Here is a 118,034-nt window from a genome sequence, read left to right as displayed (position 1 = left end):
GTGGTCATTGGTTACCAGTGTGGACTACAGATCATGGTTTAATTATTATTTTTAATTACCATATCTTGTAATAACACCAAGAGCAGAGAAATCCAGTTGCACAGCAGAGCGTATACCATAAACATCCATGATGCGGGGAGACTGTTTATTAGAAATATTCAAAGTATTTTGGGCAGAGTTTGTTTTTCCATAATTCAGTGGTAACAATTTTTTTAACCCCAGTACTCAGTAACTGGCCTCATCCCTGGAATTTGTCTTCCCTTCACAAAATTTTCCATTGGTACATATTACAAGATTTCAATATCCAATTGAAAAGCTAGATTTTTGTGTGTGTAAAAAGTTGTCTTCAACGAAAAATGTATTTTTAACTACTCTCTGGATGCCAGAAGAACTGCAAGATAAGTCTTGTTTGTTATTTTGGTTTTATTGTTTAGTTACTATGTGATAGTCTGCCTTAGGGAGCAGTGGAGGGTATGCATTTTAGAAGCAGTGCTGAACTGACTAATATTTCACTTGACACTATATGATATGAGTACACATGACAGTGCAGCAAGACCAGCTAGAATGACTGCAGAATAAACATGATGGAGGGTAACAGACCTGAACAATATTTAAATAATGACTGAATGGGTTTACTTGGTTTATTCAGACAGGAAATTTACATTTACATTTACAGCATTTGGCAGATACTCTTATCAAGAGCAATGTACAAATGTGCTTTGTCATATACCAAAAATTATCTCCACATAATGAATTCTTTATGAATTATGTTTATTTAGATATGGAAATAGTTTGTTTTGTTGTTGTGAAAAGTCTTTAAGCATTCACTGGCCACTTTATTAAGTGCATCACACTAATATTGAATAAGACCTCATTTGCACTGAGAACAGTTTTAGTTCTTCATGATATGGATTCCACAATATGGTGGGTACATGTCTTGGAGATTTTAGTCTGTGTTGATATGATTGTATCACATAATTTCAGCAGATTTTTCTGTAGCACATTCCTGCTGCAAATCTCCCATTCTACCACATTCCAAATGGTTTTTCTTTTAGTTGTTGTCTGAATGGTTAATCAGATTTGTTGACTGAGAATGCCACTGAGGTACAATAAGGAACTCATTGAGATGGTGATGAAAACCTATTTGAGATGACTTGTGCTTTGTGACATGACACAATGTCATGCTGGAAGTTACCATTATGGCATATTGTGGCCATAAAGAAATGTACATGGTCTGCAACAATACTGAAATGACATTCTCACTACAGTAAATCCAAAAATATTTGCCAAACAATTATATCACCACCAACAAGTTGGTCCATGGATGTATGCTGTTTACATGAAATTCTGACCCCAACATTGTATGCAACCCAATATTTTTTATAATCTTATTGTACAGTTTCAACAAGTCAAATACCTGTTCTTGGCTGATGGGAGTGGAACTTGATTTAGCATTTTGCTCAAATCAGTCTGGCCATTATCCTCTTTCAACAACAAGGCATTTCCGCCTGCAGAATTTCTCTTCACTGGATGTTTTTGTTTTTTTGTGCCATACTGTGTAAAGTAGATACTGTTGTGCAGGAAACCTCAGGAGGTTGTTTGTTTATGAAAAACTAAACCAGCCTTTCTGGCACTAAAAACCATGCCACAGTCAAAGTCAGTCAGATCACATTTTTGTCCACTCCGATGTAAGATGTGAATATTAACTGAATAATTAAATTATTTATTTATTTATTTATTTATTTATTTGCTTTTGTATTAATATTTTTGTTTACCTAATTTTTCAGTCAGTTTTTTGATGATCACCCAGCAGTGATTTTTGGAAGATAGGTGATAGGAAAAGGTTGTCAAAAGAGGACTTTAAACTCACCAAAAAATATAAATGACAAAATTCACAAAGAAATTATACTCTAAAAGATTGCTTTTTTTTTTGGGGGGGGGGGGGGGGTAGGTTGTCAATATGAAAGGTGAACTATTGACCCATTCCTTGTGTGCACTCTGGAGGAGGTTAATTTCAAGAATATTCCTGTATTTGGCTGCATTTATCTGTCTCTCAGTTGCTACTAGTCTCCTTGTCCGTGCCATTGAGCATAATGTAACATATTGTTGCCACCACCATGTTTCACCACAGGGATGGTATTAGTTACATATAATAGTGCTTGCTGTTCTAAGTTTAATTTTCATTTCACTGGACTACAGAATCTTTTGCCACATTTTACCAGTTATTTCCATACCATTTACTAAACTCCAAGTGATCTGTCATATGCATTTTACTCAACAGTGACTTACATCTTGCCTCTTTACCACAGAGGCTTGATTTATGGAGTGCTGCAGAGATGGTTGTCTAATAGGTTCTCCTATCTCTACATAGTACTTTTGGACCTATTTTAGAGCTAACGTTGCGTTCTCTCTTACCTCCCAAACATGGACCTTCTTGACCGAATTTCAAAATTGGCTAGACAAAGTTCAAGGTAGTACCAAGCTTCTCCCATTTCAAAATGGTCCTGGGAACACTATGTGACTTGCCACAACTTGATTGCAAAGATTTCCAGACCCTAAGACCTCATGGCTTTGTTTTTGTACTGGCAATGCAGTGTAAAATATTAGCCCTTACAGAGCCAGATGTATGTCTTTCCAAACTATGTCCAATCAATTCAGTTTACAACAGATGTACTGCAGATGGAGTTCTCAAAAGATCTCAATAATAATTAATCCAAACTGGATGAGCCTGACAGCTATTTGGAGTGCCACAGTATAGGTTCTGAATACTTTTATGAATAACAGATTTCAGTATAATTAATTTTATGAAGTTTAATTAAATTTTTAAAAACATATTTTAACTTTGCCATTTTAAGTTAAGTGTAGATTAATTGTAGATGCATGAAATGAAAATTAGTGTGCAACGAGTAAAGGGGTCTGAAACCTTTTCAATTTATGATACACACAATATAATTTGTATCTAAATGTAACATAGAAGTGAACTGGAAATTAGTATCTTGATGTTAATAATAATAATAATAATAATAATAATAATAATAATAATAATAATAAAAACAACATCAATAACAATTTCACAGAAATAAATATTTGATAGTTGATGGACAGTCTTTCCCATCATGAACACTATGCAGTTTTTTGAGGACCCAAACCTAATGCTATTCAAGTTTCAAGTTTGGTTTATTTGTCACATACATAGTCATACACAGTATAACTCGCAGTGAAATGGTTGAGAGTGCTCTGTCCAAACTGAGGAAAAAGAAAACAGGGGGTGCATAGAGAAATATATATTCTATATATGTACAAAAATATATATTAACAATTGTATGTACAATATATGTATATTATGTTTATATACACAATGTACAATGTATATGGTTGTGTGTGTGTATATATATATATATATATATATATATATATATATATATATATATATATATATATATATATATATATATACACACACACAACTGTACAGAATGTACAGTTCCATCTTGTAGATGACATATTTGCAGTTTTTATGTTACATGGTGGTAATTGAACATATTTACAGTTACGTTACATGGTGGTGGTGACGCCCACAGTTTATCAGTTTCCCTGATTCAGGACCCGAATGGCCTGTGGGAAGAAGCTCCTCTTCAGTCTCTCTGTCTTGGTCTTCAGGGAGCGAAAGCACTTCCCTGACCTCAACAGAGAGAAGAGCCTATTGTTGGGATGGGTGGGGGTGGGGTCCTTCACAATCCTCCTTGCCTTGGTCTGGCACCGCTTGTAGTAGATGGTCTGCAGGTCAGGAAGTTCCGTGTGAATGATGCGCTCTGCTGAATGCACTACCCTTTGGAGTGCTTGTCTGTCCTGTTTGGTGCTATACCCAAACCAGACTGTCATGTTCCCCGTGAGGATGCTCTCGATAGTGCAGGTTTAGAAGTTCCGCAGTACCTTGGAGGGCAGTCTGAAGTCTCTTAGGCATCTGGGGTGGTAAAGACGCTGATCAGCCTTCTTTGCCAGGGAGTTGGTGTGGCGGGACCAGGACAGGTCCTGCGAAATGTGAATACCAAGGTACCTGAAACTATCTACTCTCTCCACCCTGGTTCCACTGATCCTCACAGGTTGGTAGTGCCGCACCTGCTTCCTGCTGCAATCCACGATCAGCTCCTTTGTCTTACTGACGTTTAGGAGGAGATTATTTTCCTGGCACCAGTTTTCCAGGTGTTTAATCTCCTCCAGGTAGGCCCTCTCATTGTTGTCCGAGATCAGGCCCATGACAATGGTGTCGTCAGCAAACTTGACAATGATGGTGGAGCTGGAAGTGACTGTGCAGTCGTAGGTGTCCAGTGAGTAGAGCAGGGGGCTTAGGACACAACCCTGAGGAGCTCCAGTGCTGAGGGTGAGGGTGGATGAGGCACAGTTGCCCACCCGTACTGATTGTGGTCTGTCTGTTAGGAAGTTGGAGATCCAGCCGCACAGGGATGTATGCAGTCCTAGATCCTCCAACTTAGTAGTAAGTAGGGAGGGGATGAAACTGAACTGTAGTCGACAAACAGCATTTTAACATAATTACCCCTCCCTTTGTCCAGGTGGGTCAGTGTGGTGTGGAGCAGATGTGCAATTACATCATCAGTGGAGTGGTTGTGGCGGTATGCAAACTGCAGTGGGTCCATGGAGGCTGGCAGTGAAGATGTGATGAAGTCTCTGACTAGCTTTTCAAAGCACTTCATCACGACTGATGTGAGGGCAACAAGGCGGTAGTCATTGAGGCCAGAGGGTCGAGGTTTCTTCGGGACGGGGACGATGGTGGATCGCTATCCATCAGTAGTTATCTGAGTGGGAGTCATTTAGCAGCCAGAGAGAAGTACAGTTCATTCCTGATGGAGCTCATAAAACAAATAACCAAATGTCTCACAATAAAATAAAACTGGGTTAAATATTTTACATGTATTTGTTTTTTAGCACATAAAAACATTTATACATTTGATCTCTTTCCCTGGCCATGAGCACACAATCTTTTTTCTTTGTGTTTTACTTAATTATCCAAACTACACAGAAGAGCATGGCTCTTATGGTTTGTGCATACCCAGCAAGTTTGCCTACCCAAAGTTTGTTTTGATCCAGATCTCAATTAAGCTACTTTGTTACAATGTCTGCCAAGTTACTTTGAAACTCACTAAACAAACAAAGAAACAATCACACTAACTTGTATTTTCCCTGCAAGCAAAAGCATTATAATATAAAATAAACAAATAAAATAAAACACAAATTGCACAAATTAATACATTTTATATAACACCTTTTTCATAACACGTAAAAGTATAGTAAGAAGAAATTAAGACTGAGATACAAGCTTTAAAGTAAAATACAAAGTAAAAAAGGGACAGATCAAAGGGCAACAGAATTTTACTGATGAGTAAAAAGTAAAACAAATGAGATTTAAATTGTCAAATAAAAGCCAATTAAATGACAGAAAAAAAGTCTTCTTTACCAGTCAAGTATAATTAAAGGCTACTGTTATAATAAATATATTTTGAACATCATTTTAAAGGTGTAGCATCTGCATCTTTTGTTATTGTTTTATAGCTGTGTCACTTCAATTATAAAAAAACAATTCCAGAGCTTGGTGCCATGATAACTAAAAGCTTACTTCTGTGTCAGCAGAATTTCTGATATGACCAGGAGATTGCTGTTTGTTGACCAGAGTGAGATAGTAGGAACATATCTAACAATCATTTTCATTCAGTATAGAAGGGGAAGAGTATGAAGTAAAGTGATTTAAAAGCTAGTGTAATGCCAATTCCCATTCTAGGACATTCTAGAGAATTCTGACAACATCATTCTGAATTCAGTGTAAATTAATAGAAAAGCTACTGGGTAGGCCCAAATACAGAGCATTGTACTAGTCCTATATAGATCAGTCAAAGGCATGTATAAATTAATCACTGTCAGCGCTGGAGATAACATCATAGACTTGATCGATATTGCACAGGTATGTTGTTTTGTAGACATATATAGACACTTGTTAAATAATGATTGACTTAGCATTTAAGCAGACTAAATAAACATGTATATTGTTTTTCTGAGCCTCATTTATAAAATCTTTGTTTTGTCTTAGTTGCAGGAAGGTCCTATATATCTGCTGATTAATGTCATATATATAAATCAAGCAAGGAACTAGTACACTTGTAGATGTAATTGATATATAATAATAGACATATTTATTATACCACCCCAAGAAAGAATTAAAAGATTAAATAATGAATAACTCAGAATTGACCCTTGTGGCACTCAAAATACTATATGAGGCTTATAGGTGTGAATAGCTTGGCCAGGGCAAAACAGTAATCACAGCCATTTAAGTAGATCTGAGTGAGTCTGACACTGATTCATAAATGCCCCACCAAACACTATCCAATCATGCTTCACAGATTTAACCTACAAGAGAAGGGATTGTATATTTGAGCTTTGATTGCAAATGTAATTTTTTTTTTTAATGATGCCTTCTGTGCCATGAATCAAGGCACAAAATGCTAAAGACCATGAGCAACAATGAACTCTAATTATGATTTCATTGTTTATTTGTTTATTTATTAAATTCTTATTCAGTTACTCACTTTGTAATTGTTAATTGTAAAATGTAAATGTAATGTTTTTTTTTTTTTTTTTTTTTCCTTTTTGTGAACAATAACTCCAATGTCCAGATACCCAGACACAAATTAAAAAACTCTTGGACTAAACTACACTGCCAATGATGAATCATCACTGGAAATTTTTCTTAGTCTATGCTTAGGTTTAATATTTATCTAGGAAACTAGCCCCCCAAAAGCTTACTTCTGCTTCTTATTACCATTCATTAAACATTAAATCTAAATGCCAAAACAACAGCAACAAAAACAAAGCAGATTAAACTTTTATATTGTCTGAAATCTCTGTTGAGTGGGAATAGATTCATTATTAGTGTGAACATTTATTTTGTGATAAATTCTGTTACCAACATTTTGTGTTCACTCACCATATGCACAAAATTACTCACTGTAATCAGCTTCATTGTTCTCATGGTCAGTATTTGCTGGATTATTAAGGGGTATCTTTGTGCAGCAGCTATCATTAATTAAAGACAATATTGCAAGTCATATTAAGGTAGGCCTATTGTTTTTATTGGTTTGCTGGCAACCATTGCCTACAATCAGCTCATACCTGAAATTCAGTGTTTTAACTTTATTTAGTTTAAATGATTCAAATGCACTATTTGAAATCTATTATCTTATTTGATATAAGATAACAAATCTATTATATTATTTGATATGTGGGCCATGTTGTGCAAATGTCCATGGATGTGCAGAATATTCTTCTTGGTTTAATAATAAGTTTCCCTTTCCACCCAACCTAAAAAAGCAATTAAAAAGAGATTATCAGGAAATCCCATCCTCCACACATGTAGTCATTTTCTGTACAGACTGAAAACACTTTTTGTCCTGTCTTGCTTTGTCCATAGGTATTTGGACATTTGAAATCTCAGATGATCGAAAGGTAAAAATCTAAACAAATATAGAAATGTAGGATATAATTTTTACCCTCTTCTAATGGCATCTACATAGGTTGTACCATTTTTATCATGTACAGATTCCTAATCTATTGGTTACTTGAAGCTATGACAAAAATGCTGAAACTGACAAATATAATAATGTGACTATAAAATTCATTTCTACCTCCTGGGTTCCGTCTAAGGATGTATCTTCGGGTCTCATCATATATGAAGATGAGGAGTGCATATGGTAAGGCACATAACCACCACCAGGGTCTAAAAAAGGGGGGTGGGTGATATAATAGTGATGTTCGGTCACATATACATGATTTAAACTTTATAAAAGTAAAGTGAAAAGAAAAATCACATCTTGGATGGGCTGCATTCCTCCTAAACCTTTTGAGAATAATGATTCCAACCATCCATCATTTAAGATATCACATCACAGAGGTTTGGAGTAAAGGTAAAAATCATGTGCATTATTGCTTACTTGCAAAGTATAGTGTAGGCAAACGTACCTGAGAGGATACATTCTAATGGCAACATCCATGCCTGTGCAATAGGACAGGAAGGAAGCCAGAGCTGTTTCCTCAAACAGACCAAAGATAAGGATTTTGTTCCTGGAAAAAAATAATGAGGGTAGTGAGATTTTTTTTTTTTTTTTTTTTTTTTTTTTGATATTTCTGAAGTCTGAAATCCTAATAAACTTTGGATTTAACTTCACAACTATTCACAGCAGTTTTGAAATAAACACTGTTTACATACTTCATTTTTTGTTGTACAATGGAATTTCTCCTGGTCTTACAGATGATCAAATTGGCCCACTGAACAGTCACAATACTGATAAAGAATGCTGTCTGGCATGTGTACTCTATAATTTTTCTGCTCTCATAAGTCTGCAAAAAAGAAGCACATGTTGATTGAATTAAACAATGAATGGGGAGAATCTCTCATGTGTACTCTTTTACTTCCTGATATGGATTTGTAGGATGTACCCATTGCTGGCCATAACTGTCCTCCAGGTCATTGTGGTACTTATCATCCCAATAAATACGCAGTCCTAACACATATGTGGGCAGAAATCCATTCTCAGCCAGGATCACAAAATATGTGAAGAAACCAGCAACTGCTTGTATCATTCCTAAAAGAAGGAAAACCTCAGTGGTCAAAAAGCAAAATGCTTGTTGTATAAAATTTTCTAAATTGCAGTTCTGAGTGCTATGCTGCACAAACCTAGTATACTTTATAAGTTCATTGGGCTCTAATATTGGCTGCTAATGGGTTTTAATATTGATATTAACATTCTGTTAAAATGTATAAACCAACATTTATATCACCTCAGTGGTCTTACCAAGCTGGCCATATGCTAAACTGACAAGTTTTTCATTGACTAGCTTGTCTTTTTGGGGGTTTCTGGGCAGCCTCTTCATGATATCACTTTCAGCACTCTCAAAGACCAAAGAAATAGCAGGAACCTGGAGAATTAGAAAAGAAAACATATATAAATAGGTCTGTATATCAAGAAAAATGAAGAAGTAAAGTGTGAAACCTGTCCTGTATACCCATCTCTCTATATATCTGTATATTTCTATCTATCTAGTGTACTGAAAACATTCAGTGTGTGACACAAATTTTCTAAACAAACTGGACATTTTGGATAGAGGTCCACTATCAGTACTTGTTTTATGACTGTCAATGTTACAAAAGCCTCACTGTCTTTTAAACAAACAAACAAACAAACAAACAAACACACACTTTCTTATTCTTACCATGTCAGTTCCCAGATCAATACAAAGTATAGCTACAGTGCCGAGAGGAAGGGGAATGCCAGCAATGATGAAGAGGAGAAAAGGGGAGATCTCTGGTACATTACTAGTCAATGTGTAAGTAATTGTCTTCTTCAAGTTGTCAAAAATGAGACGACCTTAAAAGAGAAGTACAGTTTCATTACAATGTTGACATCAGCACAAATTCAGCTTTTAGGAAATATATATATATATATATATATATATGCATTTTTACCTTCCTCAACACCAGTCACAATGGAAGCAAAGTTGTCATCAAGCAAAATCATATCAGCAGCCTGTTTGGAGACATCAGATCCTGCGATGCCCATAGCAACACCGATATCAGCCTTCTTCAGAGCAGGAGAATCATTGACACCATCACCCGTCACAGCCACAATGGCCCCCTGTAAGAAAAGAGACGCTGACAAATAAAACACTTAAATAAAAAATCTCACCTTATTGGAGCTCAAAATGATTAAATTTCTCATTCTTTAAAAAAAAAAAAGTTTCATCCTGGTACCTGTCGCTGACAGCCTTCCACAATGATGAGTTTTTGCTGTGGAGATGTTCTCGCAAACACAATCTCGGTGTGGTTTCTCAAGATGTCATCTAGCTCTTCTGGGCTCATGTCTTTCAGTTCTGAACCATGGACCACGCAGGCCTTTGCCTCTCTGCAAAGATGTTTGACATCAATCTGGAGCAATTGGACTGCCTGTATATTTAAATGTTTGAAAACAATTTTCACTCATGGACCATTGCAAAATAACACTTGAAAAAGCAAATAAAAATTTCAAAGTAACCTCCTGTGTACATCTCCAACAGGAATGTTTAGACGAGCAGCAATATCTTCTACAGTCTCGGTACCCTCAGAGATGATACCCACACCCTTAGCAATGGCTTTAGCTGTGATAGGGTGATCACCAGTTACCATGATAACCTGGAATCACAGAAAAAAAAACATGTCAGTGGTCATCTAAACATATTTAATTTTGTCATGCATTTATGTAAACTAGATGTTATTTTCTGTCAATGCATATATGTTTACTAGAAGGCACTACCTTGATTCCAGCACTCCTGCACTTGGCTACTGCATCTGGTACAGCAGCACGAGGAGGATCAATCATGGACATGAGTCCAATAAAGCACAGGTTGTTAATGGGGAAGTTCAACACCTCAGTGTCAAATGCAAAGCCCTCAGGGAACTGGTCACTGGGCAGATTTAAATGGCAGAAACCTGGAATGGAGAGCAATAAGCATAAGTGCAACGTTCCTTAATTTTCAACAGTATCTAATTTTCCATTTTCAAAGAGTGCAACTAGATCACCTCACCTAACACCCTTTCGCCAAGGCTCCCAAGTTTTACATAAGTATGTTGGAAAGAATCCTTCATTTCATCATTCATGGGAAGCTCTTTGCCCTGAATCATGATGTTTGAACACAGGTCCAGAATCCTCTCAGGAGCTCCCTTAATTACTAATAAGTGCCTGGGCTCAGAGGGGTTGGGGTTCTCATGGACTGAGACCTGATAAAAGATAATTTAACTTCTGTTAAAAGTATCATCGAAGTCACCAGATCCTGAAAATATTCTGGAAAGTTAAGTCTAAGTACCTGGTACTTGTTAGAGGAGTTAAAAGGGATTTCAGCAAGTTTTGGATGCTTGTCTCTCATCTCCATTACTGAACCATAGCAGAGTTCAATACACTTTAGTAGAGCAGAATCTGATGCATCACCATTTGTTTCTCTCTGTTGAAAATTATGTAGAAAAAAAATCAGGCAGTGGCAGTCTGAAGAAAGTGTAATGTTCTTCATCCCAATATGGAGCTACCTAATACAGGTTACAGACCTACTAGATAAACATATTCTTGCTAAATGGAAGTCTTTGTATCAAAAAGTATCAAGAAAATTATAAAGAAAAAGATAGAAAATAGCTTACATATGAAATAACTAGACAAACCTTGAGAATGGATTTTTCTTTGTTTTGATCAGCAAGAAATTCAGCACGGTTGCACAGGCCAGCTACACGAGCCAGGGCTGACCATGTAGGAGAGCTTCTGTCAAAAGAGGTTCCACTCTGGTTCTCTGTAGTGTCCATTTCATGGATCTGGTTGTCAAACCACATGTGAGCGACAGTCATTCGGTTCTGAGTGAGGGTTCCTGTCTTGTCTGAGCAGATGGTGGAGGTGGAGCCAAGAGTTTCCACAGCTTCAAGATTCTTCACGAGGCAGTTCTTCTTGGCCATTCGTTTGGCAGTCAGAGTCAAACAAACCTACAAGAGGAAGTTAAGTAAGTAGGAATATTGAGTAATGACGGCTGTATAATGCTTTGACAGTGATTGTGCATGATCATAAAAAAGACCAAAATTTTAAGCAGAACTAAGTATCCACTGATGCTAGTGCTTATATGATTCATCAGTAGCATAATAGCAATTTTAAGTTAGGTAAATACCTCTATGCCCAAGCTTTTGCTAAGTCTGTTTTTTGGATTACATACCAGTTTTACATGCACATAATACAATACAAATACAAATAATATTGTACTATATTCAGCAAATTTTCTGTCTATATTTTGTTAAGATATCAGTCACATTTTGAAATTATCTATAATAATTCCAGTAGATGCATGTGTGTCATAGATGATGTGGTTAACCTCTGCCATTCATGTATGACTGGGCTTGGGTCATGCTTGATTACTGATATTCATTTCATCTTCATTTGCAATTAAACTTCAATTACATTTGTAAAAATTTCATTTAAGGACATCATTCACATTATATAGTATGATATAGTATGAGGCATCTGTATAACCATCATGGAGGTGTGTCTTTGATGGTGTAATACTTACTGTGACTGTGGCAAGCATACCCTCAGGCACATTGGCTACAATGATTCCGATAAGAAAAATGACAGCTTCCAGCCAGCCATATCCAAGCATGAGGGACAGGATGAAGAAGCTCATACCCAGACAAACTGCCACAACGGTGATAATGTGGATAAAGTGCTCAATCTCTTTGGCAATTGGAGTCTTTCCTCCCTCAAGGCTGGAGGCAAGTATAGCAATGCGACCCATGACAGTGTGATCACCAGTGTTGATGACAATTCCTCTGGCAGAACCTGAAAAAAAATTGTTTTAATTGCTGTAAACATTTTTATTATTAATATTATTTTTTTATTGCACTGGTTTGTGAAGCCCTTATACAGTTAATGTATATTATTTATACATTAACTGTATAATATATAATTATTAATGTATATACATAAATATTATTAAGTATAATATTTGTACCTTCCAGGCAATTTGTGGAAAAGAACACAATGTTTCTTGTTTCCAGGGGATTTTCATTGGAGAACTCAGGAGTACGCGTTTGAGGCTCAGATTCACCAGTAAGAGAGGAGTTGTCCACCTGGGGAGGATGGAATATATAGTTGTTATAATATTCAGCCTCATGGATGTTGAACTTCTGGTTCTGTTTTTAGACCTTTTCCACAAAGCAAGCATTTTAGTGAGCTTTTACAAAACGCTGGAAGTATTCAGGGGTGGGGATTTGAGCGTAGCACCACTTGCATAATCTTATGTTCATTGGTGAAGGGTTCCTTTTTTCACTTCATCCCTCAGTAACGAGGTTTGTATTTGCTTCTGTGAGCATTCAGTTCTTTTCTTCAAGGCTATGCACATCAATGTTAGGGTTTAAAAATCTCCCTGTGTCCATGACATATGATCAGTCTCTTGATTGATATGATTCAAAGTTTATGTAGCCAAAGAGCTTTTTACTGAGGCAAATGTGTGTTTTTAATAGGTGGGGAGTTCTACTACATTAGACACTCAAGGGAATCATCTGTGACAGGCCTGATTCTGTGAATGGGCTTGCAGATTATTTTCTTATTTTCCTTATAAAACTGAATTTTGAAAAATGTATTAATTGGTTAATTAATTGCTTAATTTTTCTATAAAGTTTGTAATGCTTGAGACATTCAGTGATCATCGGAAGAGCTTTAGTGCCCATTTTCTTTCTAATGAGTGACTAATTTAGTGTTTTATCTAAAGAGGAACCATTTTGCTAGAGCTTAGCATCTTGAAGTGGATAAGAACTGAAACACCTCAAGGGAAATTAAATTTAAGTAACTTAATTCTCTGTAAAATAAATGCATTCCATTAATTATTTACTAGGCCTTTTTCCTACCTTGCATCCATGCGCGGAGATAATACGCAGATCAGCTGGAACTCGGTCACCACTCTTAATCTCCACAAGGTCACCAGCCACAACTTCCTCAGCATTGATGCTCTTCTTCTCACCATCACGAATAACCAGGGCTTGCTATATATATAATGCAATCAAGTGAGATCTGGGATGCATGAAATATTAATATTCCTATTATAGTTTGTTGGTATTGTGTATATTATTATACATGTGGGACAAGGTTCTTGAAGGAGTCCATAATCTTTGAACTCTTAGACTCTTGGTAGTATGAGAAGAAACCAGTGATCACCACTATAGCAGCGAGCACAATACCCAGGTATAACTGCAGAAAAAAAGACAAGTGATGTGACAAAAACTGCAACTATTAATTATGATAAATCATACTTATTGCTCTATTTTTATACTAAGACAGTTCAAATATACAGGTCTTACATTATCATTTGCTGGTTCATTCTCTGTGGTAAACTGGATTGCAAAAGCTGTAAAACAGAGAAAAGCACCAATCCACAGCAGAGTGCAGAATCCCCCAAAGAGCTGTTTGCAGAACTTCACCCATTCAGGAGTTGTAGGAGGGGGGGTCAAAGCATTGGGCCCATCACAGGCCAAGATCTCCTTTGCACGGGAACTGGACAAACCCTTACATGAATAAATTAGAATGGCATTAGTTGTATTATTTTGAGCAATTGAGTTTGATTCAGGTTTAAAATAACCAGGTCTTAAAACAAAACAAGCAAAGAAAAAATGAAAAATCCTTCATGTTGGATTAAGTATTATAATATAAAATATATAGATGGTTTATATTTTCAGCATATTTTCAGTTAATAGACTGATGAATATCATGCCTACTTCCATTATATTGGAAATGAACTAAGCTTGGGAATTGTAGCACTGTGCATTTCTGTGTATTATTACAACAGATTTAATGAATTAACAAGAAACATTTGTTACAAGACACCCTCTACTTACTTTGTTAATGTCAGTCCCATATTTGCGATGCAACTCATCTATGGTCAACTTGTGATCATCCTACACAAGGGTGGAGAGGATTTAAATATTTAAAAAACCAAAATTACCATTCCTTTTACTCTTTCTGTCATAATGTATAAAAACAGTAATACAGAACATGTGCCATGAGAATGAAGTGATCAGCCAATAGCAAGGATTCCTGCTGTTTGAATGTATTCTGAAGATAAAATGGTTTTCATAAGAATAAGATAAGTTGTTTTTTTTACCAGTTCCACTTCTTTCTTGAGTTCCTCAATGTCTGTCTTCTTCTTCTTTTTTTTACCCCCATCTTCTGAAGTTGCTGCCAAATTGTACTTATCGCTTCCCATCTGTACAAAATACGCCCAATTCAAACTGAATACATCTAACCTCAGGAATTATAGATTAAAAACCACAGATTAACAGTTTCATATTCAATTAATCAAAAGTACTAGCAAAATCAAGGCTGACATAAACAAACAAACAAACAAAAAAGTGGTCAAAACAAGAAACACGTGCAAAAGGAGAAAGTAACCCACTTACTCTTAACCCCATTGTTTATCTTGTTATATCTTAGGTTATTTTCTAGCGATGTGTTAAAGTATCTGTTTGTCCAAACCTGGCTGACAAACTTTTATACCTCACAAATTTTACCTGTCCAAAGGGGAGGAGGTTTGGTCATACCTGGACATAGTGGTAGGTCATTTACATTTCTCCATGGCAGTGAAGCAAAAGTCTTCCCAAAACATCTGGGAAGTGGGTGAATTGTTTGTGGAAAAGTTTTTAAAGTATTGTATAGATACACATTATATCCATACAGGTAGGCCATTTAAACTCCTCAACATTGCATGTTTACATAGAAATATTCCAATTTTCCTGTAATATGACAATTTTCCTAGAAAGGCACTTGTCACATAAACACCTTATTCAAACATTTGTCCAAATGGGATTTTATATGTAATAATCATATTCTAGCTACAATATGTTGGGTGGTCCTCGCTTTTGTAGGGTATCATATGTAAAAATTATACTCTGAATCACAAAGTATTTCATGTTTTTTTTATCTTTTTCCATTGCTTCTCTGACTGAACTCTACTGAAAATCATGTCAATTTCAATGAATTAATTTTTAACTGGATTACCCAGTTTAACTAATGTGCTATTCCATTTTCATTAGCTGACACATTAAGGCAGACCAAGGCAAAGGTGACAGCTGCTGTTGATGTGTAACAACAAATGTCCAAAAATAGCAGTATCACTTCATGTCTGGGTTCACAGTGGACAAAATGTGAGACCATAATTCTAAGATTTGAGATCATAATGCTTTAATGTTAGACCACTGCTAAAATGTGAGAGCATAATGCTAAAATGTGCCCTGCTTAATAGCACTGGGTTCAGGCTTTGGTTCCAGCCTCCTGGCAGGTGGAGACTGACTTTTTTTGCTTTCCAGAACACAGCTAAATTGCTAAAGGCCAGCAGAAAACAACAAATGTTTCTGCACATGTGTCTTATCCTCAAGCCAGAGTGGAAAACCAGCAGAATAACAAAAAAAACACCATAAACATTTAGGATGTGGGTGTGATGTTTGTGGACAAAATTTTAAAGTATTTTTGGAAGAGCATTTAGATTTAGTCCTCAGTCAGAGCTGATCACCTCGTTAGCTAAAACCCTTTCAGCATATGCACTACAGCCTACCTCTTTCACTACAGTCTGTTTTATGTCTAAAATGTCTTGTCAGACATGTACTAATTTATTCCTTTCCACATTGAGCAATTCCTTTCCATTTGTTCCTACATGCAGTAATTCAATGCAGTAAAAACACACTGCTCAAAAAAATGAATGAAAGATTCAAGCTGAAAATCTTGACTGATATAAATTGTGTGCTTAATTGAGAATGCTCAATGGTAACCAAAATCACCAACACAATGAGGGTTGGATTTCAAAATCACACTGAAAATCAAAGTAAAAAACTGAAAATACAGGTTGATCCAATTTGTGTGATTCATCATGGCAACTCATAGTTTGTCTCAGTAGTGTATATTGCCCCCACATACCTGTATGCACTCTTGACAAAATCTGGGCATGCTCCTAATGAGAGTGAATGGTGCTGGATGATCTCCTCCCAGACCTGGATCAAGGCATCATTGAGTCTGTGGCACTACTTAGTGGCATTGCATGCAATGATACATAACATCCCAGAGGTTCTCATGACACTCTCATGGAGTCTGTTTCTGACAATTTGGTGCTCCTTCTGTTCCTCCTCACACAAAGGCTCAGATACCAGTCCTGCTGCTAGGTTGATGCCTTTCTATGGCCCTGTCCAGCTATCCTTGGCCTGTGTCCTGGTATCTCCTCCATGCTCCTCAGACTATGCTGGTATCTCACACAGCAAACCTTCTTGTGATGGCACATATGGATGAGACATTCTGGAGGAGCTGGACTACCTGTGCAATCTGAATGAGCTTCACATACCACCTCATGCTACCAGTAGTGATAATGACATCAGCAAAACACAAAACTACAGTATTGTGGAGAGAATAATTGTGTGAGGCTACCTCCTATAAAAACATTCCCTTTTTGGGGGTTGTCTTGCTGTTGTCTCTCCAATGCACCTGTTGTCACTTTCATTTGTGTCAAAGCAGGAGAAAATGATCCACATTCATTTATGCTTCCTAACTGGACAGATTAATTCTTTGAGCAAGTGTATTAATTGTCTTTTACATTGACTCTCAGACCAGACTTGAAGAAATCTGCTCTTTCAGCTCCAAATCAACAAGGTGTACGGACATCTTATCAGATAAAAACCTGTACCACAAATGCTTGGACATTGCTAAATGTATAAAAACAAAAAGACTGAACCCTGTGGAGGAGGAGGTGGGCTGGAAACATTATTCATGGTACAATTCTGCAAGACAAAATAAAAGTGTTCAAAACAAAAATGAGGGTTGCTGAAAACTGACCAAAGACACAACATCAAAAATATTTAGCACAATAGCATAATTTTCTCAGTATGTTAGTGTTATTTTAATATCATTTAATATGTCCAGCATAAATGAGTTCAGCACACAACAGTGACAACAATAAGAACAACAAAACAACAACAACAATAATATTAACAACAGCTGACATAATGAAAGGCTAAAAAAGGCAGAAAACCCTCCACCTCCACAAACACACCCTAAAGCCACATGTTTATAGTAAGAAGAACGCACTTTACAAACATAGACTACATTGCAGATTCTTTGATTGTATAATGAGTTCATTTATTTATCTTGTACTTGACTTTTCTGGAACTCCTAAAGGGAGTAAAGGGAGATATCTGTTAAAGATGCTCAGAACTATCTGTGTGCAAACTTTCAACACGTGTATTCTGCAGCGTAGATAGTATGTTACTGTGTACAGTGTACTCATGTCAGGAAGGCTTCAAAGGTTCAGAGAGTGCGTTTACCCAGCGCAGCAACCATTGCACACAACAACAACAACAACAGCAAAACAGTTGAGATAATGGATGAAAGGCTAAAAAAGGCAGAAAACATTCCAGCTCCACAAACACACCCTAAAGCTACATGTTTATAGTCACAAATAGCACACTTTACACACAGAGACTGCATTGCAATTGCTTTATTTTTTCTTGTTTTAAAATAAATGCCAAGGCCAGTATTCCTTAGCCACATCACTACCCCCGACCTTTAATGGGCCATGAACTTAATTTTTAATTCCATTTTTTACTTTTCATTAGTGATGTCACACAGTTCATTGTTTGAATATGATCATACAGAGATAAAGGTGATGAGGTACCACAACCACCCAACACCCTCCACTCCCCTGCACCCCCCTCTCCAGCAACCTCAGCAACCTCCCTCCCATTCATCCCATCCATACCATGCATCTTGTGAAAGGAAATAAAAAAAAGAACTGGAAACAAGGTAGGAGAAACATACAGACATTGGACCAATTGGATAAGACAGGACAGACACACAAAGCACTTGACACCATCTAAAAACAATGCCACATTCCCCTGCCCCCTCCACTTTAACAGTTTCTTTAATCATATAACGAGTTTATCTCCTCCTTTATTTTTCTGGAGCTCCTAAATAAAGGGAGACATCTGTTTAAAATGGTCAGATCCACTTGAGTTGCACAATCTTAACACGTGGGATCTGCAGCCTACATAGTATGCTACTGTTTACAGTGTACTCAGAGGTTCAAGCGTTTACCCAGCACACCAACCATTGCACACAACAGTGACAACAACAACAACATACTTCTACTACTACTACTACTACTACTTCTAATAATAATAATAATAACCATCATCATCATTATCATCATCATCATCTGTGGATTTAATTAAGTAATAACTGAAATACCTGTACCTTCCATCTACCACGCATAGTGGTATATGCGGTAGATGTCAAGCAGGGCAGGCAGAGTCGAATGCAAGTACGAAAGCAATAGTATTTTATTGACACAAAAGCTTGATGAAGACAAAATAACAAATAAACAAAACACTGGCTAACAAAACCTCAAAAGGAGAGACAAACCATACAAGAACAGAAAATAAACTAAAACGAAAACACAAGAACAACAACAAGATTACGATAAAAAACTCTTGCGGGAAACTATAGGGATAACATACAAAAACAAAGGGAATACAAACACTTGGCTTAAATAACAGAACTAAGGAGAGTACAAACAAGGAACATGTGACAATAATCAATGGTGGAGAACTAAACAGGGAGGTGGAAACATGTGAAAACAATACAAGGATGCACATGGATAGGCGTTGCTATGGGAACCACGACACCATGGAGGGCATAATTGTGACAACATACAGGTTATTTTGTGTTCCTTACTTTGCTTACTCCCCCCCACCCCCAACTTTCTTATTGTTCACTCTTTATATTTATTAGGCCTCAAGGGCTATTTGGCAGTCAGACTACAACATCATTCATCCAGAAGTTCAAACCATGTTCCCTTTCCTAATTTATGCAAGGGCAGCCAGGTATGTAAAGGATATTTGCAGATGTAAAATTTTAAAATAATTTGTTTAAATAAAGTGTTAAAAAACAAGTCAAAGGGGAGTTTCAAAGTAAAGTAAAATAGTCAAACCAGAGGGATCAAACTTTGTCACAAATCTTGGAAGAAGAAAGGCTGAATGCATGGAATGTACACCGAAGGATGCTAGATTTCTTATTTGCGGAACATATGGAACCCCTTATGGTGTCATTTGGTGTGACTCCATGCGGTCATACCATCAGCTTGGTGGACATAACTCTTGTGGACGCTTGAGAAGAGCAGAGGCTGACAGACCTTGTTCTGAGTTTTTTATCCGAGGTTTCACAATAGTATCAACAAGTTTCTATATTATCATCAAAAGGCAAAGAGGATATATAAGCTGACTGGACAAATATTTTCTGTGTGGTGCCAAGCAAACTGCTTCCTCCTGTGGTCTCTGTAGTTCCTGTTTCCTGTTGTCTCCCCTCAGACGTTTTATATTTTGATCCTCTCAGGTCTGACAGTCAAAGAACTTCAGGAAGAAATAATAAAGAAATTGAATATACATTTGCAAGGTACACGATTTTTTCTACATCACTCAAAAATTAAGGCCTAAGGTGGAACCTGTTACATTAAGTTGCCTAGATATTTTGTATAATATCTGTATTTTTAATTATACTTTAGAAAAAGTCTGACTTTAATAGTCAATCTTTCAAGACCTCTGACTATAGCAATTGCACTGAAGTTGCGTGGAAGTCATAAACATACATCCATTTTTTTCATTGTTTAGTCCACTGAGATTGCCAAAATCACTTTTGCTCTCTGTGTTAAATATTAAAAAATAATTATATGTGCACAATATCAGAGAAACCAACCTGGAGAAGCACAAACTTGGCTAAAAAAACAGCATTACCTTAACACAGAGTAGCAAATTTCTGAAAGCAGTTAAGAAATATTCACTCTCTTCCCTTTCTTCATGCTGACGTATTTATGTGTGCCTGTATTCATGTCTATTGGCATTTTTTGGTATGTGCCTCTGCCCCACCTGAAAGGGAAGAGATTTGAATAAAAAGGACTCATACAGGCAGACCATTTGAATGTCTCAGTGTCAGCCTGCTGAAGGACTTCCCTAAACATGTAAGAAGAGATTGAACTGTTTGTGTACAAGTCTTTAGGTATTTTAGATACATGAAGTGTCCATGCAGGTAAGTCATTTTAACTCGTCAATGACAACCACGCAAAAGCTATTTATTAAAAAAATTCATTTTTGTTCATTTATTTTTACTGTCATCAAATTGTGCCAATAGTTACCACTCTGATTTATCCTTATAACTTACATATCCTTACTGTATATATTATATACAAGCACTTTTTGGAAGCTTCTAGATTTGTGGAGAAAAGAGTGACATTTAGATGCTGTGGTAACTGTGAGTTAGAATAAATACAGTCATGGATTGGGTATTGTACATGAACATGGATGGGAATCTTTGGGCTAGATCACTAAGCACTACAGTACATGGTTTTCCATCTACTAGAACAGGGATGATGGCACTGATGACCTTCACTGGGGGTGTGATACAGCCACAGTGAGCACACACATAATGCATCCTTGTAAGAATACTATAAACATTCAGGACGTGGGTGAGCTGTTGGTGGACAGTTTTTTTTAACATGTACTTTAGCTACACTAAGCAAGACAAAAATAGGTTCTTACCAGCTGGGATCAGTTTGATTGCCCTTCTTTAACTAAGGACACACAGTAGTGTTGGGAAGACACATGCTGTCATTGAAAAGTTCAGATGACCTACCTGTGGGATGGTGGGTTGGCTGATGAATAAATTAGTCATGAAACCCCTCCCATTTTTGCTGATAGTTGTTTGCCTCTGTGCAGGGAGCTGATGAAGCATAAAGGTGTGTTGACCTGTTTTAGACTTGCGGAGAGTCATTTTTTGAAAGAAAGACAGACACTTTCTGCTATGGACTTTGGAGGTTGTCATGTAAGTAAAGGAAAACTATCAGTGTACCTATCTGTTCCTGGAAACCTTGTGTATTTCACTACTATATATATATATATATATATATATATATATATATATATATATATATATATATATGGCTTTGTCTTCTGTTGAGCATATTCTATTTTCATATACAAGAAGTAACCATTTAAATTAAATGAGATAAATGTGAATGATAATACATCAAATTAAATTGATTTTGGATCCTTGATGTGACATTAACCAGTCTCCTTGCTATAAGTGTTGTAGGATGTTTCACAAAATGTTTAGAGTATAAAAGACACAATTCATGAATTTACTAGCAGTGTTCAGCTAGGTTTTTAGCCTGGCAATCTTAGATCATAGAACCATGCTAGCCTAAGTCTGTCTTTAAAATGAATTCAAATATTTATCATACAATACCAAAACTGCAAAGTAAAACAAATACAGTAATAGAAACTTGGCAAAAATTTCATAATTCGAATGACCTGTATGCTGTTATTCCACACTGTAAATTAAAACCAAACATTACATCATACTGTGCCCTAAAAAAAGACCCAAATTTAAAATTTAACCACAAATTTCTTAAGCCAACTCTGAGTTAGAAATGTTACAAGCCAATAAAAACATATTAAATAAAACAGTCTGTAAGGTTGAAAAATAATATACATTTCAGAATGAAATTGTTTAGACATTTTTGACTGTAGTCAGAACCTGTTACATGAAGACAGACTACTCAGAATTTTAAGGCCACCAAAGAAAATTATCTTTAATGTTACCGATTAGGTCAGTAAATGTTTTAGTTCTTTAAAAAGTATTGTGATTGAAACTGCGTTCTGCCCAGTTGGTTTCATCTGCTTTTAAGCTGTTTGAAGTCATGGTCATACCAAAATATTTTCTCGCACATAAATCATAGATGTTTAGGACCCAAATGTGTTCATCTAGCATCTCAAAATACTTCACAAACTTTCTGGAAGATACAGTGCATTTTTTTTTTTGTAATGTTGCTTATTTACACTGATGTTGCATTGTATTAGTGGCTATTTTAAACCCTTTTACATGCAGATAAACAGTTAACACTCAGACAAACAGCTTATTGGTAAGATTATCTGAAACTTTTTTCACAGTACTATATAATAACTTTACTTTTTTGTGACATGCTGAAGCAGTAGCAAACCACAAGAGCTGAGCTAGAAAAAACATTTATTTGCAGAATACAAAGGGGGGGGGGGGGGGGGGGAAGAAACTGAAGCCAAGAAACAGGCTTTGTAAAGTCCCTGCCCACATCGGGGACCTTAAATTGAAAGCACTGTGGTATACTACCTGTGGAGTTTAAATAGGGAAGCAAATGAATGAGGAACAGGTGTGAGTGATAATTCAATTAGCGGGTGATTCGGACCAGGGAGGTGACTGAATGCTGTGGTTGGCATGTGTGTTATGTGAGGGCGGACTGGATACCAGCCAGGGCATGATGCATTCTATGAGTTTACACCAGTGCTAAAGGGAAAGATATAAATAAATGTATGAGAGCTGTTTGTTACTCTAAGTGGTGTGTTTTTGTGGTAGGTTTTTACTGTGAGTGGAAGAGAAATGGCAGTGGGGGTGGTGAATGAACATGCTTTCATTGTACTCTTACTAATGATGCTACTCTGAATAATGAAAATGAAAAGCAGTGTATCTTAAACCAGATTTGAAATATGAGAGACAATAAACTAGAGGGTATTGTTTTGTTGAATCCCCCAGATTTCATGCTTTTCTGCCCTTCTTTTGAATTCAATTCAGTGATGTTATTGTCAGCCTCATCTTTTCCATTTTACTGAACTCTCGTGAACTCCAGAACTGGATGTAGTTGATTTATTAGCTTCATTTTGACAAGACCTAGATTGATGAATTTTGCAAAACTAAATTACCACACCCTTGTGGTTACAGAGGACAGTCTTGATAATATAAACAGAATACACCACATCAGTCTCAAGTCATAGCCTGAAAGACTGGTACAATTTTAATTTCTCTCTGTATGCTTTGAGTCCTACAGAAGATCCTCAAAACCATTTGTTTTGCTGTGTGTATACACAGTGAAGTGTATAAAAATTTGTATCACTCAACATTAAAATGTTTCCTGAGTTTAACTGATCAGTGAATCATCTTTGAGCACGGATGGCTGTGTTGAGAGGAGGAACTGTGGGAGTGCAGAGGACTGCGAGAACTGGGCATCTTCTGTTTTGCTAGTTACCAGACGTCCTACTGAGTACTGAAGTCATGAGGGATAGGGGAGGAGTCAAGGAGGCTCCTCCCTGAGAAAAAGAGAGAAATAAGGGGAAGTGAAGAACCTATAAGAAGTGTTTCAGACATTGCCCTTTTCCACTACCCCCCCCAGACTTGTAGTTTGCATTAGTGATTAGTGATTTTAGTGATTAGCCATTACATCTTGTGTGTGTATCTGTAAGAAATAAATATCAGCAAGAAATTAAATGTGAGGTAGACTGTTAACATGAATATTGTCACATTGTAACATTTCACATCATCACACAGATTACCTCTCAAATATTTAAATATTAAAACTAAAACTAAAAATTAAAAACTTCTACATTTAAATTGGATCCTGCTCGCACACACATGTGTGCAGGCACACACACATAGTGGTTCTCAACCTTGTTTCTTTAGACCCATAATTTTAAATATAAAATTCAAATGCCTCCCTACACAAACCACAAACCACAGGCATGCAGCCTACATAGTTTCTCTCTTGTACTTTTGCTAAAATGACAAAATAAAAAAGATCACTTGCTTTCAAATATGTTCATTAACAAACTAAATTAGGTAACAATGCTAACCTGAGCTACTTGGCAACAAGTCCCAGTGTCCTAAATGAATAGGCATTTACAAGCTGCAGTAATAAATTTTGCAGTTTTCATTAATGCCTGCTAAACATAGCCCCAGAAGGAGTCAAGCCATCCACTCCCTAACCCTACATCCCTCCAAATACATGCATGCTTAGAGATGAGCTTTCCTTCTATGTATTGCATGTACAAGCAAAATAACTGACATGTAGGGAAGAGTTAGGGTGACGCTTAATTCTAACCCCCTTGTGAAGATTGATTACAGCCAGACAGTTTCTGATTACAGAAGCCAGGACAGTCAAAGAGACAGGGCTGCCCTTTATTGATTAATATCAGGATGCAAATGATGGAAAGTTTACCCAATTCTACAAGTTTTTAAAATAAATCACTAAGTTTGAGATGAAAAAATAAATTACATGGGTATTTCTAATTAATTCAAAAATTTAAATTCAGAATTTGTTACTGTAAACATTTTCAGAAATCATTTGCAATATCAACTCAGGATGAGCATTGCAGCTGTGTGAGACTGATGTACTCAATGCGTGGAGAGATTTTTGACAATCCTCTATGATGAGTCTGGCCCTGTATTTAGTTTGGAGGGCCATCATGGTTGAAACCCAGGCTCACCCAAACAGGCTGTGTGGAAGGATATCCTTCATGGTAGCAGAAGCACACACTGGGTATTCAGCTCCATTCTCACTCTAGCGCATTTCCAATGGGACTTCACAAAAAATACCTTTTAGGCTACTATGATATGTCTATAAGCTCTTGATGTGTTGATGAGGAAGTTTTTAAACCACAGGCAAGAGAGCTCTTGTTCCTCTGTAAGTATGAGGAAACAATTGTCAGATTTCTGCATTTCTGTACTGTTATCTAATCTTTGATGGTACTAAAGCTTTCTATCTTCTGAGTGTATGTGCTTGCTCAAACATTTCACTGATTTCTGAGCAGTGTGGTTAGGCCTATTGTCCACAAGAGCGTCATAAAGCTCGTCCTTCAGACCAATCAGAGATGTGGGTGACTATTTCTGGGACACCCATTCTACCTCTGTACACCTGAGCAGGGAGTGGCTGTTAGCATCTTACCTCTGCACAGAGGGCAGTGAATGGCCTGGAGTTTGTGACTTTGGTTTTTATGTTTACAGTATTTGGTAGATGCTTTTATGCAGAGCAACTTACATACTTTACATACCTTTTAATCAATATAACAGTATGTGTGCTCCCTGGTAAGTGAACCCATAATATTGGTGGCCCTTGAGCTACAGGAGCTTTATTTTATTTACAGTTGCATCAGTGTATATTTTTCCATTCATGCTGAACATATTTGATATTTTATTGTCATGCAAAGGCACGCAATGCACCATCCCAGCATATAGTACCATACTGTACCATATCTTCTGATGTAGATGAGATGCAATGTTTGACTGTATAAATAGCAGTATTTTAGCTAATTGCTTTGATCACTCCTCTCCAAATAATTCCAACATGAGTTGTGGAAAAATGATTCACTTGCATCCATGACTGAAACATTAACACTAGAATGACTGAACACCTTCAGCTTGTTAAGAAACCTGTTTTTAATGTATATACAAAAAATATCAATTTGGCATGACAGAATCTTTGCCATGGTTATGCAGAGCACAGCAGTGAAAACCTTGGTCCAGCTGAGAGCAAGCTTATAGAATGGAATGTTCATATGTTTCTTCACTATGCTATGTTAAAAAGCATGCCATGCTTTTCAGCTTGATGAAATCTTTAAGGCTACATGTTACAAAGTTATAAGATTTGTTCCTGTTTTAGGTTAATCTATTATTAACTATACCTTGCTCTTCATTTTTTCTCAATATTTTTTCAATTATTTAACATCCTCTTTTGCACAAAACTATAAAAAAAATTCAAACATTTTCTTTTAAAAGTATAAATGTGATCTTTTCTCATAGGCCTATACCCTGTTCCATTTAACATGCCTCCGACTGTCCCAGTGTTATGTGGTGGCTCTATCAGTATTCTCCTCATGTGAAGGGGAAATATGTCATTTATTTATGTCGTTTTATGCTATACAACAAAGAAGTTGACTCTGAGAGAAATTATACAATAATGTATATTTAGTCAACATGGAGTATGAAATATCTACATTACCAGTGTAAATAAACAGTTCATATTAACATTTTTGCACAGTACTGTATAATACTTTTTAAATTTTAAATTATGTATATATTATGTAAATTAATGTATTTGCCTTTCCTGCTCTCAGGGTTTTCATCATGACTCATCCTTCCAGATGCTCAAGTAACGCAAACATAAACTATATGGATTGCAACAAGTCAGGTGCCCATAAGAGGATTGTAAAACATTTTGCTCAGTCTGGTTACAGGAGACATTATCATATTCCTTAACTCGCATTAAGCCCTCTGATATGTATGAACATTCCCTCACAATAGACTAATGCTTGATCATTTCTCTTTAGCTAGAGCAATGCAGTCTCACATTTCTGACAGAGGCTGCTCGTTGCTGGAGTGGGATTGGAAGAAACACTGGGTCACCCTACCTGACACACTGGAGCTCGGCAGAAGCCGACAGAAGAAAGAAAAGCATCAGTGGAGATACCATAGATGATACCACATAGATGATGATCAACAGTGCTTTCCAAGTAAGGTATAATTCATATTAGCGCAAATAAGTATTTAAGGTGAGATATTCTGAATATATCATTCTGTGATTCAGCCCTCAGTACTTTGTAGCACAGTAATTATAGAAGCCATAAAAATGGAATTTTTTGTTGATGGGATATTTTGTTGTCTTCATTTTTAGTTTGTGTTGCTATTTGTAACTCATATGCTAACACCTGATAACTATAGAAACTAAGCCACATCTTTGTAGAGGAAATAGCTTGTGAAGTACAGTGTGGCAGCATACATTTTAAAATTCCAGCATGCACTTATGAGGCAACTCATGAATAGTAATTCACAAAGAATCTGTGCTAACTTGCGAATCAGTGTGCAGTTTATATACTGTCAAAGTTTGGTACTTGTGCCATGATGTGAACTGCTAAAACTAAAGAAGGATCATTTTCGAAAGATTCCTAGTGGGGCACTATGACCTACATCAGCAGAACAACTGAATTGAGGTTAATGATTGTGGCAGTGGGTAGGTACATGTGCATGATTACACATGATACATTGCATTTCTTTACATTACAGACTAGTGCAGAAATATTATGTATGGACTATATAGTGCAGATATACATAATGTAATATTCAAACAAACAAACAAAAAAAAACAATAGACAATACTCACGGTCATTGCTTTAGTTAACTTTAATTTCAAATAAGATATATATTTGTTTGAACACAAATTGATAGCATAGAAGTAACACAGATAAATGAACTGCTTGGAGTGGGTTGGTGGAGTCTGCTTAGTTCAATAGTATGTCTCTTTTTCCACCCAGCCTAAAGAGAGGGGATGAACAGACCAGAGAAACATCATTCATGCCATGAAACAGAGAAGCACAGATATCAGCATGATATCAGGCAACGTATTGTTTGTCCTGCTGGATATTTTCTCTAGTCTATCTTTCACAGTGCAAGGCTTATTCAGATAGAATACCACAAACTATATCTATGTTCCTGAAGCACATAAAAGAACCACACCCATAAGAGACCTTTGTTCATACCTCCTGGGTTCCGTCTAAGAAGGTATCTTCTTGCCTCATCATAAAGGAAGATGATCAATGAATATGGGAAGGCACAGAACCACCAGGATGGTCTAAAGGCGATGAAATGCAGTGAATGAATGAATGAATGATTGAATGAAGATCTCACTAGCACTGTATACTATACAGTATGTGGTACCATATAGGTGTGAGAGAATCTTACTTGAGTGGATACATTCTAAGGGCAACATCCATTCCTGGGCAGTAGGATAGGAAGGCTGCCAATGCTGTCTCTTCAAACAGGCCAAATATTAAGATTTTATTCCTGAAAAAAAGGCAATGAGACAAAGAGAAAGAATAAAAGAGAAGCAATAATTGATGCAGTGAGTAGTTTCTCATTTGTTAAACCACCATGTTGAAAGACACATCCTGTGGTACTGGAAATTATGTTAATCTGTTTCAGAAGGGTCAAATTATTGGCATGCATGAAGCAGAGAAAACATCTAAGGAGATTGCTGAAACTACTAAAATTGGGTTAAGAACTGTCCAACGCATTATTAAAAAGTGGAAGGACAGTGGGGAAACATTGTCTTTGAGGAAGGAATGTGGTCAGAAAAAATCTTGAATGATCGTGATCGGCAATCACATAAACGTGCGGTGGAAACAAACAGTAGAAAAACAACAGTAGAACTCTGAGATATGTTTAATAGTGAAAGTAAGAGTATTTCCACACACACAATGTGAAGTGAACTCAAGGGATTCGGACTAAACAGCTGCGTAGCCTTAAGAAAACCACTTGTCAGTGAGGCTAACCAGCAAAAATGGGTTGAATTTGCTAGGGAGCATAAAGATTGGACTCTGGAGCAATGGAGGAAGGTCATGTGGTCTGATGGGTCCAGATTTACCCTGTTCCAGAGTGATGGGCACATCAGGGTAAGAAGAGAGGCGGCTGAAGTGACGCACCCATCATGCCTAGTGCCTACCGTACAAGCCTGTGCTATGATCTGGGGTTGCTGCAGTTGGTCAGGTCTAGGTTCAGCAACGTTATGTGCTCAAAGAATGAGGTCAGGCTTGTACCTGAATATACTGAATGACCAGGTTATTCCATCAATGGATTTTTTCTTCCCTGATGGCACGGGCATATTCCAAGATGACAATTCCAGGATTCATCGGGCTCAAATTGTGAAAGAGCGGTTCAAGGAGCATGAGACATCATTTTCACACATAGACTGGCCACCTCAGAGTCCAGAAATAAACCCCACTGAGAATCTTTGGGACTGTGCTGGAGAAGACTTTGCGCCGTGGTCCAAATTTTCCATCATCAATACAAGATTTTGGCGAAAAATTAATTCAACTCTGGACAGAAATAAATGTGACATTGCAGAAACTTGTGGAAACGATGCCACAGTGAATGCTTACCGTAATCAAAGCTAAAGGCGGTCTAACGAAATATTAGAGTGTATGACCTTTTTTTTTGTTCAGGCAGTGTATATATATAATTTTAATCCTCTACTTCAATTTGTTTGTTAATGTATAAAACATTCTGCAATTACACCAAAAATCTTACTAACAGCTTGATTAATAATCTACTTTTTGCTATTTTGTTTACATACTTCATTCCTTGTTGTAGAATAGAATTTCTTCTGGTTTTACAGATGATCAAATCCGCCCACTGCACAATGACAATACTGGCAAAGAACGCAGTGTGACATGTGTATTCCACAATTTTCCTGTGTTCATAAGTCTGTAACAGCGATAAGGAAAGAATAAGATTAGAATCAACATGTAGTTGTAGTGGAATGTACTGGGAAACCTCAGTAATCCAAACCTATTTATAATGTCTACATAATCCCATTTGGGATGCATACCCATTGTTGGCCATAGCTGTCTTCTAGATCATTGCAATATTTATCATCCCAGTTGACACGCATTCCTATTAGGTCTGCAGGCAAGAATCCATTCTCAGCCAGGATGACAAAGTAAGTGAAGAACCCGGCAGTAGCTTGCATCATTCCTATGAAGGCAGAGAAAGATATTATAACAAATGCGAAGGACTGATTTTGATTATGTTCTTGTAGCTCAGTCATGTGCCTGATATCTCTTGCATGACACATTTTGACACAACAGAAGAAAGCTGAAATGATACGTCATTTGATCATTTGATTAGTGAGAGTTATCTTACCAATTTGACCGTAAGCCATACTGATGAGTCTTTCATTCACCAGTTTGTCTGTTTTGGCATTTCTGGGCTGCCTCTTCATGATGTCACTCTCAGCAGCTTCATAAGCCAAAGAGATAGCAGGAACCTGGGATACAAGTAATACTAAAGTCATATCACATCCTCCTTACATTCTTCCAATACCACATGGGTCTATTCTAAGAGGTGAACCACATGCTTTTTTTGAATAAGAGTTAAGATGAGGTTGAATAAACTCCATTGTACTTACCATGTCAGTTCCCAGGTCAATACACAAAATAGTCACAGTGCCAAGAGGAAGAGGAATATTTGCAATAATGAAAAGGAGGAAAGGTGAAATCTCAGGAATGTTGCTGGTCAGTGTATAGGCAATTGATTTCTTCAAGTTGTCAAAGATCAGACGGCCTAGAAAAGAAGTAATAATTTCAGCAAAACAAACAAGCTTTAGCATTGCCATCATTATGGTTGATTTGATTTGTACATTTTCTACCTTCTTCAACACCAGTGACAATGGAGGCAAAGTTGTCATCGAGGAGAATCATATCAGCAGCCTGTTTGGAGACATCAGATCCTGCGATGCCCATAGCAACACCAATATCAGCCTTCTTCAGAGCAGGAGAATCATTGACACCATCACCCGTCACAGCCACGATGGCACCCTGTCAACAAAAGAAAAAAATACTGTAAAGTATTTAACCATTATCTTTCAAGATGTAGGAAGAAAGTTAATTTTGAGCTCATTCATGGTACCTGTCGCTGACAACCTTCCACAATGATCAGTTTTTGCTGTGGAGACGTTCTGGCAAATACAATCTCTGTGTGGTGATGCAGGATATCATCCAATTGTTCAGGGGTCATGTCCTTCAAATCTCCACCATGGACCACACAGGCCCTTGCATCCCTGCAAACAAATGTTGTTTCAATCAACATCTGAAGGACTTTGGGACCGCAGAGATTAATTATTTTTCCCAAGATTTGAAGTTACCTGGGGTCAACCTCTCCAACGGGGATGTTCAATCGAGCAGCAATGTCTTCTACAGTCTCATTGCCCTCAGAGATGATACCCACACCTTTAGCAATGGCTTTAGCTGTGATTGGATGATCTCCTGTAACCATGATAACCTGAAAATGCATAAAGGTTTTGACATGGAGAACAATGGTTGCCTACATATATTTGGTTGCCTTTGTCATACAGCACACTGTCATTCTTAAGAGCTTTACCTTGATTCCAGCACTTCTGCACTTGCCCACTGCATCTGGTACTGCAGCACGTGGAGGATCAATCATGGATATTAAGCCAACAAAGCACAGGTTCTCAGTGGGAAAGTTCACCTCCTCAGTATCAAATATAAAGCCCTCAGGAAACTGGTCATCAGAGAGGCTAAAATGGCAAAAACCTGCAAGAGAGGACATTATTGGTTTTCATGAGTTTAATTATAGTATATCTATGTGTAAGGTGAATCAGCTATGAAGGCTATGTGTAGATATCATTCATATATAGTGCCCTACCCAGAACTCTTTCTCCAAGACCCCCAAGTTCCACATAAGCATTCTGGAAAGCATCCTTCAACTCATCATCCAATGGCTGCTCTTTCCCTTGAATCATGATGGATGAGCACCGGTCTAGGATCCTCTCAGGAGCTCCTTTCATTACTAGGAGGTGTTTAGACTCTGAGGAATTTGCATTCTTGTGGATCGAGAGCTGGTGCAATAGAGATGATATTAGGACTTCCAGTTGTTTCTTAAGGTGGTTTTGTTGCAAAAGACTGAATATTTGTTGCATACCTGGTATTTGTTGGTGGAGTTGAAAGGGATCTCAGAGATCTTTGGGTACTTGTCTCTCATATCCTTCACTGGACCACAGCAGAGCTCAATACATTTCAGTAGAGCTGACTCAGATGCATCACCAGCAGTTTCTCTCTTTAAAAGAAGATTCGATTTAATTTACACCAGCAGCTTTGATCTTAAAGGTGTTTTTACCCTTTTACAGGGTTAAACATAAAATAAAAAGCTATTGATATGGTTGGAAGGGTCTGGGCTTTTTACATTTAAAGGGAATGAGGAGGATAAACAAACTGATAGCTAATTGATAGCAAGGCTAACCTTAAGAATGGGAACATTGCTCTGTTCTGCAAGGAAGACAGCACGATTGCACAGGCCAGCCACGCGAGCAAGGGCTGACCATGTAGGAGAGGTTCTGTCAAAAGAGGTTCCACTCTGGTTCTCTGTAGTGTCAGCCTCGTGGATCTGGTTGTCAAACCACATGTGAGCAACAGTCATTCGGTTCTGAGTGAGGGTTCCTGTCTTGTCTGAGCAGATGGTGGAGGTGGAGCCAAGAGTTTCAACAGCTTCAAGATTCTTCACTAGGCAGTTCTTCTTGGCCATTCGTTTGGCCGTCAGAGTTAAACACACCTGCAATTAGCAGCAGAAAATTGAATAGTTTTGGTCATAAGCACATTAGGCAATTAAAAGACTACATTTCAGTTATTTTGGCTGTACCCTTGGCAGTCAGAGTTAGACACACCTACACAAAATAATAAATTGATGATAATAAGTTTTGGTCACTGCAAAACATTCAGCTGATTGGCTTAGACAATATCTCCAGCAATTTTGTATGTATGCTGACAAAAGTTTTCAAAATGGCTATCAATCAGCTACATCTTAATCAATGTATTGCATGGTCCCAAATACATTTATCCATTTGCTCTTAATGTAAAATCTGACTGAACTCACTTCTGCCCAAGAAAGGCACTACACAGCACAAACATGTGTTTTGGTATAATTGACTTGCAGAATATTTGTTTTATAGATCTGTTTAAGTGGCTACTAATGCTGAAAATGGATAATATTACTACTTTTACTCACAGTGACTGTGGCAAGTAGACCCTCAGGCACATTAGCAACAATAATTCCAATAAGAAAAATGACAGCTTCCAGCCAGCCATATCCAAGGATCAGTGACAAGATGAAAAAGGACACACCCAGGAAAACAGCCACGCCAGTGATAATGTGGATAAAGTGCTCAATTTCCTTGGCAATGGGGGTCTGTCCAACCTCTAGGCTTGAGGCAAGGGTTGCAATACGACCCATCACAGTGCGATCACCAGTGTTGATAACAATACCTCTGGCAGAACCTGAGGAAGAATAACATATGCACACATTTTCAATGTCTTCTAGGTTTCATTGTCCTGTTAAAACAATGTTTTGATTTTTTTGTTGTTTTTTGTTTGTTTTTTTTTGTATTGTATTTTACAGTTCTGCCATTTTGTTTATTTGTTATTACCTTCAACACAGTTTGTTGAAAAGAATGCAATATTCCTTGTTTCCAAAGGATTATCATTGGAGAAGTCAGGAGTACGAGTTTGGGGCTCAGATTCACCAGTGAGAGAGGAGTTGTCCACCTGACAAGGTAAGTAGGAAGTTAATATTTGTTAGGAAACAGTTTATAAAGAGCCTTTTAAATGTTTTAATACATTACAAGTGTTAATTAGTTACTGACTTAAATTATTTTATTTTTGGTTATGCTAACTTAAGGGCCAAAACTGTTGCATCTTATAAAACATTTAATAGTATTTTATAGGTGATTATTTTAAGGGATGGAAGAATGAAGAAAAACGTCAATGGGTATAGTGAACTGAATCTAAATCTAAATAACCTTACACTACTAAAAAAATGTAAAAGATGTATATAATGAATAAATAAGTATGTCGGAATTTTCTGTAGTTATTGTATATAGAAGCATAATAATCACAGTTCTTGTGATCATTATATTTCCATATAGTTCTTGTGTTCCACAGGTACTTGTGTGAATTCAACTGTGGTTGTAGACCATGTTTAGATATAGTTCATGTGGAAAAACAAAATAATTTGAAGAACTTTGAAATTTGAAAATGATTAGACACAACAGTCTTAGTTCTTGCGGTGACCAATGGAAATTGAGACTGATTGAAAAGTTGGAGGCATGGATATTGAAAAGAATTGATAACTTTGGCCTTTATAATGTAATTTTTTGATGTACATCAAAGTTTAAAGTAATTTAAAATAGCAAGATAAACAAAATGTACACTTGGATTCTAATTCCCTAGGTATAATTTGGCCAGTTCAATAAACAAGAATGAGTGATTTTATGGATTTCAAAGTGGAAACACATTGATAGCTGTAGCAGTTGAAACATTCAGAGATGGAAAATACCAAAAGGAAATTTCAGTGTTGCTTGCACTGACAAAGTCAGCAGTATTATTTGTAGGGGATTTGATGATATCACCTTGCATCCATGTGCAGAGATAATGCGCAAGTCAGCTGGAATTCGGTCACCACCCTTAACCTCCACAAGGTCACCGACCACAACTTCTTCAGCATTAATGCTTTTCTTCTCACCATCACGAATAACCAGGGCTTGCTATATTACCAAAATGCAACTAAATGAAACATCTTGTATAAATATAAAAAATACCTTTCTTCATGTGATAAAGTTTTTATGTTTTTATACCTGTGGTACAAGGTTTTTGAAGGATTCCATGATCTTTGAGCTTTTAGCCTCTTGATAGTATGAGAAACATCCTGTGATTATCACCACAGCAGATAGCACAATACCAAGGTACAGCTGCAGAAAGATTATGGCCGGTGTTTGAGAGAGAGAGAGAGAGAGCAAGAGGGAGAGAGAGAGCAAGAGATAGAGAGAGAGCGAGAGAGAGAGAGAGCGAGAGAGAGAGACAGAGACCAAGATAGGGGAGATAGAAAGGGGTATGATGAGAAGAAGGTGCTGTTTTGCAATATTCAGGTAAATTTACTTGGCTAAATTCTTATGAGTCTTCTTACATTATCATTTGCTGGTTCTTCCTCAGCCGCAGCCTGGATTCCGTAAGCCAGGAAACAGAGAATAGCTCCAATCCACAGCAGCGTGGAAAAGCCACCAAAGAGCTGTTTGCAGAACTTGACCCATTCCGGGGTCGTGGGAGGCGGAGTCAGAGCATTGGGACCATCACGTGCAAGGATCTCTTTTGCACGGGAGGCAGTCAAACCCTTTTTACGTAGTTCGAAAACATGTTGGATATTTATTAATGGACAAGGTTGGGACAAGTTAGGGTGTAACAGACTTTGTTGTTGCAGCTTCATAACACACTCTTCAGCTTCATATGTGTGTGTGTGTGTGTGTGTGTGTGTGTGTGTGTGTGTGTGTGTGTGTGTGTGTGTGTGTGTAGCAAGATATATAATTAGAACTCACTCTGTTAAGGTCACTACCATATTTGCGATAAAGCTCATCCAAGGTCAACTTATGATCATCCTATCAGGAAACAAATATAATTCAAAATTGAGTAAATCGCAATAAATCTAACAAAACAATCTTTAAAAGAACAACATGATTATTGGCCTCTGGCCTTTGGGATAACCTGGAAGAGTTTCTCACCAGATCAACTTCTTTCTTTAGATCATCCATGTCCTTCTCCTCTTTCTTTCCTTTTTTCTTCTTTTTCCCATCATCCTCTGAAGTTGCTGCCAACTTGTACTTGTCGTTCCCTGTCTGTTCAAAATATTTTTAAAAATGCACTCAGTTAGGTGAAGAGAAAAGTATGAAAACAGATAACCCATGCACCAATATATAATAATGCATGTTAACCTATTAGAAAAAAAAGAATATATATATATATATATATATATATATATATATATATATATATATATATATATATATATATATATATATATATGTCAGCTCAACTATGCCCTGCATTCACAAAAAAAAAAAAAAAAAAAGTTGCGCACTTACTCCAAATCCCATTTTCCTGTTCTATTTCAATTTTACTCAGCGTTTAGCCGTAAATTCAACTTCTTTGGTTCCAGTCCTCCTGTTAATCTCTCTGGAGTCACAGGAGAGACCCTGTGGCTGCAAACCAGATTCACAAACCTTTATACCCCACCAACTCACCTGCCTAAAGGGGAGGAGACCCAAATATAATTGGGAGGGGTTAGGCAGGTGAGGGTTTTTTTTTTTTTAATAAATGATTCAACCTTCATCCATACAGACTTTCAATCACAGCCGATGGCAAAGGACAAATGTGTTTTTCTGTAAAAACTATAGTTAGTTGTATGAGCTTATGTAGCAAGAGAGTTCAGTGGCATTCTTATGGTGGTAAATCATTTACAAACACCAGGCCCTTATTTATTGATAAGGGGTTTGAGAAATCATTGAAATCTTCTCCTTGTTTGTGTTAAACAAGTATCCATGAACTTTCCTGCTAATTCTCTCTCTTTTTACCTTTCCCTGTAAATGTTTTCACTGTAAAGGTGTAGGACTCTTTACTGCCACTGGATATTACATATATCATTGCACTCAATTACCCCAAAATTAAATAAATAAATGGAAATAATGAAAACCTGCAGTGACTTGCTCATGTATTCTAAGGATATAATCATGTTGAAAGTGATTATGAAGCTTGCATGTGTTTTGTAAACGACTGTCTGTTTGTTGTCAGCCAGTGTTGCAAAGTTTAAGAGAGTGCAAAGCTTTGTGTCCTTCCCCCAGTCTGAGCTGTTCACCTGGTTCTCACACTCCCTTCACTAGCACCGCATAGCTGTGGCTGACGAAGTTCTATTTGCATGTGAAAAGTCTCTCCCTTGTCAGGGACAAAGGGGTGAAGGAACTGGTAGCATAAGCAGCAGCTGATGGCTGTGAAGTGCATCCATGGGTGAGGTCAATAGTCAAGGTGAAATCCAGAGTGCAGGAATTTTATTTTGTCATTAACATCCAGAGGCTCTTTGAAAAGAACCAAACTGAACATTTAACCTTGTTAAAGTTTAAAACTCAAGCCTATGTTGCTTGATGTGGTTACATTTTAATAATCTCCATTCTTGCCTGTCATAAAACTCTAACATTCATTAACTTTGAACTGCACAGGAGAGAGGGCCACTGAAGTAGTAAAACCAGTTTCAAGCCAGCAAGTGACATGTAACCCTATACCCAAGAATCCATTTTCACGACAAAAATGTCCTTTGGATCAATAGGGCAGAGAATAATACAGGACCTGAATACTGAACCCTTTAACTCATTCATGCAAAAGACACTGGGTCCTTTTCTTTAAAAGTGCAAGAGGGGTCTTATAAAACAATATACAATTCAATATAAATTCACCAACAGCCATCACAAACTCTTGCTGTTGGGGTAAAAAATGGCTCAAAGACTACTTCACTGTGAATACTGACCCAGTGGTTCAGAACAGTTACGATGGCTGCCACGTTGAGAGTAGTTCACCAGTTCACAGTCGTACCTCTACACAATCTGACCCCTGAGCCAATATAGCTGATGGAGCTGAGATGGTCTGGTGGCTTACATCAGGGAAAACATGAAAATTGGGTAGACAATATAGTCCCTAGTACCACTGTACCACTCTCATAATTGATTTAATCAATCTAAACGCCAGCGCCATTCTTCAAAACAGACTCTTCAAAAATGTCCTTCATGGGTTTTTCCATTTTTATAATATTTATGAGTATAATATGTTACCCCTACAAATAGTCAGCATTTTGTTATAAATTGTTTACATTAAAGCACCACACACTATAACACAAGCACTGTCTATTGAACTATGAAATAATTACTGATCTGCAGCAAGTGTTTTTACCCCTTATTTATCTCTTCCATGCCACATCCTATAATTAATCACTTCTGTGCATCCCTTGTGGTGTCTGCATGTGACAGTTATTGTACCAGAGTGGCTCAGGGCCTGTCTCTCAGTGGACCTAGGGCGTGACACAAGGCAGCACTTCAGCAAAGAGAGAGGTGGGCGGGGGCGGGGCATTCTGTCTCTAACAGGGAGTCTGGGGCTGGGGATACGTGACCAGAAACTACAACCAGGGAACTTGGTGTGAACTGCTCCCAGAGGAAGACAATTCATTGACATTTGTTTGCTACATTTCTGTCTGCTGCCGAACCCACCTTTTTGCTCTGCCTTGTCAAAATAGTAGCTGTATTTCTCTCTCTCTCTCTCTCTCTCTCTCTCTCTCTCTCTCTCCACTGGCAGCAAAAAGCCAAAGCACTTACAGAACCCTGGGGAAGAACAGAGAGCTCATCACAGAGCAATAAGAGTGATCAATCTGTCTACAAGAGACACTCTCTCAGTCATACGGCTTTATGTACACTGGGAGGGAAGTGTCACAGACACTAAGGACAGAAGCAGAAACATGTCAAGTTTGAAAGAAAATGGTCTGCCGTCTGTATTTGTGTTTGTCTTTTGCCTTGTACAGGGATTATAATTAGCAATGTGATGTTAAATGAACTAGATAGCATGACCTTAGTTTGAACACATTAGATTGAACTGCTTGAATTTTAAGGCACATGTCAGACTTGTCTTACAAAGTGAGGGGTAGTGTATAGTGTCAAAATAGAAGCATGAAAAATGTAGTCAGCAATGAGTTGCCATTACCGTTTTTTAGTAGACATTAAAAGAATATGCAACAATACACTATTTGTATATTTATAAACAAATATTTGTAATTTAAATGTTTAGTTATAATTGAAAATCTATGTGAAACATGAATATTTAAGCAATGGAGTGTTTAAGGGCTGCTCATTGTTCCTGTACCAAATAGTACCGTGTGGAATCTCAGGACACACAGTCCTGCCTTCTCTGTGTCTGTGAATGGCGACCAGTCAGACAGTTGCTCACACAGGAGTCTATTGTATGAGCTAGGCATAGTGCATGTGAGAGACCATTGTTCCCAACTAGCTGAGGAGAGAAAAAGAGAACAATTTTGTGTGTGTGTGTGTGTATGTGTGTGTGTGTGTATGTGTGTGTGTATGTGTGTGTGTGCACTTAGGGCAAAAAGAGTGGACACTGAACAGGGATTTTTAGTCTTTATGGCTCAGGTTACCAGACTACACCCACCCCCCACAACAGAATTTTCCACTCCTCCCACTGTAGAAACATGTTCACTTTTATTCTTCCTGCTCTTGGCCCCCTTCCTCATCTTTTGAAAGAGTCAAGCACAACGGTTGTAACCAACTTAATTCTTAGCTTTTCCATACAAAGACAAGCAGGGACAGTCTGGAAAATGTTCAGTTTTCAAGATACAGACAAGCTATCAGTGCAAAGTTTTCTGTAAACTAATACTACGACAACATAGGTTGAATCAGTGTCATGGAAAAAGGGTTGCAATTAATCAGCCTCCACCCACAGAGCATATTAAAAAAAATCCATCATCAAAAGAAAAGTTTTGTAGGAAAACACTGAAATGCTGAATTGCCACTTGTTGTTTGCCATGTTTATGAGCTACAGTAACACTGAGCAATCAGTAAAAACAATAACTTTGTATTTTGTTACAAGCAAAACTGTTATTACCAATGGGTTTTATGATAGCATGTGCATATGGTAAACATTAAATATGTATTTATTATTATTGTTGTGGGTTTCTTGATGCTCTCATAGTGTTTTACTGTATTGTAACAAGTATTTTGAGATAGTTCAAGTATTTTTCACTTTGTGGTTAGCTTATACTCCCATTTCCCAATTTAATTTCTTTCTTCATTTTTCTTTATTTTTGCTGCTCCCAAAAATGAAGCTTCCAATGACAAAGAGCCAGTGAAGCGCAAAAAGGCAGGCAATTTTAAGATTTCACCACACAGCAGTAAACCTAAAAGCCCAAGAAAGGGAAGACTTATAGAAGGCTGAGTCCAGCTGAACATTTATCGCAAATTCTGTTTCATTTCATCCCAACATTGGCTGGTTTTAATAGATTTAAAAGCCCCATTTAACCTCACTGAAACTGCAGACTCCTCAAGAAACTGCATACCTTGATGCCAACTAATCTGCAGAAAGTGCTTATGTAGAGTGTACTGTGAGTAAAAGTCTTATGTTTTACCACTGGTAAGTCAAAGAAGCGCTAGCTGGAAGGGGTTAACTTGAAGGGGTTGACAGATAGAATTCAGACTATTGGTGCTAAGTTTGTATATCTGACTACATGCTTGCTATTATTTTGTAATTATTGTAACATTCACATTTATTGAGGATACACTGTGTTGAAGGTAAATTACTGTGGATGTGAAGGAGACCCAGTGAAGGAGATGAGGGTAGATGCATGGCTTGGCACTGAATGACTTTTATTCAGTAGATAGTGATAATGAAATTAAACTATATTAACACGATAACATGTTTCCAACAATGGTAAGTTAGGAAATCATGAATAAAAAACAGTTTTGATTTATTACAGTTTAAATAGTTTACTATGAAAATGTTTTGTTGCTATTACCTAATTAATAGTATGTGATTTTAATTACTGAACCAAGTGTCACATAAAACTAGTAGGCATATGATGCACCTAGTAACAATAACTAAACAATAAAATTATATATTTGTATGAATCTATGGTGAGTAGGCCACACTTTTCCTCCCTCCTGCATACTGTTGCTTAATCACTATTTAAGCAAGTTTGAGTTGTTATGAACTTTAAACTGTGTAGAACAGAATTTGGACCCACCCAGTTGTGTCATTTTTTGCTGACCTCAGTTCAGTCAAATGTCAGATGTGCACATGAGGTCAAAGATTTTAGCTTAGCATAGCAATATGACACAGAATAGCAGAGAGGTTCAATTTCCAAATATTTATTCACAGTACACATGAAAAGGCTCTACTACATGCTCTCATGGTATAGATGTTCAAGATTTTTCTCAAGAACATGTAAAAATGTTCAATACATGCCTTTCATCGTTGCTGTAAGGACATTGTGTTACTAAAAGCCAGTCTTCAGAGCAGGGTCAAAGACACAGCGAGGAACAGCATGTTTGAAAGGAGTGGAAAAGTTTAGTCCGGGCATGTGAACAGAAGGAGGAGCCCATGTTCCTGCTCTGGCACACCCTCTGCCCTACAACTCCCTGTGTCAGACCAAAATGTCCTTGAACCAGGTACTCCCATGCTTCTCCTACACTTTTCTTCACTCCCCTAGATTCCTTTTTTATTTTGTCACAGCCAGTACCACCCCGCCCCTATCTTTCTGTCTCTGTTTCAGTTGGTAACAGGGTAACTTGTCTGGGAAAGATGTCATTGCGAAATGTTACTGTTCTGCTCTCTCTTTCACACTGCACTGTAAAGTTGTGGAAGACTCACCATGTCTTTTCTAAAAGGATAGGAGGATACTCCATGACACATTCCAGAAACAGTACCCATATCTAAATATAAAACATATATGACGGTGTTAGCATGCCTGTCCTCACATAAGGGAAACCAGTTTGATACATGAGAAGGCTGACCTCTGCAATAAGCATAGGAAAACATTCAGGAAAGAACAATCACTCATTATTAATATAGTTTACGCCAACAGGATGGGAGGTCCAAGTTCAAATTTACACACATGCCTAAAGTTCAGTCATACCACTAACGCTACTAATAAAGCTTTTGAAAGCCAGTGGGAGAAATATACCAGCAACCTGAGATTGAAGAGCGAACTCACAGAAGAGGTCCACATGTCAGCTGCTTAATCCGCGTCAGAAGCTTCAACATCTGTGACACTGCAGCCTGAGTCTCTTAATCCACCCCCCCACCCCCTGCTGACTGAATCAGATTTACAGGCAAAAATCAACAGAATTTTGGAATACGCTGTGTGACCAGCTACGTGTAGCTACGTTATCCTCTAGTACATGATAAAATGTTTTGAACAAATTCTTCAGGATTTAATTTATCCTGAATGAAAGAGGGACAAATTAACTACAACAGACACGAATGTTTCGAACAGCATGACACTGACCATAGAATTATTTTGTGTCTTTAATAAATTGCGTTGAATGCACACAGAACGAGCCGGGACGGCTGTCGGTGAACGAGCAAAGACGAAGAGAGGCTGCGTAAGGTGGATCGAGTTGGACAGGCATCACGCTGGTTCGGGGAGGGCAGAGAGACGTAAAGAAAGGGGAATGCATGCGCACGCATCCACACAAACGCGACTAGGATTGTGTAATCACAGATTGTGTGCACCGGGGCATGTGTGTAACACACATTACTCAACGCGCCACGAAACACATTTCAGCATCGCCACTTGTAGTTCCGTTCTTGGTTATGAGAACTTGGATAGGAAAATGAATACAAGTGGCCACTCGCAACGCCCAGGGTGTAAGGTTATATCATAAATGTGTCCCTGTTCCCATTCACGCCTACAAGGCTACCTTGCTGGCGGTGCTCTGTGACTTTGAATCGGAGAGACATGCACTTCAAGTTCTGTTTTCAGCAATGGAGACTAAGTGACTCCGTGACTAACTTAAATTTCTCCGCGTCAGAAAAATTGGAATTCGAGACATTAAAAGTGCTAGAGGGAGGAGTTTTCTCCAGTCCTTTTACAGTATTGGATAGTGGTGTTTATGCATAGCTCGCCACACAAACACACACACACACACACACACAATTTTTCCATTTCAGCTGATGTAACAGCACATTTCCAAGGCTCAAGATGAGTGCTCCTGCTGTTAATCAGGAAGCGGTACAATACTGGAGTATTATATTCAATTCTAACACACAGTTATATCTTAATCGAGCAACAAATTACTACTAAAGATCAGTTTATGAATGTTATGGTCCTCCTCTCAAAATGGCTAATTCCATTAACATTTTTCTTGACTTTTTATTTTTAGCTTTTGTTTTGTTTTTTTTTTCTTGCTAATTTTCTGCATGCCCTCATTCTGGACTTCTCTGCATACAATGCTGGATTTAGGCACACAGAGTAATCAGTGTTTAGTGTGAGGGTGGAACCAGGGGGCAAGCAACGGGGAGAGAGGACGCAGAGCCCCACCAACGCCACAGCCCCCAGGAAAAAAAAGGCTGTTGCTAGGCAACCTCCTCTGCATGCCAGAGACATCGCTTTAAAGATTATCTTGCGGAATCCAAAAGACTATAATATCTCTTCAATTAAATCGAAGATGAAGTGCAGTAATTGGGACATTGTTGTTTTTTTTTTCTTCTTGGGAGGAGAGCGGGTTATAAAGGGCAGCAGAGGGTGTGGACAAGTGGGAGGTGTTTGGTGAAACGCTGACTCATAATGGACGTGTGACTTTCATCTCTCCCATAGGATGCAACTATTAGTGATTCCCGTGCTAACATAAACGATGTGTTGCAATCAGAAAACAAATGACCAAAGAAACAAATAAAACCTAGCAAAAACAATTAATAAAATTTATGGAAGAAAGAAAAGTTCATCTCCCAGTCAACTCCCCTGATTATCCCACATATTACTCATAAATCCAGATTTTTCCTCTATATTGGTTTTTATTCTATTCTCAAAGCAATAAACACACATGCAGGAGAGCATGCATGGTCTGATGTGACATTTCCTATTGAACAAAATTATGGGTTCCTCCATATCAGCAACCACACTTTAATGTTCCCCAAAGTAAAATGCGAGACAGCGGAGACAAGAGGCATATGGCCTTTTCTTTCTCCATTTCAAGTTCCAGTCTGTAATGTGTGTGTGTGACCGGTGTTTCTGATGTTTCCCACTTTCCAACAGACTGCTGTCCTCTGCATCCTGTGGGATGGCCCTCGTTGGATGTCCTACAAAAATTCCTTCTGCTCGGATACGCTCCACGTCCGACAGCTACAGTGGAGGAGAGGAGCAGAAGGCACTGATCTCGCCATCTGATTTTTCACACTTGGCACTCCCCCACCTCCCCAAATTACACTCCACCTTAACCCAAGTGGTCTCCGTGGCAACAGATTCCTCAGCTCCCCTAGGACTTCAGAACTCTCATCTTCTACAGACCTCAGCATCGCCACTCTCTGAGCTTGTTGTCTAATGAGGCAGGGGCAGATACGAAGAAGCATACTTTTCTGATGTGGACGGTTAAGAGTGTAGAACTGGATACTGGGAGAGCTTGGTTGCCCTTTTAAATCAAGTGCCAAGTCACAGGAGTGGTCCTCTGGGAGATTGCCATCCTGGCTGCAGCTCAGCAAAGCCAACTGAGCAGATCATCCTCTGCCAAGTATCAGTCACAATGACTGGTGTAGGCATGAGACGGCCAAAAGAAAAGCACTAATAAGGCCACAGGCTTTGAAACAACGTCTCTCCAATCAAATGTAGATGGCGTCTATGAGGAACGCTCGCCAATGTTGCCTCAGCCTCACAGCATTGATCAAAAGGAGAATTCGTTGCCTCAAGGTCTTGCAGGCTTAAGTGGAGACCCATTAGTTACAGTATCTGTGTCATAGAAAAAAGGAAAAGAAAAGAAAATTACAGCTCATTAAGTGACATTTTTCCCCTGTAAAAGCCACAGATCCATCTTCTTCCTCTACACTGGTGATGCATTCCTTCCTGTTTCATTATTTAGTACCCTGCCCTATTACTGATATAGCACACAGCTGTATTAGTGACCTAGAAAGCTGAGGTCAACATCATACATTTCTTATTTGCTCTAGCCACAAGGACATCTTTGGACATTGCTACATATACAAGACGCTTAACAGGAACTACATCAAAGTCGAGCATGTCATGAATTCACATGCCAACTTACTGCTTTGGTCAAATTAATAATGAATTATCTGTATATTATAAAATAAAATATTTCAATAACCTCTGAGGAAAACAGTTATGTTTGCATAGAATAACAGTATGCAGATAGATGTTTATTGAAAATATCACACAGAGGCAAGCAGAGGTTAAAGGAGTCATTGCAGAAGTGTGGACTTAAGAAACCTTTATAAAAGGCAAGGTTCCTTCAGTAATTTAGATCAATGAACACATAAGGTGTGAAGTTAATGTATTTTTCAGCAACTGGCATTAGTAGATGATCTAAAAGTCAGCCTGATAAAAATGACTCAACACCTGTCAATGACAGTGCTATCTAATTCAACAGCAGAAAAAAACAGTAACAGTAACTTCTTGTTCAGAACCTTTTCATCTTTGCAAATGTTCAAGAGTTCCTTCTGTGATTGCCAAATCCCCAGTATCATTCATTTCCTTTCTGTTTTTTATTGCAGTTCAATGTTCAATGTGTTTCTTTAAAAACTTGGTAACAGAGCTCAAGGTAATACATTTCAGTTATGCGTCCAAATAAATGTTCAGTATCATTATCTACGTCGGAGAATTGCCCTTTTGACTGGCAAATCCCTTGTGTAATCTACAAATAGCTCATGCATAGTTTCTCTTTGGTTTGTCTTGTGGTCCTATCATATGTTCATTGTTGACACACTGAGAAGGAAAGTGACTTAACATTCATCAAGGATATTTCTGGGAAAGATATTCTCACAGTTACACAGTTACATCCCACCTATAAAATGTAAGTATAAATTCCACAGTAAAGGTTCTAAGTTACCTTTTGCAGGGTTTTGGGGTCAGACAAACATACCCTGACTCTTCTGGAGAAACTCAAGAAATTGCCTACAGCGTCACAATTTAGAACACAGTTATGTGTAATCTAATGTGCCATTAGCTACAGAACACTATGTAATGTACTCACTCACCAAAATCCAGGACAACAATGCTCTATTTACATGCTGTAATAGTGTCCAGTATTAGTAGCCTAGTATATTCATTACTTCTTTGACTACATAAGTATAATTGCCATTTCACTCAGTCCAAAACATTAATTAATCAATACAGCATTTTCTCTGCAATATGAATGCATTGCCATCCGCTGCATTGTAAGTTCTCCCTGTTGATTAAAAATAACAGGCCTAAAAATAACAGTACCAGTAGTTAGTGTTACACACAATTCAAAATATGTCACAGTCAACCAATATGTCACAGTCAACCAATGTTCAGCAGGGGGCTTTATTAGAAATGCAGAACAGTCACACTGGCAAAAGTCACACTGCGTTTTGCTGAAGTGGCCCTTTCAAGCAGATCCACAGTCGGTCTTTCTGCTGCCATCTTAATGGTCAGTGTGTTAGCCATATTTGGGAACTGGGGGCAGGGGGGTGGGTCCTTGATCAACAAAAATAAGTGACTTCCATCCACAGCGACAGCGACTTGTGTGCTGCAGTAGGTGGAGCTGTGTCAGCTCTGGCTGGCCACGCCACAGGAAGTTAGGAGCACAGAGAGTGAAAAAGCTGGGCACGCAGCTGTCAACCATTACCACGAAAGATTTGAGAGCATGAAAATTGACGTCATCTAAAAAAAACAAAGAACTCCAGCCAACTTCTCTGTATCTCAATAGAGAGAATGGCCCAAGGAAGCTCACTGCTGACTGACTGATGTCCTCTGTAAAAAAGTAACGCAGCAGAAGAGCTGTGTTGTAGGAATGGGTCTGTGCATTTGTTTACTTCAGTTACATTCATTTTGTTCTATGGATTTACTCAGCTGAGTAGACGTTAATTATTTGAATTTAAAGCGCATGTCAGGAGATTTGATTGAATACATTTTACATAATTCTACATAAATTCTACATCCTAAACATTCATAAACCATATCGTGTCATCTTTGAGTTTTGTAATTCAACCAGTCTGTAAGAAGACATGAACAAAGCAATGCAACAACAAAAGGCCCTGACCTTGGTCCATGTTTGTGCTTTTCTAAGAGCTTAAGATATTTGACACAAACCTATAGAATGTCAATGTTACTATCTAGTGAGGAATATAACGCAGGGGATATCTCACAATCTCATGTCTGCACTGCCTCATCCATTTATTTCATGCCCAATATCAGCCACATCTTAAAATTGCTCTTAGAATGAAACTCATATACATATAATAGGTAACACAACATTTTACACCACCAACATCTCAGTGTTTCAAAGTAACACAATTATTGGCATCACATAATATATAGTTGTGCAGACCAGTTCATTCAATCACTTATCCAATAACTTAATAAGTATTAGAATATTAGAGGCCTCTAAACCAGAAGGGGACCATCGAGAAGCATCTGGTGGACAAGCATGTAAACTTATGCACAACTCACCCGCACAGCTAATGAAGATTTGTTTGCTTCAGCTCTAAGTAGCTATTGCTCCATAACCTTAATTTAGGGCTTGTGGCCTGTCAAAACCCAGTATTTAAGGTCTTCATCACCTGTGAAAGTATTGGGTGTTCACCTATAAAAGCCACACAGTGGCAACACAGCACCAAAGGGGTCATTGCAGAAGGATTAAAAAAGAATGCAAGGAAATGAAGCCAGTAGACCACCGGACCAAATATGGTTGCTGTTATGCACTCCTCCAGCCCTGAGTCCCAGTACAGTACACATGTGGTACATTCTGGATCACCATCTGCTGACACACACTGGGGACTATGCCAAAAAAAAAAGAAAAAAAAAGAGCGACAGAGATGAGTGTAATGGAAAATAAAATAAAATAAAAAAATAAACATGGGTGTTTTGCTGTTTTGCAGGGAAATGATAAATAAATAATAAATATAAATATCATAAGTATGATCAAATAAGGGGTGATGGAAGAGTGTTCATTTATGATGTTTCTTTTGGGGGTATCCTCCTGTTCTGCCTCCTCTGGTCAAACTCAGATGTGAACTGATGGTGGGATGGTATTTCCTAATAATTTCAATCACAGCACTTGCAGCACCATGTCTGCACCTATGGAAAATGTTGACCTCTCAGGACATCTGACTAGATGGTAAATCAATGAAATCAATACCTGGCATTCAGAGCACAGATTAAACCGAGTCTTAGAGTACACTGTCAGTGAGGGTTCACTATTGGAAATTACTTATAGCCCAGCACTAGGATTAACCTGAGTCCAGGAAACCAGACACCCCTGGAATGTTTGCACCATCACTGCGGTACATTACTTTATTACTGTGTTTCCATTATGAGCTGACATTATGCAAAACCGACACAATAAGCTAATTTCAATTTGCAATTTGGATCTTTCCCTGGACATGCTATATTTAGACTCATCACTATTCCTCCCCTTACTCTTAGCATTGATGATACACCCGCTTCATGAATATGGACATTACAAATGGATACTGCAATGACAGCTTAGCAGTGCTCTTTAAAATCAGTTCAGTGTGCAGTGCTTCACTGAAAGCTCTCTCAAGTCTGAAACTGCAAAGGGGTCTTTTTCATGAGGGTTTGGGGCCAGGTTTGGTTGATGTATATACAATGGCTGGATTTTAATTTGCATCTGAAAATTTAAATAGAATTCCAGTTCATTTCGAATTGAAAGGTAATTTTTCACAGGACAGTACAGTGATAAGGAGTATGAGAATTTAAATGAACAACATTAAATAGTCTGTGCATCGGAATAAGCACCCTTTATATAGCATATTAGGTTATCATTTGTACTTCATCAGAACTGCGTCACAACAGATTTTGTATGGCTTCTAAATATGGGCCTATTTTCATTTCATTTCTAAGACTCTGCTTCTGAATGAGATGCAGGTGTAGCATGCTCAACAAACAGCTCATAGCACTGAGGGTGTGGGGGGAGTCTCTCTTCAGGTGTACTTCTATGCATTGTTGGGCATACTGGAAGACACCCTGAAATTCACTTTCACATCATCATCTGCACAGCTAACCCAAGGAGGAACAGTTGAGGGCCATCGGTCTCTGAGGCACTCAGTAAGCCCACAGGCATTAGATGACCTTGCACTACTAACAAACAAGCTGTATACTAATCTGGCATTTGCTTGTAGGGGAATTCAATTAATCTATGATTGCCACAATGCTCTTCTCAACAAGTAGTGTCAAAGATAAATTCGAACCCCCCAAAAAAGCGGTCTACAGTTGAAAAATTCTCCCTAGGGACACGACGTAGTTATTTGGTAATGAAGAGCTAGATAGCTGTGAGGATCGAGAGGGCCCTGTGACAGATTCAGGTCAGACCAGTCTCAGGAGAACAAAGATCTCTGACAATACTCAGAATACTCCACCTTTAAGGGCTGAAGCCATGGTCCAAGAATGCTGGACACATCACTGCTTAATAGTATTAGTATGCACTAAGGTGTCTACATAGCTGGTCCAGCATGTAGCATTATCCTTCACACACTATGAGAAGGTCAAGAATACTGCATGTGTAAAGAGGTGATGACAAACTCCTCCCTATACATTGTGTGCTTGTCCTCCCAGACAGGTGGTTGCAATTGGCTACAGATAAATTAGAGATTAAAAAAACAAAAACAAAAAAAAAAACATGTTTGTGTGGCATGTGGAGACTTGTTGCAGATAGGGAATGGTATTTATGTAACCAACTTGCTTCTGAAAGATTTAGAGACAAAAGCTATAGACTCTACATAAGAATAAGTCTTTATCTTTTAATGCAGTAGTTATCAGCAAACCAGGCCTGCAGAAAAAGAAATGTAAGAAATGTCCTTATTACATTACTTTAACCATTAACATATATCATGCATGTACAAATACACTCACAACGGGTATTGAATTTGAATGAGTTGCTGTATATTTTCTGCGAGCACACTATCTACAAGAAATGTGAAATGTGAAATGTCTGGTCTGCCACCAGCAACAGAGCCCGTATGGCAATGTTACATAAAACCCCTTCTCCTCCTACCTACTGTGAAACTAGTACAATTCTTCGGCACTCAAAACTTCAGTCCCCCACGGCTCCCCTTGACAAACAAAATAGGTCAGCTGCACAAGCTGACAGATGTTTTATGAAGGGTCCAAAAAAAGGCCCCAGTTTCCCAGAATCCAGTGTTGGTTTACCCAGCAGGCCGAGCGTTTGGTCTCCCAGTTTGGAAAGGGGGCCTGTGGAGTCCGGGGAGCAGGGAGGGTCAGCACACAGAGGAGGCGTGACATTCCACACGCACCTCACCTCTTCGTCTATGTTTGTTCAGGTGGAGTCATGCTCTTCTCCTCCTGCTTTCACTGACTCCCTGTCAGGAGTGCAGAACGATTAGATTAGCCTCTCACAACACGGCTTGAGTGTGTGCATAGCGAACTCCTGCTGTGTGGAGATGGTGACGCTTCTTCCCATCTTCACTCCCCAACTCTGCTCCAGCCTCACCATTCTCCCAACGCCTTTTGCTACACACATTTTATTAGCAATTAAGCTAATGCATGATGGGCAACACTTGATTAAAAAAAAGGCTCTTAAAAATGTGCATTGTGTAATTGAAATGCTTTAAATGCAGTTACATGATTTATTAATTAATTCATTTACACATAATTTAACATTGAAGACCTGATAATCAGTTTTCAGATTGTACAAATACAGTCCACATAGGTTGAAATGCAATGTTACTCTATTGAAAAGTCACATGGACATGAGCCATTCAAAATATTCTAATAAATTTGTACTTTGCTATAATGCTTATTAACATCTGCAATTCATTCTAATAATTACTACAAGAACACTATATTAGTTATAGCAAAAGAAAAGGATTGCTTGTTTCAGTGGATGCATAAGAGGATGAAAATCCAAAGTATATATCTCAGCTATCAATAAAGCTGAACCAAAAATAATGTTACACATATTCTCACATATACACATACACAACTGTCCTTGTGTGAACAAAGTAAAATGTGTTTTTGTGATCTTAAGCATTTTGTGACACAGGCATTCATCTGATTCTTTATTGACAATCCTTCTCAAAATTACCCTTAGAAAAAAAATACAAAAACATTTGGATATAAATCACTTTGCTTTAGAGTGAGAACTAAAAAGATTTAATAAGCCTCTCTCTCTGTGTGTGTGTGTGTGTGTGTGTGTGTGTGTGTGTGTGTGTGTGTGTGTGTGTGTGTGTGTGTGTGTGTGTGTTCTCATGGCACTTCACATTCCATTTGTCTAGTTTACCTTTCAGCTACCGTACCCTCATGTTAGTCCTTCAAGATCAATCATAGACTTCTAGCTCCCTCTGCTGTGTGGCATACTATTTTGCGTTTGAGAAAAAAAAAAAATAGATGCAAGATTTAAACTAAAGTAATAGAAACACTACATTAAAAATACATAAGGTGTTTTCTCTTCTTATTTATTTATTTGGTCAAAGGGAAAAAAATCTGATACTTATTAAAAAGTAAGATACTTTAAGGCATGCTTTACTTTTTGAATGTATACAGCACTTGGGTCACAAATTATATGACACGGAAATAAAGTTGTTTTCAAGGAAAGTCAGAACCCACACTAACTCAACACAACCAGATGAAATACTCAAAATGTTTATGCAAACTACAAACTACAAATGTACAAGATGGTTTGTAGTCTTGATAGGTCCTAAACTAGGGTTTTCCAGACAAGTTAAACTCTCAGACAGTTATTTTAGTCTAGGTCGAGCTATGTCCAGACAAAACTGGTTATTTGTGAATCATGGGTACAGAGAAAGTAGATATATACTGGTTTAACAAGAAGCATAAATGGTCTGTACACTTTAAAGGAAACGACAGTAATTATGATGAACTCATAAAAGAGGACCAGACACAATCAGTTGGATAGTAGTCTACCACTTCCCAGAGGCTATATACAGAATTTTAGATCTGCCGTTCCCTTTTATGGAAAACATGAATAGGTAAATTCATGAAGGGCAACTGCTGCACGATCTACATATAAAATACCAGAGGAATTATATGTTATTTCCGGTGTGTATTATTTGAAGACCAGCGAATTTGCGCTGAACTATGGACAAGACATGGACGTGTTTGACCTTTCAACCAGAGTTCTGATAGGTCCAACTGGAGTTTCTGACCTGGATGTGATCACTCATTGGTTATTGGTACTTTGCCATGCCCCGCTAAGGTCTAGTCTAAAAATAAAAATCGTATAATTGTTTTATTCTTAAAGACCTTAAAGCAACACGAAAATGATTAACTGGCGGGTAAGGATCTTTTTTTTTTTCTTCCGGAGTGTAAGAATATAAATTAGTTTGCTGTTAGCTAGCTAGTAAAGCTCATTAAACTTTACCATGACCTTTAAGAATTTCAAGTAAGCAAATGAAAGGCAAGGAAGATTTTTTGCGTTATAGCTTATATGTTGATTTATTTTTCGAAGTTATTTGTATGTGAATTTGCTCGCTATCTAGTCTTACTGCTGTCATATATTTGACGTGTAAAGTGGTTTTTGTCCGGAACACACACACACACACACACACACACACACACACACACACACACACACACACACACACAAACAAACAAGCTAGCAATCATAGTCGCATTGCCCGCAAACGATTCTAACTGTAATGAAACTGCGTTCACATGGGATATTCGGAGTGTTAAAAAATGTAGTAAAGCAGATTTAGGAATGTGATTTAGAAAACAAATTAAGGTACAGGTGGGCAAGCAGCTGCTGTTCTGTCATCATCTATTCCCTGCCCCCTCACCATATACTCTGTTGTGAATGTGCGAGTGAAGGATACTTGGCCCATTACTCGGGGTGAAGATAGATGTCACATTCTACTGCGACTGACTGTCTGCGTTGACACCTGTAATCTTTATCGTAATGTTTGCCATCAGTTCATTCTTGTTTAATATTATGCGCTGAATTCTTTTTATGCATGTTTGACCCTTTCATTTCAGGCTTTGGACAATGTTCCAATCCTCCTCTACATTCTGGCTGCTAAGACCCTGCTCTTGTGTCTTGCCTTTGCCGGAGCCAAACTGTACCAGCAGAGGAGAGCGGAAGCTGCCCTAAAGCAGCAGCTGGAAATGAAGAGAAAGCTTGCACAGGAAACACAGGAGCTCATTGACAACAAGAAGAATCACTGACTGACTGACTGACTAGGTGAACACAGTAATCTGCTCTCTTGTAAAATAAATTAATATTACATTTAAGATTAAGGCTTTTGAGTGAATGTAGTTAGGCACCTTATTGTTGTTTGTAATGCTCCCAAGAGAGGTACATCTGGTAAAAGATTGCTTGGATGTACAGGAATAGTTTGAGTACATGCAATTTGGTTTTTTAAAAAAGTAAGCATTGTGTAAGCATTCCTCCCATTTTTTTTGGACTAATTTAAAATTACTTAATTTCTTTTTCTATTCTTCTCCATCAACCTCTGTCAGTGCGGTTCCTACCTCTGACATGCAGGTGTCAAGTTCCAGTTGTTCCATATTTTGTTGTATTTGTAGCCATGATCATTGAGAAAACAATTAATATTTTCCTGATTGGGAAAGAAAGATGTCTCTCTTTTGTGATGCAGAGTAATGTTGGCTGCATGTCTTAACAGTTATGTAAAAGTATTGCATGCTTTGGTCTCCAACAAAGGAGGACTAAGGCAATTTTAAAGGAGCTTGACTTAGATGTTTGTAATTTAAAAAGACCTGCAATTTGCAGGTTTTATGATAATGACAGTGTTACCCCTGAGTTGCACACTGATTCTCTGTTCATATAGATATTTGGGCTGTGAAGACTCTCTTTAATGTAGATTTCCGTATGTGGCATTGAAAACACACAAGGCTGAAGCTAGAAAGAAATGTGTGTCTGTCACATTCTACCAGGACTGCACTGTATCTGTAATCTTTAGCCAAATAGTTATCAGTTGATTTCTTGTTACACTGAATATAATGTCCTGCAATTATTCTGTTTGTTTTGTTCAAACAGTATAATGCTATATTGATGTGCAAACAGATGAGTACAGATATTTTAGCAATCGATCTGCCAACTTGTTTTGTGGCATTGATGCCATCTCCTTAGATGGCTCTTAGCCCTCCTGGGTGTGGTCATGGGGGTCCCAGGTCTCAGTGGAGATTTACGTAGATGTAAGGCACACTTTTGCATGGGGTTCACTGTTTGGAAATGTTAGTGGTACAGTCTCTTTGGATCCATTAGGGGTACAGTGTCTTGGGTTTAAAGTTATAAATGATCAGGTAATTTGTAAATCAGGTAAAAGTCACTTCATTTTGCTGTACTGCATGTTGCCTGTCGCACTCCAGAAGGGACCTATGGAATCAGGGAATTGATTCTGGCTGAACTGGGGATAACAGATGAAACCCCACATTTCATCATAGTAATGAACTTTATGGGTATATTGCAGGCATTGTGGATTTGCAGTGTCACTAACCATGATGAAATTTTTTTTTTTCTCCACAGAGTTGTATGCCTACCGCAAGCTGCCAGTCTTTAGGTGGGATTTGGGGGGGTGGTGGTCAAACCTGTAGGAGATGCTCTACCTAGGACTGTAGCATGTGTTTCATCTGGAGCTAAGACAATTGTTGCAGACTGTTGCATTTTATTTATTATTTTGTGCACTTTGTAATAAAAATTACAGTTTTGTACCGTTGGGTCATTTGTAATAGCAGGGATGAGTATTTTTTGTTTACATTTATATCTATGCCATTTAACAGATGCTCTTATCCAGAGGGACTTACAGAAGTGCTTAAATTGTCTATTCAGAAAAGTATCCTAAGCTAGTCACAAATAGGTCTTGTTCATATTAAACATTAACTATAGCAGCATCTAAATTCTATACTTCATTAGGGCTACAAATAACATCAGAAAGAAATCTTCTTAGTCACACTCTTTACTTCACTTTCTGTTTTCCTTCACATACATATATAACTCATGAGGCATGCAGTCAAAATGTCACAGCACATTTTGGAAAGAGAGTACTCTGTAGTGGGCTATGGGTTTACCTCGGACATATCACAACTCCATATCTAGAGTTTCTTCTTGCTTCACTAAAACAGTGTAATAAATATTGTAATACACAATGATTTTTTTTCTTTTCAAGTTAGTTGTTAAAGTCCAATTTCATTTCAGATTCTGCATTTTATTTTTAAATTAACAAATATATGAAATAGGATCATACAAGGTCAAAACCTGAAGTAATCAGTATATTTTAAGCTTAACTTGGAGCAGTCAAGCCGTCTTTTTATTTATTTATTTTTCTTGTTTCCCTAAAGGGTCATATCCCCTCTATAATGGTAACCAATAGCTGGAAAAGCTTGTGTCAAGCAGATCCGTTGTTTCGTAAAGAACCTCATTTTCACCACCAGATGTCACTAAAAGGTTTATTAAGGGGTCTATATTTCCTTATGGCAGGTCAGTGTCCGTCATTTCCAAAGCCGGTTTAGGGATTTGACGGATCTAGCTTTCTCCTGCTTCACACGTATAGTCTTAAACTAATGCAATCATAAATAGGTTCGATGAATGCAGGGGTTTAATATTTTATGTTTTCTACCTTTGAATGTTCACCTTGTGAATGTTTGAAATACGTGCACCTTTTTTGTTTTATCAATACACCTCCTATACACCCACACCGGTTAGTCAAAGTTTGCTAAATGAGAAGACAGAAATCTACAAATTAACTCTTTTTAGTGAGATCATCTTTAACAGGTGTGTTGGGGGTTTAAAGCATTACAAAATGTTTATACTGTGAGTAAACCCCTATACACCCAATTCCCCAAATATCTACTTAAGTGTAGATTTTAATCTAATTACATAGCATGTTCAGTGTATTTGCAATTGCATTACATTTCAGTATGAGGAGAAAATCTTCAGAGGAACCAGCACTTAAAGTTGTCAGTGGTATGCATTACAAAAGGATTTGATAGAATTTGAGAGACCTGGGGTATAGAGTTGAGACTATGCCAAGTGTTTATTTTTGGTAAGTTTGATTATTTCTTATAGCGTTTCTAACAGAAATAAATGAATAGGCTCTAATACAGAGGTAGATGATCAGCAAAGTTAAATCAGTTCACTGAATCAGCAAAGAATCCAGCCACTCCATTAATGTAGTTGTGCTGCTCTATAAACTTGCATTGACTGTACTAGAATTCTTAATATTTTGTTGTTTATATTGATATATCACTATTAAAATTTACTAATTTATGTATTCATTCAACTTAATTTTATATATATATATATATATATATATATATATATATATATATATATATATATATAAAATTATTTTGTTTTGTTTTGTTTTTAAATGCGAGCCAGGCGAATATGCTGATCAAGCTACCTCAGGATGCTCTCCTATATCTTCCACCCAGTACAGAATATTTCAGGTCTAAACTGTCCTGCCACCTTTCGGGTGGAGTGGGTATGGTCATCATACCTTGGGCCAAGGTTTTTCTGGACAACTCCTTTCTTCCAGAGCAATAGTACAATTTTCAAACATAGCTCAAAATGCAGACCTTCAGCATACTCTCATTCAGTCACTGACTGGGTTCGATCAGGTCGTGTACGACCGGATGGTGAACTGGCCATAGTCAGTAAGTCTAGCAACGAAAGCAGTCCATGTGCACAGTGGGGTGATTGGTGCAGTAGCAAAGTGACATATATTATGCTTGTGAAAAATAATTACTAGAATCAGTTTGGTCACTGCTGTTTTATTAATGGGAGGCTGATGCTCCCTTTATCTCAAATTCCTGCTGCCTAAGAACGAAATTAGTTCATTCAAGATATAAATCCTGGAACTCAATAGATAGGGGCGACATTCAGATACCACAAATACTGTACATACAGTACACTACGTTTGCTGAAAATCACAGGATGCATTTCAGACTTCCATTTTCTTGATCCTCTGACAGTGGCGATGACATATAGCTAGTTTCCACAGACAGTAGAGCATGATAGAGCAATTCAGGTAACACAGATGATATGCTGTGACAAATACTTAATAAGGTTATAACATATACCACATTATAAGGCTCTATTTTAAAGTGCATAATATTCTGAGAAGGTTGTGGAAATTTCAGCAACACTAACAATATTTTTGCAGAAGACAAGAATCAACAGAGAGAGAGCGCAAAAGAGACAATAGGCTACAGAGTGGGCCAACATCAGCGCCACCTCCCCAACAGTGTACAGTCAACATCCAGACATGAAGAAACAGCCAGCCAACATCCAGACATGTCCTCTGGGTTAAATAAAAACAACCTTTTTGTCAACTTAAGTAGAAAAAATAAAAGGGTTAGCACACCCCAAGTGCTACTTTCGAGGACACAAATGTAATGATAAAAGGAAAAAAAAAATTGTTAAACAAAATGAAAAGAGTCACATTTCTAAATCTCTGGTTGCATGTAATTTAACCAGTATTAAATCAAACCCATATGAGATGATGAAGGTGAGTACCCCCCACCCGTCCCAAATCAGGAAGAGGTGCTTACACTCACTGCACCCCATCCCAGGGATGGTAGGGAAGGCAAACCACATGACTGTGTCTCCCGGAGCTGGACAGGACGTTCGAGTAGATGAAGTGTCCCAGGCTTGCAGCTTCACTGTTTGACGGATGGGCCGTAATCTGGGCGGCGGGTCTGGATGATTTTGGGGCGGGCGCGCTTCGCCCCCTCTGTTTCTTCCTCACCACCCGAGCTGTCGTCCTCGCACACGTGCACGATCACACTGGGAGTGGTGGTGGTCCCACTGTGGAGTTCATACTGCTCGCCTGCAGCAGACAAACGCGTTTGGGTATGCAGAGTTTAAAGACAAGGCTTGTGTGCAATGGGAACTTGAGTCTGCTTGCAGGATGCATAAATGCATGACATGTTATTTTTGACATCCTGTATACAAGAAGTACTAATGAGTACGGATCTCTTATATCTTGGGTCTTAAGATGCATAACTGACCTAACAGTTTTACATTCAAAGTTTGTTGTTTATTGAGGTGCTACAATGAATACCACTGGAGGTGCACATATCTTAGAAATAAGCTTGTCTCACAAGCAAAAAACCTCTTAAGTGGGCAAGTTCAACAGCAAAGTAACTGACAAAATACTAAACTAAGAAGTCTAATTTAAAGGAGACGGTTCTGAATTGGAATGTATCCAAGTAGCAAGAAGGTGAGTTAGAGAAAACGTGAAGCAGTGTGTTTACATCACTACACAGACCAATGCAGGTGTGCAGCAGGTTAGCTACATTTCTCCACCACCTTGTTTACATAGCAACGGATCATCTAATGCTGCATTATGATAACCTGCACTGATCTGATTCCAAGCCTGACTCCAAGCCAGATTTGTTGCAAATAGCCATCCATTTATTTTAAATAGTAATTTTTTTTTTTTTTGTGTGTGTATTTACTTTTATATCTACTACTAGATTCCATTGTGGCAGTCTACTGATTTGAATCTGTTAATTCTGTCTCATGGTTTAGGTTGTTCCTCGATATGCTATGCATCTGAGACAGCTGTTAGGAGCATCATACCTGGGCCAAGTTTGGAGACGGCACACAGAAGGTCATAATTAATGACAGGAGTGGCATCCTGAGACTGTGCCCAGCCCACAGGGGGGGAGGATGGGGGGGAGATGAGGAACTGCTTCTCCGGCTTTGGAGGTTCTAGTCGAGGACTGCCTATATGAACAGACTGAAGAGAGAAGACCGGGGGGGGGGGGTACAGGGGAAATAAACCAGCAGAAATGAGGAGACAGATAAGGAACAAACATGAAGCAAGTTGAATTCAAATCAAATTCAAAGCACCATATGGAATATAAATCAGTGAGCCAGTATTTCGGTTTTGTCATCTGCTGTGTTTTGACTGAAGTCCAGCTCTCATGACTCACACTGCTATGTGTAACACTTCAGAGTGAGACATGGTAAGTCATTCAAGGTGAGAACAGATATCATCTGTCATGATGTGTCTTTTCATGGAAAATATGACTTCAGTCTTAATGATGTTATGCCTTCGTAAGAAAAACATTTACCTTTTCTCAGGGCAGAGAAAAGTGTTGTATTACAAGTGCTTCTTATATAAGAACCTAGTACTTAAAATTATTTTGATTTGGAGGTAAAAGGGGTAAGAACATTTTCTGGAAATAGTACCTGGCTGTAAATTTGAATATTTTAAATATATATTTTAGACCAAATTTATATTTTTGGACTTTAAGGGGGAAATAATGTACATTTTAAAGGAAATAATAAAGAATTATGGTAATATTTAGTTCTTTCAGCTTTTCAAAATGTCTACTTCAAATTGATATCTTTGATATTTCATCAAATCAGAAAATTAATACATTGAGCTTAATACAAAAATCACATTGGCATAAGCACCAGCATTATAACACATTCGTGATAAATTATTCGTATTCTGTTTTTTTTTTCTTTTTTTCCAGAAAGCCATTCAAATAAGCTCTTAATTTTATTCACATAACTTTGCTAAGCAAATGAGGCAAACAAGGAGCTCCTCTCAGCAGCCAATGAGTATTACATCTTGGATTTACAGTGAATGAAAGTGTCAAGTTTCTGATTCTCAAGTGTGTGAATTCGGCATGTGAGATACCTGAGCGAAATAGAGGCGCATCTCTTTGCCATTGAAGTTGCTCTTGTGGAGGTTCACGCGGGCCTCAGACGCGGCAAGTGCATCCGTGAAGTTGATGCGCACACGCCGGAAGCTTTTGAAGAACTGGAACGAAACCCCGGCGTCGAATGGCCGAAAGAGCCCCTCGAACTCATCCTGATTATGTGACAACAAAAAATAACTGAGACAGAGTGGCTTGTGACCTGGTCAAGGGAAAAGTGTTATGGCAGTCTAGTTTTTAGATAGCATTTCGACATAATTTGCATTCTCCCTAGAACAAGCAAACACACAAGCAAACACGCAAAGAACTTTCCCCCATTTCCTTAATTACAGAGCACTAACAAGCTATTATATGACACATTAAAGCTGCTCTATTACCTAGCAATAGTCTCTTTTCTAAACCTTACCCTTGTGTCTGGGTGGCTAAACACTGCACTGTCCACAAGTGTAGACACCAGACAGAAACGATTGCACTTAGTCGTCTTTAGGAGCATGACTGAAGAAAGTAACATCATCAAACATAAATTTAGTAGCAGCTCCGATGAGAAGTCAGTCAAAATGTGGTGAAGGTCCTTTTCCCAGCAGATATCTGTTAATTCTTTTCACCTTGAAAATTTTGTGTCAGCCTGTTCCTTCTTTTTGTCCACTTCTTTCCCCTTTTTGAGATAAGCACAGGAACCCTAGTGCTGACCTATTTCAGTGCTTTTCCCCGGGCCATCCAGTAAGGAATTTTTTGGAGTTCCAAAAAGGTCTCGTCCTCTGCATGCATGAAACAATAGAAGCCTGTAGTCGGATTCCTGCTGTGGGAATAGGTCAAAGTCTTACTAATACCAGTTTTTCTGCCTTGGCTTATAACAGAGCTGATTTTGTCGAGCACCGCCTCTCTCCTTCAGGCAACCAAAATCAGCAGTCCAACAAGGCTGTGTTTCCTGGTCACATAAAAAGGCCGGCAAATTTCAGTAATTCTCCATTTGTCAACATGTAAAGTCACCTACAAACTGTCATTTTGGAAGTAAACAGAGCAGGACAAATTTGTTTTTTAAAGCAGCTTTTCCATTGCATGTAGTTGGACTTTTTTTCCCTTTAGAATTGAATTAAATTGAATCAGCCTCCTCTCTCCTGCTCTTTGTACCTCTCTCTCTGTTGTTCTCTCTGTCTGTCTTTCATTGACTCTCTTTCTGTCTCTCTCTCTCTCTGTCTCTTCCTTTGTCTCTCATTTTCCATTACTCTGTTTAGTGCTGGCTGATCCAACCGAGGTAGAGAGTGAGGGACTGGAAATGACTGAAAACGCTTTTCTACAGTCAGCTGCTCTCAATCTTTTAGTGAATTCTTTCACTTCTTTCCCAGTGTCCTTTCTTTCCAATTCACTTGGTCCACATGGTTTTATAATTACCATGGTGGTAATGTACAGCTTTTTGTGTCTTTCTCTGAAGGCCAAACCAGCATACTTACCTTTTCTTTGTTGCAGTTCACATTTTACATTTGCTAATATACAACTTCTCTGATGTTGTCATTTTGGAAATAAATGCAACAGCACCAAAAAATAATTTGTAGGCAATGTGTGATATCCATTTTCAGCAAATTCTCTTATTGCATGTGCAAAAAACAGGCACCATTGAGGAAAAACCTTTCTTGGCTGACAAGAGTGCACATCTTTCATTTTGTGTATGTTGCATCCTTGCCTTTTGTTCATTCCATATGTATGTATGTGAGACTTGTGTGTGCATATTTACATTGGAAAGAAAGTATGGAAAGTCGTGCTATAAATCTAGAAGACAAAGGGCATTGTTATTGAGCGCTACGAGCATATTTGGCATCACAGCGCCACGATTTGTTTTGTCTAAGTAGGCTGTCACAGAATGTGTTTTTGGTGTGTCCTGTGTAAGAGTGTGTTTACACTGTGTCAGAGCCATGTCTGTGTGAGGAAATGGAAAAATGGAAATATGAAACCACAATAAAGAGGTGGAAAAAATGCAAAGTGGCGAAGGCACTAGATGGCTCCTCGACAAATGCTGGAGATATTTTTGGGTATACCTCTGTATGACTTAATGAATGTTATTATTTTTAAAGTTTGCAACTCTGCAATGCTAATGAACTGCAAAGAAAATAAAAAATTATTTACTTTCTAATTCTTCAGCAAGAGAAGGACCAGGGTTTAAAAATGTATGTCCTATGAAGGGGTGTTATGGAGGTGTCTCTCACCATTATTTCCAGTACAGATATTCTTATCTCAGTAGCTTGTTATATTGCTGCTATCTAACTTTTAATATATATTCACACTGTTCTGGGAATTTACCATACAGAGATCATACTTCCAGTTAATTAATTTCCAATGTATAGATTACTAACAAACAAGTAAATATTTCTGGAATTTTCTGCAGAGCTACAGAGTGAACTGCTCAATACACTTTCAGCCGCATAAACTCCAAGAACTACCACCCGCGCAAAAATATGCATGCGCTCTCAGCAGCTGCTGGCAGACTATGCCGGTAACCTCAGATGTACGTTCATGTTCAGCTCACATCAAAGGTAAAGGGGGAACAAAGAACAAATAGCTTTAGAGTACTGCACCATTCAAACAGGTGTCATATGCGCATATCTGTGTGACTAAGTCACTCACTGACTCAAAGCCAAGTCAGGCGTGCCAACACACAGCACAGGTACAGCAGTTTCCACATGTTCCACTCTCACACTCTCTGTGTGAGCACTGTGCACTGTGGTGGATGCTGCTATTTTCCATTTCCCCAAGATCAGTTTTGCCATTTTCTATTAGCAGAGTCCACTTCAATTAGCCTAATATAAGTCAGTTCCTTTTTATTTGTTTGGCCCTCTTGACAGCCTTGACAGCTGTAAGCAGAAATTCAGGTGCAAGCAGAGAAGAATAGTGGCAAGTATAGATATAAAATTAGTTATGATTAAAATGGAGAAATCTGATGCAGATCACTTTCCATACAGAGGGCTAAACATGACCAGTCTGGTGTGTCCACCACAGACAGGGCACAACAGAGGCTGGTAATATTTTCCATTTGCAAACAGAGCTGGAGGTGTAGTGTTACATGAACTATAATAAATAACCAGCAGTCTGTAGTTGGATCACTAAAGGTACAGCAGTAACTTTTTGTTTTGAACATATTAGAATCTTGTTAAATATTGTAAAACGATGTTTGGTAACAGTGGAAGAGGGCACTTGTAGTTTTTGCTGACAACCTAGAAACTAAAACACAGAATGATCTCGACGTTTGTGATGTATCATTCGTGTCACTAATCCTAGAAATCTGATGAGTAATGTAAAAATGTTATTTTTGGTCTCAAAATTATATGAAGTCACTGATTTTTGATCACTGAGGTTTTGTCCATGATTCTCACACGGTTTCACTCATACGTGCATTTTTTTCCTTCTTTTTCCCTTCAAACACAACGTGCCATCTCCATTTGTTGACATTTCTAGCTACTTTACGTGACAAAGTGAGAAGAGACTGTATTGCAAGTGCCAACGGAGAATTTCCTGTCAGTACATCTTAATGTCTTTCTAAACTATTGTTGATTTTATTGTTTGCACATGAACTTCATAAAATAAATATAACAGTTAAATATAAAAGTATTATATTTAGTAAGCTCTACTGCCCTGTGGCACACACCTTTTGACTTGCTGCCCTACAGTGCTAAGCGCCAGCCACAGAGGTGGAAAAACACACTTGAAATGCATGAGCACTCATAAAGAGTTGTTGTGTATACAAAGATATGCATAACATGCTTTTCCAAGGTGTAGTGGAACGAGACAAAAAGTGCTTAGTAATACGACCAGAATAGTTAAAGTGTGATATGCGCAGCCTGCCAGGTTTTGGTAGCGCAACATCTGTGAAACAATGCTGATAAAAGTCAGACTGCAGTGTTTGGGTTTGCAAGTTTGCAAGTGCAACAGTGCTTCTCATTTCCTTGACAGACACCAAGGAAGAAGAGGAATTAAGGAAAGGTTTTGTTTAAGAATAGGTTTGCTGTATAACTCAATAGTCTTGTTTACAGTAAAGAGGTGGTTGCAAACCCCATATCATCTGTTATCATCTGTGTGTTTTGCTAGATAGATCTTTAAATTCTAGTAAATTTGTTATATCCAAAATCATTAAAAATTAAGGATAGGTTCTCACACTTCCCTAGTGTGAACTGGAGCCTACAAGCTTCTCAGGTAAACTTACTAAGGTTACCATTTTAGGGTTATAATACTCAAAAATGAAAACAAAAAAACCCCAAAAAGTAAAAATAAATAACAGGTACATGGCTCCACAGTCAGTCACTGGCTACTGCGCATTGGCTGGCATGGGGCAGAATCCCCATGCAAGTTTTTGAAGAAATAAGAATTTGAAATGTCTATAAATATAGTTTCTGTGTTTCATGCCTTCCGATGGTTAGGAGATGCTAACGTTACCCAGACTGACATCTGGTTACATTTATCAGCTGGTAAAAATCCTAAATTTCCCATCTGGGAGCAATAAAGTCTCATGTTATCACCTGGAAACACGTGCCCTGTGTTGTGTTGCTTGCTAAATGTAGATAATGTAGAGAGTGAAACTGCTGCCTTCGAAATTGATTGTTACAGGAACAATCGGACCTAAGCCATGTATTTCAGAGACAGTCTGGATGAATTCATCCACAAACCTCAGAGAGGAAGGCAACTGTACATAGCAGAAAGGAAATTCCAGTAGATAGATCAATGTTTGAGAGACCATGGTATCACAGCCTAGCAAAACTTTGGCTCAAGAAGGTCACAAACCAGCATGGTCTAGTGTTTCTCCTGTTTTAACAATGCTAGTTCAACTGATCAACTTCATGCATTGTTTTTGTGAAAAGGGAGGGAAAACATAGCCTGGTACTCTTGTTAGATATGTGAAGCCTGGCTTGTGAGTAACATGATAAATGTGCACTACAATATATAGTAAACTTGAATTTTCTCTGCATTAAAACATGGAAAAAGGTCTTCTCATCCAGGAAAAATCTGAGCTGGCTAGGTCCAAAGGGAATGGACAATGACCTCATTGTCACTGGAAAAAGTGTGGTGGCAGGGGATTTTGTTCACAAGAGCAATTTAGGTCAAGGATATTTCTAGAGCCTTGGAACTTATAATTATAGGTCCTTTCCTACCAAAATAGCAAGTACCTTACAAGAGGAATAGCCAGAAAGTTACGCTGACCGTACAAACATTACAGATGACAATCTTATAGCGTTACATATGCACCAGTTCTGAGTTGTAACACACCTACTTGGAGACCACTGGCATACCCAGAAGTATGCTAACCTTCTGCAGAACCTCTTGTGCTTGGTGGAAGTTGTGTCAGGCTCTATTCATTTTCCATGAACAGCCTGTCATATTGACAGTCAAGACATCAGTAGCCCTAGCACAAAGGAATTCTAAGCAGGGGGACTGCCACAGTGCTGAAACCCACACTCTTCTGCTGATTTAAATATGATACAATTTGATCTGCTGAACTTTAAAATATAAAAAAAACCAAGGGATTTTTCTTCATATTGTTTTGCATCCTCCATGAGCTAAATAGACATTGTATCCTTAGTACAACCAGACTATTAATAATTTGGAGAGCACAATAGGTTAGTTTGTCATAATTGTTTACACATACGTGGCCTTGACATTCCAAATTATACAAAAATAAAAGGTGCTTTCATTAAAGCATGGCACCAATTTACCCATTCTCAGGGCAACTACACGCTCAGTGTGTTTGTGGTTCATATGGAGATTGAATATAATTATAATGAGGTCTGCAATTTATAAAAACTAATTAAGAAATTAAAGCAGCAAGGTAATGGAACCTTTCCTCTGTCCTCAGATGCACTTTAATGTAGAGTGCCTTCTGTACACATGTAGAGTGCCTTATGCATGGTTGGAATAAAAGATGGACAGAAAAGGGTGTGAAACAATGTCAGTGTTGTTTACCAGGATGATTCTACACTCAAAACATGGTTGAATCAAATACTGATTAGGAGAAAAACACCAATAAACAAATATCTTTCACAAAATATTCATATAAGCAAATGTTATCTTCTCATATAGATTCTCATAGATTTTACTAATCCACGATGTCACATTTGACTGGGCTGTAACTACGAGGTTAAACACATGCCAACCCCTTTTACCCATATCTATTCATAACCAAAGGGAAGGCCAGAGAGCTCACAAATGAAATATGACCAAGGAGATGGACCTTCGTAAGTCAAGCAATCTGCAAAAGCTATGGCAACATGGCTGAAGATACACATCCAGAATGAGGTCGGTCTGCCTGTGAGGATGACCGAGGAATCAGCCGCAACTTCCAGGAGAACAAAGGCCTAAACCTTCCTTCCTCATCCATTTAAACAGTGGATGGGCCACGGGTTTGTCAGTGATAATTTCCTTTGAAAACCCATGGGACTTCATTGAGAAGGGAGACTCCCCAAGCAAGGATGGAGCTTGGAGATGTTCTGAAGAGCTGAAGATGTTCTGCATGACAGTATCCACCCTAATCGCTCCATCCATCATTATAATTGCAAACGACTCACCCAGTGCTGTTACACTGGCAAAGGAATGTTACGCAATGTAATAAGCTGCTGACTAAATTATACGGTGCAACTATGATGTGTTTTTGTGGGGAGAAAAACTATTGTAATTGTATTTAGAAATTGTATTATAACTCTGAGAAATCGTATCATAGTAAACCTACATAATTTTTTTTCAATTGCAGAAGACATTTCATAACTAGTAAAGTATATTTTGGTCAGTAGTTTTATTCATATTACTTGGCTGATAATTTTGGATGACAGTGAATGTATTTATTCAGTAATAATTAAACAGAAAAGACATCGGATTATAAACAGCATTAAATTCATAGTGTAAGCTGTGCCTCATTTTCTACACTATGCATATTTTTCATAAGTTTCATAGTATATTTGAACATCTGCATGACTTTTTACATTTGAGTATGCTCCCAGCAGTGTGAGTTTATTGCCATGTCATGATTGAAATATTGCAATGGAAACACCGAAAAACGTCTGAGGAAAGGTAATTGGTCCATTAGAGCATTATATTGAGTCTGTTTATTCAGAGACATCTTGCATTCCGCCCACTGTAATATTGAACCGCTTTAAATTGAATACCTTATTGTCTTACAGTAATACGCTGACTATGGTAGTTTTACTTTCAAGTCTATCCATCTTTACTGAGCACAGAATATGCAAGTACTTAACATGCCATTTTGAGTGATGTTTGTTAATCCTTGGTGACCTATTTGTAATTAATACCCGACAGCCTTTAGTGGAGCGCTAAATCCACTCACAGATGATGATTCATTGCACAATTCACCTGCATGTAAATCTGTCACAAAACACAGCTATAGTCATCCTGACTATTCAAATGTTAACGGAAAACACCGGGATACACTGTTGCGGTGTCAAAGTTGAAGCTTTAGATCGAGACATCTGATATTTACTGAAGGGTAACCTACCTTTAAACGTTTGTCATTGAAGACCTCTTCAGGGACTTTGCATGCGATAAGCGCGTAGGGCTGGTCGCTAACCTGCACATCCGCTGTCGCCGCCCCTCCTCCATTCTCTGGCTCGTGCATGGCAGATGTAAACAAAATATTCTAGCCTGCACGGTTGGTGCCTTTTCGACGGGAATTGTACACACACGATATAGAGCAGAGGGCTGCGTTCATGCCGTGGTGGACCGGCAATAGCCCTCCGTAATGGAACTGGTGTATTGTCGCGGGACAACAAAGCAATCCGAGCGCAACTTTATCGATGGACATTACAAAATTCCCGTGCCATCTAAAATCTGAATACGCACATTTTTTGCTGCTTGTAATAGTCAAATCATGTTTTCAAACAAACAAACAAACAAAACAGAGCCAAATTTTATTGTTTTCTAAACAGAAAATGACGTCCACTCCACTGGAAGCAAAACAGCTGATATGACGTTCTTGTTTCCGCTGACGCACAGACTGTGTCAGTGCACATCAGTTGGTTAGTCTACATTTTGACGCAGGAAAATTGAGGATAGCTCAATATACATATGAATTCCCATCTGCCTTGCAAGGTTTGTACAAATTAATATTTATATTTAGTTAAGTGTCATATCCAAAACGCACTAGAACTGAGCACATTGTGCGGCGTGCGGTCTGTAGTAAGTGTACAGTAAGCGTTTGTCTAGTGCCCTCTTACGGCACTAATGTTGATGCGCTGCAAAAACGAGGTGAACAGCACTTGTTCTGGCCTTGTTATTTTAAAATCTGCAAATTGATATTAAATTTTAGAAGGACATTCAAATGATGTATTGTTGTTTTTTGTTTTTTGCTGTGAGCCAAATGAAGGATTACCCCATCCACAGGCTAGTCACACATTAAATGTCCTGAATACAGGGTATTTGTTTATACAGTTAGTTATGTAGTTATTTAATGAATCTCTTATATCAAAAAGGGAGAGAATTACTTGAATCACCTAATGGAGTGAAGTTCATCTTTGGCCTTTTTTAATTAAAAAGTATGATGTGGCTTATATTGCCTCCTACGGCAGGTAAGATGCAAGGCGTGCCCTGCCCTTTAAACCGATTAGCCTTGGTCAGGCCAATTCCCAGTAGTGCGGATTTGGGAGGGCATTGAAATCATGTGATGAAACTTATAATCCTCTGGAGGAAAGGGGGGTAGTTGGACAAAAAGAGGAGAGTAAGCCCTAGTTACCTCTGTCTCACAGAGGCTTGACGTGTAGATTGGACAGGCAACATCCCAGGGGCTTATAGCAGCAGTCGCCTGGAGTTGTTCAGCACTGAAATACAAGTTACACACTTTTGCTTCTATGCATCATGGCTCAGGCCAAAAGCGTCATGGATTTTGTCTCCGAAGTTTCTTGCGATACATCGATCTGCTCAGCTATGGGACCTTGCGTGGACCGTGAAGAGGGAGAGGAGGAGGAGACTGAACCAGCAATGGAAGTGGATAAGGATCATTGTATGGGAGGGGAGGACAGTGCAGCAGGGAAGCAGATAGTTACTGATGCAGCATCTCTGCCTGATGTGCAAATGGAATTTGAAGTAACCAAAATCATAGCATATGAAGAAGAGGGAGAATTTGAAGAGGAAAGTGCTAATGAGTCCAGCAAACAAATCGAAAATTCAAAGAAAGAGCTTAAAATCATGGTGGAAAAGTTAGAAAAGGAACTGGAGCAAAATTACTTAAGAGCATCTCAACCTCAGCCCGAGGTTAAACCCCCTGCTCCAAGTGAACTGCAACCAGAAGTTCTTCCTGTAACTAGTACAGGACATAAGGAACGATCAGATTTCACAGTTCAAGAGCACCAATCTCATGAGATGTTCATGGGAACGCTCCAAAAGCCAGATGAGTTAGAACTTCTGTGGAGCAGAAGCACTGAGAAGTTGGAGCAAAAGCGCACTCTTCAGGAGCCAGCTGAAGAAGGACCAGGTGTGGAGAAATGCACAACACCAGAAAAGGTGGCACCTCCTGAGGCTGGAAAGATGGAGGACCTGACCCTAGAGAAAAAGCTAAATTCAGTGTTCTATAATAATGAGACAATGCAGAAAGCAGATGAAGGTTTAAATGCAGCTGAACATCTGACCAAGGTCACTACTGATGAAGTACAACTTAAAGTAGCAGTGTCTGGAGGACTCAATTGGAAACGATGCAATCTTCCCGCAGATAACATGGTTATGGAGGCTAAAGATGTGATGGTGGATGAACATGCAACTGGATGTAATTTTAATAATGTAAGAAAAATAAAAGATAATGGACTCTCACAGCAAGAGGAACAAGTCCCCATTTCTTTGAACTCCAAGATTAACACTATTCAGCATGAAATATTACATTTAGCAGAGGAACAGCCTGATATGTCCTGTAGTGGAGAGGTTAAACATATTCCAGTATTTGACCAGAATATGATAGCAGTCATTGACGATACAAAAATTAAAGAGGAAAGACAAAAACAAATGTCATCTAATGATGAGGCTGAAACAAAAAAGGCAAAGGAGTCTGATGTCCAGCAGCCTTTAACTGCTGATCATGATAAAGGAAAAAATGCTACAGAGAATAAAATAGAGATCAGAGAATCCTTGTGTGGTGAGGTTAGAAAAGACCCAGTTACACTACAGGTAACCTTACGTGAAGCAAGGAATGGCTGCCAAGAAAGTCAGAAATCAACCAAATCCTTTGAAAACATGGTAGCCTTTGAGAGGGAGAATGAAAATGTCTCAGAGACACAACAGCAGATTACAGTAATTAAAGTAGATGAAGTAGCACTGCAGGGGGGGATGGCTCAGAAAGAACATGCTAAGACCCCAGCTGAGCACCAATGGAGCAGCATCTGTCCTGCTGCTGTAACAGAAGGTCTGAGTCATGAACAACCACAACAGGCATTTGAAGAGCTGAGTGAAATGAAGTGGAAAACACCATCCACCAGGAGCAGAACACAACAGAAAGAAGGAGAGAAAGATGATGTTGAAAGGGCAGAGAAAGAACAAGATAAAGATGGAAGCAATGGAGCAGATGAGGAAAGGGAAAAGAGTGTAAGGATGCAGGAGTGGATAGGAGCAGTGTTATGGACCGAGGAAGGAGACCCACTAGAGGAGATCAGTGAGGAGGGAGTGTGTAAGAAGACACAACAGCCAGGGAGTGTCACGAAAGATGAGCCCCAGCTTGTGGTGGGCAGGAGAAGCAATGTGGTACATCCAGCACAGCTGAAGCATGTGCCTAAGGATAAGCACAGGGTGGTAAGGGGAGAAGGCACTAAAAAAGAACAGCCAAGTCCAGCCATCGAAAGGGTGCCAAGATGGGAACACTTCGGAGAGAGTGAGAGTATAGAACACTCTGAGACTGTCACAGAGGACGAGCCAAAGAAGAAATGTAGAGAAGAAGGGCGTAAGGTGACAATACCTACATGGCTTATTGCCAGCGAGACCTCAGAGACAGAGAGTCTGTCGCCAGCCTGGTCCACTACCAGCCGCTTCAGAAATGTAAGGATGGAGTGTGAAGGTCAGAGCAGCATCAGGGTCAAAGGTCAAGAGGTCACGGTGGGGAACGGCATTCCAGGACTTGAGGTGCCACCCCCAACTGTGATGCAAGAGTGGTGGGACACGAAACTCCCCAACATTAGTCCAACTGAGCAGATGCAGGAGAACGTTTGCTCTGATCCATCCAACTGGGAGATCTGTCTCTATGTAAAGGTACCCGTACCCTCAAATATCACAAGTAAAGCAAAATCTCTAGGGTTCACTGTAGCCCACTAATACAGAGTTAAAACTGATTCTGTTTAACACTATAGGGGTTATTTTATTATGACTAATTTTCTTAATGTACCTCTGTGTGTGTGAAAATATAATTTACTCCTGTAATGAAATGTCACATTTACAATCAAATTTTATTTGATAGATTCAGAGCTTGATACAACACTAAAACATTTTCTTTTAACCCTTTTTATTTTGAAAACATAAAACATTTCTTAAATGTGTTCATTAACTATGTAAGTACATTGATCTTTCTGATATCGACTTATTTTAATTTCCACCTTACAGTATACAATATATACATGTTTACCATACAATGTGAACGTCTTATTACCTACTACTTGATTTACTGACTGATTACCACATAAGCATCATATAAAGAAAATATGAAATATGAATGAAATATGACATATGAAATCCCCAATACTGGAATCTGCAGCAGGTCTTGTAGGTGTGTTTCTATATGGTCTAATATGGTCAGACTGAGCTTATTTCACTACACAGCCATCTAAACCTTACTCTACTTTGACCAATTTAAAGCTCCTTGGCATGCAAGGCTAAATAGCATGAACATTTATATTTACAATTTTAGAGTTTGTTCTAACTGAACAGTTTCTGCAAAGGTAAACATGTAGGCTATAATATAATGCACAGTTGTTGTATATATGTTTCTCTTTGGTGTATGCCAGGCAATATAAACACAAATATTGGTTATTTCTGTCAATATTATATTAAATCATATAAGTTCTGTTGAAGTTATTGGACTTTTGGTTGAACCTTAAAGAAAGATTTCACTATGCACTGTTACCAATTACATATGAGGAAAATACTGCAGACATGTCCTTTTAGAAAGATTTGCCCATTTCATTCTGAAACATTTGAAGTGTGCTCACTCTTTGCAAGAAAAAGGTCCAATATGTTACTTCCTTTTGTCGCAGTTCCTTCCACTTGCTTCACTTACAAATATGCAGATTCTTTCCTTTGTAAGACAACACAGGGGTTAAATTCTTGTGAAACGTAGGTGGTAGAACAGTAGAGCTCTAAGCCTGTTAAAAATGCCGCAATAAACCTAAGCTTCTACAAAGCAGTCCCTCAAACAAAGATTTCCATTGTGTGTGTGTATGTGTGTGTATGTGTGTGTGTGTGGGGGGGGGGGGGGGGGGGTGTGGTTGATGCCCTATTTACAGTCTTTAGTCATTTAGGATCATAGTGTAATAAATATTGGAATTAGAAATTGGAAACATGAATCAAATGTCACTAATTATGGGTCTAAGGAGGTTTAGTATTTTAGACTTAAAGTTCTCAGCCTTTACATAAGGTATCCAGCTAGTAAAAGCATTATGTGCCAGTTTTGTTATTGTACTTAAGTAAGTTACCACATAGTCAAGCTTATATGGAGTGAATCCCTAAGTTATCATGTAGTTGGCCCATTTAGTGAGCTTTCTTCTGAAGGGCTTCTAATTAACCCCCTTCTAATTAACCCCTGTACCATAGAGTTCATCACATTATAGGAAATCATCACATTATAGATAATCACTGCAAATATATTAACCATGTGTGACAGGAGCTCACATGAATATTTTCAGTGTCATGTGATCATGAACCTGCTTTTACATCCTTTTATCTAAATACAACCAAACTCAGTATCGGAAGGCATTGCTGTAAATATTGAGGGTGAATGAATGCTTACCTTTCCAATCACTATAAAAAGCAGGTTGGGCCATTAAAACTGATATGTGTTAGGATAGGATGACTTAGGGAGTCAACTTGATCAAAGTGTAGTATAGAAGTGTCCTTCAGTGGGACAAGATTTGAGAAGTTACCACACTGCTGTTTGTCTGATCCACCCCAAAAGTTATTATAAAATGGTTCAACCTATTTTAGATGCGTTTTAAGTAATTGTAAGCAATAGTTCTTAATTTTATGTCATCTGATATGAAATTATCTTCCTCCATTGGTATAAAATTATTTCGTTTCTGTCAACAAAAAGGAAATAAAACTATTTGCCTATTTACCTATGCACTAAGATGATTTCACTTGATAAAGCACTTAACATTTGTGAACGTTTCCAGAAATCTTATTAAAAATAATTTCCAAATGAAGAACTACTGTCAGAGCCTGACAACAACTGTCCATCTTGGGCAGTAAAGAGTGGTTACTGTCCACTGGGTATATGATGTTACTGTAGTGATGAGTGCTCTGATGCTGTTGTGTGCTTGAGCAACAGTATCACCCTTGTCTCACTCCTTGGGCTCAGTCTGTACCCATTGGAGAGGATGTTGGAGAGGAGAATGCTGGCTGATTCTCAGCTATCAAAAACAAACCCAAACCTCCCTTCCATGCAGGTATTAGTGCAGGGTGGAGCACAGTGGGCAGTAGGCTCCTTCTGCTTGGGTTTGTTTCACAGCTCCTCCCTCGTTACTGGAGTCAGACTCTATAACACCATCCTCACCTTGTCGATCTAATATGGACAGTTCTTTTCTCCACTTGCACTGACTACTGTATTCTCTCTGGCCTTTATATTTTTGCATATATTTTCTATACATCTGTATATTTGCACATCCTCAATCTCATATCTCTATATCCAGTACTTTTCATACTGTATGTGGGTGCATATATTGGGCCCCTTTGTAGAATGTACATTTTCTATTGTTATTTATACTCTCATACTGGCTATTAACACATAGATTTTCCACATAGTTGTTACCACATAGATTTTCCATCTGGGATCAATCAAATTTGATTTTATCTCATCTTAAAATCACACACACACACACACACACACACACACACACACACACACACACACACACACACACACTGTCTTCGATATATATATATATATATATATATATATATATATATATATATATATATATATATATATATATAGAAGACAGAAGAAGAATAATAATTATTATTATTACTATTATACTGTTACAATACTGTGTAACAGTAACTGCCATAGTCTATGACAAAATATACTGAAATATTTGTAAACATGCCCCTTACTTTTCATATTAATAATCACTTTTCACAACAGCAGTTGGGCCATCCAAATGCAGTCCTTTTTTTCATGGCTTCCATCAAAATCATCTTTAAGGTTCCTATTCACTTGTCTTGCACATTTTGTGCCTGTCTATTTCAGAGCAAAAAAGCTCTGAATTCCAGACTTGCCCACACAACGAAACGAGGAAAAACCAGTGGATAAGACGAAGGCTCATATACAGGCTGTCTATTGATGGCTGTGTGTTAAACAAAGAGCAAGTGTTTGGCAGGCTTCTAGCTGTCACACACTCCATCCTGAATTTTCACTGGACATTAGAACATCAGGTCACAGAACCCTTCAATAAAATAAACCAATAATTACAGCGGTTTTATTTTGGATGTAGATACTAAACACTATAATACAACAAGTGGATAGTTTTAGTGTTGGGGGGGAGGGGTTCCATATGTAAATAGAAATAATTTGGACCTGCCATTAGAGAAGTCAGAATAGATAGATATCATTCTGTCTTATTTTGACCTCTCTTTCTGGAACTTAAGGAATGGCTTGGTTTGATGTAACAGCTAAAAAGTTTGGATTTCCTACTATTGAGCTGTTTGTGAAGGTAAGGAGTTCTTTGAACAAAATATCGTGAGAAGTGGCATTAAACATTTAATGCAAATGCAACTTAATGAATGTAGGTAGATGAATGTTTTATTGGCTTATTTGAGATTAGGATGACTGACCACAGTGCAGTGCTGGAATGGAAAAAGACCATTTCTTTTAGAAGAATTTGTCAAGTGTTCTTGCAAAGTTCACTTAAAGAACTGAATTGCAGAGTAGTCCACTTATGTATAGAAATGGCATTCTGTTCATAAAACATTGAGCTGAAATAAATTACATTTTGTCCATGCCTTAATTACCATAACCTCTTTTATGGAGCTACAGATTTACCATACAAAGCCTGCAGAACCATTGTAGTTACATTCCTCAACCTCAGCATGATCTAAATCTTCTTCAAAAATATAACATTTATTTGAAGTATTAAGAAAGCAAATTATGTTATAAGCCTATTGTTGAAAGAGTACAGGGGGCCCCAAGCGGCTAAGCTATTTAATGCCTCCTTTGGCTGACACAAATATCTGAGGAAATTTAGCTAGCTTTGTTTTCTGCATGACAGGGGCTACCACTGGAAGCAGACTCAAGAAAGCTAGCAGGATAGATGTCATACAGAAAGTATTTTTATACCACTACCCTAGCTCTGAAAAAGAGGCCATCATATGTTACAGACTAAAGCAAACGCAGAATCACTGGGGCATTTATTTGTTAGTTTGTTTGCATATGCCCTCAAAAATCTACTTTTAGTTAATGATTATGATGTACTTCATGGGTGTTTGTGCATGAATTTGTGCTACCATATCTGAATGGTATTCCTTTACATTCCCTTATCACCCACTGTGATTACAAACCTTGCTGATTAAAGACTATGCCCCCACTCCCTGTTACCAATGCACAATCTGTGTAAAGAAAACTCTTCATTAGTTGTCACTGGTCAGTTTCTGGCCATAGAACTGCTGCTGGCTATATACTTTTGAGGTGGCTGACCACTCACAACCCAGCCGTGACGCACATGTAAATAACCTCCACCAACACTGTGGGGCAGTGAAAAACTCATACCTGTGCAATGCTCATCACTATGTATCAACCATGACTGTGCCACTGCTGTTTCAAGAATGGCCCACCATCCTAATAATACCCATGTAGCTGTGGTAGCTCTAGTTGGATACTGACCAGTAATGAATGGGGTAGAGGTTAGCTGACAAATAGTTTATTACAACAGATGGGCTACAGTCAGTAACTGTAGGCCTGTGTATAAGACAGGTATACCATATGGTGGGTATATATAGACTTCTCTGAGTTTGTACTGTATTCTGCAGGCAGGAAGTGATGGGGAAAGCATTGGCAATTGTCCTTTCTCTCAGAGACTCTTCATGATCCTGTGGCTAAAAGGAGTCATCTTCAATGTCACAACTGTGGATCTCAAGAGGTAGAGAACCCCATCTTTATAAATTCCCAGTTCCCCAAAATCTGACATTTTACAATAAGAATGAGCACTGTACCTTGTTAGTATACACAGAATACATAATGTAAGATAAAGTTTATTTGTGAGAGGTTTGCCTTCAATAAATGTAATTAACTGATTGACTGATTTGTTGGGGTGTGTCATACAGGAAACCAGCTGACCTGCAAGACCTTGCCCCAGGTACAAACCCACCTTTTATGACCTTCAATGGTGAAGTACTGGTGGATGTTAACAAGATCGAAGAATTTCTTGAGGAAAGACTTGCACCACCACGGTACTGAGCTCGAAATGACTTTCTAATGGTCATCCAAACCTTCAGTTTTTTTAATTATTACATAACTGTTATTACATAACTATAATTACATATAATTTTGTAATTATTACATAACAATTTTTGGTCTTTTGTTGCTTGATTCTGAAGGTATCCAAAGTTGGCTTCCAAGCATCCTGAATCAAACACAGCAGGAATAGATGTATTTGCCAAGTTTTCTGCCTATATCAAGAATACTCGCAGAGAAGCCCATGATGGTAAAATTTCCTCAAAGAACTGACTAGCCTTAATTTGTTAACTACAATAAACTACAATTAATTCATATTCCTTAATTTTTTAGCTACATTTTTTATTATGTTTCAAAAAAAGGTAGAAGCAAGGAGTGTAAGTATTTATGGTTCTGTTGCTTATTTGTTTAATGATTTTTTAGGCTTGGAGAAGGCCCTGTTAAAATCTCTGAAGAGACTGGACGAGTACTTGCAGTGTCCATTGCCAGAAGAGCATGATGCCAAAAGCACTGCTAACCCAGGTCCATCCACACGCAGCTTCCTGGATGGACCAGACCTCAGTCTGGCAGACTGCAACCTGCTTCCCAAACTACATGTCATCAAGGTGTTTAACCTTGTTCTCTTTTTACTTAAAAAGTGTTTTGATATTACATTCATCATCTAGACTTGTCAGCTAAGCTTCACACCATATTTATCCAATTTATATAGTAGGGGTGGATCCTCATTGTTAAATCAACATTTGTTTTGGTCTTTTAAAATGGGGAGGAAGATTTACATTAAGCTTTTTATTGACTGGTTGATGGCAAATGTTCTTCTGTTCTGTTCTTCTGTTATTCTTATCACTTTTGTAGTTGTTGATATTTATAAATGTTTATTCTTTTAACTCAAATCTAAATCCAGTCCTGGATTTTGTAATCCTTTATAGTTGATTAAATTATTCATTCAACTGGTTGGCCACTTTGTCATAGATAAAGGGAGGGTGAAAAATCTGTAGAACATGGACCATGAGGACTATCATTTGAATACCTTTTTTAAGCCATATGTCAAATCCTTAACAGTGAAACATCATGTACTGGGTATCTGATTTCCAGAGTTCAGAACCCTGGAATCCAGAAATAGTAGAGAGTAGAATTTATCTGAGCCACATCTAGCTGTTGTCCTCTGTTGTATTTACATATGTACTTAAGGTATGTTAACTATCTAATCCCAGATATGGTTCTTAAGTCATGTGTTATGTAAATGTATAATGCTGCTTAGTAATGGCCTTGTAATACTTTATCTCAGATTGTTGCAAAAAAGTATAGAGGCTTCCAGATTCCGGCTGAAATGGAAGGCATCTGGCGGTATCTGAACTCTGCCTACAAGAGAGAAGAGTTTACGAACACCTGCCCTGCAGAACGAGAGATCGAGTTTGTCTACCTGGATGTTGCCAAAAAGATAAAATAACATATAAATAGATATAGATTTGCAGTTTGTACTTTGGTGCATACTTATGTGTGTGTATGTATCTGAGAGACATTGTATATTATGGTTAGGCATTTTCTGGAGGAATTTTACATAGAGTGTGAAATTGCTGATGTTTTTTTCTTCAGTCAATGGCAGTACCCCAAAGAAATGCAGTAGGAGATGCACAGTAATAGCACTAATCAATTCATCTTGTAAGTTTCTCTCTATTCCAATGTCTCTCTGTTCCAAAGTTTTCATGTATGACACCATGGCCTTGACCTCTGTGAAGAAATATTACTATTTAATTTGTATATTTGTTTTTTCTATTTATCATATGATCTGTGGTTTACCCATACTTTTTTATGTATCATTTTTGGCATTCATTTGATACACAACAAAATTTAGTTTGACATTGTCATAAATTAATTTATTGATCTTGTTTGATTTTGTCTCTTTTTTTTTTAAATATATTGTTTCTTCTGATTTTTTTTAAATTATATATAAAACCAGACAATGTTTATTTCCTTGTTGACTATTTTGCATCTGTACACCAAGCATGTTAACAATGTTTAAGCAAGTTTATAATGCTCTTCAAATTCCTTATGAAGCTTTGAAAGTGAGACTTTAATTAAACTGATTCTAAACATTTTAGAAAGCTTTTTTGTTTTGTTTTGTTGCATCTTTAATGTCTGATTCCTGAACTCCCATAGTATGAGCTTAGCTTGGGATTTAGATCCAACTTCAGTCTAATTTGTTTTTGTAGTATTAAAAAAAGGTCAGATACAAGACAGGACAAAGGGGAGAAGAAAGGTCGGTAGACATGCTGGATCCGAATCTCTCATCATTCTTCTACTTGCCTTCACAATTTTGGATTTGCTGACTGACTCTCCCATGGATTTGGAGAGCCTTGTTAACTGGTCACCAAGGCAACAGTGTTAGCAGCCCACTGAACAATCTAATCACTTTTAAAGCCATAATATCAACAGCTTGGTTTTATGGGTTACTAAATATACTTGGTCACCACAGAGACCACCGCCAAGAGAATTTGGAACAAGAGCTTAAACAAACATTTAGAAAATGTACAAGAGTTGAAGAGGAAGAAGAGCAATTCCACTGAAGAGCAAACAGGTGTACCTGACCTCTTGGCATTACATTTTAATGATCACCAAGAAAGGGGATGTAAAAAAAATAAACTTTATTATTGGGACTTTTTTGCATGCTTGTAAAATTTTTTTATTGATGTCAGGGGTTGCTGGTAGATGAGAGTTAGTAGGCTTTCGTGCAGCAAGGCTACACACGTCATGGGAGGTCACAGGGGTGAGTCATGTTATTGATGTGTCAATGAGAAGTGCCCTTACAGTTGCTTGCTTGTGACTATGAGGTCAGCGTAGATGTCCGGATTGTGACACTGGTTAAAGGAGTGAATTGATAATGTTCATGAAGGACTGATGGATTTGAGGGGAGTGTGTGTGGTCAAATGCCAGTATTTAATTCTGAGAGCAGTATTTCCAGAAGCATACTGTTAAAAAAGGACACAAAGAGTTTTTATTGTATGCTTAATATAAGTATAATATACTGTTTCTTTGCCATAAAAAAACACTAATATATCCATATTTGTGCTCTGCCTTTTAAAAGTTACTTTTATTTAAAATAATTTACACAGACTTTAAGGGTTTGGAAGTTTTAATCTTAACTCACCTCTTTTGTTAGTTTTCTTGGTCGTTGATGGCAAGGACTTTTTAAACACTTTCCCGTTCAGGTGTTTGGGTTCAGCATCAACAGTGCTTGCTTTTGATGAAGTGGCACTGCTGACCACAGATGACACTGTGGTCGATTTTAGGTTCCTATCTGTTACTGCCTATAACAATGAGTAAAAATGACAAGACGATTAATTAGCAACAGATTTAATCTGTTAAGAAAAGTGCCTTTTGGAATTCATTCTATTAGATGATTTACCAAACAGTGTAACAATCATTTATAATATCAAAACTTGACAATTTACTGAAACATACCATCTTTCTCTTCTTTCCCAAACTTCCATTGTTACTATTACCTTGAAAAAGACCAAAAACACAACCTTATGATTCTGTATTCCATAAAGACCACCTGTTATCCATTAGGGATACAGTTTATTCACTCAACCAATAAGTACATTAAGTACAATAAGTACAATCTAGTACATTGTACACTGTCCCAGACCATCCTTCTTACTAGGGTAACATCTATATCTTAAGATTGCAACATGGCTCTTGACATTTCCTTGTCTCTTACCTTTAGGTATGATGGCGATGTGACTGTACCATGTGCTGTTCATTGACCTATGAATCTCCTCAAGAGTACTCAGCAGTTTGGCAATCTTCTCTCGCCTATCTGGGCTACTAGTGGCCAAATTCATCTTAGCCCTTCTGGCTGGCCGCATAGCCTTATCTTGTTTATTTGAATTGGTGGTCACGGGAGTTAGCTGTTTGTGAAGGCTGCTTTCTTCCATTGTGGCATACCCCTCCATTTTACCTGTTACAGGGTCAATGGTAGAGTGTCTGTCAACTTGGATGGTTTTCTTGAAACCATCAGAATTGATTGTCTCACGAGCAGTCTTCAGTTTTTTGCCTAGACTGTTAGTCACTGCCAAAGTTTTGACTAGATAACTTGGACTGTTTGTGGCTTTGGCTGGCCTGTCAGATGTTTTTCTTGGTTCTCTCTTTTCATAGCTATCAGAATATGTTTTCACTGGTCCCATCCATAGTAGGTGAACAGGACTAACTGTTGCTGTCATCTCCTGGAAATCTGGACCACTTGTCCAAGGATCTGGTGGTTTTTGGTCACCTTTGTATAAAAAAGTTCATGAGACACAGGGAATCAAATATCAATTCTGCTACACTTGTTTTTGTCATCTCTTCATATTGCAAATAATTATACACTACTATGATGGAGTCTGTTTTGAGTTCTAGCATTTTCTATGTTTTCAGCACAAGAAACATTAGACCCAGTACAAGAAATGTAAACAGTATCATGGAACAGTAGCATGCACAAAAACCTTCAAAGAAGTTTTAAGTGGTTTCTTTTTCATCATCCTAGACGCAGACAGAGACAAATTACTTCTGCACCCTCATACAAACACATATGTACACCCTTGTTGACACTGGCAGGAGGGACTCAGGATGTTGCTAGGGGATAGACAGGGTTGACTCAGTGGCATCTCCGGCAGGTTTGTGGTCACCATGCATAACGTACGTCATAACGACTATATAACGTCAAAATATCTTCCAGAAAATGTTAACAGCTCCTTGGAGAGACATCCTTTTCAATAACAAGTGAGGAGAACTAACATGCCATGAAACTTTGTTCCCAACTGCATATATTAAAAGTATAGTAGTATAATTCAATGAAAGTTCTATGTTTTCTTGAAGACTTTCACCATTTTGGTTCCATGCCACATGGAACATCAAGCAAATAATTTTCCATACTTCTAAGTGCTTCATGATTACTATAGAGACGTTGTATAGGTATTGAAAGGACCTTATTCAATCTATTTTATACTCCATATCTTAATCATTTAGCCAGGTTGTGTCTTCAGATTGTAGACCATATTCCAGTACAACATTGGGCTTTTTAACACCCATGAACATCTGACACCAGTAGTTTATTTGACTGGGACCTCTGCCTATTGCCTTTACAACAAAACTATTTGAATATCAATGACATTGGCTGAATGGATTAGAATGAGTTAAAGAGTTTTCAGACTTACCTCCATTTAAAGATGAGGGTACCTGACGAAGATCTGGTTCCTCAGAAATCAGTGGTGCCGCATCCACATCTGGAGCCAATATCAGCAGTGTTACCACTGCCAGTAACCTTAGCAGACCTCCCTTTTGCATGTCTGCGTCGTCTAGGTGTGATTTCAATCACAGGTCTACACTTATAGACTTATAGACTTATAGTCTTGTTTCCTTAGAGCAAAAGCACTTCAGTGCAGTGTCTAGTCTAGCTTTTTTTTAACCGACGCTATTGCTTAAGATCTCATTGATTGTCGTGATACACACACACACACACACACACACACACACACACGTTCGCCACACTTGTTACCCTGATGCGCCCCTACAACGAGAAGGCTTGTCGAGGCCTCTACAATGTGCTGTCACGCCAGCGTTGCATGTCGCTTTGTCTACATCACGCATTTGCCGACAGGCATTTTAAACCAGGCACAGCGTGGGTGTGGGCGGACACCCACCACGGCGTGGTCCAATCTGGCCACACTCCCCACCCCACCATGCCTGGATTTTGGTGTGACATTTAGGCCTGTGTTTGGTGTCGGGGCCCTCCATTGTGAAGAAGGCAGCAGGCAACGGGCCCTCCTGCGTCAGAGCCCCTTTCTCCTTCAGCCCCTGTGCAAACACATTAAGAAGCGCCTTATCACTGCTTATACAGCAGGGCGCCTGGTCACTCCTTCAAGACATAGACAGTGGGATGCGTCAAATCCTAACAACGTTTGATGTATGCTTTGCACAAATGGAGCACATCAATAACTGATTACATTAGCGTGTGAAGTGCAGACTTTATCAATACAATCTTGTACAAATATATGGATACTCAAGGAATTACTGAAGTGTGCACATGGAGACATTTTTCTTTCCTTCTTTCCCTGTCCCTCAGATGTATATAAGTAGCATACATTGTCCTTCAGAAAACGAAGCTTGACTGATGGTTGAAATATGAACTGTAAAGACAGCAAGGTAATCTATATTTAATAAAACAAGAGTGTACGTTTACAGTCCTACACTGGCGAGAAAACAATGACAGAGCTTTTGGTTGTTTTTTAATGTGTTGAGGGCAGCAGTGAAACAGGAAGTTCCCGTCTCTGTTTGTCTGGCTCTGTGATGTCAGGAGAGTGGGATGCAGAATCTGGGCTGAGCAGATGACACAAGAGACAGGGAGATGGCACTGGATGAATGGAGGCTTTAACAGCCAGTTGCTGGGACGGCAGGCCTTAACCTGCGAGTATTTTAGCAATGCACTCCCCTTTTGAACTGGAATACTGGCTTATGCTGTACAATGTCCATGTTTGTGCATGAGTGTATACATGTTTCTGTGTGTTTATGGGGGTATTTTGTAACTCATTCCTGTTCTTAGTTAGTGCTATATGGTCTTGTATTCAGGTCACAGGGAATAAAAATTCTTGATTGGTCGCTTATATGTCACTCTTTCTCTCTTAAAAGCACTCTACCCAAACTTGGTGAACTCACAGGTCTTTATTTTGCCATAATTTTACAAATGCTCTAAATTCTTCACAAACCCAAACATAAGGCTATCAGAGGAGGATGAAATTATTGAGCAAGCTGAAAGAAATGTCCAAAAAATCAACACAAGCGAAACTTTTTTTTGCTATGTCTAACTTGAGGTGTTTCACAGCCTCTTTTAAAAGTATTAAAGCCAGGCTAATTGACTCATTAAGCAAACTGGGTCCTTTATTACACAACAGCATGTATGTGGTGGTGCTCCAGAATACACTGAACACTCAATCACTGACATATTGCTCTGTGGGTCACACTGGGGCCTGACTGTAAAGACTCAGCCTGAGACAATGAAAAGCAGACTTTGAGTTCTCCTCTAGCTTTGAATTTTCAGTTGCCATGGAAATGATCTCAGATATTAAAAGTAGATACCTTATGTTAATGCCTAATGCAGCTTTGCAGTCCAAAGTCATTTTGAGGTTATATCAGAATTAATTCCTAAATATTTTTGTATTATAGATATTTTTGCATTGATATTTTTTATTGTATTTTTGTATTGTATAAACTTGTGTGGAAAGCCAAGAGTAAATTTACCCTGGAATTTTACTAGAAGTATAATGAGAATGAAGAATTATAAATAATCTTACTATTGTTTTATTTGAAGTTAAAAAAAAAAAGTTAAAATAATACAATAACATAGGAGCACCTTTACTTAGAGCAAATGACAGTACTTCTACTTGGCTATTTCTCTCCAAATACATCAATTACTTTTTCTCTTAATTATATTATTAATTATGTTTTTCTTCCTTCTAAGGCTGTTAATGTATGAGTCAGAAACAATGGATCCTCATAGCAAGGTTGGGATTGGCCATTTTTGTTGGGTTTCAATGCTATTGTCTTAGAGCCAAATGGGCTGACCTGGAAGTGGTATTTTAGTGAGTTCATCATTGAAACATGGTTATGTAGGAGACTAGCTAGCCCTTTTAAAATCTACCTTCATTTGGCTATAACATTAGATGCAAAGACAAGTGGTAGGTTAAATACAGATTTGTTGTTTAATTTCTTGCTAGAAATATTACTGCAATAACAATTAAATGATCTTGCGCTTTAGCATATATCTATTTGTAGTTACTGGCCATATTTATCTCAACCATGAGCTATGATATTTTTTTTACATGAATGCACATTCAGAGCTTTAGGGTTACCACATTGTAAGGAGTGATGTGTGAGCATCTGTTTATAACAGCGCGGACACAGACTGAGAACTTATTGAACTGTTAAATTAGGATGACTCCCCTACAGTATACATCTCTAGCGGTGATCAACACCTGTAGAAGACTTTGTTGTGATTTTCAATTAGTTCTTCATCTACACTGAGACCGGACCTCGCAAACACATCTAAGTATCTTTTCTCAAACTATTTCAAACTTTCATCTCATACGTCCACAATCCTAGCATCTTTCCAATCTATAATGTGTCTTGCAATTCCTGTCTACATATCCCACAGATCTCCTAGACACTATCATCATCATCAGCAATCTCTGCAACCTAATTTACTCTCAACGTTCGGCACAATCATGGGTGGCAGGAGGGCTCTGGAATTGCCAATTTGCTGTCCAGAAGGCTGACTTCATCTCAGCCCTAGTATCCCTCCACTCACTACACTTCCTTGCTCTAACAGAGACCTGGATCACTCCTGAGAACTCAATGACTGGCTGCCCTGTCCTCTGCCCTTTTCATTCACCCATTCTCCAAGGCATCTCAGCAGGAGTGGTGGCACAGGTTTAACTAATGTCTCGAGAGTGGCATTTCACTCCACTTTCTTTCTCTGGTATTTACATTTCATCTTTTGAATTTTATGATATTACAGTGTATTTCCCTATCAAACTTCACATCATTATCATCTATAGCCGTCCAGGTTCCATAGAAAACTTCATTGATGATTCAATTCCCCATTGAAGGCAATCCATTCATTCTCCTTGGGGACTTCAACCTTCCATCAGATAAGCTAAATTCCTCCTGCATCCTTCTGCTATTGTTGTCATTTGACCTCACACTCAACCAGTCTCCTGCAACTCACAGAGCAGGCAATGTTCTGGACCTGATTTTCACCCAGACCACCACAACATCAGATATTAAACTCATGCCCCTCCACCTCTCAGACTATCACTTCCTATCCTTCTCTCTCTCCCTCCCTTCTCTTTCCATCCACCCCAATGTGTTCCTCCTCCTTCTGTCGCAATCTGTGCTCCATCACTCCCTCTTCCCTTACTTCTACTATTTTGTCCACCCTTCCTCACCCTGACTCTCTGTCTTCTCTCTCTCTGGATACAGTTACAAATACTTTCCTTTCTACACTCTCCTCATCAATGACTCTTCTGTGCCCTCTCTCTTCTATACCTGCAAGATCTTCCCCATCTGCCTGCCCCATGGCTGCTGCCACAGGAGAGAACTAAGTACTGCAGAGAAGTGGTGGAGGAAAACTTACCTAGAATCAGACCTCAGCTCATACCAGTCTCTCCTTTCCAAGTTCTCATTGGAAGTAACATCTGCAAAGTCATCCTTCTACAGAGGATAATTTGAATCATCAGCATCTGATCCACACAAGCTCTTCACCATTTTTTCTTCTCTCCTAAACCCTTCCCGTCTTCCTCCTCCCTCATCTCTTACTCCTGAGGATTTCATCACCTACTTTGAAGAGAAGGTTGCAGCAATCCACCAGTCCTTTTCCTCTGTTCCCATTCTTTCAACCAGTGTTTATTCCCCTACGTCCAACTATCTGGCTTCTTTTTCTCCTCTCTCCTCAGACAAAAGTCATCAACTCCTGACTTCCAGAAATCTGACTATGTGTCTGCTGGATCCCATTCCTTCCACTCTTTTCCAGAATATCTCAAGAGATCTGCTTCTTTTCATCTCTGTCATCATCAACAACTCCTTATCCTCTGGGTATGTACCAACTGCATTCAAAACCGCCAGGGTGGTACCAATCCTCAAGAAGGCCACACTTGATGGCTCCAACATAACCAAGTAGTTACCAAGTAACTACTACCAACCAAGTATCACCTCTCTTTCCTCTGAAAAACCCTTGAACAAGTAGTTTACAATTTGACACAGTAAACCACAACGTTCTCCTCTCTGTTCTCGCCAGCCTTAGTGTGACTCCATGCTCTGCATGGAAATGGTTTCAGTTCTATCTGGAAGGAAGGTCCTATGAACGGAGATCTAGGATGTTGCTCCTGGGATCTGCTGGACCCATTCTGCCAGTTTGGGGGGCATAGCCCATAGTGCTCCAATTACAATTCCTTCTGTCTTCATTGCTAAAGCTCATAGAAGCTTCAGATGATTTGTAAATATCTCAGGTTGTGGTGATGCTATACAGTTCTTGTATAATCCCTTTTCACTGAGTCTAAATATTTGGACTGTGTAGGACTAATATGAATTAGCTTTTCAAGTTTTTCTGACATAAAATGCTGATTTGAAAACTTGAAGTATCTTAATCAAATAGTAAATTATATAAAGAGAGCGCATGTACAATCCCCATTAATCACAATTACTAATATGTTAATTAATCAGATGTTAATTAGATGTTACTAATTTTAATGTCATTGAATGGAGGTAGTTCTATTCAGTTCATTGATTCAAATCTACATAGCTTAATTTGAGAATTATTTAATCTCAAATAATTTTGTCTATTAAACTTAAATGGTTTAAGACAACTGGCTTCCTCAAACCATTTTTGTTGACTTAGTTTATCATATTTTGCCTTGTGTATAGTGTTTCCTTTTATGATGTGGGGTACAAGATTGGCTAGTTACACACAGTTACCTTTACTGCATAATATACACTGCCTCCAGTGGCTAATACTACAATAACACTAGATGATGGTAGATGGTGCTATACTACAGCATATGACATTTCCAGGGCACTTCTTTCTAACTAAGGGGCAGTGACCAGTGCGAAGCCAGCACATCACAGCCACCCAGAGCAAGCCAGAGAAGCCACCTTACTCTTGTCTGGAGCCTGGAGCAAGGTTTTATGGTCATCTGCTGCAAAGGTGAACACATTCATGTCTAACATTATTTCATCTCCTTGAACATGGATGAAGTCTAGATGATCTAACACCAGAGGATCGGTCAAGATACATTATATCTTACACACAGGAGTAAGTTTGAGACAGGTAATACATACTCTGTTCATATTAAAACAGGAACTCTGATCTGTCCCCACCCCCTTCTTTTAATAACATTAAAAAGGAAAATACATACTGTGTTATTTTTTGCTTTTATTAATGATGTTCAGAGTTTGATTTTTAAGTTCCAAATACACAAGCTATGAATGTATATGATCGGTAGGTTTAGATTATTAGATGCTTCTGTAACTACCTTTATTACAATATTTAATTACAGACATAAAGAATAACTACCAGTCATGCAAATATTATTTCCATGAACTTGTGTTTGCTTTGTGTGTGACTTTTAATAAAAAAGACAAATGTACATCAGTTATGCTCTTTTGAAGTAAATGTTGCCTCATACACATATACATATGTCTACTTTTATATTACAGCCACATGAATAATGCATGCATTACTCACATGTAATAAGCATTGTTTGGTCTTTGAAAAGGGCTATATAAATAAAATGTATTAATATTAATTTCTTTATTAACTTGAGCTGCTAGAAAATATAACGAATAAAGACACAATGGAAGACTGAAGAAGAAACAGGATGGAATAGGGGGGAGAAGGTCAGGGCCCAGAGAAGAGCGATTTGTTTTCAGTGAAACTGGAGAGCCCACCCCCCACTTACCACCAGCGCAACCTACAGCGGAATCAATTACCACTTGTCAGGATGAAACCCAAGCCATGCAACACAATAAGGGCATGACCCAAGGAGTGTGTGTGTGTGTGTGTGTGTGTGTGTGTGTGAGACAGAGAGAGAGAGAGACTGTGATTGTGTGCATGTGATTTTTGTGAAGGCATTTCAGGAAGTAAACATCAAGTCATTTTTACATTTACTTTAACAAATCCAAAATCTATTTCTGTGTATATCTCTTAGTGTAATTAGTGCAATTATTAATTTGTTCTTCTTTTGTTAATATTAATATTTTTGTTGGTGTACATTTAAGCTTTGTGTTTGCATGAAGAGGGAGAAAAAGGGTGCACGTGAATAAATACTTGTGTGTGTGTGTGTGTGTGTGTGTGTGTGTCTGTGTGTATGTGTGTGTGTGTATGTGTGTACTCTCTCGATCACTGGGCACTGAGGGCAGCCTGTGTCTTGTCACACTACACCCTGCACACACTGTGGCTCACCAGAGGCCAGTGTGGTTCAGCGCGGGTTTGGCAACGTCTGAAACCTCTAACCACAGGAGCAGGTTGGCCACCCAGGCTGTCGGAGCGTGGTCTGGAGCTCGACACCGGCCTGGCCTGCGCCATCCCCCCACTGGAGCAAGAGAGGAGTGCAGAAGCAAAACAGTTACTGTACAAACCCTAGTGTTACATCAGACCCTGGGGAAACTCTGACACTGTGGAGTCGGGGTTAAATACACATCTAATTAAGCCCTGGAGGCATGTGGGAACATGTCCTCTAAATATGATTTAGTCTTATGAGCACTGATGTGTCACTGGTAGGTTACACTATTTAAAAATAACAGTGCTAATGACACAATCAGAAACTGTTCTAAGGGTGTCCCACCCATCCATGACAAACATACATAATGTTTTGAGGGATGCAGTGTTATTGGGGGGGGTTGCAGTCCTAAATCAACAAGCCTGATTGTTTCAATGATTGCAAATTGGCATAAAAGCACCTAGGTTTTAGGCAGGGAACCATATAACCTCACAGACTTGGGGCAGGGACAAAGCAGTTTGACTCTTCTCAAATGTACACAATAGGCATTAATGTAACATGGAGGATTTTGTTTTTTGTAGTTCTTAACTTTGAATCATTCTGGATGTGTCCTGGAATAAGGGAGGTTCCTTTTATTGCAAAGTGAAGCATTGCTCAATGACTTTATGAAAGATTCTAAGCATGTCACATGAAGAGCCCTTAAACACCAAGTTCATTTTATATGGAGTGTTAGTGAGTGTAGTCAGGCAAAGATCATTTTGCATTAAAACATTTTTCACTATATCTCTGACAATTTGTGGTCATATCTTGCATGTATGCCATTTGGCAAACACTCTTATCCAGAGCAACTTACATATTTATCAGTATAACAGTATATATGTTTCCTGGGAACTGATCCCATGGCCTTGGTGATACTGGTACCCTTTTGTACCTAGTCTATTAGGTGAGCAACAGGCGCTAACTTACAACTCAACCCAGAGTAATATGGAAATAATTAGCGTAAGATTAATCAGTTTCAACTCCACTATGTATTTTTTATGCTGTCTCATACACCGATAATTGTGTCCATAATCATTCCAGCACATAAGTCATCATGGATACCTTCAACACCTATCATGACATCTTCAAGTACACAATATGATACAATAACACATTCCCCTTGGAGGCAATATAATCTGGAGAGTCATCGGTCAGAAAACAATATAATAGGTGCTTGTCTCTCATCTCTGATCCAAATATGACAGATCAGTGAAGGGGAAAAGACAGAGTCCTGATGTGATCACATCAAGGAGGAGTGGAAAAGGAGGGAAGAGAGGAGAGGAGCGGACAGAGGAGAGGGCTGAAAGTGTGGACAGGATCTGAAGGAAATTGAGGAGGACAGTACAAGTGATTGGTTACTATTAGCAGACTCTAATGGGTGTGACATCGATGAGGACTGTAACTTGATCGCGTGTTTTTTAGTGCTAACTGCTGCACTCCCGTCCAACCATCAATCATTATCGCACTCGGACTGGGTTCCCTCAGCTCTCTAAATATTTAATGAGCTTTAAAAAAGAAAACAGGCAGAAAAAAGCAAGAAAGAGAAAAGAGATTACGTCAGATTCTGAGCTCATTCACTCTGGCTCTCCATGCCAAGGACTTTAAACTTTTGCTTATTTGATGTTTGCTAATGTAATGTTGGAATCTTATTTGAGGCAAAATAATGGATGCGCACACTGCTGACCTCGCATCCTTACCCTGGAACACCTTTTTAAGCTTTATGTTTCCTTCATACATCTTCTACTTCTACTTCCTTCCTAAATTTAACATCATCTCCACCACAATGAATGACTTTGGCCATCCCAGTAAAGCTACATACCAACACCGGCCTGTCCCAGCTGACAAGGCCTTTCCTGCAACATGTCCCCAAAGTCACAGGACATCGGACTCCATGCTAGTTCCACTGGAGCCCATAATTAAAGTATATGTTACTGCACATAGCGCAGTGTCAGGTGACCAGGGGTGAGATCTGATACCTGGTGCTCTGGTTCTATAGCACTGGGCCCCCATTAGAAGGTATGAATTATACATTCAGTGCCATAGTATGCATGTATGCAGTATGAGAGAAAGAAATGACAAAAGTACCATCCTGGCGTTTTGAACGCAGGTGAAAGAAGAGGTCCATGCAAGGTGGAAAAAAAAACTGAAGCAAGTCAGTGTAAGACTGAGGGACCGAGGTTGTCTGTATAACAGTGGAATTCTTTGCCAAAGTTTCAGCAGTAGACCACCTTCTCTTAAATTTGAACCAAATTCCTTCTGGTCTCCTATATACCCTTGGCGTTGCAGGAATTAAACATTTAGGATTCAGGTTTAAGTCACTGGGTTGCTTTGCATGCACTGGATGGAAGGAGAGTTGGAAGGGCTGTAAGTCCAAGCTATTACCCTGGCGCAGGGTCTGATGATGACAGCCAGTACGCTTCATGTGTGATTACAGGACTTCTCCATCTCAAGAGATGCCTGGAACTCCTACACTATTGATCCCCTCAATAAAAGTCAAGCGCAGTAGAGGGAAGAAGTGGAATGAAATTAATGCTGTTTTGTTCTTTCTTTTTTCCCCTCCTTCTTTAGTCTTTAGTTTACTTCTTCTTGGCTCCTCCTCTTTCTCTCTCTCTCTTTCTCTCTCTAAGCTGGCAAAGCTGCAGGTCAAGGGAGTAGCACAAGCTATGACAAATGGAACAGGCAGGACACTAATGCCACCGATTACAGGATATTTTGATCGATGAATGTTCCTGGGCACGGGAAAGGTAATGGGGACACTGGCTGAATTGCAAACGCATTGAAGCACTCAAAGGCCTCTTTAACAATGTGACAACATTATCCTAATGTTCAAGTGAGCCAAACTCTATAAATGGAGTAGATAGAATGAGATGAAGCAAAAGTAATTTACCTTGTCGATGATCCTTTAATGATTGCTTTCAGAGCCATTAACCTCAAACCTACAATTAGCCCACCACAGAACAAAACAAAGTATGACAAATTTATTGGATGAGACATGAACCAGTTTGATTTTCAATACTTCAATATCTTCAAATATATTGTACATTGGACTATTGCATCAGATCTATTTGTACTGAATGTACTAATTAGTACTACTTAGAACTATAAAAGCAACAAGCATTGTCCCAGATGCAGAACTGCACATACAAGTAAAATAGAACTGTCTGTTATACTCCAAGAAGCTAAAATACTTTATTTTGTTAATTACTTTACAGTTACAGCATTTAGCAGACACTCTTGTGTGGAGTGATATAATAATGCTTAGTTGTCTCCATGGAAGAAATTCTTATGCCTGTTTACTAGACATGAGTCTAAGGATAACAATAAGCCAGAGCCCAGTCAGAGGAAATATGCAGAGAAGGCACAAATATAAATATTTTTTTATATTGAGAAGTAAGTGAAGGATTTGTGATTATTAAGTGCCTTGAAGTGACTAGGAATCCTTTAAGTACTTCTTTAGGTCTGGGGCTTTAGTCTACATTTGAAGACAGCAAGAGACTCTGATGTACAAACAGGAAGTGAGAATTTATTCCACCGTCTGAATGCTGGTACAGAAATTACTCGAGGCATGTCTTTCCTGTCTCTTAAGAGGCACTGATTTGAGCTATTTGATTTGATACTCGACATAGAACAATTTACTGTATTTACTGCACTTGAAGTGACAGTATTTGACCCTATAAATTCTGTCTGGCCTGAGGACTCCTGTATCTCCTGACAACCCAGAAGATAAATATTTAGGACCTCCCCTTCTTATCACAGAGCAAAAGCCCAGTGCTGAATTATCAGCTATATACAGTGTGTATAAGTCCAGCTGATCAGAGGTAAACACTAAAAATGAACTTAACTCTATTGGGGTAATGTGTCATTGTGAACGCAAGCTCTGGTAGACACAATCAATTCCAGGATCTTAACATTTCAGATGCTGGTCGAAACATTGCTTGCCATTCCAGGTCCTTCAAAAAATAAAATGCATTCTTTCAAGACTTTTTTAAAAATCAGTCATGCTCAAGCCACATTTTCTCTCTTTCGCGTTGACATTTCTTAAAGAACACATTTTGGAATCAGTTTAGATGACAATGTCACCACTGTGATTTATGGTTTGCTTTGAAAGAAGAGTGTGGTGTACTTGAGTGACCTCCAAGAGTACAGTTAGGCCCTTTTCCAGAAACAATACACTTTAGTATGCTGTCTAAGAGCTGGAGACACAATGTCACTCTAATAAACCCATAAGAAATAAAAATACAGATACCTGTTATCTGTGTTTAACATTATGTTTGCCTGAGTGCTGTTTTGTGTAAATAAACATATCATTCTGTTTCCCACGACTCGTCCCCACATCCTGCTTAGCCTCCTCTCATCACAATTCTGAGTACAGGAATTTGAGTATATGTTGCAAAGAATGGTGTAATTGTCAGAATTTAAATGTATTATCTTTCTTATAGGGTTCATCACACATTGATCTCAGCGTATTCATCTTAAACTCTGTTTGTACCATCTCGGGAATTTCTGGGGCCTGTTCAAAACCATAGTGTACTACAGATTTGTTGACCTTTGTCATGAACATAGATAATAGATAATGTTCCCCTCCTTACAGAGATTATTTCAGTTAATCATCCAGTCACCTGGTACAAACTATACCTCACAATACATGTTTGTTATCTTGATACTACACTAAATTGTTATGTAATTACGTCTGTCACAGCCACCAGGCTTAATGTCAAACTCTTATGATCATTTTGCTGCCAATCCTACAAAACTTGAGTAATTGGATTCTTAGGGTTTACATACTACCCTTGATATGATTTTTTTGAATGAAGAATTGAAAATATTGTATGGAAAATTAAATACCTGATCTGATATCTCTTCAGCACTATTTTGCATGGAACATCTGATAAAGTAAAATAACTGTATTAAAGATAAATAACAGGTTTTTTTTGTTTGTTTTTTTGTTTTTTTTAATCAAGGAAAATATTTAGACTTACCTTTACTGGCAAATATGAACAGACACATTAGACATAAAACAAACAAAAACAAATGTAAACTTTTTAAAGCAGAAATCTTCTAGAACTTGTTTAATATTTAACTGTATATATTTTTCCCTTTGGGAAGAGTTGTTGGCCACGTTGCAGTCTACATACTGTAATATAGTCTATGTTTATTTCGTTCCATTCCATAGCATTCTATTCAGCTACTTGGCCAGCTAATTGAGAGCCTCATGAGACTACGGCTGGTATTAGAGGCAGGCGGCCTGGGACTGTTACTGCGGGAACGGTGTATGAAGGAGAGGGCGGTGGGTCCCAGGGGGGTGACGATGAAGAGTGGAGGCCAGGCAGGCCATGACAGGTAAACAACAACACTCCCCCTTTTTGCTTCCTCTCTTGGGCCAACCCTGTCCTTGAACTAGTGGGGTGAAACCAAGGCTGAGGCGAGAGGGGGGCTGTAGGTACAGCATGGAGAACAAAAATATGATATGAGCGGGTAAACAGCAGAAGGTTTTGTATTTACATTATGATCACTCCTCTTGAAAATTGCCAGATAAAGGTTGGGCAGAAGGTATTTTGTGCATATATGTCTATATCTGTGACATCTGTTTACAATTACTTCCTGTGTGGAGAAGCTTTTCCTTTGACATTCATGTGGAAGTTACAATACATTCAAAGATAAATGTTTACTGAACATTATAACATATACACACACACACACACACACACACACACACACACACACACATACTGCCTGGCCAAAAAAAAAGGTCACACTCTAATATTTAATTGGACCGCCTTTAGCTTTGATTATGGCATGCATTCACTGTGGCATAATTTCCACAAGCTTCTGCAATGTCACAACATTTATTTCTGTCCAGAGTTGCATTAATTTTTCCCCAAGATCTTGTATTGATGATGGGAGATTTGGACCACTGCACAAAGTCTTCTCCAGCACATCCCAAAGATTCTCAATGGGGTTCAGGTTTGGACTCCATGGTAGCCAATTCATGTGTGAAAATGATGTCTCATGCTGCCTGAACTACTCTTTCACAGTTTGAACCTGATGAATCCTGGCATTTTCATCTTGGAATATGCCCATGCCATCAGGGAAGGAAAAATCCATTGATGGAATAACCTGGTCCTTCAGTATATTCAGGTAGTCAGCTGACCTCATTCTTTGTGCAAATAACGTTGCGGAACCTAATCCTAACCAACTGCAGCAACCCCAGATCATAGTACAGGCTTGTACAGTAGGCACTAGGCATGATGGGTGCATCACTTCAGCTGCCTCTCTTCTTACCCTGATGCACCCATCACTATGAAACAGGGTAAATCTGGACTCATCAGATCACATGACCTTCTTCCATTGCTCCAGAGTCCAATCGTTATGCTCCTTAGCAAATTCAAGCCAGTTAGCCTCACTGACAAGTAGTTTTCTTAAGGCTACATAGCTGTTTAGTCCCAATCTCTTGAGTTCCCTTCACATTGTGCATGCGGAAATGCTCTTACTTTCACTATTAAACATATCCCTGAATTCTACTGTTCGATTTGATTTCACCACACGTTTAAGTGATTGCCGATCATGATTATTCAAGATTTTTTTCCAACCACATTCGTTCCTCGAATATGATGTTTCCCCACTGTCCTTCCACTTTTTAATAATGCATTGGACAGTTCTTAACCTGATTTAAGTAGTTTCAGCAATCTCCTTAGACGTTTTCTGTGCTTAATGCATGCCAATAATTTGACCCTTCTGAAACAGATTAACATCTTTTCCACAGGATGTGTCTTTCGACATGGTTGTTTAACAAATGAGAAGCTACTCACTGCATCAGTTAGGGTTAAATAACTTGTTGCCAGCTGAAACATAATTATCCATGCAGTAATTATCCAATAGGAGGCTATTACCTATTTGCTTAGTTAAATCCATATATATATATATATATATATATATATATATATATATATATATATATATATATAAAATATATTATATAATATATAATATATTTGTTTAATATATATATATATATATATATATATATATATATATATATATATATATATATATATATATATATATATATATATATATTAAACAAAGCAATTTAAACAATGTTACTGTATACCTACATAATTCTCTTTCTGCTAAGTGAATAGACAGGAAAACAGGTTTTAGCCGGTTCCTGATATTGCTTCCTCATTAAATGCTGCCATGTCGTTTCTATTGACCATTAGGACTTTGCTGCTGATCCTATACCCCCAGTAACAAAGATTCCCTGTTGGACTGTGTTTCACAACAGGATGAATCCTTGTTACTGACAGCAGAAGCTCAGAAATTCTCCAAAATTCATTCGTGTCCTCTGAAGATCCACAAACTTAGGAGAAAAAAGAGATTAATAGAAGGACTACATAACTTTTTCCCTCAGCATTAACAAACTAAATTGATATGAAAAAAAAATGTTTATATATCTGTAATAGTCAAATTGTCCTATAAGCTCTGTTGATGTAAAGTTTCATTTATGTGTTGTCCGGTTATATGTTGTAGTCATTATTTCAGACAACAGTCCAATGACTTCCAGGTCTGTTTTTCCACTAGTCCCTCGTGGCACATCCCTCACTAGTTAACAAAGCAGGTCTAAACTATCAAAGTAAAATGACTGCCACACTACTGCATGTTAATTTGACCTTAGCTCTTGGAGCCACCCCATACTCCTGGCCCCTACCCAACTCTTCCCAGACCCCACCCTTGTGTTTTTGTGTTGAGGGAAGGAAACTTAAATCAGCAATTAACATGAATAATTAACTGCTCTCTGGGATTAATTATTAATGAGTCGGACAAGTAATTGCTCCCGCTTAAGAGAGAGATAACGCCTCAGTGAGAGTGTGCCTGAGTGTAACAGAGCAGCTAATGCAGCTCTGGATTAGATGTTCACTTTATTTTATTGTTTTATCATTTTGCTTGTTTGCATGTTTGCTTTGATTTTATTGTCACTGTATATGTGCTGGGTATTCATTTGTGTCTGTCTTTGTTGCTAGATTGCATAACTGGACAAAGATCTTCCTACTGTTAAAATTATACTTGGATTTTTTTTTTTCACAGCCTTTCTGCATCTTTCTGCACTGACTTTCTTTTCATTCACTCCCACACTCGCTCCTCATTCACCTAACTCACTTGCTGACGTTAACTTCAACCCTCGACCTCCCTCTCCGTGACTTTCCTTGTACACGTTCGTGCTGATACCTGTTATTCAGCATGCCTGCTGTCTGTATCATGTTTCTCAGGCCTACCTTTTTAATTGCTGGCTAATTGCAGTCATTTTCTCGATCCGTTAATTCCACGGCGCTGCAACAAGCCTTTTAGGCCGTCTGCTTGGGATGCCGACTCTATTGGATTTGGCTCATGTGCCATGCACTTCACATCCCGATCTGTTGCTCAGTGTGAGACTGTCTCCTATCCATCCTATTGTGCTATAATGCAGTGTTGTCTGTCTGTGCTGTCTAATTTGTCTCAAGTGCCTAGTCAAGGTGTACATCGATGGCTCCAACATGTAGCTATCCTTTCCAAAGCAAAACAAGCACTTTCACAACCTTTAGACATTATTTGAATGCAGATTAAATGGCAGGCTGACTGGTACATCGGTGTTAACGTCTACACTGTGCATTCGAAAACCATATACCTACATCATTCTCAAAAGCACACTCTCTGTGTTAATTTGATGCCAGTGATTTTGTTACATGTAGTCATTAATGTCCCTTATAATTAGTTGAAAAACTGGTTCTCCTGGTTCTAAAACTGGCTTTAATTTCCCCTGTTACTTTGTGTTGTGTTCAGGCCTTACCTGGCAATGTTTCTGCAAGCTCTTGTCTCCTGTTGCTGTTTTTGTCTTCTCTGATATACGCTGTCCTGTTCTTCACTGGTATTCTCCATCAACCTCTGGACTACAGTACTCTGAACATGAGTTATCTTTATGACTTATGGCTTAGCTAATAGGACTGGTCCATGTTAACCATTAACACATTTACTCTGATTTTTTGCACCTGTTTCTGGAAATCAGGTTTGCATAAAAGTGTGCACCTACACTGTATTTTCTAATAAGTAAGAAAATTCATCACCTCCCTTGTTGTAAATGACAGACTACATCATTTGTGCATGTATGTGAAACCATATGTATCATATATCTCAGTGATCTAAGATTCCTGCTTATACTGTACATATGGATGTAAAATGACTTGATTCTTACTTTTAGGGATGGGACAGATATGGACCAGGGATAACTTTTACTGTAACTTCTCAGAGAGCTTTGCCAAGATCAAATTGTTGGCCTAGCAGTTTTACAACATTCAATGCAACTCTTGTGCATAGAGGTTTTTTCCTTTGTCATTAAGTTATGAACAATTGCAGATAACACAGTCCAGTTCTCTGTAAGCCCTAAGGATCTTATCAAACTATGCTGCCATATCTCATACTGAGTCAGAGCAGTGAATGCTTTCCATTGTACTTGGGTCTGTTATTTCAAAGATTGCTGCATCTTTTTTTTTTTGCCCTCCCAGGATGATATGGAGATAATAAGACATCTGCAGTTTAGCGCATTGCAGCAGAAACATTCTGCCATATATGGCCTGACTGTTGTAGCGCAGGTGGCATTAGAATTGCATCATGGCCTTATGCAGTGACACAACATTGTGTCTGATTTCATCTCACACACTCCACCTTCAGAACACCAGTCCATGGCGCGGCTTTGGTAAGGAATGTTTGATTCCTTTAAAATGTTGTTAACTGCACTTTTTAAAACAAGTTCTCTGGGGGGCTTAGCATGATTGTCTCAACGTATGGTCAGGCTGGTACTGCACAGCACTGTTGTATCCATCTAGCTCTCGTTCAATAAGCATCTGGAGATTTGGCTAAATATTGCTCAGTGACACCATACCAGCACTCGTAGCCTGATAAGCATTGTCCATTCCAGGGCTCCTGGCTGCCATAACAAGGCAATTAGAGGGTAGCTGGCAAGCAGACACCTTCTTCACTGCTGGGGTTCCCAAGACAGCCCCTGCCAATGCCAATCCCTAATAGGCTCACAAGCATAGGCCCACAGAGATGCAATTGGATTTGAAGCCAATCAGTCATCCCAGCTATTGACCTCTGATTGGATTTGGACGGCATGTCAGGGCCACTTTGATTTTAACTCCGGCCCAATGAAGCTGGATGTGAAGGTTTATTGTTTCAGACGGGGTGGAGGACCACGCACTGGCTTTGACACGCTGCCAGGAGAGATGGATGTGTACAGTGACTGCTGTATCCATCCATCAGCATTAGAGTCAGTCATCTCATCTTTCACAAGCATGGCCCCGGATCGTCCGTAACGTCATCCCATGGTGACTTCTGTACAAATGTAAAGTTGGTGTTCCTTAAGCTGCACCATAAAAAAGTTGTTTTAATGTGTTATTACATCAGAAAATTATCAACATGAGGCAAAATTAGTCAAATAATGATACAATGTATTAATTCTTACTATGATTAAAAAAGGTGGAGAGAGAGAGTCAAGGAGATGGAAAGAGAGAATGAACAAGTGATGGAGTGAACGAGAGAGACATGGAAAACCACCAGGAACCTTCAGTTCATCCTTTAAATGTTTAGAGATTAATTTCCCATTCACAGACTTCTGAAGAATAACGACATGTTCCCACAAACAAACATCTACTGATAAATGATGAATACTGGTGCCAGTGCAGGAATAATGGCATGAATTACTGCAGAGTTCTTTTTCCACAGTGCCACAACAATCTCAAAGAAGCCATTACACATAAATGCTGATCAATATGCCCTCTAAAGGATCTTGGAAGGAGTGTGGACATTCAAGCATACAAGGACAAAAAGGTGATATAGAGGGATAGAAAACAAACAAAACAAAACAAAATTCCAAGGAACCTAAGACTGAAGAGCTGAGACAGACCTGGGATATAGTTGACTCTTCGGAACCAAAGGTGAGAGTAGATGGTAAGACTAGAACAGATGATGAGGTCCAGTGGATTATGGAACATCAGACATATTAAAACGTGTGTGTGTGTGTGTGTGTGTGTGTGTGTGTGTGTGTGTGTGTGTGTGTGTGTGTGTGTGTGTGTGTGTGTGTGTGTGTGTATGTGTGTGTGCATGCCCTCCCTTGTAGTATATCTCCATTTCATTCTTCTAACCTCCTTCTACTAGTCTAGCTGCTCCCTCACACACCATTCTTCTCCATACTTAATTCCAGTGCCCACACTCACCTGGCCTGTTGCCTTACAGGATGCAATTCAATTGCAGTCTTCCATGCCTCTCAGCCCAGTCCTGCTTGCAGCTGTGCATTATCCCATTACTGCCAAACAGTTTTGACACCCACTGACTAACTGATCCCATAGATAATATCATAAAGAGGATGCTCGATACAAATCAGGTCAGGATAACTCATTTAACCTCGCCATACATATTTCTTATGTGTAAGTCGAAACGCTGGAAAAATGAAATCAATAGAAATGTTTCTTGTTAATGAAGATGTACCGGGCTGCCGCTCTTGTGGCCCGAGTGGCTTTCAGAGCTCACGGATTGGTCTTAATAAATCTCCCACTGCGGTCAGTCAGGCGGTCAACGCAGTAGAAACACGGTGAAGGGCCAGACAAGCCTTGCCCACACACCTGTACCCCATCTGATCACAGAGTGATTAAGAGCACTATTGCGTGTATGCATGGTTTTGTGGTTAAAAGAATTCATGCGAGGTTCAACACACAAAGGGTCGAGTATGTATGTAAGCACAAGGAAGGTGAGTTCAATTCACAGAGGCAGAAATGAGCAATAATATGATAATCTGCATGTTGAGGCACTTTGAGGTTTGTTACTGGGAGCAGGAACATTCTTCTTAAGGAGAAGTGAATTTTAAACTATTTTTTAAAAATATTGTTTATAATTATTAATATTTGGTTATCCCTTTTACATGTCTCAAGTTAATTTCCAAAAATGATTTCTCAGAATTGTTGCTAGCAAATGAAAATCTATTTATTTATTGTAACGTGTGTCGGCCCGAGTGCTGCAGGGCGTGAGGCAGGACGCACAGACTTCCTCGACAGGGACGAACATTTAATAACATAAACGACAGTGGCACTCACGTAATACAAATGATAAACATAAACATGAAACGATTTGACATTAAACGAACACAATACACAAGGATACAACTAACAAACACGTTACATTTAGACATTACATCTACAATGACCAACAGCTTATATACATAAGGATGAACGAGGTGCAGGTGTGGTTACAAACAAGACAGTCCTCCCACTGCACGTGACGGGCCGAACCACGTGACTCGTAGGAGGCGAGCGTTCCATGACATTTATTTGTTTGTTTGTTTGTATGTTCATCCATTTATTCATTTTAAATAGTTGCACTACCCAGAATCAAGATGATGAACTGACAATATTTATCCATGTTGTCAACCCAGCACAGAGGGATAGGATCTATGACCAAAAACAAAGCAAGACCAGATGGTAAACACAGAATGAGGAATTTAAAAATGAGGCATGAAGGAAAACCAGCACGGGTAAGCAAGGTGCAGCTGATGAGATCAGCGCTTCAATAGAATGCAAAGTAAAACAGTACATGTACAGTACATACACGTGCCAGTGAAGTGAAGCTATGCAACAGGTGTGGATAAGCCAAGGGGTCTATAACACGTATGGTCACAACTCTGCCACTTGCTCCCTTTAATGATTCTGTCATTATGTTAGAATTTAGACTCAGCATTTTCCAATGCAGCAGTGTCACAGAGAATCAATCAACTGGTGATAAATCTTGCAAAAAGGGTGTTCATGTCAGTCAAAGGCTAACCAGTAAGAACGAAAGAACCAGTAAATAGTAAGAACTGCCTAACAATGCCTACCTACCTGTTGGTCTTTTCAAGAGTATGAATAAGCTTATTTACTATTATTGACTCTTAAGTATACAACACAAGCAGGGGTGTCAGGTCCAACCAAAATATTTTATCGCATTACACATCTATAATTAACAAGCAGGGGTATCAGGTCCAACCAAAATATTTTATCGCATTACACATCTCTAATTAATACTGGATGGATTGAGCTACTTGTTGGAACAAAATCCAGGGGAGGACTTTGGCTTTGAGAACCTGAACTATTAACCACTGAATACAGGTCACCTGTGTGCATACTAAATAACTCGGCAGCTGCAGGCAGCTCAACTAGAAAGAGACGTGCTTGAGTTTTACACACTGACCCAGCAAGGGGCCACCTTACAGCCTTTACACCCTTACATGAGATATATACTGCAAGATAAGATGCAAGGGACACTGCTGGAAAAAGGGGCTTTAGATAGCAGCCCCCCCCCCCCCCCTCCACACACACACACAGTAGTGATAAAGTGAGAGTAGTCACCCCCCTCTTTCCTTTGCTCAGACATACATCACTGCTTCCAGATTGCGTGGCAGTGCACATTGATCGGCCGTCACACTGATCACATTACAACCCGACCAGATTAGATTTGCATTTTTAATTTCCCCTCTGAAAATAAAGCTCTGACCAGTCGATGTTATGAGAGGAGAATTTTTTGATGGTATAAATGTATAGGTAGATAAATATAGAAAATGAAGTCATATGCTTGAAGGAGCAAGCAGTGATGGGGTCAGTCGAGGTCAGGGTCACATTTGAAGGATGCAGTCCAAGAGCTAGAGTTTAAGCACCTTACTGAGGAGGAACCAGAGGTCAGGGCACTGCAGAGGGTGCCATTTCTTCAACATGGAGACCTCTTCAAGTCAAATATTACTTGATCCTTATTATTATTATTATTATTATTATTATTATTATTATTATTATTATGATCACTTTTAATCATCCAACATAAGAAAAGCCACAAAGGACAAGTCAGATAATCATGAAGTTTGACATGTATTCCACATGCACTGTGTCAAGACTGCCTGTCAGATAACGCAGTCTATATGAGGAAAACGTGCATGTTTGACTGTATGTGGACTTGCTGAGTCATCTGATGAGAACATCTTGTACCCTGTTAGGTTCAGTAAGTGCAATAATACTTGTCTTATCATACTAAGAGATCAGAAAAACCTGTATTATAAGATGTGGTTGTAATAGGGCTACTGATGTTCTTCTGAATGAAAAAATAAAAGTTTAATTTCAATGCTAGAGACAATACCTGCTAAAAAAAACTGCACCAAACATAAGCATGTATGGCTTTGCCTGCAACACAGAAAAGGAGATATGAATTATACGTACATATGGTTCAGGGTGGCAGACTGGACATGCTGGTAATAATGAAAAGTATCATTAGTTAATTGAGCATCTTCAAAGTTTGATTCCTGAAATTCCTGAAATGTACATGCAAACTTTGGAGTGACTGGCTAGCCTTGTAACAGGAAGTGAGGGTACAACCCAAGAATCAGGTCACTTTGGGTTTTGTAGTTTTTTCCTACTAGGCAGTGAACCCATTCCATGTGCTTGTGTAGCTAGGTGTTTTATATTTAGGTGCATAAATTTGAGTATAGAAAATATAATCAAAGTTATATTTTAATGGTTTAATTGCTTATATTTAATGTCGATTTGTTCTTTGATGTTTATCTTTATGACACTAGTATAATAATGTCAATGTTGCATGCAAAACATGGATGAGCCAGGCATAGAGTGTGAGCAGTTTATTTGGGAGTGGAAGTGAGTTAAGATCAGATGATCAGTACCATTTTTGAAGGCAGTTTACAGTTTGAGAACTATTGTTTGTTGTTGTTGTTTTGATTTCTGGAGGCTTTTTTTAATCTTTAGTCCACCACAAGTTCCACCACTTGTTTGTTACTGTACAAAACAAGGCTAGGTTACCACAAAACCTTCAGTTCAAACAAACTTTAAAGCATGCTGTACATTTAATAATCAGTAATGAATTTAGAATTAGTAGTCAATTAATTTTTCCTCTGCTAATTAAGAATAACAATGAAATATGTATTTAAGTAAAAGATATATTATTTGATTCTTTTCTATTTTACTGCACAAAAAGCATAATTTGCAAATAGTTTTACAGTGATTGTACATATAAATTTACTCAAATATTTAGCAAAATACAAAAAAAAAACAAAAAACAAAACTAAATTATCTTGTCTTGAGTAGACCCATCTTTAATAAAAAAGTGTCCCCAGTGGCTACTAACCTGCAACCTTATTCCTATAGCCTATGTAAAATATAATACATTGTCCATGATACTTGCTATGCTAGATTTACAAGCATTGCAGTAAGTCATCCTAAAATCTTAATATTTAAAATAAGCAATTAAGGACTCTAAACAATCTATAATATCTTAATGTTAATGTTAATCTTAATGTTAATGTTAATCTATAATATCTTCCCATTTCTGTCTGATATTGGTAATTCTACTCCTAATGGGTCGAGATTATCCTCTGCATATGGGAAGTTATCTATTAAATGAGCTCTGTAAATCCTCAAGTGCCTGGAAAATGATACCTCAGCAACTGTACCTTTCTTTCTGCCAGGAAAGGATAGACAAGGTTCTTTATCTATTTATTTATTTCCTTCTAGAAAGACTAGATTTGTGATAATGATCATAATAAGATCTTTTTTTTCAAAAGTAGAAAACTGATTTGCTTTGTTAGATTGAATTCCCTTATACACCTTAATTCCTCTCTATTATCTCCTCCATGCTCCCATCTTTATTAGTTCTTATTTAAACCCTCTGTCTACCATTACATAGCTTCAGTACATTATATGCACTACATGGCCAAAAGTGTGTGGACATCCCTCCTGATTATTGAGTTCCTGGAGTTTGTCATATCCACTGCTATTAAAATCAAGCACATGTCCATGCAATCTCCATAGACATACACAGGTAGTAGAATAAGTCATACTGAGTTCATTGTCCTTAAATCTGGCACTCTCATTGGCCACTGTTGCTACAAGTCAATTTGTGAAATTTATGCCATGCCCCAATAAACTGTAAGTGACATTATTTATTAAGAAAGGGAAGCATCTAGGGACAACATCAGCACAGCCAGAAAACGGTAGTCTATGAAAACTGAGAGCGGGACCACCAATGGGCTGTTTTCTCACTGTTGTCTCACTCACCACAGAGTTCCAAACTGCTTCTGGATGCAACATCAGCACAAGAACTCTCAGCTTCGCAAAAAGGGCTTCCATGGCTGAGCAGCAGCACACAAGCCCAAAGTGCAAAGCATCGCTAGCGGTGGTGCAATAGATGCCACCATTGGATTTTGGACCTGTGTTCTCTGGAATGATAAATCACTTTAAATTTTCTGTAAATCTGATGGATGAATCTGAGTTTGATGAATACCAGGAGAACACTACGTAAAGGAATGCATAGTGTCAACAGTAAAGTTTGTTGGACCAGAGCTAGTGGTATGGGGCTGCACTTTTGTGCCAGTTTGAGAAAGGCCCTTTCCTGTTCCAACAAGACTGTGAGCCTGTGCTCCAAGTGAGGTCCATAAAAACATGGTTGGGTGAGATAGGTCCAGAGAGCCTCTGCCCCCAACCCCACCATGTGACCTGGCGATCTAAATGATCTTTAGGATCAATCAACTTAGGAAAACAATTTGACTATCTTAAGTATTGTATAGCTTAAGAGAAATGCTAGGATAGTGTTAAGAGTTACTAGGTATGACTATCATTTAAAGTATTTCAAAAGGATTTGAGCTAAAGGTAAACATTTCAAAACACCCCTTTTATTTACTTATCTATTTAATCTACTTATTGCTTGTTTTACTTGTAGTTATTGCCTAGGCTTACCGGTTGCAGATTAGCATAATATTATATAAATATCACATAAAATAAAGAAAATTGCTGTACCTGCTGCCATTTTCCAGAATTATGAAACATAAGTATTTAATTGTTACATCAAAGTGATAATTTGCTGGATAACAAATTAACTTTAAACTCATCACATCCAACAATATTTCTGATTTACAAGACACAGCAGTCACATTTTCACTGCTGAAATTCCAAACCAAATGACTGAGATGTAAAAAGCCCTGAAATGTCCGTGCTGGTCCAGAGACCTGGACTGGCCTCCTGGCATGGCGCCAAGGTAGTAGAGCCCAGAAGCAAAGACCCTGGCCTGAGGCAATCAATGGAAGGGGTGAAAGAGGAGCTGCCTCTCCTCTCCCAATGAGAGATCAATCCAGCCTGGTGCCTGACGTCAGTGCTGTCGGGCCTGACGTTCACTGCGATGAACACGGGGCAAACACAAACTCCTTATGCCCAATTTGTGGTAGACAAGGGGAGCAAAAGCGGATTGTTCCAAAGGAAGTGGGAAGGGGAAGGCTGTGTGGAAACCACCCCATCAGCCATCTCCTTTGTTATGGTGTGTATATGCAATGGACTACAAAATGGAATGGAAGTTTGTCCTACGTTTCAACAGATTCCACTACTAAGTGACCTTGACACACACACACACACACACACACACACACACACACACACACACACACACACACACACACACACACACACACACACACATATATACACTATAACCATCTTCTGGCTTTGCTCCTCAACAACATTTTAAATAAGGTGTCATATATTAAAGCAATAATTTGGCTTAGCCCCATTATATTTGCTGTGACTCTTACCTTCGCTTGGGCCAACTTTTCACACTCACCTACACCTTCTTGCCTAGCATGAGCAAGAGAACAGTGGAAGGCAGAAGTGAAGACAGAAAGAAGACAGAACTCCACCCCCCTCCTCTTCTCCTGTTCCTTATTTCCCAATCTGTTATGTCTTGACATCCCCATTAACTCATAAATCCAATACAGTGGAGCTCAACAGTATTTGTGCAGCGTGAGACGGTCAAGCGACACAGGGGGAGGGGCATGTGGGCAGAGGCAGAGGGGGAGGGGCGAGAGCCGGCAGGCGGAGATCAGAGGGGAAACGTTGGGAAGATCAATCGGTCCCTGGACTGTCACTCCGCTCACTCGTTTTCACATCCATCCATCCCCGCTGCTTCCCGTCTAGCTGAGCCGACACCCCTCTCTGTTCCACCTCACACACACACACACACACACACACACACACACACCAACCCACGGGCCCAACAGGCCTCATGGTTTCCGTAGGCACGACCGTTTCGGACGCCCCACAATAATCTGATTGAGTGGCAGATCAATGACAGACTGTGGTCAGCGATCCGTAGCTGCTCTAGCTCCTGTTCCATGCTGACCACAAGCTCCCCAAACCGCTGACGGCCTGGCCGGCATTCCCTGACCACTAATGTGGTCCACCGAACCAGGATCTGCAAGGGAGAGATGGGTAAGTAAAAGTGAGCAGACATCTCTGTAAACCCTGCAGGGTGCCACGTCGTTGATTACAGATGAGCTCTCCTTCGGAGTCCTCCAAGCCCCGAAAGGAACACCCTTCCATTTAAGACTGATTTTAAAGGCTGAAGGCAGAACCTGGGGTGTTTTTTTGTTTGTTTGTTTTGTTTGGTTTTTTTTGGGGTGGGGTGGAGGAGATATCCAATTGATCAATACACTGCATTTCCACCATTCCCTCTAAGCAGCACTCTCCTTCAGCACAGGGGTTGACCTACGGGTGTCGTTCGGCCATCCCCTCCTCTTGATTGTGTTTGTGTGTTTCTTGCTCGGTTGTGGTGTTCTCAGGTTTCCCTAATGGTTCCCAGGATGCGCTGTGGCTGTGGAAGGGGGTCAATGAGACACACGAGACATGGCCGAGTGGAGGATACTGCACGGACGATGTGATCCATCACTGACATTTTCCAACTTTTCATATTCCGACCAAGAGACTCTCATAGTAATGTACACATCAGTAAACATCTATTGGCACATTAGACACTAAATGTGTTTGGAACTAGGCACTACTTCCATTATAGTCACACAGCCTTGCACTTAACCATTTTCCTTTTAAACGTGCTCGACATTACAGTGCACATGCTCCCAGAATGCACTGCAGCAACCAATGCGCAGCTGAGTGAGGCAGGTGGAAAAACTTTCCCTCCCAGTTCACATTTTTATGATAATCACACAGAATCAGCATTATTCTGCTCAGTACTTGAATGTTTGCTCAATATCTTTGTAGAAACTAATTAAACAAAGTCAGCACCTCTGACAGGAATGGATGACTTTTTAATAATGTCAGCTGAAGTGAATATGCAAGCTTTCTTGCGTCTCATGGCTCCAATGGCAGATTGCCGATTGATTTTCCTAGGGTGTCATTAGATATGAATAAAATCTCATGCTGAAGCAAATGAGTGGGGATGGTGGGTCGTGAGGAAGAATCTTGGCTGGAAGACACTCACACAGTGGCAGCAGTGAACCATGGCAACAAGCTGTCTGCAGTGTCTAGAAGAATTGAGCTCAGCTGCATGGAAGTTCTGGAGTAGCATTTTTCCCCAGTCTAAATTTTCCCTTTTGTATAAGGTACAAGAAATAATGTGATGGATGCTTTTTTGTGCTTTTAAACAGCTTTTGTAATGTTAAAGCTCCATTTTAGTTTCGTGAGCATGATCTTAAGCATAAACTCAATGTTAGTTCTCACAGTAGTAAAGGTTTCTCTTCCATAATCAACACAAGTGTGAATAGAGTCATTTATTGTTGTGTTGAAAGCAGTACATCCTTTAAAAATGTTTCTCTGACCAATGGTCTATACCATATAGGGAAGTTTGATGAGTAGGGGCCACTATGTCATTTCAGAATGTTTCTGAAGCTGTTGGTACAGACCAATGCTATCATATCCCTGGAAGGGCTTGGTGTCAATACAGTTCCTGATTCCAGGCCTGGACACAATTGATTTCTCTGCAGCAGTGCCCAGGCTGAATAGATAAGAAGACAGGCATCCGGATTCAGCACGTCTTCAGCGTCCGGATTCGGCAATGATTCTAACAGCGTGCCACGTCTGAGAGTCTGGGACAAAAAAGGAATAATAAGATATACTACTTGCTTCATTATTTCATGTGCCCTGAATGTCTCTGGACCTTCCGGACTATATGTTTCAGTGATTGCAGTCCATGTCAGGTGCAGTGGTGTCATAACCACAAAAGTCATTTTGTATGACACATTCTGCTGAAGTGAATGAAGTTACCCTCAGAAGCCTGCAGAGGGTGTTGCAGCGTCACATGAAATGGCTGGCCATCACAATAGCATCAGTGCTCAAGTACAATTCTGAAATCAGTCTCTTTTCTACCTTAAGAAATGGAACACATTCATATCCACATATCAAAAGTGACCCCCAAACCAGAAATGAGTAGTCTACAAACATTGGCTTTCTTTTCCCCTGATATGTCCTGACCTTTGGTTAGATGCACCATTAGAAAAGCACCGTTTAAACATTTAAAGGTCCCAATATGTCAAAAAGACCACTGTTTATGAACCAAGAAGGTCAGCACATGGGCCAACTGTGAAAGGTTCCTTCTAAAATAACGGGATGTTTTCAAAGTCCATCTTAAGGCATTACTCATTACCCTATTTGATTAAATCTGAAATAATATAATGGGAGTGAGATATTTAACCTCCCCTTTTGCTTCAGCTGTCATCTGAGAGTGGCAAATGCAGAGAAACAGCACTTTGAGAGAAAGCAGGGATTAAAAAGATTCGTTTCTTCTCCCCGGGGAAGAGTGAGGCCCTTTTAAGCATGGCCACTCCCTCCCTCCCATGCTTCCATCCCTTCATCCTTCTCTCCGCAATTCTGACATCCTATCAGGCTCAGCAGCCCTGTAGTCGATAGCCCATTAGTAAATAAGGGATGCATAATTTATTAAATATGCTTCAGATACATATTTCAGCTTTAGGTTACCACTGGTATCTCTGTGTGGAGTTGGACTTTAATTATGTCTCCTTCAGCTGAGGCTCCTTGCTCAAGTGCCTGTCACTACTCTGGGCTGGTTATGAGGATGGGGGGGGGAGGTGTTTCAGGGCTTAAGGGGCAAGTGATGTTATTAGCCATTTGATTGTTTTACTTGCGTTTCTTTTCAAGAGTTTGATTCCAGTTGTTTGAATGATCTGAGAAGAGGAACTGTGTGGAGGACATTTTAATGTGAGTTAAATGCAATCTGTGAGTAAGACCCATATCTGGGTTATACCACTGTGTGTCACACATGGATACTGGCATTGTGCCATTTCTTACCAAAATTTTAGGCACAACTTAATAGTGCTCAGATTTTACATTAATAATGTAAATAAAAAATGTATTTCCCTTATTTATTCTTGAAGCAAGCGGATTTGAATAATAGAACACTATCTACACACAAAGACCTTAGAACTGCATTTCAGAGAACATTGAAGATTTAGAGGACCTTTAATTCTTATACTACTATTTAAAGATGTATTTAAGGAGAGGAAGTTAGGACTTGCCAAATGTATTTTAGAATACATTTAGAGTTTGATTTTCAAGTGGATAGTTGTACAGTAACTACTCATATCTACCTCACTGAAAACAGAAGGACATTTTATGATGACTCTCTACTTTTTCCAACTTCAGACTCATTCAGAAACACACTGTAGGATAATGCAGATTGTCACAAAGTACAGTTTCTGTCCAAGTTAAATTAACTTACTATAATGAAGAATTATAAAAACACATCAAGCACCATAACAATACTGTACTTTGTGAGAGAAATATGAATTTCTATGTACTATATAAATAATAGCATGCTATAGCATTTTGCATATGCACTAAACGAAATAAATTAGATATATAATATTTACGTGATATGTTTTATATACTTACACAATGAACATATATCAAAAATATAAAATATACCTTTAAAATATACCTTTACAAATAAATATTCTTTAAGCAGTCTTGGACATTTTTGCTGGCTTCTTGCCAAACCACTCACTTTGACTCATATAATGATCTAGTAGATGATTACACTCAGGGAGAGGGGGTTGAGTTCCTCACTTGTTGCTAGTTGACTTAAATGGCGAAGTAAGTAAAGAAAGCATGTGTGCAAGAGAAGTTCCGGTTTAAAGACAACACTCTTCTGTCACGCAACCACCATGGCGGAAACCACAATACTGTGTAAACAGACAAAAGGTGGTCAATATAGACTAACATACCCACAAGTAAACTTTCCTAAAAACTGTGCAATGCTTATTGGTGTTATAACCTGACCATTCTAATGAAATAAAGTGAAATTTTACGTGATTTTGGATACAGCTTGATCCTAGAAATGTAGATATGCAGTGATGCATCTAGATACTATCTAGAAAATAAAAGGGCTTATTTGGAAAAACCTTGAACCATGGGTATTGGTGGTTCGAGAGACTTGGAACTCTGATAGTGGTGTTATATGAAATCTAACCAAACCACATACAGTAAACAAGAATAATATCTGTCTAAGTTGGCTAACATACAAAATCTTGCTGTAAATCTACTGAAGATTTGCATTAAATTCTGGACATTTTCTACTAATGTGTTAAAGACATCTAATAAGTAAGGCCAAACCAAAACTTTCCATTATATTAGTGATATTAACTTAATGAATGTTTATTTATTATTTATGATTATAGATGTGCATATTCATTAGAGATTATCCAAGTGCAGTGGGTTATCCTTATTCCATGTCCAAGAAGTTGCTTTGAGCAAAGCATATGAGAAACAGCTGAATAATTGTGTAAAATGGCAGTCCTTTCTTTACTGAAAACAGACATTTCAATAAAGCTGTTACCCTGTCAGTTTGCTTACCAGGGAAACTCTTCTCCTCCATGAATCATACATGCTGACACTGCAGTGTCACAATCATGCTCCAAGAGTTTTGCTCCTTGTCTAATACCTATAGTTAGTGATCTTGCACTAACAGCAATATGAACATCAATAATCAATCATTGAGAAATCTATACACTTATTAAGAGCAAATGAGGAGTGAGTCATGCATGTAGAATGTGAGAGGACCAGGAAGAACTGTAAAGTTTAAGTTGGTGATCTTCGGTACCGAGACCATCTGAGTAGTAAACAACACAGCAGCTGTATATGAGTGTTCATTGCTTGTTACTGTGGAAACCCCTGAACAAACAGCAGCCTACATAACCAATGAGACAGCGTACTAATATGGAGCGTACTAAATTTGGAGATTTTGAAAAATTGCTACCATCAAACCTTACCTATTCTTAAATGGAATAACTGTTGCTAAATTTAAAAGGAGGATTACTATTGGTCAGAGCGTGTGTGTGTGTGTGTGTGTGTGTGTGTGTGTGTGTGTGTGTGTGTGTGTGTGTGTGTGTGTGTGTGTGTGTGTGTGTGTGAGTTATTGAGTATTCCTTGTTTTCTAACTTTCTGATCTGGTTTATCCTACATGACCATAGATTCCTGTTGTCTGTGCTACATGGGTTTTAACCTCTGCCTCAGGGAGAAGTAGGCTGTTTGCATTTGACATTCTTACATGGTGAAATTAGAAAGTGCCAAAAAAAGATTAAGTATTTTATAAACTATAAACTTTAATGCAAAACAGAAAGACTTGCAAAAAGGAAAACGCAGTGTTAGGTGGAGCTTTAACAGAGCTTTAAAAACCCCTTATTGATGTGTCCTGCAACCTAAATAGGGAAGGAGATCAATCTGCTGAAGCAACATAATATTTGCTGAGATGCAGACGTCTGAAACAAAATATTCATGGATCAGTGTGATAACAATAATCCTCTACAAACATGACTGGATCATTGAAGTGCAGAGAAATTCAAAAACATCTGACATTTTAAACAGCTTTAAAAAAAAAACTCAGTGGAAGCAGTGTCAAGTTTTGATCTGGTTTATGTCATTTCTGGAACTGGTGCACTCATCATCTCTGGTGGTATAACAAAAGGCAGGAATAGTAGAATGACAAGAAGTGGGGCGAAAAATTATTTTTAGACCCACTATATGATGTTTAACTATGCAGCATAACCATAAACTGGGATGATACAGCCTGCTTTCTGAGAAGTCAAAAATTAACACATACAAGAATACAAGAAGAATACAAGAATTTGGCATTCAATGGTGCACCATGCCTACAAGCCAATGGCATCATCAACTTCTTTAATCTTCTTTTAGGACCTTTGCAGAAATGCTTTAATTAAACATTTGAACAGAATGTCATGGAATTTAATATTGTTTGTAGCTGGCATGATGCAGTTATTAAAAACAAGAGATGTGAGAACAAAGACATTTATCTACTTTAGGATGTTCAAGACAATGTTATACCATCTTTAGCTACTTTACGAAGTTCCATTATGTTTGCTTGCCTAAAGTTTTGGGAAATAAACTTATTCTGCTAGAAGTGTGTCTTTTTCCAAATATTTTTCTCTTAACCCTAATCCTAAATCTTTAGGGCCAAAGAGGGAAGGGGAGTTATACTTTTCCTGCCCCAGTTGGGGCAATGAACGAAGAACAATCCCAGCTGTTCCAGTATTACATATCAGAGTAAGCAACGGAAGTTTGGAACTGTAAAATAAAGCAGAAGAAAGCAGTGATGGAGGTCCTGTGTAAACTGGTTTCGGAGGCTTTATTTCCCCACGCACTTTCCAGACTGGAATGTCTTGCAAGCTTATCAGGTATCTTTGCTAACAATCTATTATACAATCCGAAGCTATTAAATTGTAAACCAACAACTGTGCTTCTTGTCTTGCTGAGAGCTGACAAAATGTCCCAAAAGTGTTGTTTCAAAGTGCTGCTTCTGGACAGGTCAAAAGAAGCACATTAGGAGGCCAGTGGCCACCACCTAAATGATGCTGTCAGCATTGTAGCAGATGTGAAACGATTTTGCGAGCCAGTCTAGCGTTTGCATGCCGATAAAGCAGAATGGAGAGTCTGATAACAAAACAAAAGGTCGTTCTGCTCTTCAAAAAAATGCTTCATGCTTGGCAATTGGTCCTCTATCTCTGCTGTCCACAGTGGTCAGCGTATCCTGTTTGCACAATGCCTGTGGTGTTTGACATCATGCCACCGCTGTAGTTATTACCCCAACTGCAAGAACAAGGCCCCAAGACAGATGGCGCAATAAAGGACTCAACAAAATCGCACATCCATGGGAGCCTGTGGTTTGTGGTGTGTGTGTGTGTGTGTGTGTCTGCGTGTGCATGCGTGTATGTGCGTGTGTGCGTGTGTGTGCGTGAGAGTGTGTGCCTGTGCGTGAGTGTGCGCGTATGTGTGCGTGCATGCGTGCATGTGTGTGTGTGCGTGCGCGCATGATTGTGCGCGTGTGTGTGTGTCTGTGTGTGTGTGAGTATAAATGGTCAGTCGAGAAAAAAAAAAGTTGAAGTGAAATGAGAAGTGAGGAGCAGTTTGAGGTTTTACCAGCTGAGAAGTGATGCATTTATTTCTGGTATTTTATGGGAACGTCTGTACATGTTGCAGATTAAAAAGTTCACAATTCTCTGATATATTTTAGATAAAAATCAACAAGTTCAGTTGCCAGCAAAAAAGGGGCTAAACCAATCAGCAAATCGAGACATATCTATGCTAAAAATGTTGCGAATTATAGGAACAGATTACATTGGAGAAGTACAACTAGCAGTGCTGGCTTATTGAAGTATATTTAAGTTAATTTTTTCAGACTTTGCCAGAATGGCTTTAAGCATATCAGAGATATCACAACAAAGTAAACATTTGGTTCTTTAAAGCCCCAAACAACATTGATCAAAACAGCTACACAGCTGATGCAGGGCTACAGTCCAGCACACATTTTACTGAGCCAGAATGTTAAATATATCCTCTGGGCAAGAAAGACATGTATAATTATGTTTTTGTCAAAGGTTTGAGGTAATGTAAATGCTATGTTCCTGAAGGCTACATGAGCTAGCTGGTTTCTAATGAGTCTAATAGCAAATATGGCCATATAGAATGACATAAATACAATAAGGCTGGCTAGCAACTGGGGTTTTATGACAATGATCCATCCAGCAAATGTAAAGTATTTCAGAGATCCGTTCCTTTAATTATCCTAGCTTTACACACCTCCTATTGTGCAATGGTTAAGCATTAAACATTAGTCCCCAGTGTATTGAGTGCAGTCATCGTATTACACCGTTTCCCGGTCGCCACATGCATATTTTTTTTCTTCACTGTTCGTTTACAGCCAGCGTGCTGCCCCATTATGCCTTGAGAATATCTCTTTATTTCTCTTTCTTTGTCATTCCTTCACTCATCTCCAACCTTTACATGAAGTTGAAATTATGGTAGGCACAGACGTGAAAAATCATTCCATATGTCTCCGCCCATGCAAACACACACACACACACACACACACACACACACACACACACACATGCCCATGGTCTCTCATACAGACCCCCAGATGGCAGTGCGTCATGGTGACGGCTGGTATGTCACGGAGCTTTTCTGACAGAGAAGTAGGCTATGTGATTTCTCCGACGCAGAAGAGCTAATTGCCTCAGTGTCCTCCAGCAGCACAGTTACCAGACGTTTTTCCCAACCTCTTAACACTCTAATCAACAACAGACCGCGTGGCCCACGCACCAGCGGCCACTGGGATGCAACTTGGCAGTACGGTAAACAACTAGTAGCACGTTTTAAAGGCTCTGCTGTTGATTTGACTCCAAACCACAGCTGTAATGAACTTTCCCCCTGGTTGGAAGTGCATAGCCAAACTCCATTAATTCATGGTAATTTAACTCACTGAGGGGAGGAAAAAGTCCCCAGTTTAAAAATATTGGGTACACTAGAATCGGATTGTTCCTTAGATCCAAAATATTTCCACACAAAGTCATGTCATCCTCAATCAGATTTTAATATCAGAATTACTTTTTTCCTAAATAATGTTTGATACAAGCCAAGCTTTCAGTGGATATTCCCATGACTGTTAAAAGACAAGAACTCTGTAAGGGGAAGCCAAAGTAGGAGAACCTGAACTTCCATATGTTACCCACAGGTGGCAGTCTATGCTCAGGACTCATGAGTCATGAATGCTTCTCCACTGGACTTGATCTCTGGATGGCGCGCAGATGAAACCTCTCAGTCTAAAAGTCCAGCCTCTAAAAGAAATATCAACCAGACATCATATGGTCACTCCTCTGACACTTCCAACAGCCTCCATTTGTTTCCCAAGCAAGCGATCTAATTCTTCACCAGAGCATTCATGGGAGGACAGACAGCCTTGAGTCAGAGGCCAAGTCACTGTTTATGTGCGATGACTCATTCATGAACCAGGAGTGATGCTGCAGACGATGGAACCATGTAGCCCACCCGCTCCTCACAATTATGGGGGTGGCCGAAATCAGCGCCTTCTGGTAACATGACTCATGGGAGGCATCAGTCATCAAGTAACTTCAGCCAGTAATATCAGCTAGTAACATCAGCCAGTAATGTCAGCTAGTAACATCAGCCAGTAATGTCAGCTAGGAATATCAGCCAGTAATATCAGCCAGAAACCTCAATCTTTCAAAAGCACCACCTCCACCCAGAAGACTATTGTCAGATAGTGAGTGAGTGAATTGGTTGGTAGTTTTTTATGGTGTTATTTCAATTGCTGTCATATGACATTACAAAAATCACCGCAGTAAACAAGAAATTAATTATTTAAAACATTATATGCAATGCAAATGTTTGGGAACATTTCTCTTTTGCAGTACACCACTTTGTTTGCTGACCACAAGAGGAAATACACACACAAAACGGCATGAATCAGTTGGGTCTGTATTCACCACTATGGCTTAACCGTAGTGCCTTGGTTAACCGTGCTATAAACCGTATTGTGTGTGTAACTCAACCACAGGGCAAGTGATATGACCACAACATTGTAATGAGCCACAAGTATTAGGATCAGAGTTTGCCGGTGTAACATACTGCTTATCCACTCTTCTCCACTCTACTGTCGAATAACAGATATCACCTTATCACTAAATGAAACTGCAAATACTTTGTTAGAAATCCACACTTGTAAATAGGTATTTTGTGGGTATCTTAATACTAAACTATAACACTGTTTCTACTAGGAGAGCTTTTCTCTGTTGGCCTGCCCCAACTGGACCAGTTGACGGCAAACGGCAGACAGAATGTAGCAAAGGGGCTGTTCACGGCCGTGGCTTTTTCTGCCTTGCAGTGTGAGAGAGTGCTCTCCCAGACCTATGCTGAGTCACAGTCAGGCTTATGCACACAGACATCACCTCACTTCCATGCCGATGCAAACGTCTGAAAAAATGACACACGTGGATTTTCTTGGTGATTGGGACCATGTGAATGTAAATTCAGCTTTGCTGTTTAAAGCTGGTGGTACACCTTTGGAATCTTTGTGTGTGTGTGTGTGTGTGTGTGTGTGTGTGTGTGTGTGTGTGTGTGTGTGTGTGTGTGTGTGTGTGTGTGTGTGTGTGTAACAAACGAAAAAAAAAGAGCGGTATGTGAGTGTGGGAATTATTGCAATGCCTAAGATGACCCAAGATTCAGTGGCTTAACCACTAACCATCATTACTCAATATGCTGGTCTGCTATCTCTAATAAATTGAGGTCAATTCGAGGCCTTCACCACCCCCTTCCCATTTCATTCTCAACCAGTACACATTATTCTCCCAAACTGCTTTAGGACCAGTTGAAGGGTTCAGAGGCAGCTTCGTTTGGCTGAGAAGGTGCTTTGCATGAAAGCGGCTGTTGAATGTGAAGCTGCAGGAAAGAGGAAGTGAGCTGTTTCATAGTAACAGAAAGGAGAACAAGATGAGAGATAATGACAAAGAGATGAAGGTGAAGAATGCAGCGCTGAGAAGTCCAGCCAGCGTCCTCGACACGGCTCTCTGGAAATTTTCCCTTTCCCAAGTAACCTTTGCCACAAAAAAACTCACACATGGAAAAAACTCACACACGGACTTTTAGAATGTTCTAGAAACTAACCTAAGGTGCTCTGCTTTGAACAATGCATCTGTGAGGCTATCCAGAAGCCAGTATACTTGAGCAACTGAGAAACTATGTTCAAATGTTACTGCCACACCCTTCTCTCCTCATATGCAGTTGTTTTTTTTTAAGCAGAAAGTGTGTCTGTATCTTTTAACAGCACATATAGGTCCTTTTGTAGACACATTGCAGAGCCATTCATTAGTTTGTCACCTATCAAAAGTTGTAGCTGACAGAAGGTGAACAGCTAGCAGTGTTAAAGGCTTTGCATTGCCAATTATTTCATCAATTACTCACTTCCAAAAGTAAGAAAACCATTTTCAAGCTTTCACTAAGGTCATAGGAGACTATATAATTACATTATAAGTCAGAACGTACTTTCTGTTCTTATGTGTCAGCACTTACTCATCATATGCACTGTTTTTGTTTATCCAGTACTTGTTCATCTTAGGCTTATTAAAATAGGGATCAGGGGGTTGCATTTCTGTGTTTGTGCCTGGGTTGTTAACTTGGGTTATAACTCTTGGATGACTGCTGAATACAGTTGGCTGTGTTCATTGAGGCCTGCACTGCAGTGAATAAACTGGCTGTTGACATACACAAAGGTCCCTCTTTGTTTTAGTTAAGTATTCAAATCAGATGCACACCATTTTCGGAAAAACATACTTCCTATCTCTCTGTCCCTCCATCCAGTTTGTATTTAACATAAAAATAAAAATGAAAAAAATGAAAAAAACAAAAATAGATTTATACACATACAAAAACAAATGTAAACTTGTAAATCCTATTTTGTGCACACACAAACATTTCCCACGGTTTTTGCAAAGGGTCACGTGTATGAAAGACATCTGTCATACTCACAATTCTGAACAGTATAAATGGTCACGTGTTGGTTGTTCCACTAGGGGGCCCTGCAAATGGCTGACCCCTGACCTGTGTACTAACCATGGAGGTGCGTTTGTATCTGTCCGTGCATACTCCACCTTCACTTTTCCTAGGTGTTGCAGGCGTTGTGTTGCAGGCGTCTTCCACAAAGTTTTCTGTGATCCCCATTCAGGAAAAATGGCAGCGAGCACCACTCTGCTACAACGTGATCTCACACACCTGCTAGCTGCCCGATTAGCTCCTGTTTCAGCCAGCTCGGAGGCACGCCTGGCTGTAATTACCCTATAGACAGTGGTGCTGTGATTCTCTCTCTCTCTCTCTCTCTATCCTTCTCTCTTACTCTAGGTGTGTGTGAATGTGTGCATGTGTGTGTGTGCGTGCACATGTATGCGTATGTGTGTATGTGTATGTGTGTGTGTGTGTGCGCATGCGT

At 38.7% G+C, this 118,034-nt stretch overlaps 6 protein-coding genes and 1 long non-coding RNA gene across 21 annotated transcripts; 3 read left to right on the top strand and 4 right to left on the bottom strand.

Moving 5' to 3' along the window:
- Nucleotides 1–6,657: 6,657 nt before the first annotated feature.
- LOC145643277 (sodium/potassium-transporting ATPase subunit alpha-1-like) lies at nt 6,658–15,078 on the bottom strand. 3 transcript variants are annotated; one of them, XM_035535017.2, is made up of 22 exons: nt 15,020–15,078; nt 14,725–14,826; nt 14,459–14,518; nt 13,925–14,128; nt 13,701–13,814; nt 13,475–13,609; nt 12,580–12,697; nt 12,139–12,407; nt 11,252–11,563; nt 10,906–11,040; nt 10,627–10,819; nt 10,356–10,531; nt 10,098–10,234; nt 9,818–9,968; nt 9,533–9,701; nt 9,280–9,434; nt 8,862–8,985; nt 8,506–8,651; nt 8,276–8,406; nt 8,029–8,130; nt 7,695–7,786; nt 6,661–7,371 (listed from the first exon to the last, which is right to left on the bottom strand). In XM_035535017.2, exons 1-22 carry the CDS (start codon nt 15,029–15,031, stop codon nt 7,343–7,345), a joined length of 3,066 nt encoding a protein of 1,021 aa, XP_035390910.1. In that variant the 5' UTR covers nt 15,032–15,078; the 3' UTR covers nt 6,661–7,342. The 3 variants fall into 3 exon arrangements, with proteins under 3 accessions (XP_081556992.1, XP_035390910.1, XP_081556991.1); XM_081700865.1 differs by lacking the exons at nt 6,661–7,371; nt 7,695–7,786; nt 8,029–8,130; nt 8,276–8,406 and having other exon boundaries at nt 8,532–8,651; nt 8,848–8,985; XM_081700866.1 differs by lacking the exons at nt 9,280–9,434; nt 9,533–9,701; nt 9,818–9,968; ... (11 more) ...; nt 14,725–14,826; nt 15,020–15,078 and having other exon boundaries at nt 6,658–7,371; nt 8,848–8,976.
- A 6,254-nt stretch (nt 15,079–21,332) lies between these two features.
- Nucleotides 21,333–27,988, top strand: LOC113582626 (uncharacterized). Of its 2 annotated transcripts, none has more exons than XR_003411174.3 (4): nt 21,333–21,470; nt 26,564–26,637; nt 26,777–26,959; nt 27,758–27,988. It is a non-coding gene; the product is annotated as an uncharacterized LOC113582626 (long non-coding RNA). The 2 variants fall into 2 exon arrangements; XR_014118355.1 differs by having other exon boundaries at nt 26,777–26,964.
- LOC113582624 (sodium/potassium-transporting ATPase subunit alpha-1) lies at nt 27,609–41,651 on the bottom strand. 6 transcript variants are annotated; one of them, XM_035535011.2, is made up of 23 exons: nt 41,598–41,651; nt 41,255–41,316; nt 35,566–35,679; nt 35,383–35,442; nt 34,977–35,180; nt 34,648–34,761; nt 34,423–34,557; nt 33,442–33,559; nt 33,024–33,292; nt 32,262–32,570; nt 31,944–32,078; nt 31,668–31,860; nt 31,380–31,555; nt 31,144–31,280; nt 30,909–31,059; nt 30,649–30,817; nt 30,409–30,563; nt 30,144–30,267; nt 29,830–29,975; nt 29,575–29,705; nt 28,185–28,286; nt 27,983–28,074; nt 27,609–27,758 (listed from the first exon to the last, which is right to left on the bottom strand). In XM_035535011.2, the coding sequence occupies exons 2-23, from the start codon at nt 41,312–41,314 to the stop codon at nt 27,730–27,732; spliced, it is 3,123 nt and encodes a 1,040-aa protein (XP_035390904.1). In that variant the 5' UTR covers nt 41,315–41,316; nt 41,598–41,651; the 3' UTR covers nt 27,609–27,729. The 6 variants fall into 6 exon arrangements, with proteins under 6 accessions (XP_035390904.1, XP_035390903.1, XP_035390905.1 ...); XM_035535010.2 differs by having other exon boundaries at nt 41,575–41,618; XM_035535012.2 differs by lacking the exon at nt 41,598–41,651 and adding an exon at nt 41,572–41,586.
- A 10,064-nt stretch (nt 41,652–51,715) lies between these two features.
- smim11 (small integral membrane protein 11) lies at nt 51,716–54,245 on the top strand. Its single transcript, XM_027018476.3, has 3 exons — nt 51,716–51,850; nt 52,551–52,755; nt 54,061–54,245. Exons 1-2 carry the CDS (start codon nt 51,836–51,838, stop codon nt 52,737–52,739), a joined length of 204 nt encoding a protein of 67 aa, XP_026874277.2. The 5' UTR covers nt 51,716–51,835; the 3' UTR covers nt 52,740–52,755; nt 54,061–54,245.
- Nucleotides 54,246–56,290: 2,045 nt separating this feature from the next.
- rcan1b (regulator of calcineurin 1b) lies at nt 56,291–67,129 on the bottom strand. 4 transcript variants are annotated; one of them, XM_027018505.3, is made up of 5 exons: nt 59,816–61,619; nt 59,617–59,705; nt 59,192–59,365; nt 58,120–58,279; nt 56,291–57,364 (listed from the first exon to the last, which is right to left on the bottom strand). In XM_027018505.3, the coding sequence occupies exons 2-5, from the start codon at nt 59,701–59,703 to the stop codon at nt 57,195–57,197; spliced, it is 591 nt and encodes a 196-aa protein (XP_026874306.1). In that variant the 5' UTR covers nt 59,704–59,705; nt 59,816–61,619; the 3' UTR covers nt 56,291–57,194. The 4 variants fall into 4 exon arrangements, with proteins under 4 accessions (XP_026874306.1, XP_026874304.2, XP_026874305.1 ...); XM_027018503.3 differs by lacking the exons at nt 59,617–59,705; nt 59,816–61,619 and adding an exon at nt 66,697–67,129; XM_027018504.3 differs by having other exon boundaries at nt 59,617–61,618.
- A 2-nt stretch (nt 67,130–67,131) lies between these two features.
- On the top strand, nt 67,132–77,930 carry LOC113582629 (chloride intracellular channel protein 4). Of its 3 annotated transcripts, none has more exons than XM_027018499.3 (6): nt 67,132–67,289; nt 75,405–75,514; nt 75,699–75,824; nt 75,972–76,078; nt 76,252–76,433; nt 77,114–77,930. In XM_027018499.3, the coding sequence occupies exons 1-6, from the start codon at nt 67,266–67,268 to the stop codon at nt 77,273–77,275; spliced, it is 711 nt and encodes a 236-aa protein (XP_026874300.2). In that variant the 5' UTR covers nt 67,132–67,265; the 3' UTR covers nt 77,276–77,930. The 3 variants fall into 3 exon arrangements, with proteins under 3 accessions (XP_026874300.2, XP_026874297.3, XP_026874298.2); XM_027018496.3 differs by lacking the exon at nt 67,132–67,289 and adding an exon at nt 67,709–70,421; XM_027018497.3 differs by lacking the exon at nt 67,132–67,289 and adding an exon at nt 73,573–74,092.
- A 525-nt stretch (nt 77,931–78,455) lies between these two features.
- Nucleotides 78,456–81,428, bottom strand: urp2 (urotensin II-related peptide). Of its 2 annotated transcripts, none has more exons than XM_027018500.3 (5): nt 81,021–81,428; nt 79,547–80,098; nt 79,288–79,328; nt 78,974–79,133; nt 78,456–78,794 (listed from the first exon to the last, which is right to left on the bottom strand). In XM_027018500.3, the coding sequence occupies exons 1-5, from the start codon at nt 81,148–81,150 to the stop codon at nt 78,763–78,765; spliced, it is 915 nt and encodes a 304-aa protein (XP_026874301.2). In that variant the 5' UTR covers nt 81,151–81,428; the 3' UTR covers nt 78,456–78,762. The 2 variants fall into 2 exon arrangements, with proteins under 2 accessions (XP_026874301.2, XP_026874302.1); XM_027018501.3 differs by having other exon boundaries at nt 79,547–79,786.
- Nucleotides 81,429–118,034: the final 36,606 nt, after the last annotated feature.

Source organism: Electrophorus electricus, chromosome 18 (assembly GCF_041902795.1).
Source record: "Electrophorus electricus isolate QZ-2024a chromosome 18, ASM4190279v1, whole genome shotgun sequence".
NCBI lineage: Eukaryota > Metazoa > Chordata > Actinopteri > Gymnotiformes > Gymnotidae > Electrophorus > Electrophorus electricus.
The sequence above is the reverse complement of the archived record's forward strand: the minus strand, read 5'-3'. Positions and strand labels throughout refer to the sequence as shown.

What these genes read in the sequence shown, in the direction of transcription:
- LOC145643277 (XM_035535017.2), bottom strand. An exon ending in GTATGCTTGCCACAGTCACA is followed by an intron (nt 11,564 to 12,138) that starts GTAAGTATTACA and finishes TTCCTCTTGTAG; the next exon opens with GTTTGTTTGACTCTGACTGC. An exon ending in TTGATCTGGGAACTGACATG is followed by an intron (nt 8,986 to 9,279) that starts GTAAGAATAAGA and finishes CTAATTCTCCAG; the next exon opens with GTTCCTGCTATTTCTTTGGT.
- LOC113582624 (XM_035535009.2), bottom strand. Translation starts at nt 41,422, where the DNA reads ATGTTTTCCTATGCTTATTGCAGAGGTCAGCCTTCTCATGTATCAAAC. An exon ending in TCTCTGCACATGGATGCAAG is followed by an intron (nt 33,560 to 34,422) that starts GTGATATCATCA and finishes TTACCTTGTCAG; the next exon opens with GTGGACAACTCCTCTCTCAC. An exon ending in TCTTGGAGAAAGAGTTCTGG is followed by an intron (nt 31,556 to 31,667) that starts GTAGGGCACTAT and finishes CCTCTCTTGCAG; the next exon opens with GTTTTTGCCATTTTAGCCTC.
- urp2 (XM_027018500.3), bottom strand. Translation starts at nt 81,150, where the DNA reads ATGCAAAAGGGAGGTCTGCTAAGGTTACTGGCAGTGGTAACACTGCTG. An exon ending in CATCGCCATCATACCTAAAG is followed by an intron (nt 79,329 to 79,546) that starts GTAAGAGACAAG and finishes GTCTTTTTCAAG; the next exon opens with GTAATAGTAACAATGGAAGT. An exon ending in CAAGAAAACTAACAAAAGAG is followed by an intron (nt 78,795 to 78,973) that starts GTGAGTTAAGAT and finishes CTTTTTTAACAG; the next exon opens with TATGCTTCTGGAAATACTGC.
- rcan1b (XM_027018503.3), bottom strand. Translation starts at nt 66,816, where the DNA reads ATGCACGAGCCAGAGAATGGAGGAGGGGCGGCGACAGCGGATGTGCAG. An exon ending in TCAATGACAAACGTTTAAAG is followed by an intron (nt 59,366 to 66,696) that starts GTAGGTTACCCT and finishes TCACATAATCAG; the next exon opens with GATGAGTTCGAGGGGCTCTT. An exon ending in CGTCTCCAAACTTGGCCCAG is followed by an intron (nt 57,365 to 58,119) that starts GTATGATGCTCC and finishes TGTCTGCTGCAG; the next exon opens with GCGAGCAGTATGAACTCCAC.
- LOC113582629 (XM_027018496.3), top strand. Translation starts at nt 68,052, where the DNA reads ATGGCTCAGGCCAAAAGCGTCATGGATTTTGTCTCCGAAGTTTCTTGC. An exon ending in AGATCTGTCTCTATGTAAAG is followed by an intron (nt 70,422 to 75,404) that starts GTACCCGTACCC and finishes TGTATTCTGCAG; the next exon opens with GCAGGAAGTGATGGGGAAAG. An exon ending in CCAAACTACATGTCATCAAG is followed by an intron (nt 76,434 to 77,113) that starts GTGTTTAACCTT and finishes ACTTTATCTCAG; the next exon opens with ATTGTTGCAAAAAAGTATAG.